The sequence below is a fragment of the Schistocerca americana genome, chromosome X, assembly GCF_021461395.2.
Source record: "Schistocerca americana isolate TAMUIC-IGC-003095 chromosome X, iqSchAmer2.1, whole genome shotgun sequence".
In the NCBI taxonomy this organism is placed as follows: domain Eukaryota; kingdom Metazoa; phylum Arthropoda; class Insecta; order Orthoptera; family Acrididae; genus Schistocerca; species Schistocerca americana.
Window position 1 is genome coordinate 7,206,268 of NC_060130.1, and position 144,179 is coordinate 7,350,446.

The 144,179-nt window shown below is 40.7% G+C and overlaps 1 protein-coding gene across 1 annotated transcript; it reads right to left on the reverse strand.

Annotated features, from left to right (window-relative positions):
- Window positions 1–236: 236 nt before the first annotated feature.
- LOC124554864 (molybdenum cofactor biosynthesis protein 1-like) lies at window positions 237–70,777 on the reverse strand. The gene is made up of 7 exons (XM_047128535.1): window positions 70,649–70,777; window positions 69,350–69,542; window positions 61,655–61,881; window positions 42,109–42,333; window positions 33,540–33,685; window positions 28,574–28,659; window positions 237–292 (listed from the first exon to the last, which is right to left on the reverse strand). The coding sequence occupies exons 1-7, from the start codon at window positions 70,775–70,777 to the stop codon at window positions 237–239; spliced, it is 1,062 nt and encodes a 353-aa protein (XP_046984491.1).
- Window positions 70,778–144,179: the final 73,402 nt, after the last annotated feature.

Consider the following 144,179-nt stretch of genomic DNA (forward strand, 5'->3'; position numbering starts at 1 on the left):
GTCCTATTAATGTGTGGTCATCACGTTTGTTAAATGTCTCACCACATTCCTATTGAAACTATTTACTCTTCTTGTAAATAACACCTATGACAAATTTATACAAATGTCCACTAAGACTTTGCTCGTCAACTTTCATTTAGGTAACAGCGATCTTTTAGATGTATTTAAATCAGTACTGTTAAGAAATACTGACTAGCTTTATTTTCAAGAATCTCAAGTTTAAGTTATACATACTGTTATCCTCCAATAAGAATCATTGGCCGATTCTTCATCTTTGACAGGTTCAGCATGCCTGCAATGCAAAACATTACCTTTTGTATTAACACATGAAATCCAATTTTTAAATTTAATAAATGCTTATACAAACATAAAGTTTCTTCAAAAAATGTATTTCTGACAACTTCCTGTCACAGATAATTTTCATTGAATGTTTCAACCCAGTTATATTGCTGATGAGAAGCAAATGTTGATCTTTTCCCTCTCTTCCTTCACCATCTCCTGTTTTGTTCACCTTGACATATTTCTACCAAAAAGACTACCCCAATGGATCCACTGCTTATATTTAACACACAGCAAATTCAGTGCAAATATTTCCTTAACACAGGATGTGCATTGACGAGCTTGAATTAATCAGAAAAATATAAACAGATACTAACCATTCCACAGCTCTTACAAAATACTTGCATTAAGTAATCATCAAAGCTACTTTTTGTACAGCAAGAGGACTAACAGTCAAAATGGTGCTACATGCTACAGGCAGTGCAATACAATTTATTTTACTCATTGCTACAGCAATAAATGTACTTATAAAAATATTCAGACTTAGACTATAATCAAATACAGAGAGAGAAAATATTCTAACTAAAGAGATATAGCAGCCATAGGCAGAAACAAATAAAAAAAGTGATACTAATCTTAGCTTTGAGGACCAAAAGTTTCTTCATCTGGAAAATGTAAAAAGAGAAATGAGACTGTTCAAGAAATAAGGATGAAAATTTAGGATCTTGAGTCATGGAAGACGGATGGTTAAATGAATGAAAAAACTAGACTGGACATGATGAAATTCAGATGCGAAAGAGCAGCAGATGATGTAATTTTAAATGCTGAGAAATAAGATCTCTTCAAGAGGAGCCACCAAAAGGTCAAATAAGTGAAGAACAAGCTGAAAATACCGGTAAATGGGCTAAAATGGCGGCAAATAGATAAACGAAACAGAAAGATAGTGCTGAAGAACAGGCAACCAAACAACAGCAACAATAATAATAACAGCACATTGTAGCAATATATAATAGCAGTCCCACAAAATCTGGAGGAAGATTTTCCACTAACAGAACAATAAATTCATGAAGCCATCAAATCATTCCAAAACTTCAAAGCAACAAATGAAGACTCCACTACAGCAAAATTATTGAAATAGTCAGAACACACAAATGATCTACGACTGCTGTTTGAGAACATTTGGAAAGCTGAAGAGATTATTGAAAGCATTAATCCACAGCTATGAAAAAAAGGGGACACACAAAATGTCAACAATTGCAGAGATGCCTGACTTCTGCCAGTGGTATACAAAATATTATCAAAAATTCTCTGGACAGAGTTGTAGAAACTTTAGACAAATAACTGGGAGAATCTCAAGGAGCTCTAGAAAGGGAAGACCCTTCACAGAACAGATGTTTATTAGAAAATTGATAATTCTCCACAGACTGTTAATCACCAAACCAATAGTAGTATCACGTATTGGTTTCAAGGAAACATTTGATTTGGTAGGCAGAGAAATTATGGGTAAAATCATCAAAGAATTTTGTGTTAAAGCAAACATAATCCTCAAAACACTAGCAAATAGGGTGACTGAAGCTAAATTTATGGGAGAAGTATCTCAACCATTTGAAATAAAAACTGGTGTTAGACAAGGGGACAATTTATCACCTTTACTGTAACACTACATTCTAGAAAAAATAGAAAGTTATTGGAATTTGGAGAAAAAAAATCACAAAATTGAACCAATAATTTTAGGACGAAAAACAAATGGAATTAAGGTAAACTGCCTGGCTTCTGCAGATGATTCTGATATACTTTCAAAAAATCTGACAGACAGTTATTAAAAGAAATCTTTTGGAAGAAATAGCAAAGAGAGCTGGTCCCAAAATTTCAGCCGAAAAAACAACATTGATGACAATTTCAAACAATGCATCAACATTCTTAGAAAAACAAAAATGTAAAATAGCATTAGTAAGTAAATTTAAATATACTGGACAAACTGTACAACAAAATGGACTAGAAGAATTAACAGTAGATGCAAGAGTCAGCAAACTGGAGAGAGCAAATCGTTTGACAAAGGATATTTACAACAAGAAATGTACAACTAAAAAAAACAAATTTAAACACTATCCCACAATGGTATGACCAGGATGTTTACATGGATGAGGATGCCTAATGATGAACTATAAGCTGGACAGAACAGAGGTTCCACAAAGGAGCATTATTAGAAAATAATGGTTGCAATACAAGCTACAGATGGCTGGAAAATGAGAAGTAATGAGGAGATATACAAAAATTTTGAGAAAATATCAGAAGTAATGGCTAAAAGAAGATTAATCTTTTTTTAGAGACCTCTACTGAATGAGTAGTTCTGGAAGAAGGAATCAATGATAGCATGGATTACAGAAATAAGAAAGAAACAACATCAAACAATCAGAAATAATAGAAAGAAACCTTTTTACAGATAACATACTGAATGTAAAAGGATCATCACCTCTCCAAGATCAAAATTAATTTCATCCCTCTCAATAAGACTGTGAAAACCGGAAATAAATTTCATAAATATGATACTGCGAAGCTCAAAATCAATCAAAACGTATTGGAACAATGCCACCAGTAACTGACAGTTGAATCCCATAAATGGGCAGACATTGCCTCCATGATCCAACAAGCAGCTAATACTACAATCCTGACAGCTAAAAAGAGGAATCATACATGGTGGAATGAGGTTTGTGGTGAGGTGGTGGCCCAAACAGCAAGTGCATGGAAATAGTGGAACTCTACCAGGAGACCTGATGATTTTGATGTATTCCATGAAGTTCAAAAATATGCAGCCAGAACTCTACTGCATGAGAAACAGCAGTTAGAACAGATCGATCAGCGTTTCCAGATAAAGAATGTCAGAGACTTCTATCAGACGTTCAAATCGAATTTGAAAGGATACCAAGCCCCTAGTTTTTGTTTTAGAGACGAAAATGGAAAGCTCAGTGTTGTGTACATAGTTCCGCGTATTCAGCGCGTACACAAATTTCCCACTAGAGTGCGCCCCGCTAAGCACAACAGCGCAGGCGCAGCACTCGTCCATCTCCCCACTATGAGATGGCGCTGCCATAGAGACGGACCAAATTCTGCTTCCGCCGATCCGCGTATTAATATGTAACGCAGCCAATGAGATTGCTGCTAACATAGAACACTTTCTCCTCGCGCATCACACTCACGCAGTGATACATGAACGTGCGAGGTATTATAACGGGTGTAAAGACCTTCGATCAGTCAGTCTGCATTTGTCTGCACCAGTCTGCATTAGTCTGTACCAGTCTGCATTAGTCTGTACCAGTCTGTATGAGTTCTACAATTGTCTGTGCCAGTCCATAGTCAAGATCCAGTCTGCACCTAATAAGATTACCATATTCCTGTACATAGCCATGAAGATAAATGTATAGACACTTTTGTCAAGTATCCGAGATATATGTAAGAATAGGATTAACGTACCAATACCAAAGGAACTTCAGATTGTCAATTGTAAATAGCATCCAGAACCAAGTTAAATAATTTTTATATTTGTTATTACTTTAATAAATGTGTGTGAAAATTAATCAAGTTCTATTTAAAGTTGGTCACCATCAATCTGCTACTCTAAGTGTGCAAGTGGCATTTCTATCGTCTGACCTAATGGCAGAAGATAAACATGCCATGATAAGACCACGAGACATATTGCTGACACTCGCTTACTTCGTTAGAGCAACAAGTCAAATAATCTGATGGTGTGTGTACTGAAGGTCTTACAGTACGCACACCACACTCGGCCTGACCAACAAAGAGAACTGCAAGATAATGTCTCGTTACTTTGAAAACCTACTTAATTGTGATGAACCGAAAGAAAGATTCCCTGTATGTGCCCCAATCCACAAACTACCCCTCATCTCCATCTAGTAAAGAGGAGACCAAAGAGATCATCAACAACTTTAAGAATAATAAGGCAGCTGGAGAGGATTCAATAGTGGTGGAACTACTGAAGCTGGCAAATAATGAAACTCTAGATATACTAGTCCAACTTTTTGAGGAGATCTGGAGAGCTGGGATGATACCAACTGAATGGCAGTCAGCTTTAATCCATCGTATACACAAAAAAGGTGATAAATAGAATGTCAATAACTATAAGGGTACCTCATTAGTATCTGTTCCATATAAGATTCTCTCCAAAGTGATACAGAATAGAATAGAAGATCATTGTAACCAACTGATTGGGGACTATCAAGCTGGTTTCCGAAAGGGCGATTCTTGCGCAGAACAGATCTTTAACCTGAAGAACATGATCAGGTACAAAAAAAATTGGAAAAATAACAATGTGGTCATATTTGTTGATTTTCAGAAAGTATATGACTCCATCGACTGACAGGCAGTAATGAATATTTTGGAAAAGTTTGGGGTGGATAATACATCAAGAAAGCTGATCAAACAAACTCTTACTAACACATTGTCAAAAATTAAATTTATGGGTGAGGTATCTGAACCTTTTCAATTGTGTCTTGGAAAAGGTCATTCAAGAGTGGAGAAAGTTATTAGCCCAAGGAGAAACAAATGAAGAGTGGTTCAGACTTGGTCCTAAGAACAAAGGGGTGTGCATTGGCTGGTTAGATTTTGCGGCTGACCTAGCCATTTTTGCTAACAACATAGAGTCAGCAGTCAAAAAGATAAATAGGCTGTCAGAAATTGCTGAAAAAAGTTAGACTCCAGATCTCTATTCAAAAGACAAAACATATGACGAACATCTGTGATGGACCTGAATGGATGATAACCAACCTGGGAAAAAATTGGATGAGTTAAGAATTTCAGGTATCTCGGTGAAGTCATCCACCTGGAGAATGGATTAAAAGAAGAAGCAATTGTCGGGATGAGGAAGTTAGACCAAGCATACCAACTGACAAAGAATACTTATAACAAAAAGTCTATGAGTATATGGGCCAAGTTCCAACATTATAATACAGTTGTAAAACCTGAGGGCTTATAAGCATCCAAATCTTTGACCACAAATAGACAAGGTAAGCTGAGCGGCTGGAAAAGCGTGAGTGTAGGATATTAAGGAAAATCCTAAGGTAATAGATGGGTCGATGGACAATGGCGAATGAGAGCAAATGAGGACTCGTGCAGCAAGACAGAACCTATCACAGCATCCATTATGAAGAAATGATTGTTATTTTATGGTATCTCATGAAAATGGACGGTGATCGACTAACAAAAAGAATATGGAGTTTCATCCCATCTAAGAAAACGAGACCGAGATGGTTCAAAGAATGTGAAAAAGATCTTAAGCAGATTGGTATCTCAGAGAGAAATTCCTGAAAGGAACAAATTTAGAGGATTGGTGACCAACTACTAGGGTTTTAACATGGCATCAACATACGAAATACAGTGAGGACCATTATGTGAAGAGCATAAAAAGGCACTTCTTGGAGGGGCTCAGAAGATACTGGCAGGAAGTCAAAGCTGGAGCAAGAACAAGACCTGGACACTAGAGTGAAGTCGGTTGTTACCACGCAGTCCGTAGAGACTCACCTCAATAAAAAAAATAAGTAAATAAAAATAAAAGGCTTTCAATGCAGAAGAAATAGGGGATTGAGAACAACACGAATAGAATAAAGGGAGAAAAACATGAGGAGGAGATGGACGAGTACTGGAAAAACAGGAGACGACAAGGGAAGAAGAAGAAGTGAAGTTATTACATGATGAGAGATGGTGATTGGATTTGATTTGATTCAGTTTTCATTACATACACCGAAAAAATGAGATGATTCTCGAGGGTGTGGAACATGTCAGAATGTATAACACAAAACATTTTAATATAATGAATACTACCCTGATCATTTGTCATGAGATTGTCAAAATAGGTGAATACAATACAATAAACTGGAAAAGCTAATATTTACAGAATTAATACGCTGTCAGAATGAAACATTGTTATGCACTATTAATAAATTTATCATACACAAAATACCTAATTTTGACTGTTGCAACCAAGTGCTGTCAAAACTTATATCTAACATATTTTTACTTAAGCTGGCCTAACAGTCTCTGTTAGGATATTCATCTATAGAGTAGAAGGCATTGCCTATCAAAAAGTCATTCAAACTCTGTTTAAACTGTGCTTTATCTGAAACCAAGTTTTTAATGGTTGCTGGTAATTTATTGAAAATGTGTGTTCCTGAATATTGGACCCCCTTTTGGACCAACATAAGTGATTTTAGGTCTTTATGTAGATTTTTCTTATTCCTAGTATTGATAATATGTATTGAGCTACTTGTTGGAAATATAGATATATAACTTGCAACAAATTTCATTAAGGAGTAAGTATACTGAGAAGCAATGGTTGGAATTCAAAGTTCCTCGAATAGGTTCTACACAATGTTCTTCAAAGACTGGTCCCAGATACTCCATTGCGCCATTCACCGAACCTGATAACCCCGAGCCGTCAGTAACAAAAATTAAGTCTTGCTTAAGAGATTTACAACACTACATGCACTTGTTACCAAAGTCTCATTTACTTTTAGAGCTATCTGTTCCACTTCCTTTTTGGCCCCACTTCTCTCTGTCTTCACTATATCTGAAACAGTTCTTATTTTATTGCCCGATACAATTATCTTTTTCTCTTAATAAAGCTACTTCGATTTCTGGATTGCTTGATTCAATATTTTGCAGTATTCTTTGTAATGCATTACAATTCTAATATCAGAAACGTTCCTAGATAGTAGGTACAGTCTCCTTTTTGCCCCACATGATATCTTTATTCCTTGTATAATCCATGGTTTATCTTTTGACTTCTGTGTGATCTGAGTTACCTTTAGGGGAAAACAATTTTCAAAAGAGGAGGTAACTTTATTAATAAATGCTTTGCATTTTCCATTTGAGTCAGGTAAACATCTCTCCAGTTCATGTCTTTGAGCAATTTCCTGAATTCCTCAATTTCTGGCTTATTTATTATCCTCCTGTACTCAGATTTAATATTTTTTTATCCTGACAAGTTTCAACATTTAACACAAGATGCTGCACGTCGTGATCAGATAGTCCATTTACTATTGGTTTTGTGATATGACGTTTTTCCCCTAGATTTGTTCATAAAGATATTATCAATAGCAGTCTCAGAGCATTTACATATCCTAGCTGCAAAGTTCACAATAGGAACTAAATTGAATGATAGTGTTAAAAACACCAGCAACCACTATTTCCCCTTCTTTTGTTTTTTACACAAGCTATTCCTTTCGCTTTGTGAAATGAAGCACTGCCTAGTTCCAAAACACAGGACTACTATGACAAGGTGAAATGTTCTCAGAGTGCTACATGTATGATAGTAAATGTAATCAGCACTATAGTTGTTTTCTGAGTAGTTATGCTGTGTGTGTTTCATTCAATCAGATGAAATGGAATAAAATCATCTATTTATTTAGTTGGGCTCTTTATCACCAAGATACATTCAATGTTGGTTGAGGTTTATCTTTTGAATTCACTCCAGTGTAGATTGTCAAAATTTTATCAGTTGTCAATGTACTTGTAACACAGTTTCCGAATTTACTGCCATCCAGGAAAGTATCGCACTCAAATTATTCTCAGAGACTGAGAGATGGCTGAAACCGAGAGCAGAAAGCTCTGACATATTTAGTGATTAATGGAATATATATCAGAAAGGCAGGTTAGACACTGTAGGAGAGGGAGTGTCCATTGTCTCTATTGAGGTCAAAGCTGATTGTGACAGTGAAGTTATCTGGTTGCGTATAACAAGTCTAGATGAAATCACGTTAATTAATGGATAATCAGCCACCCAGTTCTGCTATGACAGTTTTGGAGCCATTCACAGAAAGTCTACAGACAGTAGCACGTAAATACCTAGATCATGCAATACTAGTTGGAGGTGAATTTAGCCCACTGAGTATAGATGGTAGCCTATGGCTTCATTGCAGGGGGTGCAGTCAATCTTGTGAAGCACTTTTGAATGTGGTTTTCGAAAATTGTCTTGAGCACCTAGTTTGCCATGCCACATGCAATGGAAATATCTTAGACCTTGTAGTTACAAACAGGCCAGATATCATCAATGACTACAGCATAGAGATGGGGATTAATAATCATGATAACATCATAACAACTAAGGTTACAAAAATTAATAAATCAGTCAAGAAGGCTAGGAAAATGTTCATGCCAGAAAGAGCAGATAAGCAGATGTTAGCATCTTACTTAGACAGAACTGACATCACTTAGTTCCATTAAGATGGACGTAGAGAGATTATGGTCAAAGCTTAAACAGATCGTGAATTGCACTCTCAACAAGTCTGTACCTAGCAAACGAATTAAGGATGCAAAAGAGCCACTGCGGTTTAACAATGAAATTTGGAAAATACTGAGGAAGGAAAAGCTACTGCACTCTTGGTTCAAAAGAGAATGCCAAATGGCAACAAGGAAAGGTTACTACCACTGTCATACCTCAGCAAAAGATCTGGCTGAGAAGCAGGGGAATTTATTGTCCTATGTAAAATCACTAAGTGAGTCAAAGAATTCCATCAAGTCACTTGACCAGTCTGGTGTGGCAGTAGGAGATAAATGTTTTAAATTTTGCATTTAAGAAATCATTCATGCAAGAGAATCATATAAACATACCGTCATTTGACAATAGCACAAAGACACCTAACAACAATCACCACAGGAGGCCAGCACTAGCACAAGTTGTTCACATGATATTCGTTGGACTGTTGCCTGTAAACCCGTCCCATGTCAGTGCTCTTGGAAGAGAGCTGTGGCAGTGACACGGCTCTGTTGTTGTTCCTGTGCAGTGATCTGCAAAGACGCGACGGTACGGGACAGGGGGTCGGGTCGAGATTCAAGCAGTGATTAAATACTTCATAAAGAAAGGTATGAAAGTGAAGGACATTCATGCCGATTTCCAGAAAACACCAGGGGACTCTGCTCCTTTGTCTTCAACTGTTGCCAAGTGGATAAATGAATTTCAATTTGATCAGGAGAGCTTAGATGATGATCATCCATGAATAGGTCAGCCAAAACGTGTCACTACTCTAGAAATCATTGCAAAAGTCCGCATAATGATCAAGGAGGATCACCAATTTAGAGTGCATGAAATTGCTCACGCTTGCCAGATGTCATCTGAAAGGTATTCACAAGATGGGTGCCGCGACTCTTGACGCTGTGTCAAAAACGCATGAGAATGGACATATCACAACAATGTTTGGCCTGTTTTAGGAGAAACAAACAAGATCTTTTGTGCTGGTTTGTGACCACGAGGAAACTTTGGTTTACTACTATACCCCAGAGACAAAGCAACAATCAAGGCAGTGGAAACATGCTGAATCTCCGCCGCCAAACTCCTTCAGCGGGGAAGGACATGGTGTCAGTGTTCTGGGATGCGCCACCAAATTCCTTCAGCGGGGAAGAGCATGGCATCAGTGTTCTGGGATGAGAAGGGGATTCTGTTTGTACATTATCTCCCCACTGGGCAAACAATTACTGGAGAATACTATGCTAACCTTCTGGACAAATTGCAACAAATGATATGCGAAAAAGGCCAGGTTTAATAAGGAAGAAAGTTGAAACTTCCTGGCAGATTAAAACTGTGTGCCCGACCGAGACTCGAACTCGGGACCTTTGCCTTTCGCGGGCAAGTGCTCTACCAACTGAGCTACCGAAGCACGACCCACGTCCGGTACTCACAGCTTTACTTCTGCCAGTACCTCGTCTCCTACCTTCCAAACTTTACAGAAGCTCTCCTGCGAACCTTGCAGAACTAGCACTCCTGAAAGAAAGGATATTGCGGAGACATGGCTTAGCCACAGCCTGGGGGATGTTTCCAGAATGAGATTTTCACTCTGCAGCGGAGTGTGCGCTGATATGAAACTTCCTGGCAGATTAAAACTGTGTGCCCGACCGAGACTCGAACTCGGGACCTTTGCCTTTCGCGGGCAAGTGCACTTGCAAAGGTCCCGAGTTCGAGTCTCGGTCGGGCACACAGTTTTAATCTGCCAGGAAGTTTCATATCAGCGCACACTCCGCTGCAGAGTGAAAATCTCATTCTGGAAACATCCCCCAGGCTGTGGCTAAGCCATGTCTCCGCAATATCCTTTCTTTCAGGAGTGCTAGTTCTGCAAGGTTCGCAGGAGAGCTTCTGTAAAGTTTGGAAGGTAGGAGACGAGGTACTGGCAGAAGTAAAGCTGTGAGTACCGGGCGTGGGTCGTGCTTCGGTAGCTCAGTTGGTAGAGCACTTGCCCGCGAAAGGCAAAGGTCCCGAGTTCGAGTCTCGGTCGGGCACACAGTTTTAATCTGCCAGGAAGTTTCATATCAGCGCACACTCCGCTGCAGAGTGAAAATCTCATTCTGGAAACATCCCCCAGGCTGTGGCTAAGCCATGTCTCCGCAATATCCTTTCTTTCAGGAGTGCTAGTTCTGCAAGGTTCGCAGGAGAGCTTCTGTAAAGTTTGGAAGGTAGGAGACGAGGTACTGGCAGAAGTAAAGCTGTGAGTACCGGGCGTGGGTCGTGCTTCGGTAGCTCAGTTGGTAGAGCACTTGCCCGCGAAAGGCAAAGGTCCCGAGTTCGAGTCTCGGTCGGGCACACAGTTTTAATCTGCCAGGAAGTTTCATATCAGCGCACACTCCGCTGCAGAGTGAAAATCTCATTCTGGAAACATCCCCCAGGCTGTGGCTAAGCCATGTCTCCGCAATATCCTTTCTTTCAGGAGTGCTAGTTCTGCAAGGTTCGCAGGAGAGCTTCTGTAAAGTTTGGAAGGTAGGAGACGAGGTACTGGCAGAAGTAAAGCTGTGAGTACCGGGCGTGGGTCGTGCTTCGGTAGCTCAGATGGTAGAGCACTTGCCCGCGAAAGGCAAAGGTCCCGAGTTCGAGTCTCGGTCGGGCACACAGTTTTAATCTGCCAGGAAGTTTCATATCAGCGCACACTCCGCTGCAGAGTGAAAATCTCATTCTGGAAACATCCCCCAGGCTGTGGCTAAGCCATGTCTCCGCAATATCCTTTCTTTCAGGAGTGCTAGTTCTGCAAGGTTCGCAGGAGAGCTTCTGTAAAGTTTGGAAGGTAGGAGACGAGGTACTGGCAGAAGTAAAGCTGTGAGTACCGGGCGTGGGTCGTGCTTCGGTAGCTCAGTTGGTAGAGCACTTGCCCGCGAAAGGCAAAGGTCCCGAGTTCGAGTCTCGGTCGGGCACACAGTTTTAATCTGCCAGGAAGTTTCATATCAGCGCACACTCCGCTGCAGAGTGAAAATCTCATTCTGGAAACATCCCCCAGGCTGTGGCTAAGCCATGTCTCCGCAATATCCTTTCTTTCAGGAGTGCTAGTTCTGCAAGGTTCGCAGGAGAGCTTCTGTAAAGTTTGGAAGGTAGGAGACGAGGTACTGGCAGAAGTAAAGCTGTGAGTACCGGGCGTGGGTCGTGCTTCGGTAGCTCAGTTGGTAGAGCACTTGCCCGCGAAAGGCAAAGGTCCCGAGTTCGAGTCTCGGTCGGGCACACAGTTTTAATCTGCCAGGAAGTTTCATATCAGCGCACACTCCGCTGCAGAGTGAAAATCTCATTCTGGAAACATCCCCCAGGCTGTGGCTAAGCCATGTCTCCGCAATATCCTTTCTTTCAGGAGTGCTAGTTCTGCAAGGTTCGCAGGAGAGCTTCTGTAAAGTTTGGAAGGTAGGAGACGAGGTACTGGCAGAAGTAAAGCTGTGAGTACCGGGCGTGGGTCGTGCTTCGGTAGCTCAGTTGGTAGAGCACTTGCCCGCGAAAGGCAAAGGTCCCGAGTTCGAGTCTCGGTCGGGCACACAGTTTTAATCTGCCAGGAAGTTTCATATCAGCGCACACTCCGCTGCAGAGTGAAAATCTCATTCTGGAAACATCCCCCAGGCTGTGGCTAAGCCATGTCTCCGCAATATCCTTTCTTTCAGGAGTGCTAGTTCTGCAAGGTTCGCAGGAGAGCTTCTGTAAAGTTTGGAAGGTAGGAGACGAGGTACTGGCAGAAGTAAAGCTGTGAGTACCGGGCGTGGGTCGTGCTTCGGTAGCTCAGTTGGTAGAGCACTTGCCCGCGAAAGGCAAAGGTCCCGAGTTCGAGTCTCGGTCGGGCACACAGTTTTAATCTGCCAGGAAGTTTCATATCAGCGCACACTCCGCTGCAGAGTGAAAATCTCATTCTGGAAACATCCCCCAGGCTGTGGCTAAGCCATGTCTCCGCAATATCCTTTCTTTCAGGAGTGCTAGTTCTGCAAGGTTCGCAGGAGAGCTTCTGTAAAGTTTGGAAGGTAGGAGACGAGGTACTGGCAGAAGTAAAGCTGTGAGTACCGGGCGTGGGTCGTGCTTCGGTAGCTCAGTTGGTAGAGCACTTGCCCGCGAAAGGCAAAGGTCCCGAGTTCGAGTCTCGGTCGGGCACACAGTTTTAATCTGCCAGGAAGTTTCATATCAGCGCACACTCCGCTGCAGAGTGAAAATCTCATTCTGGAAACATCCCCCAGGCTGTGGCTAAGCCATGTCTCCGCAATATCCTTTCTTTCAGGAGTGCTAGTTCTGCAAGGTTCGCAGGAGAGCTTCTGTAAAGTTTGGAAGGTAGGAGACGAGGTACTGGCAGAAGTAAAGCTGTGAGTACCGGGCGTGGGTCGTGCTTCGGTAGCTCAGTTGGTAGAGCACTTGCCCGCGAAAGGCAAAGGTCCCGAGTTCGAGTCTCGGTCGGGCACACAGTTTTAATCTGCCAGGAAGTTTCATATCAGCGCACACTCCGCTGCAGAGTGAAAATCTCATTCTGGAAACATCCCCCAGGCTGTGGCTAAGCCATGTCTCCGCAATATCCTTTCTTTCAGGAGTGCTAGTTCTGCAAGGTTCGCAGGAGAGCTTCTGTAAAGTTTGGAAGGTAGGAGACGAGGTACTGGCAGAAGTAAAGCTGTGAGTACCGGGCGTGGGTCGTGCTTCGGTAGCTCAGTTGGTAGAGCACTTGCCCGCGAAAGGCAAAGGTCCCGAGTTCGAGTCTCGGTCGGGCACACAGTTTTAATCTGCCAGGAAGTTTCATATCAGCGCACACTCCGCTGCAGAGTGAAAATCTCATTCTGGAAACATCCCCCAGGCTGTGGCTAAGCCATGTCTCCGCAATATCCTTTCTTTCAGGAGTGCTAGTTCTGCAAGGTTCGCAGGAGAGCTTCTGTAAAGTTTGGAAGGTAGGAGACGAGGTACTGGCAGAAGTAAAGCTGTGAGTACCGGGCGTGGGTCGTGCTTCGGTAGCTCAGATGGTAGAGCACTTGCCCGCGAAAGGCAAAGGTCCCGAGTTCGAGTCTCGGTCGGGCACACAGTTTTAATCTGCCAGGAAGTTTCATATCAGCGCACACTCCGCTGCAGAGTGAAAATCTCATTCTGGAAACATCCCCCAGGCTGTGGCTAAGCCATGTCTCCGCAATATCCTTTCTTTCAGGAGTGCTAGTTCTGCAAGGTTCGCAGGAGAGCTTCTGTAAAGTTTGGAAGGTAGGAGACGAGGTACTGGCAGAAGTAAAGCTGTGAGTACCGGGCGTGGGTCGTGCTTCGGTAGCTCAGTTGGTAGAGCACTTGCCCGCGAAAGGCAAAGGTCCCGAGTTCGAGTCTCGGTCGGGCACACAGTTTTAATCTGCCAGGAAGTTTCATATCAGCGCACACTCCGCTGCAGAGTGAAAATCTCATTCTGGAAACATCCCCCAGGCTGTGGCTAAGCCATGTCTCCGCAATATCCTTTCTTTCAGGAGTGCTAGTTCTGCAAGGTTCGCAGGAGAGCTTCTGTAAAGTTTGGAAGGTAGGAGACGAGGTACTGGCAGAAGTAAAGCTGTGAGTACCGGGCGTGGGTCGTGCTTCGGTAGCTCAGTTGGTAGAGCACTTGCCCGCGAAAGGCAAAGGTCCCGAGTTCGAGTCTCGGTCGGGCACACAGTTTTAATCTGCCAGGAAGTTTCATATCAGCGCACACTCCGCTGCAGAGTGAAAATCTCATTCTGGAAACATCCCCCAGGCTGTGGCTAAGCCATGTCTCCGCAATATCCTTTCTTTCAGGAGTGCTAGTTCTGCAAGGTTCGCAGGAGAGCTTCTGTAAAGTTTGGAAGGTAGGAGACGAGGTACTGGCAGAAGTAAAGCTGTGAGTACCGGGCGTGGGTCGTGCTTCGGTAGCTCAGTTGGTAGAGCACTTGCCCGCGAAAGGCAAAGGTCCCGAGTTCGAGTCTCGGTCGGGCACACAGTTTTAATCTGCCAGGAAGTTTCATATCAGCGCACACTCCGCTGCAGAGTGAAAATCTCATTCTGGAAACATCCCCCAGGCTGTGGCTAAGCCATGTCTCCGCAATATCCTTTCTTTCAGGAGTGCTAGTTCTGCAAGGTTCGCAGGAGAGCTTCTGTAAAGTTTGGAAGGTAGGAGACGAGGTACTGGCAGAAGTAAAGCTGTGAGTACCGGGCGTGGGTCGTCCTTCGGTAGCTCAGTTGGTAGAGCACTTGCCCGCGAAAGGCAAAGGTCCCGAGTTCGAATCTCGGTCGGGCACACAGTTTTAATCTGCCAGGAAGTTTCATATCAGCGCACACTCCGCTGCAGAGTGAAAATCTCATTCTGGAAACATCCCCCAGGCTGTGGCTAAGCCATGTCTCCGCAATATCCTTTCTTTCAGGAGTGCTAGTTCTGCAAGGTTCGCAGGAGAGCTTCTGTAAAGTTTGGAAGGTAGGAGACGAGGTACTGGCAGAAGTAAAGCTGTGAGTACCGGGCGTGGGTCGTGCTTCGGTAGCTCAGTTGGTAGAGCACTTGCCCGCGAAAGGCAAAGGTCCCGAGTTCGAGTCTCGGTCGGGCACACAGTTTTAATCTGCCAGGAAGTTTCATATCAGCGCACACTCCGCTGCAGAGTGAAAATCTCATTCTGGAAACATCCCCCAGGCTGTGGCTAAGCCATGTCTCCGCAATATCCTTTCTTTCAGGAGTGCTAGTTCTGCAAGGTTCGCAGGAGAGCTTCTGTAAAGTTTGAAAGGTAGGAGACGAGGTACTGGCAGAAGTAAAGCTGTGAGTACCGGGCGTGGGTCGTGCTTCGGTAGCTCAGTTGGTAGAGCACTTGCCCGCGAAAGGCAAAGGTCCCGAGTTCGAGTCTCGGTCGGGCACACAGTTTTAATCTGCCAGGAAGTTTCATATCAGCGCACACTCCGCTGCAGAGTGAAAATCTCATTCTGGAAACATCCCCCAGGCTGTGGCTAAGCCATGTCTCCGCAATATCCTTTCTTTCAGGAGTGCTAGTTCTGCAAGGTTCGCAGGAGAGCTTCTGTAAAGTTTGGAAGGTAGGAGACGAGGTACTGGCAGAAGTAAAGCTGTGAGTACCGGGCGTGGGTCGTGCTTCGGTAGCTCAGTTGGTAGAGCACTTGCCCGCGAAAGGCAAAGGTCCCGAGTTCGAGTCTCGGTCGGGCACACAGTTTTAATCTGCCAGGAAGTTTCATATCAGCGCACACTCCGCTGCAGAGTGAAAATTTCATTCTGGAAACATCCCCCAGGCTGTGGCTAAGCCATGTCTCCGCAATATCCTTTCTTTCAGGAGTGCTAGTTCTGCAAGGTTCGCAGGAGAGCTTCTGTAAAGTTTGGAAGGTAGGAGACGAGGTACTGGCAGAAGTAAAGCTGTGAGTACCGGGCGTGGGTCGTGCTTCGGTAGCTCAGTTGGTAGAGCACTTGCCCGCGAAAGGCAAAGGTCCCGAGTTCGAGTCTCGGTCGGGCACACAGTTTTAATCTGCCAGGAAGTTTCATATCAGCGCACACTCCGCTGCAGAGTGAAAATCTCATTCAGGAAGAAAGTTGTCTAGCATCAAGCAAATGCACGCTCGCATGCATGTACCATCGCCATGGTAAAATTACACAAACTAAGGTATGAATTGTTGCCACACGTGCCTCTTCCCTAAACTTAAAATTTTTCTTTGTGGATGAAGATTCACTTAAATGAAGAATTGATAGCCTGAGTTGACAACTATTTTATAGGCCTGGAGGAAAATCATTGTCGAGATGGGATCAAGGTATTGGAACACTGTTGGACCCAGTGAATTAATCTACAAGCAGGGTACATTGAAAAACAAAAAAGTTTCAGTGACATAAGTACATTTTTTCTATTCTGTTTCAAGAACTTTTCAAACCACCCTCGTAAGCATCCCCGACGCCTGAAATAATTAAAAACAAATAAGTCGCCAGTTGCAGATGGAATTTCAATTTGGTTTTACAAAGAGTGCTATATGGCACTGGACCCTTACTTAGCTTGTATTTATTGTGAATCTCTCACCCAGCAGAAAGACCTAGCAACTGGGGAAAAAAATACAGAGGCGTCTCCTGTATATAAGAAGGGCGAAAGTACAGACCCGCGAAATTACAGACCAATACCCGTAACATCAGTTTGCTGCAGAATTCTTGAACATATTCTGGGTTTGAATCTAATCAGTTTCATAGAGACCAATAAGTTTATGTCCACAAATCAGTACAAAGCATCGCTCATGGGCAACTCAGCATGCCCTTTTGTCATACGACGTCTGTTCAAAAAATTCCAAAACTTTGTCCACAAAATTTTCTATGCTTATCTTTTAATTACTATGGATTGTCTCCTTCGAAATACTCTCCTCCACAATTGATACACTGCTCCCAATATCATTTCCACTTCCAGGAGCAGTCTTGACACACCTCTTGCTGGGTCGCATAAAGTGCCGTCTGCGAATTTTCTTTTATCTCATCTACCATTGCAAAACTTCATCCTTTTCAACTTTGGAAATAAAAAGAAGTCTGCAGGGGTCATACTATTCTCGCAAGGAACATCTCATTCTCATTTGTGAGATCCAAAAGTTTTTTTGGTCTTGACTCATGAGCCGTGGAATGAACTTGGCGGCAACACAATGCATTCCAAGATGCTGTGTCATTTCATAACATGATCCAATTGAAATGTTACATTCTTCTACAATCTCTCAGACAGTGTATCTTCGACTGCCACACACAATTTCTTTGACGTTCCTGACACAAGCGTCATCAGGGGACATCTAAGAGCGTCCTGAACAAGGATTATTTTTGACTTTTGTAAAGCCATTTTAAAACGTGTGAATAATACATAACACCAAGTATGGCTTAAGCACTCATCGCTATAGGCTCCCTGCATCATTTGGTGTGTCTGTGTAAAGGTTTTCTTGAGTTTCACGCAAAATTTAATGCAGATGCATTGCTCCTCTAACTTTGCCATCACAAAATTCACAAACCCAGATTCCATATTTCTTGATTTCCGAGAAGCATTTGACATAGTGCCTCACTGCAGACTTTTAACAAAGGTACAAGCACATGGAATAGGTTCCCAGACATGTGAGTGGCTCAAAGACTTCTGAAGTAATAGAACCCACTACATTATCCCGACGGTGAGTGTCCATCAGTGACTGGGGTATCATTAGGATCATTCCAGGGATGTGTGATAGGAGCGCTATTACTCATATTTTCTATGTGCATAACTGATCTGATGGACAAAGTGGACAGTAATCTGTGGTTGTTTGCTGATGATGTTGTGGTGTATGGAAGGTGTCATCGTTGAGTGATTTAGGAGGATAAAAGATGACTTGGGCAAAGTTCCCAGTTGGTGTGATAAATGACAGCTAACCCTAAATGTAGAAAAATATAAGTTACTGCAGATGAGTTGGAAAAACTAATCCATAATGCCAGAATCCAGCATTAGTAGTGTCATGAATGAAGTCACATTGTTTCAATATCTGGACATAACGTTGCAATGTGATATGAAATGGAACAAACTTGTGAGGGTCATGGTAGGGAGGGCGAATAATCATCTTTCGTTTGTTTGGTGGATTTTACTACAGTGTGGCTCAGCTGTGATGGACATCACATATAGGATGCTGGTGTCTGGGATCCACAAGGTGTCGAATTAAAGCAGACATTGGGGTAATTCAGAGGCAGGATACTAGATTTGTTAACAGTAGGTCGAAACAACAACATACAAGTATTATGGAGATGTTTCTGGAACTCAAATGGGAATCCCTGGAGGGATTTTGAGGAACACTGTGCTGACTGCAGAACAATTCTGATTGCACCAACATACATTATGCGTAAGGACCACGAAGATAAGAGACGACGAATTAGGACTCATAGAGAGGCATATAGACATTCACTTTTTCCTCAATCGATTGGCAGATGGAACGGAAAAGGAACTGACTACAGTTGAAATAAAATTACTTGATAGTTGGCACTTCAAACGCCAATAAGAGTAGTCAGCGTCACACTTGAACTGTCTGCTGTTGCCAAACTCCACCAAAATTGGCCAGTCACTTCCAATTCCTGGTTCAGCATTCTTTCTTGATGTATTTGTATCCCGAATTACGAGCCCGACACTTTTATTATGTATTTCATGACACGTGATAGCTACACCAAAAACAACACACATTAACAATGCTAATGAAAGACACACATTTCATTCATAGCACTAACCAAACACTACCGAATAACTCAGCACAAGGTGTAATTCAGTATCATACATATAGTTATCATATTCACAGAGATCATCTGACATTAGATAAGCTTTTCACTACATTGTGTGAAACTGAAATTTTTAAGGTTGCAGTTCATAGTTGCAACTGGGTCACTACATTCACATATATAAATACTTCATGCAGTGCTGTGGCATAGCACAATGGTTGGCAGATTAATCTAATGTGTAGCATGTCGTAGGTTTGAATCTCATTAATGTAGCAAAATTTTTATTTCTAAATCTAACCAAAAGAGTGTGATTATTATTTTCATTCAATTAATTGGTTTAAATGTATTTTTTTATTTTGAATACTATGCTGCATCATTTTTCATCATTGTTTTGACTGTTCTATTTGGTCTTATTTTTCTTCCTGTCACTATTTCTTCATTTGGAATCTGCCTCAGTCATCTATAATCCACGAACAAGTGCCCACATGGACTGTTCACTGGTTTCTAACATGGCAGCATGTGCAGCTAGAGTAAGGATAGTTACAGGTAACAAATGAAACGGAGAAATTTTAATTTGCTTTCAGCCCTGAAATTGTGTTTTTGTTGTCTTGAGTTTACCCTTAAGCGTTAGCTTTAATCGCCATGAACAAAGCGATCATGATATTAGTACTGCTGCAGACTGTTGACCACAATTTTCTCGGCTGGGTTAGGACACAAGTTTACAGTCAGGGATACAAAACGGGTCGTCTTCCCCAGTTCAGTCACTGGTCACTTTAAATCAATAGTCGACAGAGTATCCAACATTTCTGACATACCTTGCACCAGCCACTAGAAAAATTGCTCTGTGTTAAACGTTTAACATAATTTGTGAAGTGAGCCGCTTGTTTGTTGTCACCTGTAACCAAACGGTAGCTGGTAGCCAATGTGGCAACATTGTTGCGGCAAGTGATTGATGTCAACTATCAAGTAATTTTATTCAGACTATTGTAGTGAGACAGGGTACCTTCTGCCATGCACCATATGGTGGCTAGTGGAGTATGTATGTAGATGTGGAATCAGTCTTTCCTTCTCATCCCATCTGGAAAGTCTCCCCTGATCTGCAGTTCTGGGTAACTTTCTCAAAATCTACAATTTTTCCTAGACCTATCCTTCACCCCTCTTCCTTCCACTTCAACCCTTCTGCCTGAAGAATGAGCTACTGGCTCTGAAAGCTTGCCTAATTATAATCTTCTTTTATGTGTGTGTTCTGCCGCCACTTAGCAAGTAGATTGTTTATCTATCCAATTCAATTATCATGTAACCAAAAGCTGCATTTAACACACCAAGTCTCTTTTACCAATCACTTTTAATATGTCCTACAGAATGTACTGTCTATCCTGTCCTTTTTTGAGATTACTGTTTTGTTGTACTTTTCTACAGGCATCATCTTACTTATTAGGAGTCAGTTCCTTCATGTTGTTGTTGTTGTGGTCTTCAGTCCTGAGACTGGTTTGATGCAGCTCTCCATGCTACTCTATCCTGTGCAAGCTTCTTCATCTCCCAGTACCTACTGCAACCTACATCCTTCTGAATCTGCTTAGTGTATTCATCTCTTGGTCTCCCTCTACGATTTTTACCCTCCACGCTGCCCTCCAATGCTAAATTTGTGATCCCTTGATGCCTCAAAACATGTCCTACCAACCGATCTCTTCTTCTAGTCAAGTTGTAGAGCTGCATGTACTCGGGAAAAATTACGGCTATAGTTTCCCCTTGCTTTCAGCCGTTCGCAGTACCAGCACAGCAAGGCCGTTTTGGTTAATGTTACAAGGCCAGATCAGTCAATCATCCAGACTGTTGCCCCTGCAACTACTGAAAAGGCTGCTGCCCCTCTTCAGGAACCACATGTTTGTCTGGCCTCTCAACAGATACCCCTCCGTTGTGGTTGCACCTACGGTACGGCCATCTGTATCGCTGAGGCACGCAAGCCTCCCCACCAATGGCAAGGTCCATGGTTCATGGGGGGAGTTCCTTCATAGTCAACAGTTAAGGAATGGGTGGCTGAATTCATATGTAGCATATGTCTCTGTAAGATGACTCATGAACAACTTCCTAGAATTACAATCAAATATGAAAATGCTGAGAAAGAACACAGTGTGATATTGCAAGATCAGTAATTAAAAAGATGTGCAAAACATTTGATGCCGTGGCCATACCAGGAAGTGTGTGGCATGTCTGTTGAAGCCTGACTACAACCCAATGTGAAAAACAATTTGGGACAATCTGACACACAACTGATTCTATGCACCAATCTGTTCCCGTGGATGAGAGATGACCGAAATGAAACAGCAGTTGCACAAAAATAGCCAAGGTGACTTCATCGGAGAGAAAGAGTGGTCATTGTTTTCTAGGATGCAAAAGGGATTTGTATTTTAGATTAGCTTGCAAGACTGAAACAATACCTCACAAATACAATGCAAGTATTCTGACTCAACTGGATGAAAAAATATGGAGCCAAGACCCAGGGGGAAAAAAAAAGTTTATTGTCAGTGAAATGCATATGGTCACAAAGGCACTTTCACAATAGGAAAACTGGGAGTTTCAAGTGTGAAGTCTTCAAATATCTATTCCATTCTCCAATTTTTTCACATTCTGACTTTAGCTTCTTCTTCTTTTCTTTTTGTATGAATGATTCACTTAAGACTACATACGTCACAGCTCAAAACCGTTTTGTGAGTCAACAACTGGATATGTTTTCACTGGTCTGTCTCTTGTAACTCCGTTGGACATGGAGGTAGCAAATGAGGATGTAGGATGTCCATGACATACTGCTGTGCTGTCAGAGTGACCTGAAGTCGTATCCGATGCTGCCCCACACGCCCTCTCCCTATGTCGTTGTCATACTCACTGACAACTGTCATCGCGGGTCTTGCAGAATGTGACTCACTGCTGGTCACATGACAGGTGCAGGTGTGAAAGGGTTACTATGTGCTCGGCGTACATTACAGCAATTCTCCCATGGGCTCGTCAGACACGGTAAACCAGAAGCTTGCTGACAAGCACACCACCCTTACGTTCCCAAGCAGTCCAACATGGGGCCACTACCACATCTGAATGACTCACAAATCTGCATATTGCATAATTCAATCAGCCTGGCAAATGGAGACACCCAATTAGGCCCCTTCAAATTTTGTTGCGTGCTGATAATGCTGACTCACAGAAGTACAGGGCATCTGTGTCCTTCACAGGGATCACTCAACATCTTACACTCTTCACATCTCTTATAGCTCCTACCATTCTTGGTAACAATCCGAGACACAAACAAAGCTAATGCAATCTGGTGGCCTTTGTATCCATTTCAGAGAGTTGCAACTCTCATAATTTACCACTGGTATGCACACTCGTGAAACTACGTTGCTTCAGGGAGCTTCCCTTTTTTTTCTTCAAGCTGTTTAGTTCTTTGAATCCATTTTTCTTGTAGCTCAGAATAATTATTTTATTGTGTAGCAAACTTACAGACTAGCATTCTGGTCTGAGCTGTCGGAGTTGGCGGTCATGTGTGTGTGAGGTGTGCTTGCTTGTGTGAATGAATGGTGTGTATTTCTATTTCTTTTTCTGATGAAGGTTGTGGCCAAAAGCTTATGTGTAAGTGTCTTAACTGTGCCTGTCTGCATTTTAACGTGCCATCTTTATGGTAATTAGCACTCTATCTTTTCCTACACTGCTGATATTCCAACCTGGAGTTTCCATTGTTTGAACTTACGGTCTACTGTTTTATGTTGCAGTGCACTTCTACAAGTGTAATACACAAATGTTGCCTTAGGAAAGAGTCACAATAACATCCATGTCTACCGTTTGCTATTTTTTACGAAATAGCACGTCACACTCGAAATTTAACTTAGCCAATGAAATAAGTTTGAAGATTTATTTTGTGTAAGAGACACGAGGGCCCACTGTGTGGGAAATGTGGGAAGTTCTGTGCAGAGATGGAGTTATCCACAGACGCAGTAAGTCTTGGGAGCTATACGGGTGTTTAAACATCGACACCTGCTGGGATGAGGGGCCACTTACTCTGAGGTGGCGCTGTGCCAGCAACGAGCTCGACCCATTGATTAGCACCACAGATGACAATGAGCAACCAGCTGCTTCTCTGTGCAGAGATATAAAATTTATCGATTTTGGACATCTTTTGACAATCTGTCACATGGAGAACAATGTTTACTCTGGCCATTTTAACACTAATCTAGTGTTCTGCAACATATTAATGTGAAATGTTGTCTATGATGTTGAAGAGTGTAAGTTAAACTGATATCTGAGAATTTGTTGTTTTTGTGGCATTATCTGGAAAATGGCCTCTCTTGCAGCTCCAAGCATAAATGTCAAGTGAAGAAGAATAATTAGCACAGCACACTGGAACCGAGTATGGATCCGGTTTACTGCTCGGCCACTAATTTAGCATATCGTGAGTACACCAGAAGAGACGCTGTACACACTTGCATATACTACATACACAAGTACAAGCATCGATCAAGCTACTGCGAAACTGCACTCTGTGTGACTCATCACTACATCAGAATACTGTAAATGTGGTGATTCCAATTTCTTAAGGTCTCTTCCTGTTTGTTTTCATCAGTAGGATCTTATTTTTCAAGTATGTGGGAATCCAATGAGCTGCCTGTTTGGATACATTCTTTCTGTATGTCCCACAAGTTGGATTCCTTGGAGACACATTGTAACAAGAGCTTTTAGGAATTTGCCTGGAGATTTCACACTGGGTTCTGTGTGATGTATCCCATCCTTTATTCTTGGACCTAAGATTTTTACTACAATTTTACATTCTTCTAATTCAGTTTGCTGTTTTCATGTCTTGTGTTGGACAAAGAGTCTCTCTCATGCATAAAGAAATTCTAATTTGATCACTGTTGTACAATGTTAGATTTTAGAGTTCCAGGAAAAATACTTTTAGTTAACTGAGAGACAGTTTGTACTTTCTGAAGTCTGGATTCTATGGCCTTCTTTTCATTATGATGTTCAGTGGTCTTTTTCACCAAATTATTTAAACTATTTAACACCAAATACTATGTCATTGCCTATATAAGTTCACCCAGTGCCATTTTGGTATCAGCCAAGAATTTTTTCTCCAGGTGAAATTAGTAGTCCAATTTTCCTAGCTTGCTCCCTTAATATTTCAAATTGCTTTAGCATATCAGTGATGTTTTTGTCAATTAGTATTATGTCATCGGTATGGGTTACACAATATAATTCTATCTTTAAGTTTACGTTCTAGTCAGTGTAATAGTGCACCTGCTCTTCTCCATTATCTTACAATTTTCTTAGGGGCATAGTTGAATAGCAATGTGATATGCCATCCCATTTTCATATTCTTATGTCTGTCTTAAATTACACTGCTTGAAAAAAAGTGAGACACTCAGAAGGTGGGGAGAAAACAAATTGAAACATAGCTAATTTAGAGGGTATGTGATGTTATTTCAGTGATAACAAAACAGAGTCAAATTTACACAGAACTTATCAGTTTGAGCCCACTTATCAATACAGCAATGCACCCTGTCTGGCCTGGACAGTGCGGGAGGATGTCGTAAAGCTGCTGCATACCCTCCTGAGAAAGGTGATCCACAACTGTTGTAACTGGACATTGCAATCATGGATACAGGCAGTGGGATGGAGTTGACATCCATGTTGGTCCCATAATGTTATATCGGGGACAGATATGGGGATTTTGCTGGCCACAGGAGTATATCAACATCACACAGACAATTTAAAGAGACACATACTACATGTGGACAAGCACCGGCCTGTTGAAAAATAGCACCACAATACTATTACACACTGCTGTACCATCAGAGTTCCCACGGCCATTACAAGCCGTGACCTGAAGTCATACCCAATGGCTCCCCACACCATGGGACTCCTTTGTGACCCACCCCCCCCAAAATGTGGAAGAATGGGACCTCTCCCCATCTCCCCGGGTCACTGTCAAACTTCTCCACGATAGTCATTTGGAGCAGTGCAGGACTGGGACTCATCAGTGAACATAATGTGACGCCATTCATTAGCAGTCCGTACTTCTTGATCATGGCACCACTTCACATGCAGTCATTTGCTTGGGTGTTAATGGCAGCCTATGCGCAGGACGGCAATTCCATAGTCTGGCTGCTCCTAGCTGTATGACACAGCATGTTGCAAGGAGACTATTACAGTGAACTCCTGTTTATCCGAAATGATCAGGACGGTGGTCAGTTCCGATAACGAAAATTCCAGATAAATCAAAGTCCCCCTGTTTTCACATGTGAACACTCCAAATTGCGTCAATATTGCGAAATACGATCGTAAAACGTGCGTAGGGTATGTAAAACATTACTGATATGGTTGCAAATAACCCTACACTTTTTTACTGAAAAAATTGTGTTGACATGTTAAAAAGGCACCAAACTATGATTGAAAACTCAAAGTTTTTAAATGCTGTATAACAAAGCTCGTTTATTTTGCATTCTTACAGAAAAAATCTCCCTTATTTGGCAGCAGGAAAAAACAGGAGTTTTAATTTTATTACCTACTCTTTTGAATAAAAAATAAACTACTGAACAAAATTATGAAACAAATCTAGAGATTACTCAAAGGAACGAAAAGTCTGTTCAGAGGAACTTTCAAGAAAAGTAAAAAAAAAAAAAAAAAAAACTTTTTAAGTTATGGACATAGAAGTTCTAGGATGCTTCATTAGAGTTTATTTTTTGGTAACGAAGTCACGAATGTCTTTTTTTCTTTTGTTTTTTTGCTTGAGAAACTATTGCTGCAACAATACATCTCCAACGTTGAAATCAAACTATTTCAGGACAAATCGTCTCCTCCTGTTGGCTGATGTACTCCAGGGCAGTTTGGATCACTTCGTAACAGAATGTGTGAGGAATATTTTTCTCTGATTCATCATCAGAAACATAGTCTTCTAACGCGTTATGATCGGTCACAATTTGGACGATTTCATCCTCAGTCACATGAAAAAATGCCATTTTCCATCCACTCTTCAATGTCTTCGAAGTGTGTGTCTTTACAACCAGCTTCTCCAGTAAATTCACCAAAATTATGTCAGCTTGAGTTTCGGTGTTGTCTCCTCCTTCCCACCACTTAGGTTGCCTTACGATCTAAGAGTTTTTTCCAAGACCTAACAAGAGGAACTGGAGGAATTAGATTCCAAGCTTCAGCAATCAGTGAATGACACTTAAAACATCGATTTTTTTAAGAGCTTCCACAAAATCATCTGCAGCATCAATCACACCTATTAAGTATTCCAGCATCTTGTGTCTGTAATGTTTTTCCATCGCCTCAAGAATACCTTGGTCCATCGGTTGACATAGAGATGTGACATTTTGTGGAAGAAATACAACTTTGATATCCCCATCTTGCAGATCACCTGGGTGAGAAGGAGCATTGTCCACAAGAAGTAGCGCTTTTCAAGGAAGTCCTTTTCCTTCCATGTAATTTACTACAGCTGGAACAAACTCTGCCTGGAACCACTCTCTGAAGATGGCACGGCACTGTTCATACATGCCTTAAGACTGATTCGTGTACCTCAGTGGCAAAGCTGGTTGGTTGGTGTCTAAATGCTCTTGGTGTTTTGGATTTGCCAATTAAAGTAAGACACAGTTTATGATTGCCAGTGGCATTACTGCAAGCAAGGACAGTAAATCTTTCTTTGATTTTTTTGTATCTGGAAGCCATTTCTTCTTCTTTAGAGGCAAGGGTTTTCGTTGGCAGCATTTTGTAATTCAACCCAGTTTCATCACATTTGTAAAGTTGATTGTCAGTATAACCTCCTTTGTCAATGATTGTGTGCAGTTTCTTCTTAAAATCAGCATAGCAGCTTCATCCCCAGATAATGATTTGGCACTGATGGCAACTTCATGGATGCCAAGCTGCTTCTTGAAATGATCGTGCCAGCCATTACTTCCGAGGAATTCTTGCTTCTTTCCTTCTATCAGCTCATTAGCTCATTTTGACAAATTAGAGGACCTGAAACTGACACACCTTTGGCTCTTATTTATTCGTGCCACAAAAATAATGCCTCTTCTAACTGAGGATGTGCACCTTTTCTCATTGTTTTTCAAGATTTCACTGCGCTGCCCAATGCTTGGATGGAACAAAAATTTTTCAATTCCTGATCGATTTGTCTTCCGATCAGTAATTGTACTCCTACTCTGCAGCAACTTTTGTGGGTGGCTCACCAGCATCAATTCTCTGCAAAGTGTGATGCTCTTTTCCCAACAAGATCACATTCATTTTATGTTACGTGCCCGTAGTCACGTTCAGTGTTCTTTTTACAGACACTCGACTGAGTCCTTTATGGTTTTTGGCCCCTTTTATCTCTGGACACTTTAAGGCACATAGTGGGAGCACAAAACCTCAAATCAGAAACACACAAATGCACAACTTGACAACACTCGAGATGCACTAGACAAACTTTTGATTTTTGAAACCAGGCTGTGGCAGCCATCAAATGAAAGCATTCGATACATCTATGCCATTTCCTCTGTTCTACCCAAGCCCACGTGGCAACACAACAGGGTGTTGTACATTCACTGTTAAACACTCAGCTTTGATGTACCGACAACAAGTGGAAAGTGTTAGGCGGCGCACTCTAATTGTCAGTTTCGACAGGGCTACGTTGCGCTCCATAGAACAATACTGTATGTACTGTACTTCCAAGGAGTTCCAATAGATGGCAGTGGCATGAAACCATGCAATACGAATAAGAAACGCACTAGAGCTTCAACCAACACACGCACGAATTGACGATACTTGGACTTTTGACACGCACCAGTGCACTGATTAGCAGTAGATTGCCAAAAAACACCAGCAAATGCTTGGCTCCAGGTGCACGCAAATTGAAACTTGTCAAGTGTCAATCTAGCTAGCCAAAAGTGTAGCTGCACGAGAGTTTACTGTACTTGTTCTCAGATGGCAGTCACAGACGTGAACAGGTTACAATGTACTCAGTACACTACACAGTGATGCTCCCTTGTAGTGGTCTCATGTAGTCAACTGGAACATTGATGATGAGTAAGCCCTTACTTTCCAACATCAGGCCACTGTCAGATCCAAATACTCCAAAAATACAGATGTTGCAAGGTTTAACCAGGGGACCAAATGGACATCCACAATGAGGTTTCTTTCAAACTCTCATCAGATAATGCTGTCTCACACCAATATGCAGCACCTTCATATCCTCCAGAGTGATGATTCAACATCTGACGCTATTCACATCCCTTATATACCACACGATGCTTGCTAAACAGCAATAAAAAAAAAAGAACACTATTGAATAATGAAGGAAAAGACAGACTGTTACTTACCATAAAGAAGATACCTTAGGCTGCAGATGGGAAGAATTAAAAGACACTTACATAAAGCTTTCAGCCACAGCCTTCATCAGTAAGTAGTAATCTGTCTTTTCCAACATTGTTGATATTCCTACTGGAGTTTCCATTGTTTCAAGGACACTGATGCTTTTCTGTGAGTGTTTGCTTTATGATGTTTTCTGCATTTTAGCTTTTTTTTAATAAAGAAAAAAAAAGAAAGAAAGAAAGAAAAAAAAAAGATTTGTTGCTGGAAAACTTCTGAAGTCCAATAAAGGAGTTACAACAGCCATATATGGTTATCTGGTGGACCTTGCAGAACCAAATTCTAGGGCTGAAATATACTGTTGACCAATGGGCATTAATCAGAATGAATACTAAATAAAAAATTAAATCCAAGTTTACACAAAAAACACAGGTTCTATCACTGTTGCTTTTCATTCTATTTTGCTCTTATGTTTGCTATGACTTGTTAAGCAGAAATTTTCTTTCTATCTACAGAGTTACATTTGCTGTAATGTATCTTACCTCCATGTTGTTTCTTCTTTCTTCTCACTGCTGCCCCAATCATGGCAAGCAAGTCATCCTCACTGCATTTGCTTCGTATTGCATCTCTGAAACAACAGTTAAAACACCCGTTGAACAGTACCAGGCAATTACCACACAGTGAAATGTTGGTACACTAAAAAGGAAGAAAAACTTTGCAGAAATCTTCAACAGTAATCTTGTAGTCTGCAGTAGGCAACAGCAGGATAACAAACCCACTGGACAAGAATGGGAAAGTCATGATAGAAGTTACTTTCATTTTTATAAATAAACAGGTATCTTACACAAATGCTCAAGAGTATACATAGGATCTCGGGCTGAAGAGGTGGAGCAGAAACTGACATTAGTTTTGTTGAAGAGGGAGTACTGGAACACAGCACAATTTCTTGCAAAATGAAGCCAAATTTATTGATAAACTCTTAATTAATTGCCAAGCTCACTAATGTGACCATTTTATAACAGGTACTTACTGCTTGGAGTATATGTGACTTTTCAGGCTTGCCTAATAGATCTGTTGCAAAAACACTTTGGGTTCCCCACCAGATAACATTATGCAAGCCCCTCCCTCAATATTTCAGTGACACAACGGTTTGGCATCTTCAGGTGGTGGTGATTTCCACCATCACTGCTGCAAGATGCAACTGGCAATTTCCACGTGACAGCTTTGAAATTTATCATGTGGATGACTATGACCATCATATTTAGAATTCAGAGGATTTCATAGAATACCTGAAGATGCTTAAACTAGAACTTTCAGATCTTTTAGTTAGCTCAAATGTTATATCATTACTTACAAAAGTGCCCCTGCAGCCCTCATTAGAGGTTATTAGCAGCAAGTTTGAGAAAGAAATTGTGATGCTGTTTAAACATGTGCATACCTCATTATATTTCTTATGTAACACCAACTACTTTGATCAAGTGGACAGTGTTCCCATGGGAGATCCTCTATTTCCCTTAGTAAATATCCAACATTCCTCCTTCTGGCAGAATGCTGAAGAGACATTTGTGGTGTGGCCCACATAATACAGACACTACCTATGTTCCTGCAGCATTTGCACTCGCTCCATCTGAATATTCAGTTCACTGTGGAAGTACAAAAAGATAGCAGCTTACCATTCCTGGATGTCACGGTTAGAAGAAAAGCTGACATAGCACTGGGGCTTAGTCTCTACTGCAAACTGATACACGCAGAGTTATATTTGAGGTCCAAAAGTTGCCGTCACCCTGCACAATTTGGTAGTGTCTTACACTCCCTGGCACATAGAGCACACGTGATTTCAGATACCGACAGTCTGCCTGGTGAACTGTAACACCTAAGAACAGTGTTCCAGCAGAATGTTTATTCTTGTAAACAGATTTGCAATGTGTTCTGAGCAAAGCAAGTTCAGTGTAGGGATGTAAATGAAGATACTTAGACAAGCACTGCAAATGGCTTTCTTGCCATATTTCAGTAGCATGTTTTCAAAATTAAAAGAATCGCTAAGAGAAACAGAATCAAGTGTGTTTTTCGTCTACCAGCAAAACTAAGGAATTGTTTGTGTTCAGTTAAAGACAATCTTGACCTTAGAAAACACAGATCATATATAAGATCTGATGCCATTATGGGAAACCTTATATAGGGCAGACACCTCACATTGTGCAAGAACACTGTGTTCAACAGCGCTGACAAAAATGCCACCCAGTAAATTAATGGTAGCAGAGCACTGCCTGAATACAGGGCACCACACGTTTCCCAAGAGGACTGAAATTTTATCCTCAGCATCATCACTCTAGGACTGTGTTTTTAAGAATGAGGCATGTATCCATACGGTGGGCAATCTTACCAACAGGAATATGGAATTTTGACTAAACACTGCCCAGAATCCAGCACTGACTGCCATGAAATTAAAACAGTAGAAACCAGATCCTCCGATGTATGACCTGATGCAGTACCTTGCAGAGAGTTAATTCAGCTCTTAACCACACTAGTGTCCAGAAGTGCAGTCATTGCCCACAACACATAAGCAGAAGGCTACTATGAATGGCATTTACATCCAACTGGGAGTGCCTGTCCACACATTCGTACTCCTGCTTCTAGCCTGACAAATTTCAATTCTGCTGTGCGAATATCACCAGCCACATCTTGCAGCAGTGATGACAGGACCCACCACTACCTGAAGATGACGAACAGTTGTGTTGGTGAAATATTGTGAGGCTTGGACAAAGTTATTCAGTGGCAAATCTGAGAAGATTTGTATACATTATTTTTCTGTGACGCAGGTAATGTGCAGCAAAATGTGATAACTTTCTGCATTTTCCTTTTTGTACATTTCAAAATACCCCAAAAATTGGTGAGAAACACTGAACATATGACATAACCAGATGACACACCCCACAGCATGTGCAGCAGTCGGGGTTGAGTGTAAATGAATGATTGAGCAGTGCAATACTTTCATTTGAGCAAACAGAGCAAATTTCGAAAACATTTTGTAAATATGATCTGTTGTAAATGTAGATGTTAAAAATTATTGTCCCTGCTGTAATCAAGCAAAAGCAGTTCTGATTTTGTGTTTATTGCTTCTGTCCCTTCTCTTGTTAGTAAAGAAAACATAGGTCATTTAATGGCGATGATGCTATTCTGAAGTTTATACTCATCTACTTGTTATGCAATATGGTAGGTTTTCATTGTACTGTACTTTGCAAGAAATCAAGGAAACTGCAAGACCGGTAAATAAAATAATAAACTTCTATATATAAAAACAAAGATGAGGTGACTTACCGAACGAAAGCGCTGGCAGGTCGATAGACACACAAACAAACACAAACATACATACAAAATTCAAGCTTTCGCAACAAACTGTTGCCTCATCAGGAAAGAGGGAAGGAGAGGGGAAGACGAAAGGAAGTGGGTTTTAAGGGAGAGGGTAAGGAGTCATTCCAATCCCGGGAGTGGAAAGACTTACCTTAAGGGGAAAAAAGGACAGGTATACACACGCACATATCCATCCACACATAAAGACACAAGCAGACATATATATGTCTGCTTGTGTGTGTATGTGTGGATGGATATGTGCGTGTGTGCGAGTGTATACCTGTCCTTTTTCCCCCTAAGGTAAGTCTTTCATCTCCCGGGATTGGAATTTTACTATCATTACTTTTTTTTTTTTTTTTTTTTTTTTTTACTTGTACCACACATATTCCACACGGTTCATGCTCACTCCTTCACTGATACTGCCCATCCTTCTCTAGTGTGTGAGTTGTCCCTGCTTTCCTGCATGTTTGTTGGTTTAAACACCCTTGTTTCAAAAGAGAGTGACAGCTTAGAACAGTCTTGTCAACATTTTGTATTTTTATTTAGCAATTATTGTTTGAGCCTTATAGGTGAATGTCACAAGATATTGTCAACCACTGCATTCACTAGATTGGAATGGGGTTCATGGGCTTCATGGGGTTCATTTTTTAAGTTGCTGTTATCTTTTTCATCCTATCTTGGACTAGCTTTTCCATACTCCCACTCTATTTTACGTAGCCAAACAGTTATCTGCCCTTGCAAACTTGCTCCTTTACTACCAAGTCAACTAATACTGGGCAGCATAACAGAAGTTCCAATATCCAGTCTTTCACCACAATTCACCTACACACACTTTTCACTCACTGATTTTCTTTTTTCAATGTCATAAATATTTTGCTTTCACAGGCTGCTGCGCTTTGAACATAAAATTGTAGGAACATCTGCCTCACATGTCTTTTTTTTTTTTTTTTTTAATTAAAGAATATGTTCCTTGCTTATTCCTATTTGCTTCTGATACATTTCCATTCTCACTTTTATTTTGTTTTGATCCATTTCTTTTTTCTTTGATAGACAAGTCAAACAACAATGGCAATATGTTGCAGCCCCCTGTGTTTCACCCTACTTACTATGAACTTACTTTTCTTAGCTTCCAATATTATTAGTCATTTGGTTTTTAAGATACTTAAATTAATTGTTTGACCCTGTATTTTTATATCTTATTTTACCTTCGGTTGATAAAGGATTTCTGGTATGCTCACAAAGAGAGAGCTGATTCTTCCCACCCCTCACCCCCCTTACCATGTCCTGAAACAAACTTATCGCCAAGTCTTAGTCTAGTCATCAATTTAAAAGTGTCAGTTGTTGGTCCCATTGTCTAATAATTTGTACATTTATACACATGAAGTTCCAATTTTTATTTGGAACATATAGACTCTGATAATCATGAATCACAGTTGAAATGGCTCTGGGCACTATGGGACTTAACATCTGAGCCAAGGCAGGATTCAAACCTGCGACCGTAGCAGTCGCGCAGTTCTGGACTGAAGCACCTAGAACCGCTCGGCAACGGTGGCTGGCGAATCATAGTTACCATCACATGGACAGAAATACTGTGTTAACTTTAATACAACACAGGGACATAGCCAAAAATGTCTTTACATAATTTCCAGTTCTGATTACTTTCCTTTAATTTAATCTCACAAATAGGTTAGTGTAACATGATGTTGACAGAGGCAAATTATATATACTCACAAATTATTTAGCTAGAGGTATCTGGTTTGTATGTCTGGGAGGGAGGAGGGTGCAAGCTGAAAACTTCAAGAAAAGATTACTCATTTCATACCTGCTGGATTTAACTGCAGTTTATCTCTTCCATATACCAACCACATACCTAATGTGCATGGCAAACAGTTTGAAAGTATTATTCTATACTCAGCATTTGGAACTATCAGTTCCTTAACGAGAGAGGAAAGAGGGATAAGTTTCTGAAGGTCTCAAAGGTCACTTGGACTCCATGACTAATGTGAGGACAAGAGGAACGAATGTGTCTATAAGAAGTTTTGGAATTTCACCTCCTGAAGGTAAAATACTGATCAGTCTGTCAGTCTTCTAGTAATTTTATGGTTTCCTCGCATGAATTTTCACTTGGACACGATTATTCTATGTTTCATCACTCACCTGAGAGATATCTCTGAATTCCCAAAGAGACACACCTCCAAATTGCCATCAGCTGTTATCTGTAAACGGTTGCACGTGCCACAGAAGTGTTCACTCATTGAGGTAATAAATCCCACACGTCCCTTGAAGCCCGGGACATGGTATGCCTGCAAAAAGAAATTGTAAGAAAATAGCTACTGCTGTTGTGTAAATACTATAAATGTGTTGCTCACCAAGTGGAGGAAGGAGAAAATGTGCATTAAGGGGAGTTTGAACGCCCTATCCTGACAATGTTAAATTTGGTGACTTAACTTCCCCGTATTTCAGGAACAACTGTAGCCATTGACAAGAAACTTTTACAGGACATTAAACTATATGTTCTGAGTCTTACAATAATTGCATTTCAGCCACTGCTTTTGGAAATGCAATTTTTTAATTACACAGTTAAAATTTTGTGTACTTTTTTGTATGTTATTCTAAATAATTTTATTTATGCATAATATTATGTTCTTCATTTAGTTCAGAAGACTCAGAATACGTATGTTATTACTCCCTGAAAATTTGAATTTGCTACTCGAAGTAGTTTCTGAGATTTAGCGAAAAATGCAAGAGAAAATCTAAATTTTCGAGAAGAGTTTTTAAAGTTTTAATAGACTGTAACTCAATATATGCTTAACATTTTATTTTTAGTCACTCAGAAGCACCCTGCACCATACTGTATATCATCCTCTTGACCTTTTTTAAGTTTTTTCTTGTTTTCTTCTTTCTGGACTCCGTAGTGGCCAACTGTGCTGCATACAGTGCTTTACCATTGCAAACCTTGTCCATCCATTCAAATTCTCTGATGCAGTTTGCTCCAGAATTAATTCTCATATGTTGTAGCACTTTCACGCTACCAATGTTGCCATCATTAAAAGCAATAACAGCATGACTGACCCCCACTTTAGTGTCTTCATTACAAGAAAAACATTTTTTGGTCTACATCTACATCTACATCCATACTCCTCAAGCCACCTGACGGTGTAGGCTACCTTGAGTACCTCTATTAGTTCTCCCTTCTATTCCAGTCTCGTATTGTTCGTGGAAAGAAGGATTGTTGGTATGCCTATGTGCGGGCTCTAATCTCTCTCATTTTATCCTCATCGTCTCTTCGCGAGATATACGTAGGAGGGAGCAATATACTGCTTGACTCCTCGGTGAAGGTATGTTCTCGAAACTTCAACAAAAGCCCGTACAGACCTACTGAGCGTCTCACCCGCAGAGTCTTCCACTGGAGTTTATCTAACATCTCCGTAATGCTTTCATGATTACTAAATGATCCTATAACGAAGCATGCTGCTCTCTGTTGGATCTTCTCTATCTCTTCTATCAACCCTATCTGGTATGGATCCCACACTGCTGAGCAGTATTCAAACAGTGGGCGAAGAAGTGTACTGTAACCTAATTCCTTTGTTTTCGGATTGCATTTCCTTAGGATTCTTCCAATGAACCTCAGTCTGGCATCTGATTTACCGACGATCAACTTTATATGATCATTCCATTTTAAATCACTCCTAATGCATACTCCCAGATAATTTATGGAATTAACTGCTTCCAATTGCTGACCTGTTATATTGTAGCTAAATGATATGGGATCTTTCTTTCTATGTATTCGCAGCACATTACACTTGTCTACATTGAGATTCAATTGCCATTCCCTGCACCATGCATCAATTCGCTGCAGATCATCCTGCATTTCAGTACAATTTACCATTGTTGCAACCTCTTGATATACCACAGCATCATCCGCAAAAAGCCTCAGTGAACTTCCGATTTCATTCACAATGTCATTTATGTATATTGTGAATAGCAACAGTCCTACGACACTCCCCTGCAGTACACCTGAAATTACTCTTACTTCGGAAGACTTCTCTCCATTGAGAATGACATGCTGCATTCTGTTATCTAGCAACTCTTCAATCCAATCACATAATTGGTCTGACAGTCCATATGCTCTTAATTTGTTCATTAAACGATTGTGGGGAACTGTATCGAACGCCTTGCGGAAGTCAAGAAACACAGCATCTACCTGGGAACCCGTGTCTAAGGCCCTCTGAGTCTCGTGGACGAATAGCGCGAGCTGGGTTTCACACGATCGTCTTTTTCGAAACCCATGCTGATTCCTACAGAGTAGATTTCTAGTTTACAGAAAAGTCATAATACTCGAACATAATACATGTTCTAAAATTCTACAACTGATCGACGTTAGAGATATAGGTCTATAGTTCTGCACGCATGTTCGACGTCCCTTCTTGAAAACGGGGATGACCTGTGCCCTTTTCCAATTCTTTGGAACGCTACGCTCTTGTAGAGACCTACGGTACACCGCTGCAATAATGGGGGCAAGTTCCTTCGCATACTCTGTGTAATATTGAACTGGTATCCCATCAGGTCCAGCGGCCTTTCCTCTTTTGAGTGATTTTAATTGTTTCTCTATCCCTCTGTCATCTATTTCAATATCTACCATTTTGTCATCTGTGCGACAATCTAGAGAAGGAACTACAGTGCAGTCTTCCTCTGTGAAACAGCTTTGGAAAAAGACATTTAGTATTTTGGCCTTTAGTCCATCATCCTCTGTTTCAGTACCTTTTTGGTCACAGAGTGTCTGGACATTTTGTTCTGATTCACCTACTGCTTTGACATAGGAGCAAAATTTCTTAGGATTTTCTGCCAAGTCAGTACATAGAACTTTACTTTTGAATTCATTTAACGCCTCTCGCATGGCCCTCCTCACATTACATTTCGCTTTGCGTAATTTTTGTTTGTCTGCAAGGTGTTGGCTATGTTTATGTTTGCTGTGAAGTTCCCTTTGCTTCCGCAGCAGTTTTCTAACTCGGTTGTTGTACCACGCTGGCTCTTTTCCACCTCTTACGATCTTGCTTTGCACATACTCATCTAACACATATTGTACGATGGTTTTGAACTTTGTCCACTGATCCTCAACACTATCTGTACTTAAAACAAAACTTTTGTGTTGAGCCGTCAGGTACTCTGAAATCTGATTTTTGTCACTTTTGCTAACCAGAAAAATCTTCGTACCTTTTTTAATATTTCTATTTACGGCTGAAATCATCGATGCAGTAAACGCTTTATGATCACTGATTCCCTGTTCTGCGTTAACTGTTTCAAATAGTTCAGGTCTGTTTGTCACTAGAAGGTCTAATATGTTATCGCCACGAGTCGGTTCTCTGTTTAACTGCTCAAGGTAGTTTTCAGATAAAGCTCTTAAAAAATTTCACTGGATTCTTTGTCCCTGCCACCCGTTATGAAAGTTTGAGTCTCCCAGTCTATATCCGGCAAATTAAAATCTCCACCCAGAACTATAACATGTTGGGCAAATCTACTCGAAATATTTTCCAAATTATCCTTCAGGTGCTCAGCCACAACAGCTGCTGAGCCAGGGGGCCTATAGAGACATCCCATTACCATGTCTGAGCCTGCTTTAACCGTGACCTTCACCCAAATTATTTCACATTTCGGATCTCCGTCAATTTCCTTCGATACTATTGCACTTCTTATTGCTTTAAACATGCCTCCCCCTTCACTGTCCAGCCTGCCTCTGCGGTATACATTCCAATCTGAGTTTAGAATTTCATTACTGTTTACATCTGGTTTCAGCCAACTTTCTGTCCCTAGTACTATGTGGGCATTGTGACCGCTTATTAATGAGAGCAGTTCTGGGACCTTTCTATAGACACTCCTGCAGTTTACTATTAGCACATTAATATTGTTATTCCCTGTTGCATTTTGTCTACTCCTACCTTGCCGCATCTCAGGAGGTGTCTTGTCGGGCCTAGGGAGGGAATTCTCTAACCTAAAAAACCCACATGTGCACTCCACATATACTCCGCTACCCTTGTAGCCGCTTCCTGCATGTAGTGCATGCGTGACCTATTCAGGGGGACCCTACATTTCTCCACCCGATAGCGGAGGTCGAGAAATTTGCAACCCAGATCTCCGCAGAATCGTCTGAGTCCCTGGTTTAAGCCTTCCACTCGGCTCCAAACCAGAGGATCACTATCGGTTCTGGGAACCATACTACAAATAGCTAGCTCAGATTCCACCCCGCGAGGCTTTCCGCCTTCACCAACTCCGCTAACCGCCTGAACGAACTGAGGATGACCTCTGAACCCAGACGGCAGGAGTCATTGGTGCCGACATGAGCAACAATTTGCAGTCGGGTGCACCCAGTGCTCTCTATCACTGCCGGCGCGGTCTCCTCCACATCTCGGATGAGACCCCCGGCAAGCAGACAGAGTGAACACTGACCTTCTTCCCCGACCTTTCCGCTATTTCCCTAAGCGGCTCCATCACCCGCCTAACGTTGGAGCTCCCAATAACTAATAAACCCCTCCCCCCATGTGCCTGCTCGGACCTTGCTGAAGGAGTGGCCACATGTCCACTCACAGGCAGAACGGGCGATGCCACACGGCCAGCCTCCACACTTACCCTCCGTCTCGTGCGCCGCGAACGCCGCTGAACCCGCCACTCCCCTTGGGAAGAGGGTGGCACAACCGCGCCCGGTATCCGCAAAGATGTGTCGACAGCAGGGTCAGTGGGTGAAGCATGTAACACCTGGGGTGTACCATGCAACGCACCAGACTCACCACTGCCTGAAGACGGCTAACCGCGGCCATCAACACGTTCAGCTGTTTGCGAACAGTGGCCAGCTCCTCCTGTGTCCGTACACAGCAGTCTCACATCCTATCAATCTTAAGAAATCAATTTACTGTAGAGAGTTAATCAACTTATAACTAGACTGCTAATTCACTAAAGGCGGCTGATAGTTGACTAAACTGTGGTTACTAGACACTTCCTGTAGAAAACAATGAAAATAGCACTACCTGTCTCTGGACTGTATTGAAAACAAACACTAGCACTACTGGCACTATGGCTGACTAAACGGACTTTCTCTGACTGTATTCAAAACAAACACAAAATTTCAACAGCTGCACAGGCCTCCGTACGACTAGTTGTCCTTCATAATATCTGTCACAGATATGCCCTTCTTCATTCCCTGATTTATACTTATAAGAATGTTTGGTTAAAATCTGGAAATCTATTAGCTTTCCAGTATCCACCACTGGTCACTGTAGCAACAGAATTCTTAGAACTTCAGCTGCGCTTCTACCAAGTGCCCCAAAAGCTACTGATATGTCAATCATACCATCGTTTATTTCAGCAGCTTCATTTGCAGCACCCTTAATTGACTCACATGCAGTGGATTTCACAGCAGCTCCAATAAATCCTGCATACTTGTCCATTTTACAAAGTGGGCGTGGCATATACATCACGACACACATTGTTTCTGCTGCAGTGTGTCCTTTGCCAATAGCTCTCAATCCATAAAACCACCTAACATTTATTTCAAAATAATTATCTTTACACTTATCAGAACTCCAAAATGAATGAGTATATTTACAACTGGCAGAATTAATGATAAGTTTCCTGGCTAGTCCATATGATACCTCAATGTCTTCATGTAAACTAACTGGCCCTCCACATACATACAGCACACACATTCACATAACACCCCTGTTACGATGTGTAGATGTATCAGAATATAACCTAACCTACCATTTACGTGAGTTTTGTTTTGAGATAACTGTGTTATCACTATGTTTTATTTTAATCTTCGAAGCACTAATGGGTGTTTCTCTAGATACTCATGAGTTTGCGAGTATTTCATTGTCTGTAACTTCACACACCACATGCTGAACACAATTTTTCTCTTTATTCAAAAATTTATTACCATGAAACCCACATTTCTTAAAAACACTTCATTTTGGAGTCATACTTTTTGAGAGATTTACCAGTCTATTCGTCACTATTCCTCGGAAAAATGTTAGCACTTCGATATACAAAGCATGTTTATACTATGAAAAGATACGATACTATTTTTGACAGTGCTACCAATACAAACATATAATTTAACCTTTATAACACAGCAATCCACAGCTTTCTACAGGGTGGTCCATTGATAGTGACCGGGCCAAATATCTCACATAATAAGCATCAAATGAAAAAACTACAAAGAACGAAATTCGTCTAGCTTGAAGGGAGAAACCAGATGGCGCTATGGTTGGCCTGGTAGATGGCACTGCCATGGGTCAAACTCATATCAACTGCATTTTTTAAAAATAGGAACCCCCATTTTTTATTACATATTCATGTAGTACGTAAAGAAATATGAATGTTTTAGCTGGACCACTTTTTTCGCTTTGTGATAGATGGGGCTGTAATAGTCAAAAATGGTTCAAATGGCTCTGAGCACTATGGGACTTAACTTCTGAGGTCATCAGTCCCCTATAACTTAGAACTACTTAAATCTAACTAACCTAAGGACATCACACACATCCAGACTGTAGCGCCTAGCACTGCTCGGCCACTCCAGCCAGCTGCTGTAATAGTCACAAACATATAAGTATGTGGTATCACATAACATTCCGCCAGTGTGGACGGTATTTGCTTCGTGATACATTACCTGTGTTAAAATGGACCGTTTACCAATTGCGGAAAAGGTCGATATCGTGTTGATGTATGGCTATTGTGATCAAAATGCCCAAGGGGCGTGTGCTATGTATGCTGCTTGGTATCCTGGACGATATCATTGAAGTGTCCAGACCATTCGCCAGATAGTTACATTATTTAAGGAAACAGGAAGTGTCCAGCCACATGTGAAACATCAACCACGACCTGCAACAAATGATGATGCCCTAGTAGGTGTTTTAGCTGCTGGGGCAGCTAATCCACACATCAGTAGCAGACAAATTGCGTGAGAATTGGGAATCTCAAAAACGTCGGTGTTTAGAATGCTACATCAACATCGATTGCACCCGTACCATATTTCTATGCACCAGGAATTGCATGGTGGTGACTTTAAACGTCATGTACAGTTCTGTAACTGGGCACAAGAGAAATTACAGGACGATGAAAGATTTTTTGCATGCATTCTATTTAGCAATGAGGCATCATTCACCAACAGCGGTAACCTAAACCGCCATAATATGCACTATTGGGCAACGGAAAATCTATGATGGCAGCAACAAGTGGAACAGCAGCGACCTAGGCAGGTTAATGTATGGTGTGGCATTAAGGGAGGAAGGATAATTGGCCCCCATTTTATCGATGGCAATCTAAATGGTGCAATGTATGCTGATTTCCTGCATAATATTCTACCAATGTTACTACTAGATGTTTCACTGCATGACAGAATGGCGATATACTTCCAACATGATGGATGTCTGGCAAATAGTTTGCGTGCGGTTGAAGCAGTATTGAATAGCATATTTCATGACAGGTGGATTGGTCGTCAAAGCACCATACCATGGCCCGCACGTTCACCGGATCCGACGTCCCCGGATTTCTTTCTGTGGGGAAAGTTGAAGGATATTTGCTATCGTGATCCACCGACAATGCCTGACAACATGCGTCAGTGCATTGTCAATGCATGTGCGAACATTACGGAAGGCGAACTACTCACTGTTGAGAGGAATGTCGTTACACGTATTGCCAAAGGCATTGAGGTTGACAGACATCATTTTGAGCATTTATTGCATTAATGTGGTATTCACAGGTAATCATGCCGTAACAGCATGCGTTCTCAGAAATGATAAGTTCACAAAGGTACATGTATCACATATGGAACAACCAAAATAAAATGTTCAAATGTACCTACGTTCTGTATTTTAATTTAAAAAACCTACCTGTTACCAACTGTTCGTCTAAAATTTTGAGACATATGTTTGTGACTATTACAGCGCCATCTATCACAAAGCGAAAAAAGTGGTCCAACTAAAACATTCACATTTCTTTACGTATTACATGAATATGCAGTAAAAAATGGGGTTCCTATTTAAAAAAACACAGTTGATATCAGTTTGAGCTATGGCAGCGCCTTATAGCAGGCCAACCATTGCGCCAGCTGGTTTCCCCCTTCGAGCTAGACAAATTTCGTTCTTTGTAGTTTTTTCGTTTGACACTTATTTCGTGAGATATATGGCCCGGTCACGATCAATGGACTACCCTGTATATAAAAAATTACCGATTTTATTAGGTCTTGAAGTAATGCGTGTAAAAATTTTAACATTTTCAACTAGTGTAGATTATATTTTAGAAAATAAAATAAAATACTTCCCACGCAAGTTTATAAGTAATATACATATCATTTTATTTGGAAAATTGCAAATTTTATAATCAGGTAAAAACCCGAAAAAGTGAAAAAGAATGTTTTCCCCTTCTAACTCCCCTTAAAGTTATGGAAATGTGCAAGCTTTCGGAGCCAGTGGCTTCTTCTTCTGGCAGAAACAATGAAGGGGAAGGAAAAGGGAAGAAAGAAAAGGATTGTCAAGGTTTAGGAAATGGGGAGAGTTGTAGAAAAGCTGCAGAGAAACCCAGGCCAGGACAGACTTACTGAATGGGATGAGAAATATGTAACTAAACCAGTCCATCTCTCATACCACCAGCAGATGTGAAGTATTCTTGTGATTGGTAGTAAGTCATAAACATTAAATTATTTTCAATGTATGTTCATATGTAATACTGCACGTACCTTTGAGGTATCATTGGGCCCATTGGGCAGAGGATCAAAATTAGGCCACTGCTTTCTAATTATTTGGACCATTTCACTAAATGAGAGCATCTTCCCATCATTCCATTTGTTGCCGCTGAAAGTCATGTACTCGATAAATCTTACATCAACATTTTTCTCTTTTGTTAACTCCACAAAACTGCACACTTCATCTTCATTAAAACCTCGCATTACAACACAATTTATCTGTGGAAGAAAGACACCATTAAAAACTTGGTATCAGATAAAGCATGGTTTAAACAGAGTTTGAAAGACTTTTTGATAGGTAACTCATCCTACTCAATAGATGAATATCTTAACAGTGGATGTTAGGCCAGCTTAAATAAGAATGTCTGTTAGATTTCAGTTCTGAGAGCACTTTGTCATAACAGTCAAGATTATGTACTTTTTGTTTGATAAATTTATTAATAGTGCATAACAATGTTTCAGTCTGACAGCGTATCAATTCTGAAAATATTAGCTGTTCCAGTTTGTATTGTATTCACCTAGTTTGACAATCTCCTGACAAATGATCAGGGTATTCAAATGTTTTATATTTTTTATGTTATACTTTCTGGCATGTTACTCACCCATGAGAATCGTCTCATGTTTTGGGTCTTGGAACAAAAGCTGAATCTAATCTAATCTAACCTACAAAGTAATGGTTCTACAAGTCTGTAGTTATATTTGTATACCTCACTGATTCTGTTAAATTAATCTTTTTCTCTCTTTTTAGAGAATGTCTGAATTTATCTTAGCATGCCAAGCTGTTAACCTTCTTAACAATTTATGAAAATTAAACTAAATACATCTCCAATCTTTTTCCCCACTCCAACGCACACATCTTTTGCTGAAAGTATTATTTTAACAATTACATGAAACTGTGCTGCCATTTGTGAAACAAAGTTGAAAGTGTTCTCAAGATAAAAGGTCTTCACAAAAGGAGCATTTAGTATCTCTGCAGGTGGTAATACTGACAGCCATCATATAAACAAGCCCAAATGGTAGAACATCCTGCTTTACACATACACGCAATGGCAGAAAAAAGGAAAAGAGCACACCTTTCATTCAAGCATTGAATATATAAACTGATGAGACAAAACACTATGACCTCCTGTTTGATAATGTGTTTGTCCACTGTTGGAACACAATACAGCAGTGATTTTGTGTGGGACAAGTTCAACAAATTTCAGGTATGTTCCCAGCATTATGTGAGGTATGTTCCCAGCATTATGCAGCACCGCATGTCTAAGCACAGGTCATGTAATTCCCATAAATTGGAGATCAGTGGTTTCTGGGTGCAGAACTGGTATCTGATAGCATCGCAGATGTATTCCATCAGATTCAGAAGGGGTGAATTTGATTCTGGCCTCGTGACACTGAAAGTCATATTGTTGAAACATGTCACCTTCATTAGGGACAGGGTGCGGACAGTGCACAATAATGTTCACACAGAACAAAGCTGTTATGGAGCCTTCAGTTACTACCACAGGACCCATAGAAGACCAGGTGAATGTCCTCCATAGCATAATATTGCTCCCACTGGCCTAAGCCTGTAGCAAAGTGCACCTTTCAAGCACCAATTCACTCTGTTGACAGTGTATGTGCACAAAACCGTCAAGTAGGTGTAATGCGAAACTCGAATGATTCAACCAGATGACACATTTCTATTGATTCACTGCCCAATCTCAATGCTCCTGAGCCACAGAAATTGTAATTCAACTGTGTTGTCAACATGGGAACATACAGGGGTTGTCTGCAGCAGAGCCCTATGTTTAACAATGTGCAATGAATGGTGTGCTCTGAAATACTCGTGCTTCCACCAGCACTGTGTCATCAGACATGCCACAGAAATTAGCTTCCTCAGCCGAATGTCATCTTTTTCAAAGGAACCATCCCAGCATTTGTCTTAAATCATTTAGGGAAATCAAGGAAAACCCAAATTTTGATGGCCCGATGGGATTCGGGTCCGTTGTCCTCTGGAAGTCAAGTCCACTGTCTGACCACTGTGGTGGCATGACCTAGTCTTAATTAAGCCAGAAAATCCTGGGAAATGCTGACATACTTATTGATTTAAGATATAACAATTTAAAACAATCCTCTCATGAATTTCACTACAATTTTCCGCTCTTTTGAAAAAAAATTTCTTTTGACTGTTTTGATGTTGTTTAGTATGTTTAAATAATGATGGCAGTCTCTATAAAAGGGCAGTTTGACTTTTAAGTTTAGTTATACTGTTTTAAACTACATCCTTCATCTATTTGTCCACCCAGAAGTGCTATAGGATATAACTTGAAGACTATGGTGAGGTGGTGGGGGACAGTCATGTGTTGAGAAGGAGGTGCTGCCAGAAATGAAGTGTGTGAGGTGACGTTATTGACACTGCATACAGGGAGAATAAAAATACTCTATTCCATATTCATTTACAATCTACGTCTGGCCCCCATATGGTTTTACTTTTCTCCAATAAGAAAAAAGAAATTGTCAGTAACTGTCTTTATAAGGTCTTAAAAGGAAACAAACAATAGAAATCTAGGCTGGAGTAATGACCATATTATAAAAAAGATACATTGCTATTCACTGTATACAGGAGATGTTAGGTCACAGACAAGCACAACAAAAAGACTACTAAACACGTAAGCTTTCCATCAGAAAGTCTTCTTCCAAAGTGGACAAAAAACACACACACACACACACACACACACACACACACACACACACGACCGTTGTTTCTCCCATGATGCACAGTTGCTCCCAGTCTGGCCCTAGCAGCCGGAGACAGTGGTCATGTATGTGTGATCTGCATTTGCGCGCATGTGTGTGCGTGTGCGTGCGTGTGTGTGTGTGTGTGTGTGTGTGTGTGTGTGTGTGTGAGGGAAAAGGGGGGGGGGGGTTGCACCAAAAGCTTACGTGTTTAATAATAGGTGGTGTTCCTTTCCCCCCCCCCCCACCCCCCCCACCCCCCCCCACCCCTGCCAGCAACACACCTACACTATACAGTGAGTGCCAATCTATCCTTTTCATAATACTGTCGTTACCACCTTGCCAAGAGGCATATTGTGGAGTAATCCGAAGGGCTCTACTAATTTGTACAAGAGGAAGGAGAGCACAATCTCAATGTAAGTTTTTAGAAAACTGGTATGTGCATTACTTCTGCAAACCTTTCAGAAAGGACACGGTATGCACTTCATTCAGCAAGATGAGTAATAAACAATATTAGCAATACTGCATCAAACTTGTTCACTTTCATCTTTGGATTAAACATTCGATTTCAGAGAGTACAGAATTTGGCAGAATCAAATTTTGGGGATATGTGGAACTGGGACAATGGCATATTTTTTACCCATTCAACAAACTAAGCACTGCTGATTGCTACTTTTATTGTGTCTGCTGCTGCAATGCATATATGAAACTATAAGTGCAGCATCTATGATGGAATAAAATGTTATACAAATGAAACATACAGGTACAGTGAAATAGAGTAGTATGGCTCATCATTTCGGTCTCACAGATTAGCAGGTGTTGACTTGAAATCTAATACTTAAGAAGTTGAATCCAAAGGAGAGGATGTACCGTATTTACTCAAATCTAAGCCGCACTTTTTTTCTGGTTTTTGTAATCCAATAAACCGCATGCGGCTTGGAATCGAGTGCAAAGCAAGTGGAAGTTCTGAAAAATGTCGGTAGGTGCTGAAACAACTAATTTCTGCCGTCGAATATATGTAGCGCTACACAGGCATGCTTCGTAGGCACAAAGATAAATACTGGCGCCAAAACCTCTGCGTCAGTAAATAAATTAAAAAAAAAAGGTGGAAGACAATTTTCATACATTATCCAATGAAGTAAATACAAATTCCGTATTGTTCATCTTCGAATGCAGCAGAACTTCAATGTATTACGAAAATCCGACCGGCAAGACTGTTTGGGATGTTTGTCAATATGGCCAACTCAATGTTCTGAATTTTTTCCTACCTGTGAGAAGAGACGGTTGCTAATAGGAACCTGATGAAATGTGAATCACATGCAGTATTCTCTTCATCATAAGAGTAATACGAATATAAACATTTTGCCACGTATTCTTTCGTGTTTGCTGCTATCTTATTTAAATCCTGTCTGCCTAATAAACTACGAAACTAGAGTGAGACAACAGCAAACGCGGAAGAATATACGTATCGTGTCATGTTTATATTCATATTATTCTTATGCCTAATAGTGATACAGTCAGAAATGAAGCACGGCAACTGACTAGATTTTTATATCCAAGATGACTCTAATTTCTGTGCAGAATTTGATGTACTAAAGAAGCGGCCACAAAGATTTTCAAATGGAGAAGAATTTTCACCTAACTCTCGTTCAGAACATGTTCTATCATACGCAGTCTATTATTTGGTTCTTGTTGATCATTATCAAAGAAAGCAGCAGTGTAAGGAACAACAAATAGTAGTCTCTTGCCATTGTTTCGCTAATGAGATGATTTCTCTCTCTTCTTTTTTTTTTTTTTTTTTTTTTTTTAATTGTAGGCAGCGGTAGCGTGCACAAAAGCAAGCCATGCCACGAGTGACGACAGGCCGCAAACACGCACTATCAGAATGCGACAAACAATGCATGACACAGTACAGTAATGCATTTTCAGCTTAGAGTGACATAAACGCCTATAACAAGGAAAACGGCACTTATCAGATCAAAGCAAAATAAGCAATTGATTCAAACCAGATGAAGCACATGAAGAAGGAAGGGTACCAGTATAAATACGGATGGAGCGCCTGATGCTTAGCAAAGGCTACCTGGTAAAGTTTAACTGCAAAGCTTACGACTCGAACCAAACTACTGTAGCTGTATCGTCATTCATTCGACCTAAATTGTGTCTCATATTACAATGGACTGACTTTGTTTCGATTTGGAGGTGCGGCCTAAAACTTTTCTCTCCCCTTGAACTTCGAGTCTCAAATTTCAGGTGTGGCTTAGATTCGGGAATTTTTTTTTTTTTTTCTTTCCTTTATTTCGAGTCTCATTTTTCAGGTTTGAGTGCGGCTTAGATTTGGGTAAATACGGTAGGTGGTATTTCAACTAATTCTGACTATGAAATAAAACAAAGTACAGCAGGGAGCTCTGACGAATCAAAGAGCAGCGATGAAGATTCTGACGAATAGTAAAGTATGAGTTAAGAAATAAGATGCTACTGAGATCGTAAATTTTTGTTGTGTTGATGAATCTGTTAACAAACATATTCAAAAATGCACTGAAACATTGGCACATGTAGTGTTGGGAGGTGATAAACTGTCATTACTGTTAGAGGAGCTACGTATTTCTTGCTGTTCTACTCCTAAATGACACTGTATCTGAAGGTATAGAATGAATCTTCACTGGCTAGAGAAATGGGTAACACAATTTTACAAGTCTCTGCTGTCATGTAATCTCTTCAGGGAAATCATGACTGTACTAAGATTCGGTTTGTGGTTGACAAGGTCAGAGTCATTAAGAAATGCAAGGCAGCTACCATGTCAGTCCTAGAAGAGAGAGACGTAGCAAACTGTCAAAGCATGTACAGTCCCGGTCCATATGTTTGTGGTGATGTACTAACCAAGTAATACTGTGTGTCAGGCAGCGCATTACTCAAGAACCATCATGGAAAAAGGTGGAGTGGTAATTTATGTAAAAAACAACATATTTTACAATGCATTAGATTTAAAGAGCCATTGTATAGAGCAACAAATTGAAGTATGTGGTGTTGAGATTACTGTAAATGACTTCACGGCTGTAGTGTTAGCACTGTATAGATCTCCCTCAGGGAATTTGAATGTATTTCTTAAGCACTTAGATTCTTTATTATCCATACTGTACTCAAAGTCCAAGAACTTGATAATTACTGGTGACTTTAATGTTGATTTCCTAAATGAGAGCAATAGTAAAGCTGATTTAGTACATTTAATGGAGTCTTATAATCTGATGACAATAGTAGATTTCCCAACTAGGGTTGCTGTTAACAGTGAAAGTCTGATAGATAATATATTTATAGATAAGTCTACATGGAATGAGATCACTGTACATCCAATCCTTGGCCTTTCTGATCATGGTGGTCAATTGCTTAGGCTCAATTACATCAGTGTGTGCAACAGTTCCGAGCATTCTTGGAAATCTTTTAGGATAATAAATGAACAGGGCCTTAAAAAATTCAGTGATAGCCTAAAAGAGATAGACTGGAGCCGAGTTGATAGGGAAACAGATGTAAACAAAAAGTACAATTCATTTTTAAATGAATTCATGTCTGTATTTGAGTCCATCTTTCCCAAAAAAAGTAGTTAGAAATAGTCATATAGGCAATGCCAAGAAGTCTTGGATCACTACAGGGATAACAACATCTTGTAGAACAAAAAGGATGTTATACAGTTCTCTCAGGACTTGTAATGATCCAAAGAAATAACAACACTACAAACTTTACTGTAGCATTCTCAAGAAGGTTACAAATAAATCTAAAAGTATGTGCATAAAATCAGAAATTGAAAGCTCAGAGAATAAAATTAAAACTATAAGGAATGTAATAAAGAAGGAAACTGGCAGGACAACAGGGAACATGTCTCAGGTGGAGATTAAAACACGGGACAGTATCATAAAGAAACCTGAGTTGGTTGCAGAAATATTTAATAACCACTTTTTGAGAGCAGCAGAGAAGACAAGCTGTAATGGTTCTATGGAAGAATCATTGTCCCTCCTACAGAAAGCTATTAGCAACAGAATCCCACAGTTATCCTTATCTCCATTTACTGTAAGCGAAGTCATAAGAGTAATTAGATCATTAAAAAACAAAAATTCTGCTGGTGTGGACAATATTTCTAGTAAAATACTGAAACACTGTTATAAATTTGTTAGTCCCGCCTTATGCAACATATACAATGCATCCCTACAAGATGGGATTGTCCCTGACAGACTTAAGTTGGCTGTAGTGATTCCTCTCTTTAAAAAAGGGGATAAAAGCATTGTTACAAACTATCGCCCAATATCCCTATTAACTACCTTCTCGAAAATTCTAGAAAAACTCATGCACAGGAGGATTGTAGACCATCTCAAATTCCATAGTATCTTAAGCAAAAATCAGTTTCGTTTTCGTGCCGGTCTTTGTACTGAACAGGCAATATTCTCTTTCAGCAACCAAGTTTTGGAAGCCATTAACTAAAAAATGTCTCCAGTGGGTATTTTTTGCGATCTTACGAAAGCCTTTGACTGTGTAAACCACCAAATTCTTTGGAAAAAGGCAGAATACTATGGTTTAGGTGGTACTGTTGGCTTGTGGCTACAATCATATCTACAGGATCAGAAGCAGACTGTAATGCTAAATGGCTCTTCTGGAGAACCTGCCTCATCTGAATGGGGCATGATAACGTGTGGTGTGCCTCAAGGCTCCGTTTTGGGCCCACTGATTTTCCTCATCTTTATTAATGATCTTCCTCTTTGTTCTGAGACAAACAGCAAATTTACCCTGTTTGCCGATGATACCACAATTCTAATTGACGATTTGACTGATCATGATCTTGAAAAAACTACAACTACTGTTTTTAATGACATCTTAAATTGTTTCTCCTCAAATGGTCACTCACTCAATGCAGATAAAACTCATTATATGAGGTTCCATACATCACAAAGTAATCCCAATGAAATTGACATAAAATGTAGAGATCAACCAATACAGAAAGTTGAAGAAACAAAATTCCTGGGTGCTTACATAGACAGTAAATGTAATTGGTCAGTTCACATTCTTCATCTATGTAAAAAACTTAGCTCGGCAACATTTTCACTACGGGTAATTTCTTCAGTGGCTGAAGTTGACACTATTAAGGTTGCCTACTTTGGCTACTTCCACTCATTGATGTCATATGCTATCATATTCTGGGGGAACCAACCACTTGCAAAACAAGTTTTCACCATCCAAAAAAAAAGCAATCAGAATAACGTGTGGGGTTAATCAAAGACACTCTTGCAGGCACTTGTTTCGGAAGATAGGTATCCTAACAACTGCCTCACAGTATATTTTTTCCTTGCTGACCTTTGTGTGCAAAAAATTATTTCATCTACCAAGACAACAGTAAATTCCATGGTTATAACACCAGAAACAAAAACAATCTACATTTAGAAATGAAACGTCTCACTCTGGTACAAAAAGGAGTTTACTACTCCAGCATTAAGCTGTTCAATGCTCTACCACTACATATCAAATGTGTTCATACAGAACTGCCAAAATTTAAACGAGTTCTCAAAGATTACCTGACAGAGAAATCTTATTATACTGTGGATGAATACCTGAAAGAAAATGTATACCATCACTAAACTTATTGTGTCTAGAAGTAGTTCAATTGATTTTATTGTGCATTTGGGAATTAGCACACTTTTTGTAACAACAGATTGGCTGTACATGTATTTACTCTTGTAGGCCTAATATCTGATTTAACTTTGTGCTTTTGCCTTTAACCTTTATTTGAAACTCCTTTTTCTGTCAAATGGTTGTTATGTTATCTAGCTGATATTGTATCTGTTACTGTATTTATAGTATGTCTTACTTAAACTATGTACAATTTGCCATTGAATTGCCCTTGTATAGTTTAAATTGATACCTGTACAATTTGACACGTTCCATATCCTTGTGATTGACTCACTAACTGGATCTATGGAACAAGAAATAAATAAATAAATAAATACTGAAGTGTGATCCAAGTCGCACAAATATGGCTTTAATAATAACCTCCGAACAATATGCCTCTAAGGACTCAACAAGACACAGAACACTGATGTGCACATTACAAACTACAATCACACAGAGAGTCAGTCAGCACTGTTCCACACTAATATATGTGCGAGTCACCAGCAGATGGCACGGCAGGGACCGCACGGCACGCTTGGCTCCCAGAGACGGCCTCCAGCAGCCAGCCTGCAATGATCAGTCGGTGACCAATTTAAAGACGCATGTACGGCAACACCACTCTCGGTGCACTCACACTGACATGTACTAGTAGCACGATACAGCAGTGATGAGTAGTAGTACCCCTCCTGTCTTGTGCGCCTTTTATCTGGCTCTACAATTTACTTTCCTAGACCCACACAAATGCCTGATCCTCCTAATTCAATTTGCTCTGCAGACTATTTAAAACTTTTGAAGAAAAAGGAGCCACAATTGCACTTTGTGTGCCAGTTACTTTCCAATACATTGGCACCAGCTGATCTTATTTAAGAACACTCAACTTTTGTAGCCATACTTACAGCACATCCTTTGCTTCCTGGCCTAAATCCAAGTTAACTCCCAGCCCCCCCCCCCCCCCACACACACACACCCCTCTCTCCCCCCCTCGCAAATCAGCTAGTTGTGTGCTGTTATCTCACGTCACACCCTAGTCTATGAGTGCCCAGCTGTCTGGCACCTGACCCCTCTAACTGCACCCCTAGCTAGCCCACAGATGGCTCCCCACTCTCCCACGAGCCACTAAATGCTTCCCTCCAAACCCCTCCCATCTCTCTCCATCTCTCACATTGCCTCAACCCACCCCATCCTACCCCACTCTAAAGCCCCACCTCACTCCAGAACACTCACCGTGGGCCAGTAAAGAGCTGGCAGTTGAGCGACCACAGCATAAGGAGACATGCATGCGCATGTGAGAGAGTGTGTGTGTGTGTGTGTGTGTGTGTGTGTGTGTGTGTGTGTGTGGGCGCGCGCACATGTTTTCCCTACAGCTAGAAAAAGAAAGTGCATTCTGGAAGCTCGCCAAGTAACGTACCTTTTAGTTTGGAAGGTAGAAGACGAGGTACTGGTGGAAGTAAAGCTGTGAGGACGGGTCGTGAGTCGTGCAAGGATAGCTCAGCACTTGCCCACGAAAGGCAAAGGTCCCAAGTTTGACTCTTGGTCCGGCACATAGTTTTAATCTGCCAGGAAGTTTCATATCAGTGCACACTCCACTGCATGGTGAAAATCTCATTCTACATACCTTTTGTTCGTGTGCCTATCGATGAGACAGTGCTTCTGCCTTTTGGTGAGCCATCTCCTTTATTCCTAAATAATTCGTAATTTTCAACAGAAACATTCTGTACCTTATTGTTGCATCCTACATTACAATATGCAATTTCCACAATATGTGGTCATCTGTGAATATAATGGGGGTAACAACTGTAGGAGACCAAAAACTGACTGCAGTAAGCAAGTTCAAGTTATTGTACGCTGCAGTAGTTACCCAGAGGTGAAGAGGGTCACAGAGGATAAGCTAGCATGGGCAACTCCATGAAACCAATCTTCAGATGGAAGATCACAACAATAAAAACATTTGATTCAGCATACAACAGGCTCCAAACAGCATACACAACCTGTATGCTCAGAAACACAGAAAATCATATTGGTTCCATCAGCAGGAAACTTCAGCCCGTAATTGTTATGGAACACTGCGGCGATTTTGTTCATTAATAAAACCCAAAACTGGGGAGTAATAAGAGAGTATTGTTGTAACTTCTTATCAACCTGGTTACCAAAATACATATTAAGAAGACTGGTAAAGTGTTATTTTGAAGGGGTCACTCCAAAGCGCCACGAAAGTATTTGGGCAATGTATAAAATTAGAGAATCAGTGCACAATATTGAAAGCCTATCTACATTATCTATATCTGCATGACTAGTCTGTAATTCACAATTAATTGCTGGCAGAGGGTTCAGAGAACCACCCTCAACCTATTTATCTACCATTCCACTCCCCTACAGCATTTGAGGAAAACCAAACACTTCAATATTTCCGTACAAGCTCTGATTTCTCTTATTTTATTACAATGATCATTTCTCCCTATGTAAGAGGGCTCTAACAAAATATTTTCACATTCGGAGGAGAAAATTAATGATTGAAATTTTAAGAACCTGCTCCAGCAAAATGCTTTTGCTTTAATGACTGCCACCCCAATTCACATGCGATATCTGTGGCATGCACTTTCCTGTTTCCCAATAATACAAAATGAGCTGCCCTTCTTTGAACTTTTAAATGATGTCCTTTGTCAGTCCTATCTGGTAAGGATCTCACACCATGCAGAATACTCCAAAAGAGGACAGACAAGTATAGTTGTAGATAGTCTCTTTAGTAATCCTAACCTTCTAAATGTTTTACTATCAAATCACAGTCTTTTGTTTGCTTTCCCACCGCGTTATCTATGTGAGCATTCCAATTCAAGTTATTTGTAAATGTAATTCCTAAGTATTCAATAGACTTCACAGCCTTTAGATCTGCGTGAATTATCATGTAACCAAAATTTAGTAGATGCCTTCTACTACTCATGCGGATGACATAACAATTTTTATTATTTAAGGTCAGTTACCACTTTTTGCATCATATGGATAGGTAGCCTAAATCATTTTGCAGTTTGTTTTGATCATCTGATCACTTTACAAGACAGTAAATGATATGCAAGACTGTAAATGATAGCATCATCTAAGAGGACTGCTCAGATTCTCTCTTAAATTGTTAATGTAGATCGGCAACAGCAGGTGGTCTATAACACTTCCTTGAGGAATGTCAGATATCACTTTTGTTTTACTTGACGATTTTCCATCAATTACTATGAACTGTGACCTTTCTGACAGGAAACCACACATCCAGTTGCACAACTGAGACAATACACCATAGGCACACAATATGATTAGAAAATGCTTGTGAGGAACTGTTTCAAAAAGTCTTCTGGAAATCTACAAATATGGAATCAATTTGAGAGCCCCAGTCAACAGCACTTATTACTTTGTGTGACTAAAGAGCTAGCTGTGTTTTAAAAGGTCAATATTTCTGAATCTATCTTGGCTATTTATCAATGAATCATTATCTTTGAGATAATTCATAATATTCAAACACAATATATGTTCCAAAATCCTAATGCAAATCAACATTAGTGATATGAGTCTGTTATTTAGTAGATTACTCCTCTTTTCTTTCTTGAGCATTGGTGTGACCTGAGCAACTTTTCAGTCTCTAGGTATGGATCTTTATCAAATGAGTGGCTATATGTTGTTGTTGTGGTCTTCAGTCCTGAGACTTGTTTGATGCAGTTCTCCATGCTACTCTATCCAGTGCAAGCTTCTTCATCTCCCAGTACCTACTGCAACCTACATCCTTCTGAATCTGCTTAGTGTATTCATCTCTTGGTCTCCCCCTACTATTTTTACCCTCCACGCTGCCCTCCAATACTAAATTGGTGATCCCTTGATGCCTCAGAACATGTCCTACCAACCAATCCCTTCTTCTGGTCAAGTTGTGCCACAAACTTCTTTTCTCCCCAATCCTATTCAATACTTCCTCATTAGTTATGTGATCTACCCATCTAATCTTTAGCATTCTTCTGTAGCACCACATTTCGAAAGCTTCTATTCTCTTCTTGTCCAAACTATTTACCATCCATGTTTCACTTCCATACATGGCTACACTCCATACAAATACTTTCAGAAATGACTTCCTGACACTTACATCTATGCTCGATGTTAACAAATTTCTCTTCTTCAGAAACGCTTTCCTTGCCATTGCCAGTCTACATTTTATATCCTCTCTACTTCGACCAACATCAGTTATTTTGCTCCCCAAATAGCAAAACTCCTTTACTACTTTAAGTGTCTCATTTCCTAACCTAATTCCCTCAGCATCACCTTACTTCATTCAACTACATTCCATTACACTCGTTTTGCTTTTGTTGATGTTCATCTTATATCCTCCCTTCAAGACACCATCCATTCCGTTCATCTGCTCTTCCAAGTCCTTTGCTGTCTCTGACAGAATTACAATGTCATCGGCGAACCTCAACGTTTTTATTTCTTCTCCATGGATTTTAATACCTACTCCGAATTTTTCTTTTGTTTCTTTTACTGCTTGCTCAATATACAGATTGAATATCATCGGGGAGAGGCTATAACCCTGTCTTACTCCCTTCCCAACCACTGCTTCCCTTTCATGTCCCTCGACTCTTATAACTGCCATTTGGTTTCTGTACAAATTGTTAATAGCCTTTCGCTCCCTGTATTTTACCCCTGCCACCTTTAGAATTTGAAAGAGAGTATTCCAGTCAACATTGTTAAAAGATTTCCCTAAGTCTACAAATGCTAGAAACGTAGGTTTGCCTTTCCTAAATCTTTCTTCCAAGATAAGTCGTAAGGTCAGTAATGCCTCACATGTTCCAGTATTTCTACGGAATCCAAACTGATCTTCCCTGAGGTCGGCTTCTACTAGTTTTTCCATTCGTCTGTAAAGAATTCGTGTTAGTATTTTGCAGCTGTGGCTTATTAAACTGATTGTTCGGTAATTTTCACATCTGTCAACACCTGCTTTCTTTGAGATTGGAATTATTATATTCTTCTTGAAGTCTGATGGTATTTCGCAAGTTTCATACATCTTGCTCACCAGATGGTAGAGTTTTGTCTGGACTGGCTCTCCCAAGGCTGTCATTAGTTCCAATGGAATGTTGTCTACTCCAGGGGCCTTGTTTCGACTCAGGTCTTTCAGTGCTCTGTCAAATTCTTCACGCAGTATTGTATCTCCCATTTCATCTTCATCTACATCCTCTTCCATTTCCATAATATTGTCCTCAAGTGTATCGCCCTTGTATAGACCCTCTATATACTCCTTCCACCTTTCTGCTTTCCCTTCTTTGCTTAGAACTGGGTTTCCATCTGAGCTCTTGATCTTCATGCAAGTGGTTCTCTTATCTCCAAAGGTCTCTCTAATTTTCCTGTAGGCAGTACCTATCTTACCCCCAGTGAGATAAGCCTCTACATCCCTACATTTGTCCTCTAGCCCTCCCTGCTTAGCCATTTTGCACTTCCTGTCGATCTCATTTTTGAGACATTTGTATTCCTTTTTGCCTGCTTCATTTACTGCATTTTTATATTTTCTCCTTTCATCAATTAAATTCAATATTTCTTCTGTTACCCAAGGATTTCTACTAGCCCTCGTCTTTTTACGTACTTGATCCTCTGCTGCCTTCACTACTTCATCCATCAAAGCTACCCATTCTTATTCTACTGCATTTCTTTCCCCCATTCCTGTCAATTGTTCCCTTATGCTCTCCCTGAAACTCTGTACAACCTCTGATTCTTTCAGTTTATCCAGGTCCCATCTCCTTAAATTCCCACCTTTTTGCAGTTTCTTCAGTTTTAATCTACAGGTCATAACCAATAGATTGTGGTCAGAGTCCACATCTGCCACTGGAAATGTCTTACAATTTAAAACCTGGTTCCTAAATCTCTGTCTTACCATTATATAATCTATCTGATACCTTTTAGAATCTCCAGGGCTATATATGATTTCTAATGGAGCTATTGTATCAGCATTCTCTGAAAGAAACATAACTGCTTTATGACACTGAGGAGAGCTACTACTAAGTTACTCACAGTTGCAGTTATTCTTGATTTGAATACTGCAATAATAACTTTGTTGTCTTTGGTGAAGAAATTTCAGAAATCCGTGTTTAGTAACCCTGCTTTAGTAGCACTGTCATCAGTAACATTACCACAGCTATTGCGCAGTGAAGGTATTGGTTGTGTCTTGCCATTGGTGTACTACACATGCAACCAGAACCTCTTTGGATTTTCTTCCAGATTTCAAAACGAAGTTTCACTATGGGAACTATTAAACACATCTTGCACTGAAACCCACCCTAAGTTTCGAGCTTCAGTAAAACATCGCTAATCTTGGAGATTTTGCATTCTTTTAAATTTTGACATGCTTTTTTTCATTGCTTCTGCAGCTGAGTTTTGACATATTTTGTGCACCACCCTTTTAATTTATTTGGTATCCTTTCAATTTATTTGGTATATATCTCTTAATTGATGTCGATACTATTTCTCTGAATTTAAGCCATGTCTGGTCTACACTTACAAAGTCAGGCTTGAAGGAGTAGAGAGTAAGTAGAGACCGTCTCCTTGGAAGGCATCAAGTTAATTTTTATATGCTTTCTCATTAAATGCCCTATTGTGTAGGGCTGAAAATTAATAGGGATAAGGTAAACAGAATGTGCAAAGTAAGTGGAAATTACTCGTCTCTTCCCCGATTACAGTGCAATAGAAGATAATACAAGATGTTGACAGATTGCCATATCTCGATAGCTTTATATGTAATAATGAGGTCACAGATGCAGAAATCACCAGCAGAACTGTAAAATCAGTCCATATGGCAATTAGGTCTGTAATATGCCAACAAAGCTTTGACTGCACTCCTTTATCGTTTATATGTGTGAGACTTGGAAAATGTCAGTAAAATCAGCACACAGTCTCCATGTTTTTCACCAACAATGCTAGAGATGAATTCTGAAGATGTTAACCCAACCAAGTTACAAACGATGAAGTGCTGAGAATAAGAGGTCTACACAGCCTGCACAAAATTATTGTTGAAAGAAGACTGAGGATTGCAGGTTATGTTCTACGCATGTAAGGTGGAAGAATCCCAAAATCAACACTGTTGTTGAAATCAATGGACAGATACAGATGTACAGGAAGACCTTTTAACACCTGGAACTTTTGCAATGAATCTTCAATCCATGGACACAAACTTGGAGGAAGGTGAGAACTTGGCAGCTGATCAAGTGAACTAGTGGAAACCAGTTCCTTGTATGGTACACAGCAAATCTGAGTAAGTTTGTAAGTAAGTAAGTAAGTAAGTAAAGTAAGTACAGGAAGACCTTTTAACACCTGGAACTTTTGCAATGAATCTTCAATCCATGGACACAAACTTGGAGGAAGGTGAGAACTTGGCAGCTGATCAAGTGAACTAGTGGAAACCAGTTCCTTGTATGGTACACAGCAAATCTGAGTAAGTTTGTAAGTAAGTAAGTAAAGTAAGTACAACTGGGGATTTTGCAAAACTGTTGGATGATCGATATTATTGTCTAGATTTGACACTGTTGGACTTCTACCTTTTCCTTGATGTGTATTCTTCAAATTGTGAGTTTTACGAGAAAGCTGATAGATACTTACCAATCAACCTTCCCTGACACGAACTGACATTGTCTCTTTATAAATTCTACTGTGCTAACAATTATCTACTGAGAATCCTCGACTAGGTCTCCGCAGCTCAAATGAGCCAGTTTCTTTTAAATTTCTGTCTTTGGCTATAATTGTCTTCCAAGTATGGTGACACAACATCCTGTCATGAAACTTTTGCCTTTACACTTGTTTACTTTTCTGGACACTGCCTTTTTCTGCACTGTGCACTAAATACACTATGTGAGTAATGTCCAATCTCCAACAACCAATCGTGAACTGTAAACAGCTGTACACTCTACCAGGGCACATAACAAACAATTAACATTTGTGTTTTAGTGTTCTAAGCTGTGAGGTCATCAGCGGACAAATAATTTAGTACCTATTCCTGGACAGCCAGAGTGGCCGTGTGGTTCTAGGCGCTACAGTCTGGAACCGAATGACCGCTACGTTCGCAGGTTCGAATCCTGCCTCGGGCATGGATGTGTGTGATGTCCTTAGGTTAGTTAGGTTTAATTAGTTCTAAGTTCTAGGCGACTGATGACCTCAGAAGTTAAGTCGCATAGTGCTCAGAGCCATTTGAACCTATTCCTGACGTGCTGTTGTTTGGAACAACAACTGACATGATCCAAAATATTACTTTCTTTTATTATAGCTTCACTTTTATTTTGTCTAATGATTACTAATTTCAGTATCAAATTCCATCATCAAGCCACTATATGATCAGAAAGCATAGTGTATCGTTAAAATAATGTTTAATAAACAGATTACCATTATATCATCATTCCTTAAAGTAATGTCCAAAGTGGAAGGACAGATGATTAATTTTGAGTATATACTAAAGTCAGAGTACTGAACCGGATATGAAAGAAGGAAAACCAGAAGGGCAGTGAGAGACGGGTGCCTTCTATCACCTTACTTCCTTAATATGTTCATCAAGGAAGTAATAACAACAACAAAGAAAAGATGACCAGAATCAAAAGGTAATTTCTGGAATACGCCATGGAAATGTGATAGGACCATGACATTTACAATGTATATAAATGATCCAGTAGAAAGTGTCAGAGGCTCCTGAATATTGTTCACAGGTACTACACTTGTCCATCAGAAAGTAGCAATAACAGAAGACAGTATCAATTTGCACAATGACCTGCAGAGGATTGGTGAATGATGTAGGCTCTGGCAGTTGACCCTGCACATAAATAAATGTAACATATCACACACACACACACACACACACACACACACACACACACAGGAAAAGAAATCCAATACTGTACAACTACACTATTAATGACAAATTGCTGGAAACAGAATCTACCATAAAATATCTAGAAGTAACTATCCAGAGCAACCTTAAAGTGGAATGACCACATAAAACAGCAATAGAAAAGCAGATGCCAGACTAAGATTCACAGGAAGAATCTTAAATGAATGTAAATTACCCCTGTGTCCTTACCCAGTAAGACTGACAGAAGAGAGAAAGAAGATCCAATGAAGTGCGGAGTGTTTTGTCACAGGATCATTTAGTCGCTGTGAGATCATTACAGAGATGCTCAGCAACTCCAGTGGTAGATGCCATAAGAGAGCAGTTGTGCATCACGGAAAGATTTACTACCCAAATTTCGAGAGAGTAGTTTCCGAGAAGAGTCTGACAACATAATAGTTTCTCTCATATACAATTCACGAAATGATCACGAGAAGAAAATTTGAGAAGTTAGAGATAATACAGAAGTGTACTGACAGTCATTCTTCCCAAGCACTGTTCACAAGTGGAACAAGGCAGAGGGGATCAGTTGGTGGCATGAGACGTACCCCCTGCCACACACAGTTAGGTGGTTTTTGGAGCATGATGTCGATATGGAAACTTAATTGCATGCATATACACTGCAGATTGATGACATCGCAATAGTAAATCAGAGTAGGAACTAAATAAAATGTTTCAGGCCTTAAATCAAGAAGTGGTAAAACTAAAGCTAAAAATGAATACAAAGAAGACAAAAGTTATGGCTACAGACAAGAAAGGAGGAGGAGGTAGGACTGACACAAGAACAGGCAATGAGCAACTCAAGAAAGGAACTGAAATTCAATATCTCAGTAGCATTTTGCAAGAAAACAATCAATATTTCAAGGCATTCAAGAAAAGAATAGCACAGGCGAAGAGTTCCTTCCAAAATAAGAAGAAGCTGCAACTGAATAAACATATCAGCTTCCACATTAAGAAAATATTTGTAAAGACCTTTGTGTGGAGTGTTCTGACACACAGATGCAAAATCTGTACATTAGAAAAGCCAAAGGAAGCTCGCCTCAAACCTGCTGAAATGTGGTTCTGGAGGAGAAGTACAAGAACTATCTGCATTGACAGAAAAATTAAAGGAAATAGGAGAGAAGAAAGAACCACTGAAAGTTATAGGCCAGGGCAAAGCAAAATACACTGGACACATAACTGGAGACGATAATCTTTTAAAAAACATTTCTGAAGGCAAGATCGTAGGTAAGAAAACAAGGGGATGACTGAGAACATCCTACTTAAACAATATGATCAATGAATGGTATTTTCTTCACACATGGAGATGAAGACAACTGCTGAAGAGAGGAAGCTGTGGCTGCAGAGACAAGGTTTAACCTTTTGGAAGAGTAAGGACAAACTAATACAAAATATGAGTCTGCATGGTAGCTACATATGGAATAAATGACAACTTCTTGTGTGCAGTCATCAAGTCACTTACCTCAGTAGGTGTCTTATCTACTAAAAGTAAAGGTCACTGTTGTGCTTTCAATAGATGTGAACTGCACCCTGAAAATGATATGTCTAGTTTGCAGTTGTACAGAAGCTTTTTATTTTGCAAAATGGTTCAAATGGCTCTAAGCACTATGGGACTTAACATCTGAGGTCATCAGTCCCCCAGACTTAGAACTACTTAAACCTAACTAACCTAAGGACATCCCTGCCTGAGGCAGGATTCGAACCCGCGACCATAGCAGCAGCACAGTTCTGGTCTGAAGTGCCTAGAGCCGCTCGGCCACAGTGGTCAGCTTTTATTTTGCACAGAAATGTTTGATAATAAGATGAACTGATGCTGGCACTTGCTACTGAAACCAGTAGTACTTAGACACAACAAAAATGTGACTACAGAATTAAGAATAATTTTTCCAAACAATCGAGTATTTTTACCAAAACAACACCACAACAGTGGAAACTTATTTTAAACTAAAGACACAAAAGAAAAAAAGAGAAACTGTAAAGATCTTGAGTCTCATAAGACTCTCTTGGGAGGAAAATATAAGATTTTTAATTGGTAAACTTGCAAGGCATCCTTTTTATGTTGTATAAACTACGAAACTGTTAGCATCGTCAGCTAAAATTTACTTCTTCTGTCTTAATATACCTTCCTTCACTTACAGCTGCAGTGTGGAGACAGCGGTGAGGGTGGGAGCGGGGATGGGGGCGAGGGTGAGGGCATACTGCTTTAAAATGGTGATTCTTGTATTGATATTCTTAACAACAGATTTATATCTTTTGTTTATGAAAGTCTGCATGCGATGACAGCTGCACTAGTAATACCTTCACAGGGTCGTATTCAAGTTGCAAGGCTAGATCTATGCCAACCATGACACGCTCCCAGCCTTTCCTCCTCGTGATCTGGTTGTAGCGTTGGGACTGCAGGGTGTCTAAGCTGATGTTCAGACCGTCAAGCCCTGCCCTCTGCAAGGCAACCAGCTGTCTTGTCAACATGAGGCCATCGGTTGTCATTAAGACACTTTCGAGATCTTTCATTTCCTTCAAGGCACCTGTAAAACAGCAAATTATTCTAAAGAAACTGAAACAAATAATTTGTAACATTGCTGCTGCATATGAAACAAAACTCCAGTTGATAAATTGAAAATACAAATTCCTCAAAAGTTAATTGTACATTTGCCCTAATACAAAGAGATAAGAAGGGTTAATAAACTGAATTGAAGAATGCAAGTTAAGATAGCAATGAAAAAATAATTAGAGGCATAAGATCACCTACTGCAACAGGGAAATGGGAATCAATATGAACCATTACCCAGCTACTGTCAACTGATTCCATGTTTCCATGCACACTGTATAAACCACTGTGGGTTTGTCCGACAAAGTACATTGTTGTACCACACATTATGGTTTATCCCCATTCAATGCTCATGTGGAGTGTGGGAAGAATGATTCTTTAAATGGTTCTGTGCATGCTGTAATTAATCTTGCCTTCATGGTCCCTATAGGAGTGATACATATGCGGTTATTGTATAATCCCTAAATACCTCACTTAATACATGTTCCTGAAATTTCATAAGTTAGGTTTTGTCATATATTTGGCGTCTATCTTCACTTGTCTGGCATTTCCAATTTTTAGTAGCTTCTTGATGCTCTCCCATGCATCAAATAAATCTATGATCAATCATGCTACACTATTTTGTATACATTCAATGTCTGCCATTAGCCTTATTTGTTATGGGTCATACTTAAGCAATATTCTAGAATGGGCCACACAAGTATTTTGTAAGCAATGTCCTCTATAGACTGATTGCATTTTCCAGTATCTTACCAATGAATTGAAGTCTGCATTCTGCTTTGCCTACAAGTGAGTCTATGTCACCATTTCATTTCATCCAGATATTTGTATGAGTTGACCAATTAAAACTGTGATTATTTGATAATGTAGTCATACAATACTGTCTTTTTTTTGTTTTGTGATGTGCTCCAATTTACATTTCTGAAAACTTAAACTCAGTTGCCTATCTTTGGACCAAATTGAAATGTTATGATCTGACTCAAATTTGTGCAGATTTTTTTCAGGCAATAATTCATTATAGACAACTCTATCATCCAGGAAAAGTATGAGGTTCCTTATAATATCGTCTTCCAGAACATTAAGGTACAACATTAATGTAATGGTATAAATTACTATAACTGTATAAATAAGTTTATAAGTGTGTAAAATACATTGAACTATTTGTTACAACAAAATATTGTACCGGTATACTCAGCAAGATGTTAAATCAGCAGATAGCTACATTTTATGTTCAACATTTTGTGTACAGCATATATGCTGGAAAGGATTTATACCCAAATTAAATAAATCTGAAGAAATGGTAGTGTGTGTCTGGAAAAAAAATCCGTAAAAACTCATACAGTCCAATTTGCTATTATGTCACTGTTACTGAAATATAATACAAAGTAACTGAATTCAATGAACATTCTCAGAGTGCAATATGCCTCAGAGTGAAATGCACAGTAACGTCAACATTATTTTTTAGGCTATGTTTGTGAAAATGGATGAAAGCAAACCACACATTTTGTTCTCAATCTGCGGAAGCATTATGCACTGTGAAACACTGTACTGCTGTTATACATAAAAGCTGTCTCATTGCCAACATCTTTCCCCTGCTGGCTGTTCTACACTTCTCATAACTAATTCAACACGTTGTAAGATATTTTATGCTGTATGACACCACAGTCCAATCTGGTTAGGATAGCATAAAAATAATATATGAATTTCAGTATTGAAACTGGAACAGCAGAACAGCTCTCATCACACTGGATATCAAATCGAGGTTGGATTACAGCCATGGGTACATCATTTCATGCTACTCAACTGAATGTCATATGTCAGAGTTCTTCAACTGTAGTGGCTGGTGACTGGTGGCTGGCGACTGGTGGCATACCCATCTCTTGGCATCCTGTGAACAGACGTTCTCCACAGGTGACAGATTTGAAGAAAATGCTGGATACGGCAACAGTGGAACACTCTCTGTATCGAGGTAGCTCAGTACAGCTCAGGTGATGTGTAGTCTTGCATTATCTTGTTAAAAGATAACATCAAAGAAAGACTTGTAAGGGATAGAACAATTTATCAGCTTCCTGAACATCCTTCCAACAGCGAGGAAAACAAAATAAACAAGAAAGAAGAACGAAAATACAACGCTGCTGACATTCCTAATTTAAACTAGAGGTATGTGATGCTGTAAATATGATTCCCAATTACCAAATCGTGAATACGCCCGATTTAAAAATTTATCACCATAATGTGCAATCCCTGCGTAATAAGATCGATGAAATTAACATTCTATTAACACATGAACTTAATGATATCTCAGTGTTATGCATTTCTGAGCACTGGCTTAACCCAGAATTAATCCAGAATACTAAAATAAACAAATTTGTCTTGGCTGCTTACCACTGCAGGAAAAACAGCAGACAGTGTGGGGTAGCAATTTACACAAAGGATAATGTAGATTTTATTACACTACCTGACTTAACTAGGGCAAATGTCGAAAAGGATTATGAAATTGCAGCTATAAAAATTACTCAGTTCAACCTGGTTATTGCTACAGCTTACCGATCACCGTCTGGGAATTTTGAACTTTTCTTAAACAAAATGGAGTCATTGCTAAATAAAGTAAATAAAATGGATTGTGAATTTATAATCTGTGGTGACTTCAATATTGACTTCCTCACGAATAGTGGAAATAGGGAGACCATTTTGAACCTTGCAACGTCCTTCAATTTAAAGGCTGAAGTAAAAGCAGCTACCCGAGTATCAGAAACTTGTCAAACAGCTCTTGATCAGTTTCTAGTAAATAAGAGTTTACACAACACCTCACTAAAAATTTTCAATGCAGGTTTTAGTGATCATCTTGCTCAAATATTAAGCATAAAAGTACAAGGCAGTATTATTAACAACATGTCTTTTAGAACAGCATATCGAAGCTATAATCAGCATAATGTGAACTACTTCAACAACTTATTACACAAAGAAAAACGGCTAGGAGTGTACAAAATGAATGATATAAATGAAAAATTCGACACTTTCATTGATACATTAACCCATTTCTTTGAACTTGCATTCCCACTGAAAACATTACCCATACGGGGAAACTCTAGAACAAACAGCTGGAGCACAAAGGGAATAAGGGTTTCATGCCAGAAGAGAAGACTACTTCATGAAATATGTAACTCGAAAAATTCCTCACCTGTAGTACGCGCATACTATAAAAAATACTCCAAAATATTAAGAAAAGTAATAAAAGCAGCAAAAATAATGCATAATGATGAAATCATTTATAATTCAGCTAATAAATCAAAGGCTATGTGGAGTGTTATAAAAAAAGAATGTGGAGAATACAGACAACCTTGGAAAAATATAACACTATCACATAAAAATAAAAAAGTAACAAACCCCTTAGAAGTAGCTAACACATTTAACAACTTTTTCACAGGTGTTGCTGAAAATATGTTACAATCAAACTTTAAGAGCATCCAGGCAAATGAATATAAAATAAGTACATGTAGAGGATCAATGTACATCGGTTCTGTTTCACAAGATGAAGTAGCTAAAGCAATAAAAGGACTAAAAAATTCCAAATCGGCAGGTATTGATGGTATACCTGCAACAGTGTTAAAGAAGAGCGCATCAAACCTAACTGAAGTACTCACACATTTATGCGACTGCTCACTTCAGGCAGGCACTTTCCCTGATGTGTTAAAAACATCAAAAGTTATTCATGTATATAAAAAAGGGGATAAAGACAATGTAAATAACTACAGACCCATCACAATTTCCTCCTGCATCTCTAAAGTACTGGAAAAAGTTATGTATGAGAAACTTATGAAATTTATAAATAAAAACAGCATCCTATGTAATGAACAACATGGATTCAGAAATAAGAGGTCAACGACAACTGCTGTCTATGAGTGCATCAATTTCATCCTAAACCTGATGGACAAAAAACAGGAAACAATAGGAGTCTTTATTGACTTGTCAAAAGCTTTTGACATGGTGGACCACAAAATTCCGCTATCAAAGCTAGAAAGATATGGTATTCGAGGTCTGTCCAACAAGTGGATCAGTTCCTTCCTGACAAATCGTATGCAGGCAGTGTGCGTCAAGCACACAAATATTGAACTAAAAACTGTATCTAATCACTTATCTGACTATAAACAAATAAAATGTGGTGTACCCCAAGGATCCGTATTGGGACCCCTTCTGTTTCTTCTGTACATAAATGATCTAAGCTTAAATATTGATGCACACAAATCAATCATATTTGCAGATGACACCACGATTCTACTAAAAGGAGACGACGATGAACAGTTACAGCAGACAGTAAACACAGTCACGAAACAACTTAGCAGCTGGGCACAGAGTAATCGGCTTGTAATAAACAGTAAGAAAACAGTTGCTCTAAAATTCCACAATGTTCCTAACTAGGACATGTTTATCCCATCAGTCTCTATCAATGACGAACCAGTTGGTAACAGTACTGAAACCAAATTCTTAGGACTTTGGCTGCAGAGTAAGATCAGATGGAACAAGCATATTGAATGTCTCAATGCAGAACTGACCAAAACACGTTATCTTCTTTGTTCATTAAAATCATGCTGTAGTGAGAAAACAGTATTGAATGCATATCATGCGTACTTTCATTCTCGTCTTAGATATGGGGTCACCTTCTGGGGAAACTCTAAAATAGCTAATAGCACTTTTAAACTACAAAAAAGGGCCATTAGAATCTTGTTTGGGTGCAAGCCTAGAGACTCTTGTAAACCCCTGTTTAATAAATCTGGTATTCTCCCATTACCGTGTGTATACATTATGGAAACCCTTCTGTTCTTTAAATTAAATGTAATAGGCAAGGACCAGAGGCTAAAAAAAACTGTGATATACATGAGCACTTTACCAGACAAAACAGGAACTTACATATGACTCAAATCAGCATAGCACTGTGCCAAAAAGGTACTTTTCACATGGGAGTTAAGCTTTATAACAAACTTCCTGAAAACATAAAAGCTATCACTGAGGTCAATACATTTGGAAAATCTCTAAAGTCATATTTACAGCATCACTGCTTTTATTCCATTGAAGAATATTTAAATTTATGAAATGTGTTATACAAATACTTGTGTGTAAAGTGTATTATTGTAAGCTTAAATATGTATGCTTTGAAATTACTTTCAGCCTGTATATTTATAACTTGACTTGTCCAATGTCTTATGCATAAGCTGCTATGTAGACAACAGGACCAATAAAATACAATCTACAATCACGGAGCCCTTGAAAATAGGGCACAGCGATAGGCCTTAACAAAACACAAATGCAATGACTGCTGTCCAAATTACTGGATATGTGAACCAGAAGTTGTGACATGTATCCAGTTGCACCCCATACCATCACATCACATGCTGGACCCGCATGAGAATGACAGGTACAATCTGGCCAGGTCTGTTGGCATCAGAGCCTCCAAACACAAGTACATCAATTGTGACGATGTTGCAGAACCGAGACTCGTCTGACACGATGACACAGTGCCATTCCTGTGTCTGGCATTGTTGTCAGTTGCACCGCTGTCAGTTCACCTCTCTCTAGAGCTGCATTAAGGGCTTGACAGTCTGTGCTGCTCCAGATGCCATCACATTGTCTGTGTGGATATCTGTCTCACTGTATACAAGCCCACTTCCTGACTAAATGTACACAACTTCACTGCAGGATCACGTACGCATGAGCGAACACTTGTCTGCCCTCTCAGGTGCTAGTTGGGTGGCACTACTGAGGCCCTGCAAGGCATTTAGCATGGCCCTCCTGAACCTACCAATTCTATGTTTGCACAAAATGAGATTCTGAGCAATGCAAGCAGCAATATAGTGAAACAATAAACCAGAGTCTCAGCAGACCATGAGCCTGCCACTGCCAAATCTGGAATGCTGATAAACATTTCTCCTTCTTCCATTATGCTTAACACGGTCTTCGTGTAAACAACCAACACTGAAATAGAATTTCTGAATGAGAAACCTGCTCCATAAGCTTTTCTTGCATACAGAATATGCATGAGAGTGCTGAAAAGTAATGCCTCTGAATTTTTTATTCTGTTCTCAATATTGGTCGAGGTATGACACGTCACGCATATTACTTGGTCAACTTTCCCACTTCACTGACTCATGGCACACCCACCTCCCGCAAACAGATGGAGTCGCAATAGGCAGCCCACTCTGACCAGAGATTGTGAATATGTTTACGGTGCACTTCGAGGAAGAGGCCCTGATGTCAACCAAATGGAAATCCATCTTCTTCTTTTCTTCTTCTTCTTCTTCTTCTTCTTCTGTTATGTGGATAACACACTTGTCATCTGGCCTCATGGAAGAGACAAACTTCTTGACTTCTTTGTACATCTGAACTCCACACGCCACAAAATCAAATTCACTATGGAGACCAAAGAAGAAGGAAGACTACCATAGCTGGACATCATAGTCAGGAGAATAATGGACAGCACCCTGTGCCACAGCGTGTATCTGACTCTATAAAACACATAAACTCAGTTCTCCCTATGGCACTGTGAATAATTTCAATAACAAAGAGTGAGATGAATGTTGCAGCTTACATTTAATTTCCACTTTGGCTTTGTATTCAAGATCAGTCTTACCTGAGAGTGCAACATTACATCTTTAGTTAATTTAATTATATGTTCATTAGATTTTGGTTATAAGGCACGTTTTGCTGCCTAATGTTTCATCTCCAAATACTGGAAACAATCCATGGAGGAAGAGGAGTATGTAAGACATTGTTGGACCAGGTTGGAAGAATCTGTGAATTTCAATACTCTGTAGAAGAGCTCAATCATTTGAAAATAACTTTCAGACCTTGTGGCTATTCTAACAGATATACATAGGGCACTACATTCTAAAATATTTGCATCTTTCAGTGAAAAACAAGCAACTAGAGGAAAAGTTCTCTTGCCACTTGTAAAAACAGTCGCAGATCGCGACCTCTGAGTGCTATAAAGAGAAGGTATTGACGCAGTGCTTAAACCAAACAGAAGACCACAACTGCAGCCATACTCAAGCAAATTGCTATGCAGTAGTTTCAGTGAATTTGACAATGATGTGGCTGCTTTCATAGTGGCCCAGTCATATTGTGGGCTACGGAATGCCAGTGACAGGGCTGGAATTGTAGGTGACAGATGGGTTTTTGGCAAAGCCTTGTATCAATACCTCCTTAATTATTGAGCTGAAAAACTGTAAAAAACATTCATGCAGTAAAATCACACAAAAAAAATTCCTATTTCTGCAGGTATTGTGCCTTCTGGTTCTTTTTCATTACAAAAACATATTGATTCAAGTTTATAAAGTCACAACTATGTCACTGTGATTTGTGTAACACACATTCTGGAACATGTTCCAGGAATGTCATGAAACAGACAGCTTTAAATAATTACTGTAGCTCATCTTTCAAGACTTGCATACCAACAACAACACCATCTATCCAATCTCTTTTTATTTCACTTTCATGAAAAGATTTCTCCACAAAGGATATCATCTGCCATGTAGGTAGTGCAAGAGGAAATTCCACACTAACATTTGGGTAATCAAGTGGATTCTGTGTCTTGTCAGAACCAAGTACAATCAACCCAATTTCATCTTTACCACTGGTAAATATCTGGAAACATATTAAATGGTAAAAATAAGTTTTGTTTATAACAAGTTGTATACCAATAAAAACATCACACACAGATACTCTTTATAAAATTATTTAATTGGATAGATAAAAAATCTACTCACCAAGCAGTGGCAGAACACACACATAAAAGAGTGTTGTGATAGGCAAGCGTTTGGAGCCAGTGACTCCTTCTTCAGGCTGAAGGGTTGCAGGGGAAGCAAGAAGGGTGAAGGAAAAGGACTGGAGAGGTCTAAGAAAAGGGGTAGATTTTGGGAAAGTCACCCAGAACCATGGGTCATGGGTGACTTACCGTACAGGATGAGAAGGAAAGACTAATTGTTGGGGACTGCATCGGGCAAGATTCGGAAACCTGAGAGCTTAAAGGTCGAAGACAGGGTAATATGCAAGACAGAGATTACTACTAAAACTGTATATGGTTAATAAGAGTGAGAAGGTAAGTGTATTGTATGCAACAGTTGTGGGAGGGGGCAGTGAAAATAGACGGGAAAGACAATGAAAGATGTAGAAAGCTAAAATGGAGTGAAGCAGAGAGTAATTACAGTGAAGAAAAGCTGAGACAGGAGATATTAACGTAAATTAAGGCGAGTTGGGTGGTGAGAACCAAGGACACGTTGTAGTGCTAGTTCCCACCTGCGGAGTTCTGAGAAACTGGTGTCTGGCGGAAGAATCCAGGTGGCATGTGTGGTGAAACAAGTGCCGAGGTCACATATGCCATGTTGTAGAGCATGCTCTGCAACAGGATATTGTGAGTTTCCAGTATATACACTATGCCTATGCCCACTTATCCTAACTGATATTTTGGTGGTAGTCATGCAGATGTAGAAAGTTGAACAGTGTTTACATAATAGCTGGTATATGACATGTGTCGTTTCTATTTTTCGCCTAATCCGAAGTTCTGGGTGACTTTTCCAAAATCTACACCTTTTCCTGGAACTCTCCAGGCCTTTTCCTTTACCCTTCTTCCTTCCCCTTCAACGCTTCTGTCTGGAGGAGCCACTGGCTCCGAAAGCTTGCCAATCACAAATAATTTATTGTTTTTGTTGTTATAGTTACTCTTTATAACCTACTTAAAATACATCACGTACCCTCCTCTCCACAATTCTTCGAACACATAGTTTTGCCTTTTGCAAAAAATCACTGCGTTTCTGTATAACATACTTGGAGTCAAAGTGTCCAACATCTATTACAATTATAAACAGAAGAAAGAAAGTCATTGTATTTATTGGCAGTATTACGCAATCAAATATTTTGAAAGAGTTCCAGTGGTATAAATTTACAAAATCTTACAAATAAATATATACGTTTATTCTTTAAATCAATTCTTAGCAATAACATAATAGTATAAATTGCAGAATCAATATAGCCAATTTTAATGTAATGACTGCAATACAAATACAATATAACAGTGGTAAGTTATAACAAATGAGAGAGAGAGAGAGAGAGAGAGAGAGAGAGAGAGAGAGAGAGAAAGAGAGGCATTTAGACAATGTTTCATTACAGTGTGAAACTTATTAGAATTAAAATGAAGCCATAGTGAATTATTACATTCCAAAACTAATAATTATTGTGTTCTTTCACCCCAAAATAATACATTCATTAGGCAATGTATACTTTTAATTTCAGAAATTTTTACAGCTCTGAACTTCACTGCTTCGATGAATTTATTACATGTGTCAATGAATGAGGGTTGATAACACTGCTTTAGTCATTCAATTGTTCGTCATGTGATATTCGCAATGTTCTTAATAACTTCTTATGTAAAGTTCTATCATCAAAAAGATAATCTACGTAAGTTTTAAAAGTCGCGAATCTTTAAACAACAACTTGAAAATGGGTATATCAGTATTTTGTATACATTCCAGCATTGCTAGATTTACTTTTAAATTTTAAAGTATATGAGCAGATTGAGCGACTTTCCATCCAGAAAATTTGCTGTTGGCAAGACCTCACTACAAAGAAAAATGGTCTTTCTGGAGTCAAATGCTAAAAAATTCATAAATACCAGCATTGTAAGTGATACAAACAGGTATTAAGCACCGGGCATAAATATCATTCTGCTTGACGAGAAAAAAAGTAGGTAGATGAAAGAGTAAATTGGGTGCAAGGATTGAACATAAACTAACCCAAATTGCACAAAAAAAAACCATGAGGGTCACTGCTCAAGAATTGAGAACTGCCCCCCCCCCCTTTCTTTTACAGGCTTGCTTTCACATTTCAGATGAGACCATGTCCCCCATATGTGAAGAAAATAGCCAATATGTAAAGAGAATTACAGATAAAGAGTTTTCTAAAATGAGATTTTCACTCTGCAGCATAGTGTGCACTGATATGAAACTTCCTGGCAGATTAAAACTGTGTGCTTGACCAAGACTCAAACTTGGTGATCGTAGCCCCAGACCTGTGTTGCCGTTTTGGGAGGTAGATCTCATATCTGGAAAGAGGAGATGACAGTTAGGGTACTATGGGTGAGCAGCTGCCATCAATTTTTGATGGTGCAGAACCCACAATAGTGGAACTGCTGCCTAGTCCAAAGGCACCTGTTACCAGTCTTACCCCACAATAGTGTATCGAATCCAGACGTAATGTCGAAGCTGATAAAAAGTCATATGAGAGATTCCTGTAATCTAGGTGTGACTGCACCAATGCTGCATACAGCCATATCAAAGTAGAGTGGACCACACCGCTGAGGCATAGAAGAGCATTCAGGTGCGACCTACATGTCTGCTTTAGTTGGCAAAGACGGGGAAGCCATGTCAACTAGGCATCAAAGACCGGACCTAAAAAACACGATGACAGAAATGCATAACGTAGGTCATGGCAGCCAAAAAATGGATGCTATGAGTGAAAGCCCAGGATTGTGCTTGGTGTATTGCTCCCTGCATTCTGCCTCCAGCAATAGCCGTCGCGGACGAACAAAAATGATGGGGACAAAATATGTCATGCAGCTGCCGCCAGATCATTGATAGCCACAAAAAGGAGAGTGACACTCAAAACAGAACCTTGTGCAAGCCCCTTCTCCTGCAGGGGAGGGATGCTACAGGAGGCACCAACCTGTACCCAAAAAGTGTGACATGGAAGAAAGTTCTGGATAAAAATCAGGAGTGGGCCATGGAGGCCCCACTCCTTTAAGGTGGCAAGGACGTTATGGCACCATGTGGTATCATAAGATATACACGCAGATCAATGAAAACTGCAACAAGGAACTGATGCTGAGCAAAAGCTGTTCAGATAGCACACTTCAAGTGGACTAAATTATCTTCAGTAGAGCGCCCTTGGCGAAAAGCACCCTGGATCGAAGCCAAAAGATCCGAGGATTCAAGGACACAATACAGCCTTCAACTAACCATATGTTCAAGTAACTTGCAGGACACTGAGTAAACAATCTGGACGACAGCTGTCCATTTGAAGAGGCAATTTATGTGATTTCAAAATTGGAATAACGGCATTTTCTCGCTACTGGGAAGAGAATTCTGCATTGCCCCAGGGATGGTTAAAGAAAGGCCAGGTACACTGACGGAAAAATTTGCAACACCAAAAAGTAATTAATGTAGAGTAATGAAATACCAGGAATATATTTGTTGAGACAACGTATGTAAAGTGATTAACGTTGCAGGATCAATGGGAGTGTGAGACAAGCCACTGCAAATGTAAATGCAAATGCTGGTACGCTATTGTACACGTGTCATGTGTCAGTTTGTGGGATGGAGTTCCATGCCTGTTGCACTTGGTTGGCCAATATAAGGACAGTTAATGATGTTTGTGGATGGGTTGAAGCTGTCATCAGATGATGTCCAATATGTGCTCGATGGGAGGTAGAGCTGGTTATCGAGCAAGCCAAGGAAATATGTTGACACACTATAGCATGTTGGCTTACAACAGCAGTATGTGAGCAAGTGTTATCCTGTAGGAAAACACCTCCTGGAATGCTGTTTGTGAATGGCAGCACAACAGGTCAAATAACCAGACGGACATACAAATTTGCAGTCAGCGTTCGTGGGATTCATACAGACAGTTTTGTCAGTGGAAAAGCGAAAGCCATTGTCGATGCTCCACGAGTAAAGACAATCAAGACATCGCTGAAGATGCCACTAAGTGAGACAGGTTCATAGAGAATTGCAATAGAAGGCAAAATCGTCAAAAAAAAAGAGAGCCGGAGATGCCCAGTGGGAGACAGGCCATTATAGGGTTTATGGTGATAGCAAAGAGAATGACACTCAGAATGGAACCCTGAGACACACCATTTTCCTGGATAAAGGTGTCCGACAAGGCAGACCCTTCATGCACCTGGAAAACTCGGTCTTTTAAAAATGTCTGAAGGAAACAGGGTAGGTGGCCACGGAAGCCCCACATGTGAAGAGTATGGACGTTACTAGCTCTCTAGCAGGTGTCATAGGCCTTCTCCAAATCGAAAAACACAGCGACAATCTGGGATTTCTGCAGAAAACCATTCATGACATGGGTGGGCAAAATAATGAGACGGTCCACTGCAGAATGCCGTGTTGAAAGCCACACTGTGCATTCATAAAATGTTGTGAGACTCGAGCCACCATATCATCCGAGCATGAATCATATGTCCCATCACCTTGAGAACACACTGGTAAGAGAGATGGAGTGGTAGCTAGAAGGAAGAGTGTGTGTGTGTGTGTGTGTGTGTGTGTCAGAGAGAGAGAGAGAGAGAGAGAGAGAGAGAGAGAGAGAGAGAGAGAGCTAATTTCGGCAAGAGCTAGATTTCCATCAATAAACTGAGTTGAAGCTGCTGTTGTGGTCTTCATCCAACTACTGCTTTGGTGCAACTCACCAGCCTATTCCTGCCTTTGTAAGCCTCTTCATCTCTGCATAGTATTTCAGCCTAAATCCACTTAGAATGGCGAACCACCATTCAGAGAATAACTTTTTAACAACACAGTTTGACTTCTGTAAAGGCTTCTATACTGAGAATCCAACATAATATCTCACAAATTCAATTCCAGTAGAATTAAGTAGTGGAAATTATCCCCTCTGTCATCTTGCCAAAGCCTTTGACTGTTTAGATTAAAAAATTCTGAGAGGGGAAGCTAAAATAGTATGGCATTAAAAGTCTTCCCCTTGCATGGATTGAGATGTACTTTAACTACAGAAAATGGAAGGTCACATTAACAAATGATAAGACAGGAATAAGATTAAACTCAAAAAGGGAGAACATAAAATATGGTGTGGCACACAGTGTTTGCTGCCAAGTCCACAAAAATGATTTACTTGGGGCACTGGAGGGCTTTGGAAAAACTCTAATGTTTGCAGTGTCACAAACTTATTGATGCAAGATCTAAACTCATCCATACCAGAAACATCCAGGAGAATAACAGAACAGGCTTGTATAGATCCACAGGTACCAGCTTAATGCCTAAAAACTTGTATTGTGCAGTTCTAAAGAAATAAAAGCGACTTACAGATACGAATATCAAAAGTAGGGATAAATGGGCAATTAGGCTCCCGTGTTCTAAGTTCCTCGGAATGCAGATACCAATCAGGTGTGAGACCAGCATGTGGGTCAGTTAACCGAGAAGCTCAGTTCCGCCCATTTTGTGCTTAGAAATCTCTTACTGTATCAAACTGGACAAAGGATTGCTAACACACTTTCACTCAGTTTACTCATATGGCTTAATCTTCTGAGGTACTTCAGCTAAGCGGAAAAAAATATTTATTCTACATCTTGAAAAAGCTTCTTCAGGGACCCATGGATTCTCACACTTACATGCCTATAGAAGTTATATTCCCTAATGGTATATGTGATTAATAACAAGATTTAGTTTAAGATGAACTCAGCAATTCAGAACTGCAATACTAGAAGCAAAAATAATTTCCATATATAAAAACCTAAAATCAGGTTTGCCACAAGTTTCTCCAAGTGAAATTGCCTGATATTTCTCTGATTCCACAGACACGTTTTAGAATTTTTCCCCGACAAATTTTGAGGTCTCAAGGGGAGGTAAAGACATAAGTCGACAAAAGAATGTAAGGGCTTTGTATTTCTCCCCCATTTTGTTTTAGGGCGCAAAAACAACTAGGGTCATATGTGTCCATGCCAAAACTGTGAAACACAAAGATGAAGAGAGGAGTTAAAAATGATTACATGTCAACGTTTAATGACGGAAGATAGGACAGCTAGAAACAGGGACGTGGAGAAAGGTCTATGAAGTACGCAATAGTGAAATGGAGGCCCAGAACTAAAAATTAAATGGCCTTCACTATATTGCTACAACTGATAAAAAGTAAAACAGAGTCGACAGCCCACGCATTGTTCACTAAAATGGCCAATAACTCAGATGGCAAACCCAAAAGGGATTGTAAACGGTAAAAAAAAAAGGGCATCCCCTCAGGAAACGGCAGACAGTTAAAAGTTGGGTGCAATGTGCAAAAAGTAGTAGGGGAGCACCACTTAACAAATGGTGATGGCTAAAAAGGCAGTGCCCAATATGCAACCTAGTTAAAATGACCTCCTCGCCACAGGAGGACTGAGAGGAGGTTGTCCAAGCCACTGGGAGAGGCTTAATAACCCAGAGCTTATTCCTATGAATGGAGGACCAGTGGCGATGCCAAAGTGACACCACCTCCTGACAGAAAGTAACAAGAGATCATCAGAGGGAATGCAAGAATTATTGGGCTGAAGTACGAGGAATGCAGCCTTGGCAGCAGTGTCAGCAACCTCTTGGACCGATATGACCTGGAACACACATAAACATCACAGTGGCTCCATAAAAAGTGAGCAAGTGGAAGCTTTCCTGGAACCGGTGCACTAAGGGATGGACAGTCTACACTGCACAGAGGCTTTGAAGGGTGCCAAGAGAGTCTGAGCAGTGACACAGTGAAAAGAGTATGTCAGCAGATGTACTCCATGATCTGATACAAGGTGAAGAGCTCTGCTGTAAATACTGAGCAATGTGCCGGACGTCAGTACCAAAAAATGTTGGTTGACGTTGAAAGCACACCCGACACCATGGTCAGTCCAAGAGCCATCAGTGTACACAAAGATACTACTGCAAAATTCCATGCATAGGTCGTGAAACTGAAGGCAATAGACCGAGCCTGGTGCAGTGTCTTTAGAAAGTGAATGAAGGTCAAGGTGAAGATGGGCTGCCGCACGAAGCCAAGATGGTGAAGGGTTCACACCCATCGAAAAAGCTGCAGGGAGCATGAAGTGGGAGGACCAAGATAGTTTTGTATAAAGCAGGAGCCTCAGGAATTTTGTAGTTTCAATGAATGGAAGAGCAACAGGCCCAAGATGTAAAAATAGTGGGAGAAACCAGCTGTGCTGCCAGAAATTCATACAAATGTTTTTGGCAGTAGAAAAACTTAAGCCACTGTCCATGCTCCATAAGTAAAGACGATCAAGACATTGCTGAAGACACCACTCAATGAGACAGGTTCATGAAGAGCAGCAGTAGATAGCAAAATTATCAACAAAAAGAGAGCCGGAGATGCCCGGCAGGAGACAGGCCATTGTAGGGTTAATGGCGACAGCAAAGACGACAACACTCAGGACAGAACCCTGAGGTACACCATTTTCCTAGATAAAGGTGTCTGAGGAGGCAGACCCCATACGTACATCGAAAACTCGTCTTTTAAAAATTCCTCAAGGAGATGGCGCAGTTGGCCACATGTGTAGAGAGTACAAACGATACCAGTCCTCCAACAAATGTCGTAGGCTTTCTCCAAATTGAAAAACAAAGCCAGTCTGGGATTTCCACAGAAAACCATTCATGACATGGGTAAACAAAGTGGGTGATAGCCAGAAGGAAGTTGTTTGTCCTTACTGGGCTTAGGTGTGGGTATGACAGTGCCTTCACAACAGTGGCTGGAAAACATGCCCTCTGCCCAGGTCCGGTTGTACGTATTAAGCAAAAAGTGCTTGCCCACAAGGGAAAGGTGCTGCAACACTTGAAAGTTAACAGTGTCTGGTCCAGGGCGGAGGATTGAGATGAAGTGAGAGCGTGGTCTAGCATCCTCATAGTAAAGGCAGCACAGTAACACTCAGGATTCTGAGAAGAGATGTTATTGCCCGAGTCTTCTCTGCTCATCTCCAATAGAGGTAGGCAGGATGATAGTGGGAGGAGCTCAAAATTTCTGCAAAATGGCGACCCAAGGTGTTGGAGATAGCAATAGGGTACACGATGATATTGTCTGCTACTGTCAGGGTGAAAATTGGGGAATGGATCTTGCTCCCAGAGAACCGTCGGAGGTTGGTGCACACGATGGAAGAGGGGGGTGAAACTGTTAAAAGAACTAGTGAATGAAGTTCAGCTGCCTTTTTGGTTATCCCGAAGAATGCGAATTACATCACAGCAGGCTTCAGTCCACCAAAGGACTGGGACACAGCATGGTAAAGAGGAAGTGTGAGGAATGGAATGTTCTGCGACGGTAAGGATAATGTTTGTAAGAAATTCCACCTGGTCATGACAACTGCGGAAATCGTGTTCGTTGAAGGTCACCAGGGAGGAGTAAAGTCTCCAGTCAGCCTAGTCAGCTGCCATTTCGATGTGCACGGAGGTGGGGTAGGAGTTAGCAAATGGATAGCACACAGGAAATGGTCGCTCGAGTAGGTGTCAGAAAGAATGGACCGTTCAAGATGATGTGCAGGACAGGCAGTGAAGAAGGAAAGGTCCAAATGGGAATAGGTGTGTGACGAGTCTGAAAGCAACATGGGTGCTTCTGTGCTAAAGAAGGAAAGGTTAAGTTGATTAAGAATGGCAGCGAAGAGGGCACCTCTCAGATAGGTTCTGGAAGAGCCCCAAATGGGATGGTGTGCATTAAAGTCCCCAAGCAGCAGAAATCAGCAAGGAAGCTGTCCAATAAGCTGGAGGAAGTCGAACCTGGTGACATCGAATGACGGAGGGATGTAAATGGTAGAAAGGGAAAAGCTCAAGTGAGGAAGGAATAGACAAACTGCAACAGCTTGATGACAGGTAGTCAGGGAGATGGATGGGTTGACTATGAATGTCATCCCATAAGAGCAGCATGACTCCCCCATGAGACAGAATGCCAACCTCGAGCGGAAGGTCAAAACAGACCAGGAAGAAATGTGAAAGCTCAAAGCAGTCGTGAGGATGAATTTTGTTTCCTGAAGGCAGAGTACAAGTAGAAGCTGCAATCCTAAAAGCAGTCATAAATCCTCTTTGTTGGATCAAAGGCTGCAAAAGTTCCATTGGAGGACAGTCACGATGAGGACAATAGGAAGGGGTGTCACCTCGGCAGCTGCCGACTGCCAGTCTGCGAAAACTCACTGCTACAGGGCACAGAGGCAAGAGGATCCTGCTCCATGTGGTCCTACAGAAGTGTCGGCTTTCTTCTGCTGTCGACATGAGGAATCCAGGGCACAAGAAAGGTTGGTGGGGCACACTGGCGAAATGGTGGCCGGCCAGGAGAAGGTATCACATGGCGACACCGTCAAAGAGGATCTTTGGGTCAGCGAAACAGAAGACCATTTGCCTTTGTTGGACTTTTTCGAGCCTTTCCAGTTGGCAGAGGGAGACTCATGTGTTGATTGGCTGGAGGGATGTAGCAAGTCTTCAAGGGAGTCTTCCTTCTGTCCTTTCCGGCCTGCCGGTTGTGTAGCTGGTGAGTTGCACAAATACTCTGAGAATCAACGCTAATGAGGATAGTAGCAACTCACGGTAAAGATGATTGCTGAGCCACATCCAGGCATGTAAAAAAGACAATAACATTCTCACAACTAAACTTCCGCCATACCCTTTGTCAGAAAACAAGAGCACACAGATATTCAGACAGTCACCCAGACACAACTCATGTATACGTGATCACCACCTCTGGCTGCTGCGTCAACAATCTCTGAGAATCAGATTCAAATAACCACTCCTCCTGCCTCCCTGTCTCTTGTCGATAGCTGCTAGGCTAGTAGCAAGAAGTGGTGGTGGTACTGATTGCAATTCGAGGGGAGTGGTATAAAGGGGAGAAGCAGTAAGAATAAGGGAGTACGGAAGTTACGCACGTACTCACTTGCACCCAGCCAGTGATGACACATGACATCTCAGTAAACAAACCATTTCATCTACTGAGACAAAAACAAGATTTTTCCAGTGCTCTTTTCAAAATTCCCTGATACATTTGAAATTCCCTGATTTCCAGAACATGTGGCAACCCTGGAAATACACATGATTGATGTGCCATAATAATATTTATTTCATATTAATAACCATCTAAGCTATATTATTACACATTTATTGTGTTATGACCAGATTTGTTCACTAAACATATTCAGGTGGCCTACATGTGCAAAGTCATGACACAAATGGGCAATTTGAAGATGTTCAATCAGTGAAACCAACTGCAACATGATAAATATGTAATAACACATATAATCATTAATATTGGTCTCAGCTGTGGTGCTCAGCATGATCAAAGTCATTTATTTTACAGTTCGATATGAATCAGATTTTGGCTTTTTTGGACATCATCAGAAATTGTCTGAGGATGGCACAGAATGCCAAAAGCTGGTTTATAACTGACTATAAAACAAATACTATTGTGGAAAATCAATGATGTGAATTTAAGCATTAATATATCTATGTTCCCTCAAGTACCAATGGCATATTTCCATGTAGACTGTGCACCTCTCCGTACGGTTCAGATTACAGCTTTATATTCTGCTAGAAAAGTGTAACAGTATGACAAGAGACGGACAGGCAAACAAAAATCCCCAAATCCTTAAAAATGAAGTAAAAAAATACCCCATGAGACAAGGTGTCCATAATTTATAAGAATACCTGGGCTCCAGAATGTAAATTCTGCATACTAATACTATTATATAGATCCTGACTTTACCCATATATAGAGAGCTGACAGTAGTCTGCGTCCCATTACATGAATGTTTTGTTTGAAGTATTATATAAAAATAGCAGCTAAATAGTATAGGACGAGCAGTGGATATTTTCAAAATCGCTGTTTTACCCCTGACATAACAAATCTACAAGTAATTTCATAATTATCAATTCGAGCAGAGTAGCACTAGCCATAATTTGTTGTTAGCATATTTTACAGACATAGGCAGCAGGGGATTACCAAAAGTTCTTGTTCTCTTATTTGCTTTAACCCGTGGCATCTTCAAGATGGTGACACTCCTATTTCAAGCGTTTTCAATATGGAGACCACGACATCTATCACTACACCCATGAACAAACATAAACAGGCCCTAACAAGTGGAATATTTAACACCAGAAATAAAGTGAAACTAATGGGGGAACCGCTCAAAGTAGGGGTTTTGGGCAGTGTCAATCACCACACACAACAATAAGGATGATGACACCATTCCAAAATATATATCAAACCAAAAATTATGCACACAAAATCCTCAACAAACCCTCAACAATCATCCCACCCCAAAACTGCGAATAACAGCTATTGGTATCATACATTTTGCCTGAACTAAACAGCTCCAATGAAGACAGTGATACTAGAAACCCACACATACACTGAAACTTTCACTTGGTCTATACGGCTCAAACATAGCCAGAGATACCATGAAACCAGACACAAAAACCTGGTACTGCAAATTTCACTTGACCTATATAGCTCAACCAAGGTGCACAATACTACCAACTGCCACAAATCAACAACACCAGACCACACTCCATAAAACCCACCGATATAAGCAAATAAATACCCCCAAAAAATAATACCAAATTAATCAAACATAAATTACCTCAATGAACCGTAAACAAATCCACTACATTACAAAAAGGAAAAAGGTCTTACCAACCACAGTTTCCCCCCCTCCACTCTCTCTCTCTCTCTCTCTCTCTCTCTCTCTCTCTCTCTCACACACACACACACACACACACCTAAGCACCACTTACCAAACAACTGATGCCCATCCCATACATACATACACACATACACACATCAAAAAATGTTTTGCATCCCCTCGGTTCCTGAACCTGTGCAGAAATTTGCAATAGAGATCAACATCGTTTCCGCCCTTTCTATTGATCATGAAAACCACACAGTGCATGTTGTACCACCATACAGCGAGACTCTCAGAGGTGTTGGTCCAGACTGCTGTACACACGGGTACCTCTGATACCCAGTAGCACGTCCTCTTGGATTGATGCATGCCTGTGTTCGTCGTGCCATACTATCCACAAGTTCATCAAGGCACTGTCAGTCCTGATTGTCCCACTCCTCAACGGCGATTCGGCGTAGATCCCTCAGAGTGGTTGGCAAGTCACATGCCCATAAACAGCCCTTTTCAATCTATCCCAGGCATGGTCGATAGGGTTCATGTCTGGAGAACATGCTGGCCACTCTAGTCGAGTGATGTAATTATCTTGAAGGAAGTCATTCACAAGATGTGCACAATGGGGATGCGAAATGTCATCCACAAAGACGAATGCCTCGCCAATATGTTGCCAATATGACTGCACTATTGGTCGGAGGATGGCATTCATAAAACTTTGAACATAGCTGCTAAGGTTCAGTGCCCGTGTCAGAATTATATTAGAACAAATAAGCCCTCGGTCACAAATATTAAGTCAAAATTGAGCAGGTTTCGATGCTACTATGAGCGTCGTCTTCAGAATTAGCCTGACTGTTCTAAAACATATTAGGTATATAATACATTCATAAAATTAAAGTTTGTACTTCATCTTTTCCAGTCAGTACAAACTTTAATTTTATTAATGTATTATATACATAATATGTTCTAGAACAGTTAGTGTAATTCTGAAGACGACGCTCATAGTAGCATTGAAACCTGGTCAATTTTGACTTAATATTTGTGACCGAGGGCTTATTTGTTCTAATATAAGGATGGTATTCACTTATAGCACAGCTGTCATGGTGCCTACCATGACCACCAACAGTGTGCATCAGCCCCCCATAATCCCACCCAAAACAGCAGGGAACCTCCACCTTGCTTCACTCATTTGACAGTGTGTCTAATAGTTCAACGTGACCGGGTTGCCTCCAAACACATCTCTGACAATCGTCGGAAGGCATATGTGACACTCATTGGTGCAGAGAACGTGATGCCAATCCTGAGCAGTCCAATTCAGCTTGTTATTGGGTTCATCTGTACCGTGCTGCACGGTGTTGCAGTTGCAAAGATGGACCTCGCCATAGATGTGTGGAGTGAAACTGCACATAATGCAGCCCATTGCACACAGTTTGAGTCGTAATGTGATGTAAGGTGGCTGCACGAAAAGCATTATTCGACACAGCGGCATTGCCGTCAGGATTCCTCAGAGCCATAATCCGTTGGTAGTGTCACCCACTGCAGTAGTAGCCCTCGGGTGGCCTGAGCAAGGTATGTCACCGACAGTTCCTGTCTCTCTGTTTCTCCTCCATGTCCGAACAACATTGCCATGGTCCACTCCACGATGCCTGGACACAACCCTTGTTGAGAGTCCTTCTTGGCACAGTGTAATAATGCAGATGTAGTCAAACTGCAGTATTGATCATCTAGGCATTGTTGAACTACAGACAACATGCCCTGGATTCCTCATGTCGACAGCAGAAGAAAGCCGACACTTCTGTAGGACCTCATGGAGCAGGATCCTCTTGCCTCTGTGCCCTGTAGCAGCGAGTTTTCGCAGACTGGCACTCGGCAGCTGCCAAGGTGACACCCCTTCCTATTGTCCTCATCGTGACTGTCCTCCAATGGAACTTTTGCAGCCTTTGATCCAACAAAGAGGATTTATGACTGCTTTTAGAATCGCAGCTTCTATTTGTACTCTGTCTTCAGGAAACAAAATTCATCCTCACGACTGCTTTGAGCTTTCACATTTCTTCCTGGTCTGTTTTGACCTTCCGCTCGAGGTTGGCATTCTGTCTCATGGGGGAGTCATGCTGCTCTTATGGGATGACATTCATAGTCAACCCATCCATCTCCCTGACTACCTGTCATCAAGCTGTTGCAGTTTGTCTATTCCTTCCTCACTTGAGCTTTTCCCTTTCTACCATTTACATCCCTCTGTCATTCGATGTCACCAGGTTCGACTTCCTCCAGCTTATTGGACAGCTTCCTTGCCGATTTCTGCTGCTTGGGGACTTTAATGCACACCATCACATTTGGGGCTCTTCCAGAACCTATCCGAGAGGTGCCCTCTTCGCTGCCATTCTTAATCAACTTAACTTTTTTTTCTTTAGCACAGAAGCACCCATGTTGCTTTCAGACTCGTCACACACCTATTCCCATTTGAACCTTTCCTTCTTCACTGCCCGTCCTGCACATCATCTTGAACGGTCCGTTCTTTCTGACACCTACTCGAGCGACCATTTCCTGTGTGCTATCCATTTGCTAACTCCTACCCCACCTCCGTGCACATCGAAATGGCAGCTCACTAAGGCTGACTGGAGACTTTACTCCTCCCTGGTGACCTTCAACGAACACGATTTCCGCAGTTGTCATGACCAGGTGGTATTTCCTACAAACATTATCCTTACCGTCGCAGAACATTCCATTCCTCACACTTCCTCTTTACCATGCTGTGTCCCAGTCCTTTGGTGGACTGAAGCCAGCTGCAATGCAATTCGCATTCTTCGGGATAACCAAAAAGGCAGCTGAACTTCATTCACTAGTTCTTTTAACAGTTTCACCCCCCTCTTCCATCGTGTGCACCAACCTCCGACGGTTCTCTGGGAGCAAGATCCATTCCCCAATTTTCACCCTGACAGTAGCAGACAATATCATCGTGTACCCTATTGCTATCTCCAACACCTTGGGTCGCCATTTTGCAGAAATTTTGAGCTCCTCCCACTATCATCCTGCCTACCTCTATTGGAGATGAGCAGAGAAGACTCGAACAATGCCTTTCTCTTCTCAGAATCGTGAGTGTTACTGTGCTGCCTTTACTATGAGGAAGTTAGATCATGCTCTCACTTCATCTCAATCCTCCGCCCTGGACCAGACACTGTTAACTTTCAAAAGTTGCAGCACCTTTCTCTTGTAGGCAAACACTTTTTGCTTAATATGTACAACCGGATCTGGGCAGAGGGCATGTTTCCCAGCCACTGTCGTGAAGCCACTGTCATACCCACACCTAAGTCCGGTAAGGACAAACAACTTCCTTCTGGCTATCACCCACTTTGTTTACCCATGTCATGAATGGTTTTCTGTGGAAATCCCAGACTGGCTGTGTTTTTCAATTTGGAGAAAGCCTATGACATGTCCATCCCTTAGTGCACCCGTTCCAGGAAAGCTTCCACTTGCTCACTTTTTATGGAGCCACTGTGATGTTTATGTGGGTTCCAGGTCATATCGGTCCAAGAGGTTGCTGACACTGCTGCCAAAGCTGCATTCCTCGTACTTCAGCCCAATAATTCTTGCATTCCCTCTGATGATCTCTTGTTGCTTTCTGTCAGGAGGTGGTGTCACTTTGGCATCGCCACTGGTCCTCCATTCATAGGAATAAACTCTGGGTTATTATGCCTCTCCCAGTGGCTTGGACAACCTCCTCTCCGTCCTCCTGCGGCAAGGAGGTCATTTTAACTAGGTTGCATATTGGGCACTGCTTTTTTAGCCATCACCATTTGTTAAGTGGTGCTCCCCTACTACTTTGTGCACATTGCACCCAACTTTTAACTGTCTGCCGTTTCCTGAAGGGATGCCCTTTTTTTTTTACCGTTTACATTCCCGTTTGGGTTTGCCATCTGAGTTATTGGCCATTTTAGTGAACAATGCGTGGGCTGTCGACCGTGTTTTACTTTTTATCAGTTGTAGCAATATAGTGAAGGCCATTTAATTTTTAGTTCTGGGCCTCCATTTCCCTATTGCGTACTTCATAGAGCTTTCTCCACGTCCCTGTTTCTAGCTGTCCTATCTTCTGTCATTAAACATTGACATGTAATCATTTTTAACTCCTCATTTCATCTTTGTGTTTCACAGTTTTGGCATGGACACATATGACCCTAGTTGTTTTTGCGCCCTAAAACAAAATGGGGGAGAAATACAAAGCCCTTACATTCTTTTGTCGACTTATGTCTTTACCTCCCCTTGAGACCTCAAAATTTGTCGGGGAAAAATTCTAAAACGTGTCTGTGGAATCAGAGAAATATCAGGGAATTTCACTTGGAGAAACTTGTGCCAACCCTGATTTTAGGTTTTTATATATGGAAATTATTTTTGCTTCTAGTATTGCAGTTCTGAATTGCTGAGTTCATCTTAAACTAACTCTTGTTATTAATCACAAATACATTCTTTTGTCGACTTATGTCTTTACCTCCCCTTGAGACCTCAAAATTTGTCGGGAAAAAATTCTAAAACATGTCTGTGGAATCAGAGAAATATCAGGGAATTTCACTTGGAGAAACTTGTGGCAAACCTGATTTTAGGTTTTTATACATGGAAATTATTTTTGCTTCTAGTATTGCAGTTCTGAATTGCTGAGTTCATCTTAAACTAACTCTTGTTATTAATCACAAATACCATTAGGGAATATAACTTCTATAGCCATGTAAGTGTGAGAATCCATGGGTCCCTGAAGAAGCTTTTTCAAGATGTAGAATAAATATTTTTTTCCGCTTAGCTGAAGTACCTCAGAAGATTATGCCATATGAGTAAACTGAGTGAAAGTGTGTTAGCAATCCTTTGTCCAGTTTGATACAGTAAGAGATTTCTAAGCACAAAATGGGTAGAACTGAGCTTCTCGGTTAACTGACTCACATGCTGGTCTCACATGTGAGTGGTATCTGCATTTCCAGGAACTTAGAACACGGGAGCCTAGTTACCCATTTATCCCTACTTTTGATATTCGTATCTGTAAGTTACTTTTATTTCTTTAGAACTGCACAATACAAGTTTTTAGGCATTAAGCTGGTATCTGTGGATCAGTACAAGCCTGTTCTGTTATTCTCCTGGATGTTTCTGGTATGGATGAGTTTAGATCTTGCATCAATAAGTTTGTGACACTGCAAAACATTAGAGTTTTTCCAAAGCCCTCCAGTGCCCCAAGTAAATCATTTTTGTGGACTTGGCAGCAAACACTGTGTGCCACACCATATTTTATGTTCTCCCTTTTTGAGTTTAATCTTATTCCTGTCTTATCATTTGTTAATGTGACCTTCCATTTTCTGTAGTTAAAGTACAACTCAATCCATGCAAGGGGAAGACTTTTAATGCCATACTTTTTTTGCCCCCCTCACAGAATTTTTTAATCTAAACAGTCAAAGGCTTTGGCAAGATGACAGAGGGGATAATTTCCACTATTTAATTCTACTGGAATTGAATTTGTGAGACATTATGTTGGATTCTCAGTATAGAAGCCTTTACAGAAGTCAAACTGTGTTGTTAAAAAGTTATTCTCTGAATGGTGGTTCACAATTTCTAAGTGGATTTAGGTTGAAATACTATGCAGAGATGAAGAGGCTTACAAAGGCTGGAATAGGCTGGTGAGATGCACCAAAGCAGTAGTTGGATGAAGACCACAACAGCAGACTTCAACTCACTTTATTGATGGAAATCCAGCTCTTGCTGAAATTAGCTCTCTCTCTCTCTCTCTCTGACACACACACACACACACACACACACACACACACACACACACACACACACACACAAAAACACACACACACACACACACACTCTTCCTACTAGCTACCACTCCATCTCTCTTACCAGTGTGTTCGCAAGGTGATGGGACATATGATTCATGCCCGGATGATATGGTGGCTCGAGTCTCACAATTTTTGATGAATGCACAGTGTGGCTTTCAACAGGGCATTCTGCAGTGGACCGTCTCATTATTTTGCCCACCCATGTCATGAATGGTTTTCTGCAGAAATCCCAGATTGTCACTGTGTTTTTCGATTTGGAAAAGGCCTATGACACCTGCTAGAGAGCTAGTAACCTCCATACTCTTCACATGTGGAGCTTCCGTGGCCACCTACCCTGTTTCCTTCAGACATTTTTAAAAGACCGAGTTTTCCAGGTGCATGAAGGGTCTGCCTTGTCGGACACCTTTATCCAGGAAAATGGTGTGTCTCAGGGTTCCATTCTGAGTGTCATTCTCTTTGCTATCACCATAAACCCTATAATGGCCTGTCTCCCACTGGGCATCTCCGGCTCCCTTTTTTTTGACGATTTTGCCTTCTATTGCAATTCTCTATGAACCTGTCTCACTTAGTGGCATCTTCAGCAATGTCTTGCAGTGGCTTATCTCACACTCACATTGATCCTGCAACATTAATCACTTTACATACATTGTCTCAACAAATATATTCCTGGTATTTCATTACTCTACATTAATTACTTTTTGGTGTTGCAAATTTTTCCATCAGTGTACCTGGCCTTTCTTTAACCATCCCTGGTGCAATGCAGAATTCTCTTCCCAGTAGCGAGAAAATGCTGTTATTCCAATTTTGAAATCAGATAAATTGCCTCTTCAAACGGACAGCTGTCGTCCAGATTGTTTACTCAGTGTCCTGCAAGTTACTTGAACATATGGTTAGTCGAAGGCTGTATTGTGTCCTTGAATCCCCGGATCTTTTGGCTTCGATCCAGGGTGCTTTTCGCCAAGGGCGCTCTACTGAAGATAATTTAGTCCACTTGAAGTGTGCTATCTGAACAGCTTTTGCTCAGCATCAGTTCCTTGTTGCAGTTTTCATTGATCTGCGTGTATATCTTATGATACCACATGGTGCCATAACGTCCTTGCCACCTTAAAGGAGTGGGGCCTCCATGGCCCACTCCTGATTTTTATCCAGAACTTTCTTCCATGTCACACTTTTTGGGTACAGGTTGGTGCCTCCTGTAGCATCTCCCTCTGCAGGAGAAGGGGCTTGCACAAGGTTCTGTTTTGAGTGTCACTCTCCTTTTTGTGGCTATCAATGATCTGGCGGCAGCTGCATGACATATGGTGTCCCCATCGTTTTTGTTCATCCGTGACGGCTATTGCTGGAGGCAGAATGCAGGGAGCAATACACCAAGCACAATCCTGGGCTTTCACTCATAGCATCCATTTTTTGGCTGCCATGACCTACGTTATGCATGTCTGTCATTGTGTTTTTTAGGACTGGTCTTTGACGCCTAGTTGACATGGCTTCCCCGTCTTTGCCAACTAAAGCAGACATGTAGGTCACACCTGAATGCTCTTCTATGCCTCAGCGGTGTGGTCCACTCTACTTTGATATGGCTGTATGCAGCATTGGTGCAGTCACACCTAGATTACAGGAATCTCTCATATGACTTTTTATCAGCTTCGACATTACGTCTGGATTCGATACACTATTGTGGGGTAAGACTGGTAATAGGTGCCTTTGGACTAGGCAGCAATTCCACTATTGTGGGTTCTGCACCATCAAAAATTGATGGCAGCTGCTCGCCCATAGTATCCTAACTGTCATCTCCTCTTTCCAGATACAAGATCTACCTCCCAAAACGGCAACACAGGTCTGGGGTTACGATCACCAAGTTTGAGTCTTGGTCCAGCACACAGTTTTAATCTGCCAGGAAGTTTCATATCAGTGCACACTATGCTGCAGAGTGAAAATCTCATTCTAGAAAACTCTTTATCTGTAATTCTCTTTACATATTGGCTATTTTCTTCACATATGGGGGACATGGTCTCGTCTGAAAAGTGAAAGTAAGCCTGTAAAAGAAAGGGTGGGAGGGGGGGGGGGGCAGTTCTCAATTCTTGAGCAGTGACCCTCTTTTTTTTTTTTTTTTTTTTTATCCTTTGCAGTTTATGTTCAATCCTTGCACCCAATTTACTCTTTCATGTACCTACTTTTTTTCTCATCAAGCAGAACGATATTTATGCCCGTTGCTTAATACCTGTTTGTATCACTTACAATGCTGGTATTTATGAATTTTTTAGCATTTGACTCCGGAAAGACCATTTTTCTTTGTAGTGAGGTCTTGCCAACAGTAAATTTTCTGGATGGAAAGTCGCTCAATCTGCTCATATACTTTAAAATTTAAAAGTAAATCTAGCAATGCTAGAATGTATACAAAATACTGATACACCCATTTTCAAGTTGTTGTTTAAAGATTCGCAACTTTTAAAACTTATGTAGATTATCTTTTTGATGATAGAACTTTACATAAGAAGTTATTAAGAACATTGCGAATATCACATGACGAACAATTGAATGACTAAAGCAGTGTTATCAACCCTCATTCATTGACACATGTAATAAATTCATCGAAGCAGTGAAGTTCAGAGCTGTAAAAATTTCTGAAATTAAAAGTATACATTACCTAATGAATGTATTATTTTGGGGTGAAAGAACACAATAATTATTATTTTTGGAATGTAATAATTCACTATGGCTTCATTTTAATTCTAATAAGTTTCACACTGTAATGAAACATTGTCTAAATGCCCCTCTCTCTCTCTCTCTCTCTCTCTCTCTCTCTCTCTCTCTCTCATTTGTTATAACTTACCACTGTTATATTGTATATGTACTGCAGTCATTACATTAAAATTGGCTATATTGATTCTGCAATTTATACTATTATGTTATTGCTAAGAATTGATTTAAAGAATAAACGTATATATTTATTTGTAAGATTTTGTAAATTTATACCACTGGAACTCTTTCAAAACATTTGATTGCGTACTACTGCCAATAAATACAATGACTTTCTTTCTTCTGTTTATAATTGTAATAGATGTTGGACACTTTGACTCCAAGTATGTTATACAGAAACGCAGTGATTTTTTACAAAAGGCAAAACTATGTGTTCGAAGATTTGTGGAGAGGAGGGTACGTGATGTACTTTAAGTAGGTTATAATGAGTAACTATAACAACAAAAACAATAAATTATTGATAAAATTATTTAATTGAATAGATAAAAAATCTACTCACCAAGCGGCAGCAGAACATGCACATAAAAGACTGTTGTGATTGGCAAGCTTTCGGAGCCAATGGCTCCTCCAGACAGAAGCGTTGAAGGGGAAGGAAGAAGGGTAAAGGAAAAGGCCTGGAGAGTTCCAGGAAAAGGTGTAGATTTTGGAAAAGTCACCCAGAACTGCGGATCAGGCGAAAAATAGAAATGACACATGTCATATACCAGCTATTATGTAAACACTGTTCAGCTTTCTACATCTGCATGACTACCACCAAATTATCAGTTAGGATAAATGGGCATAGGCATAGTGTATATACTGGAAACTCGCAATATCCTGTTGCAGAGCATGCTCTACAACATGGCATACGTGACCTCGGCACTTGTTTCACCACACATGCCACCTGGATTCTTCCGCCAGACACCAGTTTCTCAGAACTCCGCATCTGGGAACTAGCACTACTACGTGTCCTTGGTTCTCACCACCCACCTCGCCATAATTTACGTTAATTTCTCCTGTCTCAGCTTTTCTTCACTGTAATTACTCTTTGCTTCACTCCGTTTTAGCTTTTTACATATGTCATTGTCTTTCTCGTCTATTTTCACTGCCCCCTCCCACAGCTATTGCATACAATACACTTAGCTTCTCACTCTTATGAACTCATGTACAGTTTTAGTAGTAATCTCTGTCTTGCATATTACCCTGTCTTCCACCTTTAAGCTCTCAGGTTTCCGAATCTTGCCCGATGCAGTCCCTAACAATTAGTCTTTCCTTCTCATCCTGTACGGTAAGTCACCCATGACCCACGGTTCTGGGTAACTTTCACAAAATCTACCCCTTTTCTTAGACCTCTCCAGTCCTTTTCCTTCACCCTTATTGCTTCCCCTGCAACCCTTCAGCCAGAAGAAGGAGTCACTGGCTCCAAACGCATGCCTATCACAACAGTCTTTTATGTGTGTGTTCTGCCACTGCTTGGTGAGTAGATTTTTTATCTATCCAATTAAATGATTTTATAAAGAGTATCTGTGTGTGATGTTTTTATTGGTACACAACTTGTTATAAACAAAACTTATTTTTACCATTTAATATGTTACCAGTGGTAAAGATGAAATTGGGTTGATTGTACTTGGTTCTGACAAGACACAGAATCCACTTGATTACCCAAATGTTAGTGTGGAATTTCCTCTTGCACTGCCTACATGGCAGATGATATCCTTTGTGGAGAAATCTTTACATGAAAGTAAAATAAAAACAGATTGGATAGATGGTGTTGTTGTTGGCATGCAAGTCTTGAAAGATGAGCTAGAGTAAGTATTTAAAGCTGTCTGTTTCATGACATTCCTGGAACATGTTCTAGAATGTGTGTTACACAAATCACAGTGACATAGTTGTGACTTTATAAACTTGAATCAATATGTTTTTGTAATGAAAAAGAACCAGAAGGCACAATACCTGCAGAAATAGGAAATTTTTTTTGTGTGATTTTACTGTATGAATGTTTTTTACAGTTTTTCAGCTCAATAATTAAGGAGGTATTGATACAAGGCTTTGCCAAAAATCCATGTCACCTACAATTCCAGCCCTGTCACTGGCATTCCCTACCCCACAATATGACTGGGCCACCATGAAAGCAGCCACATCATTGTCAAATTCACTGAAACTACTGCATAGGAATTTACTTGAGTATGGCTGCTGTTGCGGTCTTCAGTTTGGTTTAAGCACTGCGTCAATACCTTCTCTTCATAGCACTCGGAGGTCATGATCTGCGACAGTTTTTACAAATGGCAAGAGAACTTTTCCTCTAGTTGCTTGTTTTTCAGTGACAGATGCAAATATTTTAGAATGTAGTGCCTTATGTATATCTGTTAGAATAGCCACAAGGTCTGAAAGTTATTTTCAAATGATTGAGCTCTTCTACAGAGTATTGAAATTCACAGATTCTTCCAACCTGGTCCACCAATGTCTTACATACTCCTCTTCCTCCATGGATTGTTTCCAGCATTTGGAGATGAAACATTAGGCACCAAAACGTGCCTTATAACCAAAATCTAATGAACATATAATTAAATTAACCAAAGATGTAATGTTGCACTCTCAGGTAAGACTGATCTTGAATGCAAAGCCACAGAGGAAATTAGATATCCGCTGCAACATTCATCTCACTTTTTGTTATTGTAATTATTCACAGTGCCATAGGGAGAACTGAGTTTATGTGTTTTATAGAGTCAGATACACGCTGTGGCACAGGGTGCTGTCCGTTATTCTCCTGACTATGATGTCCAGGAATGGTAGTCTTCCTTCTTCTTTGGTCTCCATAGTGAATTTGATTTTGTGGAGTGTGGAGTTCAGATGTACAAAGAAGTCAAGAAGTTTGTCTCTTCCATGAGGCCAGATGACAAGTGTGTTATCCACATAACAGAAGAAGAAGAAGAAGAAGAAGAAGAAGATGGATTTCCATTTGGATGACATCAGGGCCTCTTCCTCAAAGTGCACCGTAAACATATTCACAATCTCTGGTCAGAGTGGGCTGCCTATTGCGACTCCATCTGTTTGCGGGAGGGGGGTGTGCCACGAGTCAGTGAAGAGGAAAAGCTGACCAAGTAATATGTGTGACGTGTCATACCTCGACCGATATTGAGAACAGAATAAAAAATTCAGAGGCATTACTTTTCAGCACTCCCATGCATATTCTGTATGCAAGAAAAGCATATGGAGGAGGTTTCTCATTCAGAAATTCTATTTCAGTGTTGGTTATTTACACGAAGACTGTGTTAAGCATAATGGAAGAAGGAGAAATGTTTATCAGCATTCCAGATTTGGCAGTGGCAGGCTCATGGTCTGCTGAGACTCTGGTTTATTGTTTCACTATATTGCTGCTTGCATTGCTCAGAATCTCATTTTGTGCGAACATAGAATTGGTAGGTTCAGGAGGGCCATGCTAAATGCCTTGCAGGGCCTCAGTAGTGCCACCCAACTAGCACCTGAGAGGGCAGACAAGTGTTCGCTCATGCGTACGGGATCCTGCAGTGAAGTTGTGTACATTTAGTCAGGAAGTGGGCTTGTATACAGTGAGACAAGTATCCACATAGACAATGTGATGGCATCTGGAGCAGCACAGACTGTCAAGCCCTTAATGCAGCTCTAGAGAGAGGTGAACTGACAGCGGTGCAACTGACAACAATGCCAGGCACAGGAATGGCACTGTGTCATCGTATCGGATGAGTCTCGGTTCTGCAACATCGTCACAATTGATGTACATGTGTGTGGAGGCTCTGATGCCAACAGACCTGGCCAGATTGTATCTGTCATTCTCATGTGAGTCCAGCACGTGATGTGATGGTATGGGGTGCAACTGGATTCATGTCACAACCTCTGGTTCACATAGCCAGTAATTTGGACAGCAGCCATTGCATTTGTGTTTTGTTAAGGCCTATCGCTGTGCCCTATTTTCAGGGGCTCCGTGATGTTATCTTTTAACAAGATAATGCAAGACTACACATCACCTGAGCTACCTCGATAGAGAGAGTGTTCCACTGTTGCCGTATCCAGCATTTCCTTCAAATCTGTCACCTGTGGAGAACGTCTGTTCACAGGATGCCAAGAGATGGGTATGCCACCAGTCGCCAGCCACTACAGTTGATGAACTCTGACATATGACATACAGTTGAGTAGCATGAAATGATGTACCCATGGCTGTAATCCAACCTCGATTTGATATCCAGTGTGATGAGAGCTGTTCTGCTGTTCCAGTTTCAATACTGAAATTCATATATTATTTTTATGCTATCCTAACCAGATTGGACTGTGGTGTCATACAGCATAAAATATCTTACAATGTGTTGAATCAGTGATGAGAAGTGTAGAACAGCCAGCAGGGGAAAGATGTTGGCAATGAGACAGCTTTTATGTATAACAGCAGTACAGTGTTTCACAGTGCATAATGCTTCCGCAGATTGAGAACAAAATGTGTGGTTTGCTTTCATCCATTTTCACAAACATAGCCTTGAAAAATAATGTTGACATTACTGTGCATTTCACTCTGAGGCATATTGCACTCTGAGAATGTTCATCGAATTCAGTTACTTTGTATTATATTTCAGTAACAGTGACATAATTGCAAATTGGACTGTATGAGTTTTTATGGATTGTTTTTTCCAGAGACACACTACCATTTCTTCAGATTTATTTAATTTGGGTATAAATCCTTTCCAGCATATATGCTGTACACAAAATGTTGAACATAAAATGTAGCTATCTGCTGATTTAACATCTTGCTGAGTATACCGGTACAATATTTTGTTGTAACAAATAGTTCAATGTATTTTACACACTTATAAACTTATTTATACAGTTATAGTAATTTATACCATTACATTAATGTTGTACCTTAATGTTCTGGAAGACGATATTATAAGGAACCTCATACTTTTCCTGGATGATAGAGTTGTCTATAATGAATTATTACCCGAAAAATATCTGCACAAATTTGAGTCAGATCATAACATCCAAAGATATGTAAATTGGAGCACATCACAAAACAAATAAAAGACAGTATTGTATGACTACATTATCAAATAATCACAGTTTTAATTGGTCAACTCATTCAAATATCAGGATGAAATGAAATGGTGACATAGACTCACTTGTAGGCAAAGCAGAATGCAGACTTCAATTCATTGGTAAGATACTGGAAAATGCAATCAGTCTATAGAGGACATTGCTTACAAAATACTTGTGTGGCCCATTCTAGAATATTGCTTAAGTATGACCCATAACAAATAAGGCTAATGGCAGACATTGAATGTATACAAAATAGTGTAGCATGATTGATCATAGATTTATTTGATGCATGGGAGAGCATCAAGAAGCTACTAAAAATTGGAAATGCCAGACAAGTGAAGATAGATGCCAAATATACGACAAAACCTAACTTATGAAATTTCAGGAACCTGTATTAATTGAGGTATTTAGGGATTATACAATAACCACATATGTATCACTCCTATAGGGACAATGAAGGCAAGATTAATTACAGCATGCACAGAACCATTTAAAGAGTCATTCTTCCCACACTCCACATGAGCATTGAATGGGGAAAAACCGTAATGTGTGGTACAACAATGTACTGCGGTAGCACACACCAAAGAACAGTCCAAGTCCATACACTAGTTATGTGGATTGTGACCAGTAATGAGACAATTGACCATCACAGGCTGTGTTCAAAATGAGCACTGGCAGCACCAGTAAATGCTCCCATTCTGGTATGGAAAGACTGCTGCACACAAACCAGTATTTCAGCAGGGACAATCCGACAGGCTGCAGTAATACATCATTGCATATCATCAGATGTAGTTGGTATGCCCTTGTAGACAGTCTTTCAGCTTTCCCCATAGAAAAAAAGTCTGCAGGCATGAAATTTGGCGAATGGATCAACCGAGATACAGGTCCTCTACATTCAATCTAATGATTTGTAAACAGTTTGTGAAGCCATGTTGTACTTCGTGCACTGTGGGTTGTACAGCCATCGTATTGGTACCACAAGTTGCTCCTAGTCTGCAGACGAATCTCTTCTAGCATCCGTGGAAGATGATTTGTTAGGAGGCTGTGATACTTGTGCGCATCCAGTGTTCTTTCTAAGAAAAACGGGCCTATGAGCTGATGGTTCACTGCCCCACACCACACGTTTACACTCCAAGGATGCTGACATTCCACCTGCCACAGCCAAAGAGAATTTTTAACAGACCAATTGTGCTTATTTCAGCACTTTACCAGGCCACGATTGTTAAAATTTCCTTCACCACTAAACAAGATACATGATACATCTGGAGTATCCTGTCTTAATGCCCATGTATGGAAGTTAACACAATTCTCTTGATCAATTCCATGCAGCTCTTTATAGAAAGGGATAAACCTATATCAATGGAGAATGCATAGGACACTTGCCCGATTAATGCCATTTCCACATGCGATTGTGCAAGAGGTAACATGTGGATCAACTACTTGTTTCATCTGTTATGTTGCTAAGAGTTAGGCTATGACTTCCACATAACTGGTTGAAGAGGTTGATAACATCATACCTAGCAACTACCCAGATTGAGTGGCACAAACTAGTATTGGTGTGGAAACTTTTAAAAATACTGTATCTCATTGACAACTTGTACTAGAATCCTGCAACAAACCCCACTGACATTCTGATTTACCATATTTTTAGTTTGTTAATGTCAGTAAGCACAGTTTCATTTAAAAAGTGTACATCTGCACAAGAAAGGATTTTTACAATCTGTTGATTGGGTAACAATAATGAGTCCCTGACAACCAATCTATTCTGTCAAAGCCGCAAATCAATAGCACTTCATACTTGTGGTGCGAGCTTTAGGCATTTCACCCTGTGACTTGGTCTTCAAAAGTGAAATAATTGTGGGTCAGGATGTGATTGGGTAGGGGGATTAGGAAAGAGGTGGTGGGTTTGGTATCAGGAGGATGTTTGGAAAGTGAGGCCACGGGCATGGGGGATGTTGTAAAATGATGTTGCATCCATAGTAACCAGCAAGGAGTCATGTGGTAGCAAAACAGGAAATGCAGAAAGGCGGTGAAGGAAGTGAGCATTGTCTTCACTGTAGGATGGGAGGTTACAGACAATGGTTTGCATGTGATGTTCAGTGGGAGGATTGTACCCAGCCACAGTTGGACAAGTGGAGAGACCTGTGTAGTTGGGTTTGTGTAGTTTGGCGAATAGGTAAAAAGGAAGGAGTGGTGTGAGGAGGGAGATAGATCCAGGAGTCAGGTTATGGGATGGACTTAAGGTCTTGGAGAGCTGCTGGAGTCTTGTTGGAATTCAAGGATGTGATCATGGTTGTAAGGTTTGTATGCAGAGGTGTTAGAAAGTTGGTGAAGACTCTCAGCCACATAGTCACTATGATTCATGAACACTGTGATGAAGCTTTTATCTGTAGGGAAGATGATAAGGCATGGATTGATTTTCAGGATATGGGTAGGTGTGTGTTACATAGGAGTGATGTTGGTCTCACTAGGGAGAATTTAGGAAAGGAAAGTAAGGCCGGGTTAGAAGTGATGAATTCCTGAAAGATAACCAAGAGATGACTGGCTGGAATGGGAGGTTCAGGGTGGGAGGGAGGCTGGAACTGTTTTAAGCAAGGTTCTATGTGAGGTTTTTGTTGGCTGTTATTAGTGGGATGCATCATCATCATCATTTAAGACTGATTATGCCTTTCCGCATTCAGTCTGGAGCATAGTCTTGATCTATTTCAACAGTTTTTATACCCCTTCCCTTCCAACACACACACACTAGCCACCAAGGAAGAGCCTACAGCTTTGATTCAACCCCCCACCCCTCTTCCAGTCATACCCTCATACCTCTCTAATGCACATTGAAGAAATTTCAGCTGCAGAGATTAGGTAAGGAAAGAAGGTCCTTTACAAGTCCAGCACACTTGAATTTAGGTTTTGGGCTAAAGGTGAGGCCTTTAGAAAGTACCAAGACTTCTGCAGGGCTAAGAGTTGTGGCAGAAAGGTTGACAACAGTTTTACAGGATTGGTGCTTAGGATGTATATATCTCGTGGAGGATGGAGGAATTCGTAGTGATTGTGGAAGATGGAGTAATGAACAAAGCATAGTTAGGGAGGTATGAGGGTATGACTGGGGGGAGGTTGAATCAAAGCTGTAGGCTCTTCCTTGGTGGCCTGTGTGTGTGTGTGTGTGTGTGTGTGTGTGTTGGAAGGGAAGGGGTATAAAAACTGTAGAAATAGATCAAGACTTCACGACAACTAGCAGGTTTAAATGGGTGGGTGTTGTAATAGATATGTAGAGGTGGAGGTGATGAGGCTTGCACAGGATAGATTAGTATTGAGAGCTGCAGCAAACCAATCTTCAGACTACCACAGCAACAACAAGAAGGTCATAAGATGGAAACAATTTTGCGTCGTAGTATCTCCCTCTGTTTCCACTCCATGTAGTTTTCACTTGTGGTAATGTGGCGTGTGTACAGAGATTTATCGGGTGTTGTTATTTTTTATTGGACTGTATTAACAGGATTTATCAAGAGTGGTGATAACATCAATTTGTGACAATAAATCTTTGTCATGTGCAATCTATAATACTGTTGTTCCATTTGTAATAAACAATTTCTTTGATGCTGTTTTCCCAAATAAGCCTAAATTTTACTGTTATTCACATGGACAGAGGCAGAGTAAGACATGGGAGATAACTTCAGCTGATCTTCGAACATCAATTTCTTGAGACAGAGACAGTGTCATATTATTATTGTTATTCTTTACTTCCTCAGACGTTAAGTGCGGTTAAAAATGGAAAGTGACGTGGACCTTGATAAAGCGTCACTTCCTTTCAACTGTATGGTATGTGTTATATTGCATTTAGGAACTTTCGGGTAATTGAACATGTATCAATAATTACTGATTTCTGTAGTTGTATATATATGTTTGGATGTAGCTGTATTGCATTGATGTACTGGTGGATATTGTGTGGTATGACTCCTGTAGTTGATAGTATAATTGGTATAATGTCAACTTTATCCTGATGCCACATATCCTTGACTTCCTCAGCCAGTTGGATGTATTTTTCAATTTTTCTCCTGTTTTCTTTTGTATATTTGTTGTATTGGATATGGATATTTCGATTAGTTGTGTTAATTTCTTCTTTTTATTGGTGAGTATGATGTCAGGTTTGTTATGTGGTGTTGTTTTATCTGTTATAATGGTTCTGTTCCAGTATAATTTGTATTCATCATTCTCCAGTACATTTTGTGGTGCATACTTGTATGTGGGACTGTGTTGTTTTATAACTTTATGTTGTAAGGCAAGCTGTTGATGTATTATTTTTGCTACAATGTCATGTCTTCTGGGGTATTCTGTATTTGCTAGTATTGTACATCCGCTTGAGATGTGATCTACTGTTTCTATTTGTTGCTTGCAAAGTCTGCATTTATCTGTTGTGGTATTGGGATCTTTAATAATATGCTTGCTGTAATATCTGGTGTTTTTTGTTTGATCCTGTATTGCAATCTCGAATCCTTCCATCACACTGTATATATTGCCTTTTCTTAGCCATGTGTTGGATGCGTCTTGATCGATGTGTGGCTGTGTTAAATGATACGGGTGCTTGCCATGTAGTGTTTTCTTTTTCCAATTTATTTTCTTCGTGTCTGTTGATGTTATGCGATCTAAGGGGTTGTAGAAGTGGTTATGAAATTGCAATGGTGTAGCCGATGTATTTATATGAGTGATTGCTTTGTGTATTTTGCTAGTTTCTGCTCGTTCTATAAAGAATTTTCTTAAATTGTCTACCTGTCCATAATGCAGGTTTTTTATGTCGATAAATCCCCTTCCTCCTTCCTTTCTGCTTAATGTGAATCTTTCTGTTGCTGAATGTATGTGATGTATTCTATATTTGTGGCATTGTGATCGTGTAAGTGTATTGAGCGCTTCTAGGTCTGTGTTACTCCATTTCACTACTCCAAATGAGTAGGTCAATATTGGTATAGCATAAGTATTTATATCTTTTGTCTTGTTTCTTGCTGTCAATTCTGTTTTCAGTATTTTTGTTAGTCTTTGTCTATATTTTTCTTTTAGTTCTTCTTTAATATTTGTATTATCTATTCCTATTTTTTGTCTGTATCCTAGATATTTATAGGCATCTGTTTTTTCCATCGCTTCTATGCAGTCGCTGTGGTTATGCAGTATGTAATCTTCTTGTTTAGTGTGTTTTCCCTTGACTATGCAATTTTTCTTACATTTGTCTGTTCCAAAAGCCATATTTATATCATTGCTGAATACTTCTGTAATCTTTAGTAATTGGTTGAGTTCTTGATTTGTTGCTGCCAGTAGTTTTAGATCATCCATGTATAGCAAATGTGTGATTTTGTGTGGGTATGTTCCAGTAATATTGTATCCACAATTTGTATTATTTAGGATGTTGGATAGTGGGTTCAGGGCAAGGCAGAACCAGAAAGGACTTAATGAGTCTCCTTGGTATATTCCACGCTTAATCTATATTGGCTGTGATGTGATATTATTTGAATTTGTTTGGATATTAAGTGTGGTTTTCCAATTTTCCATTACTATGTTCAGGAACTGTATCAATTTAGGATCTACTTTGTATATTTCCAATATTTGTAGTAACCATGAGTGGGGTACACTATCAAAAGCTTTTTGGTAATCAATGTATGCGTAGTGTAGCGACCTTTGTTTGGTTTTAGCTTGATATGTCACCTCTGCATCTATTATCAGTTGCTCTTTACATCCTCGTGCTCCTTTGCAACAGCCTTTTTGTTCTTCATTTATAATTTTGTTCTGTGTTGTATGTGTCATTAATTTCTGTGTAATGACTGAAGTTAATATTTTGTATATTGTTGGTAGGCATGTTATGGGGCGATATTTTGCTGTGTTTGCTTGATCTTTAGGTTTCAGACAAGTTATTCCACGTGTAAGTGTATCAGGGAATGTGTATGGGTCTGCAATGTAACTGTTAAATAATTTAGTTAGATGTGAATGTGTTGAGGTGAATTTCTTTAGCCAGAAATTTGCTATTTTATCTTTTCCAGGGGCTTTCCAATTGTGAGTAGAATTAATTGCTTGGGTGACTTCATGTTACAAAATTATCACTTCAGGCATTTGTGGTATCATCTTGTATGTGTCTGTTTCTGCTTGTATCCACCGTGCATGCCTGTTATGTTGTACCGGGTTTGACCATATGTTGCTCCAGAAGTGTTCCATGTCTGTTATGTTTGGTGGATTGTCTATTTTAATGTGTTTGTTATCTATTGTCTGGTAAAATTTCTTTTGGTTTGTGTTGAATGTTTGGTTTTGTTTCCTTCTATTTTCACTTTTTTTGTATCTTCTGAGTCGTTTGGCTAATGCTTGTAATTTCTGCTTCTTTTCGTCTAATTGCTCTGTCGCTTCTTGTTGTGAGATTTTACCCAACCTTTTTCGTTTTCTTTCCGAGATTTCATTTCTTATAAATTGTGTTAGCTGTCCGATGTCTTTTCTCAGTTTTTCTATTTTGATCTGTAGCCTGTGTTGCCATGCTGGTTTTGTGGGTTTCTTGTGTGTGTTGGTTGGTTCTGATCTCTGCCTAGTGTGTATATTTAGTGTAGTGAGTGCTCCTGTATAAACCAGTAGTTGTAACTCTTCCATAGTTGTGTTTTCATTTATTTTGTTGTGTATGATTGTGTTGATAGTTTTTAACGTTGTTTCGACTTGGGGGTTATTTGGCGGTCTTTGCAAGAATGGTCTAATGTCTGTATTTGTGTCTTTGTATTCTATATATGTCAGCTGAAATTTTTCTTCTATATCTAACATGTGTGTCACTTCATGTTCTATTTGTGCTTGTTCTGGTGGCTGTCTTAAGATTTCGTTTTCCTCTGATTGTTTAATTGATGCGTGTTGTTCTTTGTTTGTTTGCTCTGGGATGTTTGAGTCCATTACTGTATTTTCTTCTTCTTCTGATTGCACATTATTTTGTTCCAGTATTTTTTGTACTTGTTGTTTGATGTTTTCTAAAGTACAACAAATATTATTATTATTATATTGAATTATTGTTAATTAATACCCCCTTTAGGAGAGCAGTAAAGCACCATCAATTTTCAAGGTTTTTTTCTGTCTCTTTCATTTGTCTTTCAAAAACTTCTCATATATTCATTGTGATTCTTCTTCCTCTCTTCTGTACCGTTCTTCCCCATTTCCTTCTTTCAATATCTGCTGAAATTTCTGTTTTCCAGTTTTTTACTCTGTATTTTTTCCCGTCTGTGATGTCTTCTGCCGAGATGTTTAGTTTCTTGAGGTCCTCCACGGTTTCCTATACCCAGTTGGTTTTCACTTTATTAGTCATAACTATATTAAAAATATTCTTGGTAAGTCTGTTTTTGTGCATAATTTGTATGTGTCTCTAGAACTTTGTCCTTCTTTACCTGGTGTTGTTTTTAATCCTCTGTTTGTATTTGTACAGTTCTTTTGTCAATATGTTTATCCAGATCCCCTCTCTCTGAACTGGCCTGTAGATCTTTCCTTCTGTTTTTCCATCTCTTTGATTTTTGTTCTTCCCTTCATGGCTGTTGTTCTGAGGTGTACAAGGCCTGTGGTAACTACTGTACTACAGTGTCTTAATTTGGCATTGATGGAAAAACTTCTTTTGTTATAATTGTTCCATATAAGTCTGAATACCTTATGTAGTTTTGTGATTCTTTTTTCATTGGATGTTGAGTTCAGTCTTATTTTCTGTGTAATCTCTTCCAGGCACTGGAAACTTTCTTCATGTGATATCGTTCCATACTTTGTTACTAGTGGGTGTCTGTCTCTTCACATTGTGTCAATGTACAAGTTTTTTTCATGTAAGATTTGTAGTCCCGTTTTGACTGAGATTTGATAAATAGTTTGTAGAGCTTTTTTGTCTTCTTTTCTGTTATTTGTTATGATGGCTATATCATCAGCAAAGGCCAGACATTTTATCTACATGTGCATATATATTCCGCAAGCCATGGTGTGGTGTGTGACATGATCTGACTACACGTAGAGTGCAGTCTTTGTTTGGCACGGCACTTGGAGGGCGACGGTTCAGTCTTCACCCATCTGTCTCTTTTGTCCCATGTCCTGATTATTTTCTCCTCATGCCTCACTCCTGTCTTTACCTTGAACGGTTCATAGATCTCTCCCATGAACTTCACTTTCGATATTGCATTTTTCATGTTTCTTGTCATATTAACATCAAAGATAATGATAATGTGAAAGAATAATGTAAGGCTAGCATATTTTTAGTCACATGTTTCTGCTGATACAGCTTATATTGTACACCTGGCAATACAATGTCAATTTTGTTCTGATGACAACACATGTCACCTGGGAATAGTAGATGTACTGGCAATGGTTTCAGTGTCATCCGCCAACAGATAGTGTAATGGCATAGCTATCAGAGTGCTATATGTGTCTACCCTTTAATAGGAAATGCTCACAGCCAGTGTGATGCAGACATGTGAAGCAAGCAGGCAACCATGCCAGGAAGGCACACTTGTGATTCTTATAGCCAACGAGTGAGTTTAAAAAGGGGTCAAATTGTGGGCTTCCGAGTGGCAGGATGGTCCTTTCGGGGGAATTGCCACACAAGTTGGATGTGCTGCGTCAGTTATGCAACATTGCTAGTATCAGTAGTCACGTGAACATTCTCACACACGTAGTCGAGGTTCTGGACATCCACACAGCACAGATGCTCACTAGGATTGTTGTACTGAAAGGGCAGCAGTTGCAGTTCGTACGGCTACCACAGCACAGATAAAAGGTCTTGTGAGCCCCAGATGTGCCAACACAAACTGTTGCGAAGCAGTTATTGCCAGTTGCGTTACGGACGTGCACACATCTATCCCGTCTTCCAATCGTGCCTCAGCACTGACATGCATGGCTCGAGTGGTGCCATCAGAGGATCTCTTTGAGGATGGCATGGCACACCATGGTCGTAAGTGATGAAAGCAGATTCTGCTCCCACACAAGTGATGGTCGTATCAGCAAATGACATAAATCTGGTGAGCACTCTCTTGTAGAGTGCATTCGTCCAAGATACAGTGGCCCCACCCCAGGCCTTATGGTCTGGGGTGCGATAAACTACAACTCTCATTCGTCTGTTGTGTTTCTGCACTTGGTACATGCAGAATGATGTTACACCCGTTATTTTTGCATTCTTGCAACTGGAAGGTAATGTACTGTTCCAACAGTACAGTGCTGACCCACACGCTGCCCACGAAACTCAGTGTTCTCCGAAAGATGAGCAGAGACTTCCTGGGCCAGCATGTTCTACGAGTTTGTCTCCAACCGAGCACATGTGGGGACATGGGATGAGAAGTGACTCGTGCAACTTGTCAACCAACAACTCTTACATAACTATGTGAACAGATTGAGCATGTGTGACATAATTTATCTCAGGACAGTATTTGCCATCTGTACTATCGACTGCATGCCACAGTCAGTGCCTGCATTGTCACCAGTGAGGGCTACACCACATACTAATCTGTGAGTTTTAGCACGGGTCGATACATGCTAGCTGAGAAGCATTTGCAGTATTGATCTGTAAATGTGATCATTTCATGTACTCCATATGCACTGTTACAACATTAAATCTGGAGTGAATTTTCTTCTGGCAGTGGGCACAGACTTTTACCTCACAACTTTGATACATTTTACTTTTTCTTTTTCTTAGTCTTTATCCCCTGCTATCACAGTCTCAGCATGTTAATGTGGATTTGGCAGTATTAGTGGTAAATTGTGGCCAGATGCCCTTTCCGTGCCACCTCCCCCCCCCCCCCCTTCCAACCCACACCAGGATGAAAGTTATGTACCCTGTATCTGTATGTATCTAATATTATCGTGTGTGAAAGTGTGAGAATGTTTTCAAAATGTTTGAGGATCATGTAACTGATGTGGGGTGTGCATACCATCTAGTCGGATGTGGACAACAGCCTAAAAACTATGTCCACACTGGCTCTAGCTGCATGCTAACGTTGGCATCTACCGAGGAGTATTACAATTTCGATAGAGTACAGTAGAATTTTAATGATTTATACAATACTTTTATGTCATGAATTTTAGAAAATTGATTGAAGATGTCTTTCTGTTGTTGTTTAATTTATGATATAACCACAACAGAAAATCCAACAGAATATGTTAATTATTCTGGTCTTGTTCATTTCCGTATTTGTTCTGTGTTAAAGTAATTGTTCAGATGCATACAACATAGAAGTTAAAGTAAGGTCTATGATGGCAGGCAGTGACTGGGCTGTTGTCCTGACAGCAGGTAGGGTGCAGCCTTTGTTCACCGTGGCACTAGGAGGGAGAGGGTTATGGCCTATCACCCCAGCTTCCTTTTACCCTGGGAAATATCCCCAGGAGTCATCTGATAACAGGTTGGCGTCACCTGGGGCCACCCTGCAGTCACTGGAACAAGGAAAAATCCCCACCTTTTATGTTTTATTGGGAATTGAGCCCAGGACCCCCTGATTGGAGTCTAGTGCGCTACCCACTAGACCACCACAACCACCGTGCTTATGGGATATGAAATGTCTGCATCTATATGACTACTCTGCATTTCACAGCTCAGTGCCTGACAGAGGATTTATCAAACCACTTTCATACTTTTTCTCTACCGTTCCACTCTTGAACAATGTGTGGGGAAAAGGAACACTTTAATTGCTGTGTGATCTCTGATTTGTTGTGTTTTATTATAACGATCATATTTCCCTATGAAGGTGAGTGCTATGAAAATGAAAATGTTTTTGCATTTGGAGGATGAAGTTGGAGACTGGAATTTTGTGAAAAGATCTTGCCACAGCAAAAAAGTATTTCTTATTGTGATTACCATCTCAACTTGCATATCATGTCCGTGACTCTCTCTCTCCTAATATTTTACAATAATACAGACTGAGCTGCCCTCATTTTGACTTTGATTTCCTCCATCATTCATATCCCATGGTGTACTTGTGCATTGTCATCTTGTAACACAACCAATGATCATCCAAACGTCGACTATATGACAGGACAGTAGGTTCGAGGATCCTATCATCACATTGCACAGCCCTCAAATAGCCTCATTCGAAATGAGATGTGTCAGACATCTGTATACCATACTGGCCCAAAATATGACTGATCCATCTGCCTGCTAAACTTAAAAGACTGGACTGCAGGTCTGAAACTCATTTTTCACTGGAGCGGACACAGATGAACAAGAATTCTCTGTGGCTCTGAACAGTAGCTGAGCACAAGCAGACACCATTCTGTTGCATTTGGTTAGCATTCACAGGTGTTCACTCGTGTTCTGCCCATTATCAGTCTTTCGATGAACTGTCAAACGAAGTCTCCATTATCTCTGCATTGGTGAGAGCAGGAGAGAAAGAGCTAAATTCTGGTGTTTCATCAGTGAACTTTTGTCTTCAACTCAAGATCTTTGAGCAGCATAATGGTCTGAAGAGAATGTAATGTTTCTGATAACAGAATAGATGCTCGTGAATTCCAAGATGTCTACACCATAAATGCCAAATAAAAAGAAATACAATTGACAGAGAGTTTCCGAGGTACTGGGAACATGAGAAAGATGATAATTACAATAGACACTTTCATCAGCCAGGAATGGAGTGAATAAGCACGAGCTTCGTATTTGTTTTTATTAAAAAAGAACAGCACAACAAAGTTCCTTGAAAGTAAACATGTACAAAAATGTATCTATCATGCTGATTAAAATTATGTACATACCCCACACGAGCTTTGTATTTGTTTTTATTAAAAAAGAACAGCACAACAAAGTTCCTTGAAAGTAAACATGTACAAAAATGTATCTATCGTGCTGATTAAAATTACGTACATACCCCACAAGCCACCTTAGTAATTTCTTGTCCTGTTCCACTGACAAATAGTGCTAGGAAAAATGACAGTCTATATGCCTCTGTACAAGCCCTAATTTCTCTTGTCTTTGTGGCCTCTAAATGAATTGTAAATTGGTGGCTGTAGGATCGTCCTGCAGTCAGCTTCAAGTACGAGGTATCTAAATAGTTTAATAGTGTTTTGTGAAAAGAATATCATCTTCCCTCCAGGGGTTACTATTTGAGTTCATGAAGCATCTCTATAATACTTATGTGCTGGTCAAACTTACTGGTGATAAATCTCTGAATTGGTTCAAAGTCTTCCTTTAATCCAATGTCATGCAGATCCCAAACACTCAAGCAATGCTAAAGAATGGGTCACACTAGTGTTGTGTCCTTTACAGATAAGCTACACTTTCCTAAAATTCTTGCAATAAACCAGTTTGGCCATTTGCCTTCCCTACAACCAAATTTGCTTGTTTCATGTCTTACTGCTTTGCAACATTATGCCTAGGTATTTAATTGACATGACTGTCAAGCAGCATACTACTGATGCTGTATTCAAACATCATGGGATTTTTTTTCCTTCTCATCTGCATTAAGCTACATTTTTTTATATTTGCAGTAAGCTTCCATTCATCTCACCAATCACAAATTTTGTCTAAGTCATCTTATATCCTCCTATAGTCACTCAATGGCGACATTTGCTCATACACAATAGCGTCATCAGCAAACAGCCTCATAGTGCTGGCCACGTTGGCTGTCAGATCCTTAATGTACACTTATTAGCCAAAACATTATGACCACTGCCCACTGCGAGTTGGATGCTGCCTGGTGGCATTGTGGGCATGTGATGCGGTAACAAAAATATGTAAATAGAGCAGACACAGATGGGGGCTCACTTTAGGGAAGATATGGGCTGCAAATGGGGAAATCAGTTGAGATAAGTGATTATGATAAATGGCAGATTATTATTATGCTGAGCCTGTGACACACATCTCAAAAGCAGTAATGCTGGTCAAATGTTCATGTGCTATCTATCACTAGGTGCTAAATGGTTAGACATCCATGACGCTTCACAGTACTTGGGGTTTGAGGGCATGTCTGTCTGCAATGTAGGATAGACGGTGATTTGTAGCAACTCTGCTGAAAGAGCACAATGCTGGTGCACGCACAAGTGTTCCATAGCACACTGTTCATTGTAAATTCTGGAACACGGAGCTCCACAGCAGACCACTCCTACATGTTCACATGTCTACCCAACAACATCATCAGTTGTGATTGCAGTGGGCACAGGACCATTCGGATTAAACCATCAATCAATGGAAATGTTGGCTCTTTGCTACACCAGGTTGATAGGTGTCTCCACAAAAACCATCATTGAGGAGAATGGCGGCTCCAAATGTGCAGCACACCACGGATGCCGGCTGGTGGGAGCAGCATTATGCTTGAGAGACATTCTCCTGCACTTGCATGTAGTAATCGAAGACATGCCAACAGCTGTGAATCACCTATGTCCCTTCATGCTTGATGTCTTCCCCGACAGCGATGTCATCTTTCAGCAGTGTAAATGTCTGTGTCTCAGAGCCAGAATCATGCTACAGAGGTTTGAAAAGCATTATAGTGACATCACATTGATGTCTTGGTGGCCAAATTTGCCTGATGTAAACCTAAAGAACCCATCTGGATCGCTATTGAGCATCATTACCACGTATGCAAATCAGTGAAATGTTATTTACGTGAATTACAAGACCTGTGTGTAGACATCTAATGTTTCATACCTCCTCAAACCTAACAACAAGCCGTCTGATCCCTCATACGCAAAATCAGTGATGTATTTTGTCCCAAAGATGGACAAACAAGCTATTAAGCAGGTCATAATGTCTTGGACCACCAGTCTATACAGGATGTTACAAAAAGGTACGGCCAAACTTTCAGGAAACATTCCTCACACGCAAAGAAAGAAAATATGTTATGTGGATGTGTCCGAAAACGCTTACTTTCCATGTTAGAGTGTATTTTATTACTTTTCTTCAAATCACATTAATCATGGAATGGAAACACACAGCAACAGAATGTACCAGCATGACTTCAAACACTTTGTTACAGGAAATGTTCAAAATGTCCTCCGTTAGCGAGGATACATGCATCCACCCTCCATCGCATGGAATCCCTGATGCGCTGATGCAGCCCTGGAGAATGGCGTATTGTATCACAGCCGTCCACAATATGAGCACGAAGAGTCTCTACATTTGGTACCGGGGTTGTGTAGACAAGAGCATTCAAATGCCCCCATAAATGAAAGTCAAGAGGGTTGAGGTCGAGAGAGTGTGGAGGCCATGGAATTGGTATGCCTCTACCAATCCATCGGTCACCAAATCTGTTGTTGAGAAGCATACGAACACTATGACTGAAATGTGCAGGAGCTCCATCGTGCATGAACCACATGTTGTGTTGTACTTGTAAAGGCACATGTTCCAGCTGCACAGGTATGAAATCATGATAACAAGCTCCATAGAGCGTAGGTGGAAGAACATGGGGACCAATCAACACATCACCAACAATGCCTGCCCAAACGTTCACAGAAAATATGTGTCGATAACAATTGCGTGCGGATTCTCGTCAGCCCATTCATGTTGACTGTGAAAATTTACAATTTGATCACGTTGGAATGAAGCCTCATCTGTAAAGAGAACATTTGCACTGTAATGAGGATTGACACAATGTTGGAGAACCATTCGCAGAAGTGTACCCGTGGAGGCCAATCAGCTGCTGATAGTGCCTGCACACGCTGTACATGGTACGGAAACAACTAGTTCTCCCGTAGCACTCTCCATACAGTGACGTAGTCTACGTTACCTTGTACAGCAGCAACTTCTCTGATGCTGACATCAGGGTTATCGTCAAGTGCACGAAGAATTGCCTCGTCCATTGCAGGTGTCCAATGAGTCGCATGTCAACACAAGCACCGAAGTAAACATTACCTTCCTTCAATTGGGCCAACTGGCGGTGAATCGAGGAAGTACAGTACATACTGACGAAACTAAAATGAGCTCTAACATGGAAATTAAGCATTTCCGGACACATGTCCACATAACGTATTTTCTTTATTTGTGTGTGAGGAATGTTTCCTGAAAGTTTGGCCGTACCTTTTTGTAACACCCTGTATAGAGAATGAGAGTGGTCCTATCATACTTCCCCGGGGCACTCCTGAGAATAACCCCAATACCCCTGCCTCTGATGAACACTCACCATCAAGGACAACATTCTGGCTTCTACTACACAAGAAGCCATCTCGAGCCATTCACATATCTTGAAACCTAATCTGTAATTTCAGACCTTCATCAACAGTCTGCAGTGGCGCACTGTGGTGAACACTTTCTGGAAATAACAATGTGGAATATGCCTGTTCCCTTCATCCGTGATTTGCAGGATATCTTGTGAGAAAGAGGCAAGTCAAGTTTCACACGAACGATGATTTCTAAATCTGTGCTGATTTGTGAACAGAAGCTTTTCTGTCTCGTGGAAATCAAAGTGAAAATACATTCAAGAATTCTGCAGCAAACCAATGTTAAGGATATTGGTTTGTAATGTTGTGGGTCCATTTTTTTACTCTTCTTATATACAGGAATTACCGTGCTTTTTTCCAATTGCTTAGGACTTTGTATTAAGCAGGAAATTACAATAAATGCATGCTAAGAACAGGACCTATGCCATAGTGCACTATTTGTCGAGAGACCCATTGCTGAAATTTTGACATTATGTTGGCTAGACAGTAGGCTGGAGGATTCAGTTCTGATGCTGCACAGCTCTCAAATTATACTTACTAGTTATTAGAGGCATTTGCTATCCATAGGTGACACCAGACCAAAACCAGGCTGACTCAACTATGTGCTGAATCTGTGGGTCTTCACACTTGAGACATGCATTGGTACCTGGTCATTTCCGCACCCTTCTACAAGGATCATCAGGTATCAAAGAAATGCTTCACTTATTGTGAAAGGAATACAATACCACTGATCCAAGTTCCGCTGGAGGACACCCTGTATCACCACTAGTAATCTCCTTTCCTGTTGTACCACAAACAGAGTGAGGGCAAAATGACTTGTCTATATGCCTCTGAATGAGCCCTAATCTCGCTAAACTTGTCTTCATGGCCCTTACATGGAATGTACATTAGTCGCAGTAGATTGTTCTGCAGTCAGCATCAACAGCCATTTCTCTAAATTTTCTCACTAGTGCTCCTTAAAAAGAATGTCGCTTTCCATCCATCGGTTTCCATGTACACCACGATTCTTTGTGCACTACATTGCCTGGGGGTTTGTACTGTAGTACATAATGGACACCTAGAGACCCCACTGAATGGGTTGAGATGGTTGTGTACCGTGTGAGTCAACACAGCTCTCCCCATTAGCTGCAAAAAAAGTCACAGTGCAGTTACATTAAGTTCCCAAGGTACTACCTGTCAGCTATAATTTGAAGTTAGCAGTCATCAGTTGTTGTTGGCTCTGAGCAATCTCTGTAGTGCCGATTTTTAACATTTTGTTACTGCAAAGGCTGTGGAATGTTCATATGACGTCGCTGTAGTGTTTGCCAATTGTGTGGTAACCTTCCATGCTGACAAACATTCTTACTGTAAAGTAACAATGCTTGGGCAGTCTTTAAGCGTTAACGCTTTAATCCCTTTGCAAAGTCAAATTTTTTGATGTTATATTGGACATGTGATCAGTTTGTTTATTTATTTATTTTTGTAATTTTATTTTGTGGTTTAGGACAAAAACTGTAGTGGTAGTGTATTTCTCCTAAAGCCCTTTTGTGAGCTGCTATTTCCCACTGTGAAAATGAGCCAATTTTTTTCCAACTACACAGGTGACGATAGTAGTGATCAGACAACAAACAAAAACTATTTGTTGTAGCAATTTTTATGCATCTGGTACAGTGTACTATCACAAGATACCAGGTACATCTACAGATGGTAATATATATTCCCAAAAGCTTTGTAAAACCACTAAGTGGTTGGCAAGTATGCTTCCCGAGATTCACAAAAGACATAATTGTGTAATACCGTGTTTACTCGAATCTAAGCTGCACTTTTTTCCGGTTTTTGTAATCCAAAACACCGCCTGCGGCTTAGAATCAAGTGCAAAGTAAGCGGAAGTTCTGAAAAATGTTGGTAGGTGCCACCACAACTAACTTCTGCCATCGAATATTTGTAGCACTACACAGGCATGCTTTGCAGGCACAAAGATAAATACTGGCGCCAAAACCTCTGCGTCAGTAAACAAATTTAAAAAATACGGGGGTGGAGGGGGGTGGAAGACGAGCTTTTTTCTCTGCCCCAAGTTTCGACCACTGCATTTTCATACTTTATCCAATGAAGTAAATACAAATTCCGTATTCTTCATCTCCGAATGTTGCAGCCTTTCAATGTACTACGAAAATCCAACTGGAAGAGTGTTTGGGATGTTTGTCAGTATGGCCAAGTCTACGTTCTGAATTTTTGTCCCACCTGTGACAAGAGATGGTTGTTAATAGCAACTTTTATGAATTGTGAATCACATGCAGTATTCTCTTCACCATAAGAATAATTCGAATGTAAACATTTGCCATGTATTCCTACGTGTTTCCTGCTATCTCATTTAAATCCTGTCTTCCTAATAAACTACAAAACTAGAGAGAGACAACAGCAAACGCGGAAGAATATATATATCATGTCATGTTTATATTCGTATTATTCCTATGCTGAATAGTGATACAGTCGGAAATGAAGCATGGCAACTGACTAGATTTTTAAACCTAAGATGGATCTAATTTCTGTGCAGAATGTAATGCACTAAAGAGGCGTCTGCAAAAATTTTCAAACGGAGAAAATTTTTCGCTAAACTTTCGTTTGGAACATCTATCATATGCAGTCTATTATATGGTTCTTGTTGATCATTATCAAAGAAAGCGGCAGTGTAAGTAACAACAAATAGCAGTCTCTTCCCATTGTTTTGCTGATGAGACGATTCCTCTCTTTTTTTTTTTTTTTTAATTGTAAGCGGCGGTAGCGTGCGCAAAAGCAAGCCATCCCGCGAGCGGTGACAGGCTGTAAACACGCATAATCAGAATGCGACAAACAATGCATGGCACAGTATGATAATGCAGTTTGAGCTTAGACTGACGGAAACACCTATAACAGAGAGAACGGCACTTATCAGATCAAAGAAAAATAAGCAATCAATTCAAACCAGACGAAGCACGTGAAAAAGGCTCTCTAGTATAAATACGGACAGAGAGCCTGACACATAGCAATGACTACGTGGTAAAGCTTAACTGCTAAGTTTACCACACGCACCAAACTACTGTTGCTGTATCATCATTCATTCGACCTAAATTGTCTCATATTACAATGGACCAACTTTGTTTCGGTTTGGAGATGTGGTCTAAAACGTTTCTCCCCCTTGAATTTCGAGGCACAAATTTCAAGTGCGGCTTAGATTCCAGAAAATTTTTTTTCCTTGATTTCGAGTCTCATTTTTCAGGTGCGGCTTAGATTCGAGTGCGGCTTAGATTCGGGTAAATACAGTAAGTGTACTTCCCAAACCATTTTGAGAAACTATTTTGATGGAAAGCATATTTTCCAAGAGCCATTAAAACACTGTTATTTGGTGGGCTGTATACTTCTCACAGCCCTAAAAGCTATGTTTCATAACAAAAAGAAAGTAAACTGGTGCAGCGGACTATCACTGGATGCCAGGAGCATGCAGAGTGGTTCAATGTATTCCCATAAATGCAGTAAAGAAACACAGCTACTGCTAAGTATATCTCTCATGACCAGTAAAAGCCTTAAGTGACTCTTTGCAGCAGGTCGACAGACTGTACGGCCCACGTGAGTCACACTGTCCCATTAACGAATGGAGACACAGTGCACTCTGCTAAGGTAAATGAGAGTGCAGGTTCGCTTTCACCTACATTACACAGTCAGTTGTACTTAGTGATTTCTGGTAGACAAAAGAATATTGAGAAAGGAGAAATGAAGGAAGATAAGTGTTTAATGTCCCATAAACATTGAGGTCTTTAGTGTCTGAGCACAAACTCTGATTGTTTCAAGGATGGGAAGGCTATTTATTGTGCCCTTTCAGAGAAACCGTCTCGGCATTTGCCTATACTGATTTAGAGAAAGCTCAGGAAACCCAAGTCTGGGTGGACTAGATGGAGCTGTAGAGAGCAAAAACTGTAGAGGAAAACAGAGACTGGAATACATCCAGCAGATAATTGAGGCTGTAGGTTGAAAGGGCTACTCTGAAATGAACAGGTTGCCACAGGAGAGTAATGCATGGACTTTAACTGTTAGTCGCCCTGAATGTGAGTCCAGTGAGCTCACCACTGTGCCACCTCGCTCGATATATTGTGAGAGAAGTTCCTGATTTAACCATTTCACAGGATGTGGGAAGTGTACTTACCATCAACTGTATTTCTTTACTGTATTCCTGAGAACACATCATACGAGCTCTGTATGCACCTGGCACCTGATGTTAGTTTGCTGCACCAGCTGAACTTTCTGTCTTATGAAATGTAGCTTTTTATTGTCATTAAATGTCACTTGTTCCTTTCAGAAGCAGTTGCAACTATATGTGCCACCAAATAATGTTGTTCTGAAGGCCACTGGGAAGTATGCTTACTACCAAAGTAATTTTTCCATGATACAAGGGGAATATACTTACCACAAAATTAATTTCTTTTTTGGACAGCAGAAAGGATACTTACCACCAACTGACCATACTTACCACTAATTTAGTTGTTTTACTATGCTCTTGGGAAAATGTTGTACCTCCTCTGGATGTGGTTGACCTTTTGTGATAATATGCTAAACAACTGGTGTCTGTTTGTCATGACATCAGTGCTTTTGTCACTTGTTACAACAGAACACATTGTTTCATTCTGCAATATATGCTATTGTGACTTGTCTCAGCTCGTTTCTTTACGTAGTGTTGAATGAAGTTTCTAGGATTGTAAAATAGATAGTCAAATAAAAACAGAAAATTCCTTTTTTTCACATGTAGTAGTAACTCATAACAGCTTACTAAAGACAGTGGGAAGTATACTTACCACTATAGTTTTCTGCTCCTAAATCACAAAAATAAAATAATCAAAAATGAAATGTAGTTGACACTTCTAAAATGATACCAAAACAATTAACTTTACAGGGCTGCTGCCCTTTATGCTGTCAATGCCATGTTGGGACCAGTACAGTAGTTTCTGTTCCGTGGAGAACCAACCGTACCTGCACATAGGCTATTATTAAGGTGGAATCACCACTTCAAAAGGCATTCCAAAGCTGCTGCCAGCTTCCCTCTGTGGAGTAAACCATCTGCCATTCCTGTCTGCTCCTGGAGAATATGTTGCATGGCTAAATATGGTTTCTGTTAGAAAGTGTTTGTGCGTTGTGTATCTGAGGTGGGACAGGTAGGTAAATTCACATATCCAGGTAAATTATTGGTGGACTGGCTAATAAAACATTTTTTACTTTAATTTTGAATATTTGGGGATTTCCAGATTGCTCCTAATGTTGGCTGGCAGATGTTAAAAGGGTGTTGCACCTGAATATAAAACAGTTTTCTTAACCCTAAGCTTCAATGCATATTCTCTATGGAAATTATTTATATTGTGATTGTTATGGTTGCAAACTTTGCAATTAATGCTAAATTCTCTCTTGTCCATTTGAGCAGCTCAGAGGTCAGCATATCTTGCTGCTATGTGGAGGACCCAGGTCCAATTCGTGGTAATGCCTTTTTCTTTAAAGGGCGAAGCTACTCCACACCCACACTGACATGGTGACCATCACCAAAGTTCTACCATCACCTCCGTTTGCTTCGTTACAATTGAGAAGTGAACAGGATGTGGGGTCATTATGTTGTCCGTAGGATTACCCACTAATACAGATACTTTGAGGCGATAGAAGTGGTCAAGAAGTGAGCAGAACGTAGCAGTTATAAGGGCAGAGGGAGAAAAGTGCCGAGGCAAGCACCAAAGGAAAAGAACTTCTGCAATAGTCTGGACAGATAGTAAGAGCAGTAGCAGTTTCTTTCTGTCTGCAAGGGTGAGGTTGTCGTTAGTTTTGGGTATCGTGCGATGCTCAATACCACTGTCGCAGCTTAAAACACTCTTTACGAGTGTCAGTCCTATTGAGGAGGGGTACTCCTGGGCTGTGCACCTGAGTGTCTCCTGGGCCACCTGCAGCATCTGTACTTGTAACATGCCAAGGTCATTATACAAGTGGTCAATTGGCCATAAAGAGGTTTGGTTGGATATGTTTATGTTTAGTGTGCAATACTGCTTTCCCGTATTGACAGTTGGTCAGCTAGATATTTGCAGCTGGCAATGCCATTTAGTTTTGCTGTAATGCAGGGATTCACCAGTGTTTATTTTGTCTGTGAGCTTGTGCTGTCCACAGGTGATTAATTGTCCCTAGATAGAAGTGTTTTTCAGCAGTTGTGTTTTCACCCATGGTTGTGGTCGTAGTTTCCCAGGTTAAGAATGAAGTGATTGTCAGAGTGTCTCAAGTTCCTGTACAGTCGTGTGGTGAGTTTTTTGAATATCTGTGTGTGAGTCTCAAGGCAGTATTCTCTGTGAAGGTCGACAGTGTGTGTGTGGACTGTGGTGCACTTCGTTCTGTATCACCTGTAGGCGGCACAGGCGGTCAGAGCCACGTAACCCCAGACTGCAGCTGCATGTATCATCATGGGTCTAATCAGTATCATGTACACGGACCTCGATACCCTCCTATTCAGTGTGCTTTACCTGCTGAGCTTAGAGTAACACTGTTTGAGCCTTGCATTTGCTCAGTTGGCCTGTCACTGAAGTGTTTGACTTTCACACTGAAACGTATCGGGCGTGTGTGTAGTGTTATTCGTCTGCAGTCTTAATGTGGGGTCCTGCCCACTCATCTCGTATAGGGTGCCTAAAGGATGCTGCATTCTCAAAATGCTATACAACAATTCAAGCAAACAACATTAATAGTTTTTATTACAAATAAGAAGCTTGACAATGCTTAACCTGGAATTTACAATGGTGTCGCAAGCAATAGGCGACATGCAGTATAAATCCGAGTCCTTTGCTATATACAATGTTCGTGCAAGTTTGACACACAGTTTGTGGATCACTAATAACTGTTATTGTACCATTCTGCGCTAGGCCTGTCCGTATACTGTCCTAATCCTGTCCAAATACTGAGTGGCCGAGGCTGGCAGGAGCGGCACTTATATTCTCTTGGTCTAGGGGCCTGCTCCCGTCGTGGTGTGGTCCTTGCCAATGGGCTATTGGCTGCCTTCTTTGCTCTTGCGATCTTAATTTTCATTCCAGAGCTTGTGGGTATGCCAGAACACTTAATGTTTGAGCAGTTGTTATGGCTTGTCAATGAACAGAACTGCTTCACACTTGTCAGCATTTGCTTTAACACACTGTCATTCCAGCTAGGCAGTTTTGCTTGCAGTTGCGAATTATGCCTGATGGTTTCCAGTCTTGCACTAGGATGGTAGTGTCATCTGCGTAGATGGTTGCCATTTTGTTTTGTTCAGTTGGAAAGTCATTGACGTAGAGATTAAACAAGAGGGGCCCTTGGATGCTGCCTTGGGGTACTCCCACTTGTATACTGTGTTGTGTTGACTGTTTGCCCTGAACGTCGGTGTTGAAGCTTCTGTGGGTGAGATATGAGTGTGTAAGATGTATGAGCTCGTCGGAGAGACTAGCAGTGCAGAGTTTGCGAATGAGACGATTGTGCCGTAGATGACTGAAGACCGGGAACAGTGCTCCTGTAGCTTTGTTGGTGTTGGGGGTGTGTGTAATATGTTCTACTACGCGGAGGAGTTGTTGTGTTGTGGAGTGGTGATTGCTGAATCCAAATTGCTCCAGTCTCAGCGAGTCTTGGTGTTGCAGTGCACAGTAAGATGTTTGAGAATCATCTTCTCAACAATCTTATTTAGGGAGCTCAACAGGCTGATGGCTCCGTAATTTTGTGGTAGGGAGTGGTATTTCCCTGGCTTCCTGAACATCAGGACAGGGAAGTGTTGATGTTGTAGAATGGTATTCGTCATATGTGTGAGATGCTCTATAGCTTTATTCATGAACTCCTGGGTGACACGGTTTTGAAAGTGATTGGGACCAGGAGCTTTTCTAGCTGTTTTGTGCTTAATAACCTGTGTAATTTCATGTGTAGCAGTATGTATTGTTACACTGCACTTGGGCTGGGTTACAAGCCATGTAACCTCCTGGTCCATTTCAAGTAGCAGTGCTGGATTGGAAGGAGCCAGATTCAGTGTGAATGATGTTGCTAGTGTTCTGGTCATCAGCTCATGCTTCTCCTCCATGGAGTATGCTGGTCTGTAAGGTATTTGTAAACTTGGTGTGTAGTATTTCTTCTTGGTGGAGTGGACAGCTATTTGCCACACTCCAGGTCATGTGGTGTGCAGCCCTGCGAGTGTATTGTCCCAGTTTGTGGTTTTAAAAGTTTTAATTTAGCCTGTATGATCCCCTGGAGCCTGCTAATATTCTGTTTGTACAGCCAGTATCTCCCGAGATGATCTCTCATTGACATCGGCCCCTGTATTTCTGGGAGCAGGGCCATTGAGCATTCTTGTGGTATAAGTACTGTAATGGTACCTGCTATTGCATCCTGAACTGCGGTGGTAAGGGCTTTGACAGCTTCAACAAGTTTCCTGCTTTGTGTAATTTTGGGAATTTGTGGGATACGACTTTTCAAGCATTTCCTTGAACAATGCCCAATTCACATGCTTGTAGCTCAGTATCCTGTGAGATTCATCATACTGCTGTGTTTCTTCCGAGTAAAGTATTACAGGTGTTTGGTGAGGCCAAATCATGTAACTAAAGGACGTTCTGAAATTCCCGCTTTTTTCCATGCAGTTGCTTCTTGTGATAATCAGAGGCTGATTTTGACTAGTTAGAAATACTGCCAACTCCCCAATGAAATGTTGGTTGTGGTCAGATTTATATGTAGCGTAGCTAGAGTATGGGTTGCTCCAGAGTGGTTAATTTTGTTTTACCTTGTACGGAAGCAACAAAGAGCGTCCAGTGGAGTTAAATACCCTTGGCAGCAGAAATAAGTTTCACATGAAGTACACACAGCCTATCCTGTCTCAAACGCTTGACAGCTACACAGCGAACATTATTCAAATGTAGATGGCAGCTGTACCTTGAAAGTAAGCGTACCTCATGAGTATATCAGCAGTACATCTTCTGACATGCTTGATGTGAATGTGAACATAGAATAATAGTTAAAAACAACTATAGAATTGGTCAGCAGAATCACCATTTGAGGTTCCGTAAACGTCCCCATTGGTTGTTTTCATGTCAGGTCTCCAGGTGGAACACATCGTCATCTGGTCACAATACTATGGCTGTGAGCCGTCGCACTATCAGCCGGAACACAAATATCCATCGACCGTGGGTCCACCGCGCGTGCGCGAACACAACTGCCCTCTAGCGACAGGCACAACAGCGCACAGGTGGTGAAAGCTCGTGGGAACAATAGATATAAAAAACTGACAGTTTCTGATGACCGAAACAGGGACCATTGTGTTTCTTAACATCAAACAGAACAAGGTTCTAATTGTTAGTTAAAGGGTACCTCTTATCTCAATTCAGAGTATTGTTAGATAGCGGCATTCCAATGGCTTCTTCCACTACACAGTCCCAATACAGCGACGCAGGGTCAACCACTTGTCTCATCGTACAACATTTCATATTTTTCAGTAAGACAATGTTCAGACACTCAGATTTTTCTGGCTGAATTAAATGTGCGTGCCGATCGTGCTTCACGCAACGATACTGGAGCGTACGAATAGTTCGTCCAATATAGGCTTTCCCGCAACTGCGGGAATTGTGTAGATCCCGGGCTTTCTCGAACCAAAGTTATCCTTCACTAAGCCCAGCAGAGCTGTGGTCTCAGGCGGTGGACGGAAAATACTTTTAATATCAAACTTCTTTAAACTTTTTCCTGTTTCTGAAGATATGCTCCCCGCAAAATGTAGGAATTCCGCAGATTTGCTTGTATCTTCTGTTAGTTCCCGCGAATGTCCAGTCTCCAGTTCTTGCGTCAAACTGTCTGCATCTCAGATAGCGTAAACCCTTTTCACCAATGTAAGTAGGACCCCGTTGCGTTGGTAGGATTGATAACTGCCTGATGGATAAAGATATCTGTTCGTATGCGTGTGCTTCAGATAAACTGTCCTAATGTCCCATCACCCCTCCTGTGGACCAAGACACCTAAAAACGGATGTTCGCCGTCCTCTTTGACTTCCATAATGAACTCAATATTGGGATGCACACAATTAAAATGATACAGAAAACGATCCAGAACATCCCTCCCAAATGGCCATCCCATAAACGTATGGTCGACGTATCTCCATGAACAAGTTGGTTTAAAGAACCATGTTGCAATGTCCTCAGTCTTCCACAAATTGGCGACCACGGGGGATAATGGACTCCCAATAGATACTCAGTTTGTTTAAAACTTTTGTCATTAAGTAAAAAAATACGTCAACGTCAACACATGGCGACAAAGCTTGTTGTTTCTTCGTCCAATTTTTCACAAATTAACTGCAAAGAATCCTCAAGAGGAACTTTGGAAAACAGAGACGCAACATCAAAACTAAAGAGCCAATTCTTGGGATTGAGACTCAGAAGTCATATGTTGAATAAAAACCAGAGAATTGGAAATAAGATTATAGCAATTTCCGACAGGGGGACTGAGAATGGACGCTAGATACTTAGCCAACTTATAAGTAGGAGTGCCCAAATTTCTAACAAAAAGCCGAAGAGAAAGTACTTCCTGTCTACCTTAGGCAAACCGAATAATCTCGGCTGGACTGCAGAACCAGGTCGACGTTTTTCCCAGAACTTCATCAGATAATGAAGTCTCTTTTAATGACTGGAAGAGTCTTGAGAGTCTTGGGTTTTATACGGTGAGTTGGATAGTTCTGCAATCTTTGGTATGCCAAGTGTGCAAGAGAGAGATAAATTTTAAGCACATAATTGTCCCGCAAAAGAAGAACCGTTGAACTGGCCTTGTCCGCTGGAGGAATTACGAAATCTTCTCTGAAGGATCGGATTGCGGCTCTTTAAAGCGAGATGTTACCTCGCGGGGGTGGCACCTGACACAGCTGAGACACCTCTTACCTAACCTCATCAGCTAGATGGTCGGGAAACCTGGACACGACTTGTTCAACGGCAGAAATGTATTCCGTAATTGGAACATCACTGGGTGTATGGGTAAAATTGAATTCCTGTTCCAATACTGCAGGCATAGCATCGTTCACTCTTTCGTTGTGAGACTGATCACATGTCGACGGGTGTTATCAGTGTAGACTGCGAAGAAAACCGTTGAATTTTCGAAGATTTCCTACTGACGGCGTTTGCCTACACCCAGTCTGATATTGCCCAGGACGAACTGTCGACCCAATTCCAGGATGCAGCGGAAGCAGCGCTGAAACTGCCAAATGCAGATAAAATAAATCTTTGGATATGAAATCCAGTTGTGCGCATATAAAACTATTGCGCTCCCTTAGTAAGGCAAAACCAGTACGCTTCTTAATGGTGTTGGCCATTCTTGTCTCAATGTAATCAACAATTCTGGCAAATTTAGGTATTAAAACTTCATTCCAGCATCTCAGCCAAAAAGCGAGGTTGCTCAGTAATTTCCCCTTCTTACGAAGTTCATGAAATACCCTTGAAAGTTGAAACGTCCCCTCACCGTAGAGGATCTTCATGTGATTCCATAATCTCTGCCGGCGTAATAATTGGTTGTATTCATGTCGGGGCTCCAGATTCAAAACATCATCTGATCTGGCTGGAGAGCCGACATGAATACCCATAATCACGTATCAAAGGCCAATGATGCAAACAAAATGGTCTTCGTCTCTTCGGTTTGGAGTGATCATGTGTACATGCGTGAACTCGAGTACACAAGTTATGTGACTAGAAGTGAGACAGGGTCATACAGCGTATAAATTCTCAACCATGCATTTGAGAAAGATCCAAACACCATTTCAACCTCAATATTCACAATTTTCCATCGTGTTTAGCCTAGGATTATTGTTTGCCCTCAGATAAACCAAAAGTAAAGAAACACATAGTATAGGATGTTATGTTGTCCATACTGCAAATGAAATAAATCTTTGGATATGAAATCCAGTTGTCTGCTGTTAAAGTCTCAGCAAGCCTTAACAGGTAAAGTTCAGACATTTTGTTAAGGTCACGATGTCCAGAAACGAAAGGGCTGTTCTTAAAATTTCGGACAGTTGTCAGACAGGTATACACGGTGCTAAGTCGGAACTGTCCATTACCGCAACTAATTTCCAGCTGTATGAGGGGGCGAAAGAAGCAACACAAGGTACTTTGTTTCAGCAGTGTTCCGAAACGACAGGCAAATGATGTATTTATTATAATGAATGAAACATTGCACAAATAACTGACAGGACACTCAATATTTAGTCTGTCACGAATTACATGCGGGACACATCCAGAAATTAGTGAGAATTCTTAAATGGGTGAAGTTTATCGCAGACGCTCATGGTGGGGAGGGAGGGGGGGGGGGGTTGGTGGCAAGTGCAACTCCTTGCTGTCTGTCCCCTGACGTCCCCCTCCTCCCCCCCCCCCCCCCCACTTCTGTAGCCTATGACTAAGTATAAATCTACGAAGTGCGACACTATGAATTAAATTTCAAAATAGGATATAAAAAAGTTTGCTCAAATGCGATTGCACAGATTAGAAATGGAATTCCTGAAAAACCACCCATGCTTTCTGAAAACCGGGGAAAGTGTTTTAACAATATAGCTATGCTACTATCTGGGGAAAATCGAACGCATTTCTCACAGTTACAGTGGAAAATTTACTCACAGAACATCCAGTAATATGCAGGCAGCACTGTGTGGTGGAAAAATTTCATAATTCACACAGTGCTTACATGAAACTAAGTTTATTACTGTCTGCCAGCACTGAATCAGAAAAAAAGATGGTTCAGCACTAATCTTGATAACCACAGAGAATACATGCAACTATCTAAATATGTTCCTGAGCTGTCCAGAATGCTGTGTTCCAATAACAGGTACATGGCTGTCCGGACCTCACTGCTGCTCCGTCCCGACACACGACGACCCGGAAATACTAGCGGTCGCTCTGAAGATAGTACGACAGTCCTCTTATCGATAAGCGCCGCTGGTGCCACTCACGGGCAGGCAAGCCAGCAACTTAGTGACGCCAGTAAATCTAATAAGAAACAGGACGGCAGTACCGCAAAGACAAGATATTAAGCAATAAACGGCACTAACACGAGCCGCGCACGGCTCAATCAGGGTATGGTATAATGCAGGACAATATAATTACATGGTTTTCAGTGTATGTAGTATTGCGATCTTCGATTTGCTTCCTTACTTTATACCACTTTATAACGTAATAACGTAGTCCCGAAACATGTTCTGGTTATTATATCACACATTTAACAATTGACGCGAAACATTGTCATTACTGATTCATTAACCAGTTGTACGTTGCTTGACAATACATATACAAGCTTAGAATTTAGGACCTTAGCCACAGTCTTCCCACATGGTATTGCTTCAGTTCATCCTGGTGTACAGCTGTGTATCCAAAGTACTGTCTGTTTTTTTAATTCATCTGTCTTTCGACTGGTTTGGAGTCCTACATCGCTTCCTATCTTCTGCACTACTTTTCATCTCTACAGGGTGTCCCCGAAATGTTGGGACAAAATTCGAGGAGTTGTAGAGGGTGTCTTGAGGAACAAATGGAGGATAGGAGTACGTGTCTAGAAATTTCATCCAACGAAGCTACAGAACGTCGAAGTCATAGAAGCCTATGTCTGCCACTAGGGCACCCCTTCGGCAGCAAATTCACATTGTACACTGACGAAATGTAAGAGGAACGCCTCGCAATGTTATTTCTTATTCAGTGATCGCAACTGATTGCCATGATCGCCATTGGAGAGGATGGAGCTAGCTGCTGCGTAGACAGGCCTTGTCTCCAATGAATGCGATGTTCTGTTGCCTTGGTGGATGACTGTTTCGGACACGGGTTTGCATCTGCCGTTTATTTTTCTCCTGTATTTTAGAGGGTTCCAGGAGAAAAATAAACTGCGGGTGGATACTCGTGTCAGAAACCGCCACCAACCGAAGCACCAGAGCATCGTATTCATAGAAAACAAAGCCGTTCTAAGCAGCAGCTAGCTCCACCTTCTCCACTGAAGGTCGCGGTAATCAGTCGATCAGTGAATAAACAAACAACATTAAGAGACTTTCTGCCTACCGTCCTTCAGCGTGCAAAGTCACGTTTGCTGCCAGCGCCTATAACATCGGCGCGCTCTAGCGTCGTTGAACGACGTTTCCCAACACGGGTTTCTACCCGCAACGTATTCCTCAAGATACCATCTACAACCCCTCGAAGTCTGTTTCAACGTATCTAGAACACCAAGTTTATAATTTCTTTGTACTAGGACGCGTGTTCTAGTATCTGTCTACACCTACATTACTTTTTTCCATTTCTAATTCCTTCCAGCGCAAAATTAATTTTAGCGGCCTGCGTGGCAAATGTTCCATTAACGTGACCATTCTACTGGTAAGGCTTTCCCATAGATTTAATATAGGGCCTATTTGTTTTTTCAAAATGGTTCAAATGGCTCTGAGCACTATGCGCCTTAACATCTGAGGTCATCAGTCCCCTAGAACTTAGAACTACTTACTAACTAACCTAAGGACATCACACACATCCATGCCCGAGGCAGGATTCGAACCTGCGACTGTAGCGGTCACGCGGTTCCCGACTGTAGCGCCTAGAACCGCTCGGCCACTGCGGCCGGCTGTTTTTTCAGTACCTCCTTGTTTCGTATCCCGTCTCTCTACTTTACTACCTTCTTCGATAGTACCTCATCTGAAAGGATCAAATTCTCCCCAACTTCTGATCGTTTGAAGTGGCGTAGTGATGAAGGTAAGGGTCTCGTACTGGGGAGGACGGTGGATTCAAATACTCGCCCCACACTGAGATCAGATTTTCGTGGCTTCCCTGAACCACTTCAGGTCACTGCATGGATAGATCCTTTGAAAAGCATACGCCGATTTCCCTTCACACCCTTCACACATTTCAGTTTATGCACAGTCTCTAGTCATGACGACGCTGAAGGGAAGCCAAATCTTCGGTCCTTCTAATTTATACTTCTCAAATTTTCGCTTGGTATATATTTCAGTTCCACACAATGATATGCTCCAGAACTTTCTTCAGGTATGCCACATCCACTTGACGAATCCACCCCTGCAAGAGCTGTCATCTGCAGAGAGGAGTGAGAGTGTTTGTCATACCAGGAACATAAGAATACAACCCTGTGAAAATGGCTGCTGTCATCCTGGAAGACGGGAGGGTCCACAGCATATCCATATCAAAATGTAGAGGGGTAATGCTTAATTACAGATAATGTAGAGGTGAACATCGTGGTTTATTTTCATGGCAATGAATGGTCGCAAGTCACGGTGCGAAAACTGCCCCAAAACATCACAGAACCACCTCCGGCCTGATCCACAACTTCCACTCTTCAGTATGGCATGATTGCACTCCAGTCAACTACTGCCCAGATACTGTGTTGTTTGTCCAATTAAAGACGTCCAACTCCACATGCCGCTGAGAGCAATGACCTTTTGCGAAGTACCTCGTTCCGAAAGTCCATGGCATGCAGTTCCATTCGCAACGTTGGTTCGCTGGAAACTTGTTGCATTCTTTCAGTCCTGGATCCTTCCGGTGGGAGAGGTGAGAAAGTAAGAAACTGAGAGCCCCCCCCCCCCCCCATTAGGATCCTACTGTGGATCCGTGTCTGCATTGAATGACTGCAGCAATTTCTGTCGGGTTGGAAAAATATTGTCATTGGCAAGGTGTGACATCCGTCACTAGTCACTGTCGGTTAGGGTGTTTTAACAATGGCTGCTCTTAACATGTGTTACATGACTGTGAGTGGTCCACCATTCCTTGTAGACAATCCACAATGATACACCAATCAACCTCTTCATCTCAGAAGAACAATGTCCTCAATTATTTGGTGCATATATTCCAATCTCTGTTTTCACCTACAGTTTTTACCTTCTACAGCTCCCTCTAGTACCATCCAAGTTACTGCCTAATGTCTTAACACATGTACATGTCCTATTACCTCGTCAACCTATCTTACAGCGCAAATTTCGGATAATTGAGTGGCACATACACAGAATTTCATTGTAAAGAGGCACTGTCCTGAATTAGGTCAGCAGTGGAGTGTCACACAACCGTCTGGTATCAGTTCTACGTGACTTAGAGCGATCCAAAGCATTCGCTGTGAGCAGCAATTCCTTGTCATGTTTGAAACCGATTGTATCTGGTAGTGTATGACAATTGTCTCTGGTCCATGTCAGCTAAAGTCTTCTTACTAGTGTTGCTCCTACGCCGTACTACATGGCTGCAAGAGATCTACCATTACTGTCTTGATACATCAACAAATCGGTGGACTGCACTCACGATCTGATCACAGGAGAGTCCAAACACGATTACTACTAACTGCAATCCTGTCACTTCTCCATGTAGAGCCTTCTTACTGCGGTGTTCCTTATAACTGACTGGCACATAAACCATCTCATCAAAAGTATCTGGACACCGCTATGTGATGCGGAATTGGCGACTATATGTCACGAGAGGTAGACTCGACAGGGTAACTGGAGGTGGGAGCCATTGTCTTATTAGCAGAGAAACAGTACTGTAAAATGGGTTGTTCACGAGGGCTCGGTGATCTCGAACGTAGTGACTGGATGTCACCAGAGTAACAAATCCATCAGGGTCATTTCAGACGTTCTAAAGCTGCCCAAGTCGACTGCTAGCGATGGGAGTGTGCAGTGGAAGTGGGGAGGAAACTTAATAGCTAAACCTAGATGAAGCAGACATCATGTACTGACGGACAGGACCTCCAACCCTAGCAGACGGTGGTTGTAAGAAACCGCACGAAATGAGTGGAAGGGATCACTCGTGTGTTCCAAAGTACTACCAGTAGTCCAGCTAGCACAATGAATGAGAGTTAAATGGAATGGAGTACGATGGTCATGCAGCTTCTGTCAAGCCACAAATTTCTGTAATTAGTGCTAAGCAAAACATGGGGTGATGTAAAGAATGACGCCATTGGGCAGTGTATCACTGGAAAGGGGTGATTTGAAGTGAGGAACCACGCTACATACTTTGGAAATCCAATGAAAGGGTTTGTAGAATGCCTGCCATCATGCATAATTCCAACACAGAAGTACAGAAGAGATGATGTTACAATATGGGGCTGTTTATCGTGCTTAGGGTGTCGTTCCCTCATTGCACTTAGGAAAACGCTATATGCAGAAGTATATGAAGACATTTTGTGGAGCTTTAGGCTGCATTCAGCACAGGACATTTTCGGAGACTATAATTGTTTCAGCATGATAGTAAACCCTGTTGTGCGGCAGTATCTGTGGTTTGTGAATATCAATATTCCTGAAATGGACTATGCTGCCCAGTGTCCCGACCTGAACCCAATGAAACTCATTTGGGAAGTGTTAAAAGATCGACTTCGCTCCAGAATCCAACATCACTACCACCTCTGGTTTCAGCACTTAAAGAAGAACAGACTGTCATTCCCTCACTGACATTCATGCACCTCACTGGAAATGTCCCCAGCAGAATTCCAGCTATCATAAATTATAGGGTGGTCATATCCCATGAGTAATAAAGGGACACACACACACACACACACACACACACACACACACACACACACACACACACACACAGCCAACAGCCGACCCACCAGCCCTTCGCATGATCTCCGTCACAATTTCACCCAACCCCTCCCTCCCCCAATCACTCCACCCAAAAAATTATGTTATGTGTAGCGCTGCCCTGCCAGCCGACCAACAGAAGTTCATCTTTTGTCCCTGTAGTCACTCAGTAAAGTAGGTCATAAAGTGTGTAGGCTGTACAGGAAATTGGTCGGTCGGTTGGTGTGTGTGCGCAGTGCCCTTTATGTCCATTACTAGATGCTGGACACTTTTGATCAGAAGGTGTACCCACCACTTGGCCAGCATGACATACTTCAGAGCAGTGGAGGGTAACGTGACAGCTTGGCAGAAGTCCTACACAGGTTGTTGTTGTTGTGGTCACCAGTCCTGAGACTGGTTTGATGCAGCTCTCCATGTTACTCTATCCTGTGCAAGCTTCTTCATCTCCCAATACCTACTGCAACCTACATCCTTCTGAATCTGCTTAGTGTATTCATCTCTTGGTCTCCCTCTACGATTTTTACCCTCCACGCTGCCCTCCAATGCTAGATTGGTGATCCCTCGATGCCTCAGAACATGTCCAACCGATCCCTTCTTCTAGGCAAGTTGTGCCACAAACTCCTCTTCTCCCCAATTCTATTCAAAGCCTCCTCATTAGTTATGTGATCTACCCATCTAATCTTCAGCATTTTTCTGTAGCACCACATTTCGAAAGCTTATATTCTCTTCTTGTCTAAACTATTTATTGTCCACGTTTCACTTCCACACATGGCTACACTCCATACAAATACTTTCAGAAACGATTTCCTGACATTTAAATCTATACTTGATGTTAACAAATTTCTCTTCTTCAGAAACGATTTCCTTGCCATTGCCAGTCTACATTTTATATCCTCTATACTTCGACCATCATCAGTTATTTTGCTCCCCAAATAGCAAAACTCCTTTACTACTTTAAGTGTCTCATTTCCTAATCCAATTCCCTCAGCATCACCCGACTTAATTCGACTACATTCCATTATCCTCGTTTTGCTTTTGTTGATGTTCATCTTATACCCTCCTTTCAAGATACTGTCCATTCCGTTCAACTACTCTCCCAGGTCCTTTGCTGTCTCTGACAGAATTACAACAATATCGGCGAACCTCAAAGTTTTTATTTCTTCTCCATGGATTTTAATACCTACTCCGAACTTTTCCTTTGTTTCCTTTATTGCTTGCTCTGTATACAGATTGAATAACATCGGGGATAGGCTACAACCCTGTTTCACTCACTTCCCAACCACTGCTTCTCTTTCATACCCCTCGACTCTTATAAGTGTCATCTGCTTTCTGTACAAATTGTAAATAGCCTTTCGCTCCCTGTATTTTACCCCTGCCACCATCAGAGCTCCAAAGCGACGAGTTGAGATTTTTTGAGGGGGTGGCTGATATTTTGTCCTGTGAGATTGTCTGTAGTGACGGGTGCCGGCGATGTGCCCGCAGGGCCCGACGTGGGAGTGGAGCGGCGAGCTGCCGCATGTGGCGTAGACGATCCAGCACCAACACGCGATCCAGGGCGACGTGACGGAGCTGCAGCTGGCCACTGTGCGCTGGACGTCCTACTGCCGGCAGGCGCTGTCTTCGCCGCTGGACACTCGCATCCTGCTGCGCCTGCTGCAGGACCTGGACGCGCGCTGGCCACACGAGACGCTGTCCCGCGAGGAGGTAAGCGCTAAGCGGCCCGCGCGCGCCCGCATAGCTCGCCAGATACCGGAGGCCCATTTTCACTATCATATTCACACGTTGTCTCATTCGGCTCTGCTATTCCGATCAAATATCGGTTTTCCGAGCGTCAGTTGTTATACACCATGGTCGACCAAGTCGTGCAAAATTTCACTTTTGCACAATGTGCTGCTTCCAAGCGCTCCGAGGTTCGGTCTGTCTCATCACTGTTTGGTACGTCTCGCCTTTGCTCGGTCCCTCCCGGTATAGCGCCACATTTCATACAGCAGAGCGATGCGACACTTCCTTCCAGCATTTGATGAGGCTTCTTTTGATCGACACGGCTTTCTTCAGCTCGCCAGGGTCTTGGTGTAAGCACTGTTTATCCTTCGCTATTTGTTCGTGGTATAAAGGAAGTTGGTCCAGTGGTTATTTGCACAAAAACAGGCAGTCTAGTGATCTATCGTCACAAGATGTGGATGGGAATGAGAACAGAAGGTTGAAATTCTCCATATCCATTATGCAGTCGCAGTAATATATGAGTAGCAGAAATTTCCTATGGAACATTACACACCACTCAGATAGAATTTAAAGATTTAGTTGACGGGCTGGCCGGGGTGGTCGAGCGGTTCTAGGCACTACAGTCCGGAACCGCGGGACCGCTATGGTCGCAGGTTCGAATCCTGCCTCAGGCATGGATGTGTGTGATGTCCTTAGGTTAGTTAGGTTTAAGTAGTTCTAAGTTCTAGGGGACTGATGGCCTCAGAAGTTAAGTCCCATAGTGCTCACAGCCATTTGAACCATTTTTTTAGTTGACGAGGAAAGAACCAGAAATTACAAAGATTAGCAGACGAGATTCTGTGTTCTGTACATCAAAAAGTACTTTGTTTTAAATTAGCAGACGTAGCTGACGTGATGACATTGATGGTTCAAGTAGCAAATATTCGGAAGTAGAATACATTACTATGCCGTCAGGTATAACTGTTTCAGTGAAACTGTACGAAGAGTATGGAGACTAATCCATTTCGCAGAAAAAGTTCCAGGACAGGCTTTTTTTTATTTCTGAGCTTGCAATACCAAAAGGGAACAAATGTTGCTTTCATGTTAATGTGTGTGTCCTCGAAATGACCTTGCACGTGTTTCCGTGAAACTCACTATGTGGCAAGGCTGTGCTTAGCAACACCCTGTCTGGATTCTTGGCGCATTAGTTTTGGTGACACAATCGATGCTGATTGTGAGCAAAGAGTGAACAATAAGATATGCGTTAAGCTGGGAAAACCCTAGTGAAATGTGGACGATGATTAAGCAACTGCAGCGAGGCCCTTTCAAGAATGCAACTGAAAGAGAACTCCATCAAGATATCACATACATACGACAGCCTGTGACAAATGAGCTTACAAGCATAAAAGTTGAAAATTTCCCTGCTTTCTTTCAAGACCTCCAGAAACGTTGGTAACTGAAGTACAATTTTCTATATTTTTTTTAATCTGTCCTGTAACATTTCTGACAAAGGGAGTATATTCAGGATGAGTCATGCACGACGTAATACCCCTTTTATTTCATGAATGATTTTAGATACCGAAGCTAGGTTTTGGGCCAATGACAGCACGCTAAGGGACACGTAATTTGGTGTGTAATACAGAATCTTCACTTTTGTATTGATCGTGATTATGAGGCAAGTATAATTTTTTAAAGAGAATGATATACTTTCTTAACGGCATCCGAAAGCGCATGAGAAGACGACTGCAGTGATACAATGCTTGTTAATTTTGTAGTAGAAACTCCTTGCAAAAGAATGAGAGAAATATTCTAAAACTGAGTCATCCGGAATCAGATATTACATTGTAAACATGGTCATGCCAGTCTACATTGTTGTATTAAGCTTTTCGACTGTTTACTTCTCTGTGCCCCAGAACTAACAAAACTGTGTTGTCTGTCAGCAGATCATTTATGATTCATAATTTCTTGCATGCTGACATGTACACCAATGTGCAAAAGTTAGACACGCTATTATGAGACGAATGTCAAGAAAATTCTGTGAAAATAGTAATGAAAAACTGCTCGAAAAACTGTAGTTGTTCCAACAAAAACCTGGAAAAGTACGTACAATTGAAACAGCTTTCCTTAGTCCCATCTGATACGCCAGAAACTAGCATATGCCATAGTCTCACAAAAAAAATCGTAGGTGTTTCTAGGTCGTATACAAAATGAGGTTTTATTTTAGTAGCGAAGGCGTGCCTTGCTGCATCGGCATATAACGGCTGAGTCTGGTCTGAGAGCTTGATGTTATTTCACAGCAATGGCCTACTCTCGCCTCATTGCTTCCCAGTTTTAGTGCATTTCTCGGATTCTCTTGCGAAAGGCTTCAGTGTCAGTAATAAAAGCGCTATATCATTGTAACTGCCTTTCCAAGACCTACTGAATATAGTTATGAAAAGTATACATTTCCATTAAAAAAAATCATACTTGTATCAACATCTCGGTTGATGCCTGATATCAGGGCATTATCCATACAAAACAGTGCCCCTCAGGGTACTATCAATTGCACGAAACCTCGTTTCGATATCTGTAACCGTTCAGGAAATTAAAGGGGTGTCAGGTCTTTTGTAACTGGACTATATTATTTCAAAGTACGTTGGTTAAGTCAAGGGGCATGCCTGAAACGATTGTTCAAATTGAAACCCGCTATTGTTAAATTTATGAAAGAAAAATGAAAGGAGGAAAGAAAATTGAAACACCCAGGATGGGCTGAAGACTTTGCGTTTTACGTGGATTTGACTGCACACTGCCCACAGTAAGATATTGCAAGGTGAGAAATAATCTATTTTGGATATGACGGGGATATGTTTAAAAAAGTAGCATTGTGCAGGTGATAAATTATGAAAAAAAAAACACCGTCCATTTCCCTAAACTCACTGGTGTTAAAGAAAACATGAATTTGAACAAACTTCTGTCTCGTTAAAAGAATTACAGAAATAGTTTTCCAAACATTTGAACGCACTGCCAGTTCTAAATTTCCTTGTGATCTCTTTTAGAGACCGTTTTGCATTTCATTTTAAAGCGCCCCTGGGCAACTGCAGATGGAGCTTATCGATCTGCAACGTATTTCCCGTTTATAAGCCAAATCCATCTGTGTTGAAACTGTCCTGAAGCTCGACATTCCACGTCCATATAATGAGATTGCAAACGTGATAACAATGTTTTGATCAACATAAATGCATGAAAGACTGCTTTCGATTATGAAACTAAATAAGTCACGATTACGTGGCAGCCTGTGATGTAATGTAGAGCTGAATATAACACCAAATATGCAACGAACATTTTATGAAGGTTTGAAACTCGCAATTCAATGGTGTGTTCCTGTAAAAACCGTGTGCCAGTGCTGAAGAGTATCAAACATTAGTATCATCAGTGGACTTGAGTATCGACAAAGCATTCTACCACAGACGTGGTATGGAAAAGAATAAGGGCATTGGAGACTTACGTTGAATCCATTCAATTGCCTCAGAATGCTGACAGCGTGAGCTTGGTTCAACCACTGAAACATGTGGATTATGAGAGGAACAAATGCCTGGGCCATAAATGATGACCCTCCTCACCACAGTATCAATGGTTCCACTATGCACAAGCCTCAGCACACCATGTTCCAGCAAAGGGATGAACACTTTTATTGACTTTGGTAAACAAGTAAAACTGTAGCACATTCATGGACAGTTCAACTTAACAGCAGCATTAACAAACTCAAGTGCGCCTGCACCACATTTCATGTGAGGTGAGCACTCTGGACGATGCCCCAATAGCAGCAGTTAAATTCCAATAATCAAACTACAGACTCTGAATTCAAATGTGCCTGTTGATGCAACCTTTATTTATTCATTTATTATTTTCTAAATAGCGGTAGTAATAATGTGTAAAGTGTACATTAAACAAAATTAGATACAAACATTATGTAATGGCATGTTCTGAGAGTACATGAGGTAAACTTGGGCACAAATGAAGGTCTCAGTACAATGGCAGGCCAAGAGTTTAAAGCACAGAAAAGTTAAATGGTGTTAATGCACCACCACTGCATACTGACATCCAGCGACCAGTGATATGGATCACTCCAGTATACAATAAATAGGGAGGGGTAAGGGGTAAGGGGTGGCAAGGGAGGGGGGGGGGGTTGCAATTGTGTAGGTTCTTTAAATGACCTACACATATCAATAAAAAGTCGCACCATCCCCACGTGGCAGAGATATCATAGGGAGGTATGATTACATCTACGTTGACAGAAAATTTAAAAACAAAACTATCGATTTTTATGTACCTCTTTATGTATATATGTCTGCTTGTGTCTGTATATGTGTGGATGGATATGTGTGTGTGCGAGTGTATACCTGTCTCTTTCTCCCCCTAAGGTAAGTCTTTCCGCTCCCGGGATTGGAATGACTCCTTACCCTCTCCCTTAAAACCGACATCCTTTTGTCTTTCCCTCTCCTTCCCTCTTTCCTGATGAAGCAACTGTGGGTTGCAAAAGCTTGAATTTTGTGTGTGTGTTTGTTAGTGTGTCTATCAACATACCAACACTTTCGTTTGGTAAGTTACATCATCTTTGTTTATATATATACGAGGGCCGTTCAGAAAGTAACCTCCGGTTGATTTAAAAAAATACACCAAGTTAAATAAAAATATTTTAATATATACATCTTACAACTACATCTTTGCACTATTTTTCTACATAGTCTCCATAGCGATTGAGGCACTTATCGTATCTCTTCACAAGCTTTGAAATTCCTTCTGCATAAAAATCACCCGCTTGTGCCTGGAGCCTGCCTGTCACCGCATCTTTGAGCTCTTCGTCGTCATCAAACCGCTGTGACCCGAGCCATTTCTTCAAATGCATGAAGAGGTGATAATCACTTGGCGCCAGGTCTGGGCTGTAAGGTGGATGGTTGATAACGTCCCACTTGAAGGACTCAAGAAGGGCCGTTGTTCTGCGAGCAGAGTGAGGACGGGCGTTATCGTGCAAAACAACGATACCGGAAGTCAGCATACCACGGCGTTTGTTCTGTATAGCCCGTCGTAACTTTTTTATTGTTTCACAGTACACGTCTTGATTAATGGTCGTACCACGTTCCATGAATTCAACCAACAACACCCCATTGGCATCCCAAAACACCGTTGCCATCAGTTTTCTGGCAGAAAAAATCTTGCGAGGCTTTTCTTGGTTTGGTAGGTGAATTTGAATGTGCCCACATCTTTGATTGTTCTTTTGTCTCAGGGTTCACGTACTTAATCCAGGTTTCGTCACCGGTCACGATTCTGTTTAACAATGGTTCTCCTTCGTCCTCATAACGTGACAGAAAGTCTAATGCAGAGGCCATTCTTTGAGTTTTGTGGTGGTCGGTAAGAATTTTGGGCACCCATCGTGCACAGAACTTACGGTAACCCAATCTTGCTGTCACTATCTCGTACAAGAGAGTCTTAGAAATCTGTGGAAAACCAGTAGACAACTCCGACATTGAGAAACGTCGATTTTCACGAACTTTTGCATCAACTGTCTGAACGAGTTCGTCAGTCACCAATGATGGTCTACCACTCCTCCCTTCATCATGAACGTTTTCTCATCCACTTTTAAATAAACGTACCCATTCACGGACAACTCCTTCACTCATAACTCTTGGTCCGTACACGGCACAAAGCTCACGATGAATAGCTGCTGCAGAATATCCTTTGGCTGTAAAAAACCTTATGACAGCACGCACTTCACATTTGGCGGGGTTTTCTATTGCAGCACACATTTCAAACTGCCACAAAAACTAAACTAGCGCAGGTACGGCGTTCACTTGACCACGGCTTGATGCCGACTGACCTGTTGAGTGTGTGAACGCACAGATGGCGTCGCTACTCCCCCCACAACCCGCACTGTGACCAATCGGAGGTTACTTTCTGAACCGCCCTCGTATATATATCTCGGTGTCTTGTTGGTCTTTTGAGCTGGTGAAATAAAGACGTATGTAATTGCACTCTACCAATATTCTTTTAATTAAAAGTTACAATATGCAGAAGACACAAGTTTTCATTCTCGTACCTAGCTACACCTTATTTTCTACTTCCCAATGTGACAAGGGCTTGCATTTTTAAATGGACCTTTTTGGAGATGAAGTCAACCTGAAGAGAGAATAGCTGCTGCAGCCATGTTGTTGTACATCGTTGGGGAGAAAAGGTAAATACCACGCCGCGCACCCAAACTAACAGGAATTAACATTTATTCAATGCCACAATGTTCTTAACATGTACGCATCTATACCTGTGCGCATTTATGGACAAGTTTTGCTGCGGCTAAATGATAATTACTTCAGATCTGGACAATTCACATCATCTCTCCCCCCAACCACTATAATTTTAAAGAATTGTGATAAGTAATTCTTTTTTACACACAGTGATTTACATTCAACTACAGTAAAACACACACACACACACACACACACACACACGCACATACACACACAAAATATAAACTTACATTTTTTTTAAAATTCTATGTAGTAGAAGCAGTTGTCAATCAAGTATAGCAATTTTGGTTTCTGCTTGAAGTTAATCTGGTTGTTACTACATTTTTTACTAATAATATTGTTCAGCTTTTACTAAAATGATAAACACTGTAACCAATTTTGATGATTGTATCGTTAGACGATCATTTTTTTGAGAAAAATTGTACTTAAAAAGTCTTCACAAAGCCGCATCAGCTGTTTTCACCTTCTGCCGTCACAGAGGTTATAGCTGTGGAGCAACATACACAACATAGTCAGCTCATGTCTCGTGTAGACGACTAATGGAAAGAAATTACTAGCCAAAAAAATATGTACTCGCATCTCAAAGAAGAGTGAAGAAAAAAGTATAAGTGACAAACAAACGGAGATTAAGAAGTGCTTTAGACAAGTTACAAGCTGTGCCATCTGCCAAACAGTGTGGTTTAAACCGATTAGGTGAGAAACAAACAATCAAGTCATCAGCCAAACGAAAATTACGAAATGGTTTAAACTGAAGAGGTCAGATGTGGATGAAGCAAAACTTATACAAGCTCCAGAAGTTAACTAACCTACTGATTGCCACCAGAAAACAGAAGCCATACACAAGAAAGGTACTGAAAATTTTTAGGGTAAGTGCTGTATTAGAAATGCCATTGGATAAAGAATCAGAAACCATTTCCACTAAAGTTACTAAATACCCAGGGTTTGCTATCGTACACCATAATGTTCAGTCACTCACAAATAAAATTTCCATGTTGGAAGCACTACTCCACTATGCACTAAATGTAGATACAATTTGCATTACTGAACACTGGCTATGAAATGCCGAAGTAAAATTAACCTCAATCTCAGGATATAGATTAGCAAGTCATTTTAGCCGAGAGTTTTCCAAACATGGTGGCTCTGCTATCTTTGTGAAAAAACAAATAAAGTTCTGTGATGTCAGTAAAAGTTATATTGACCCGATTGATCATTATTACTGATTATTCAAAAGCCTACAAAAGAATCTATGGTAGAGTAGTCAAAGAGGCAAAAATTATGTGGAATGACAATTTGATAAGAAACTCATCTAACAAAATGAGATCCACGTGGAGAGTTATAAAGAAAGAAACTTGTAGTTCAGCTCCAAAGAAAAAGAATGTATCATTAACACTAGAAGACTCAAAAGTCACAGACCCAAATTTGATAGTGGAAAAATTCAGTGAATACTTCACTTCACTAGCTGAAGACCTCATTCAAGTACACTGTCAAGGACCAGTCCCAAGTTTCTCCAGCAAGTCAGTGATCTTGACTGCTTCTATGTATGTTTATGAAACAAACCCCAATGAAATTATAAGTAAAATTAAATCATTAAGCAATAAAATGTCAAGTGGTCTTGATGAAGTACCTGATTTCATATTAAAAACATGTGCTCACCACATAGAAAACCCCTTGGCAAAAATTTTCAACCTCTCTTTAAAAACTGGTGTATTTCCAGATGTTTTTAAAATAGCAAAAGTTACACCAATGCTAAAAAAAAGGGTCTTCGGAAAAAAATATCAAACTACCGACCCGTGTCACAGTTAAGTTTCTACTTAAAAAGTCTAGAAAAACTCTTCTATGACAGGCTTCTAAGTTTCATAAATAAATATGCACCACTTACAGTACAACAACACGGTTTTAGAAAGTCTAAATCTACACAGACACCAATTTTCGAATTCTTAGACTGCATTTTAAAATCCCTTGATCAACATAAATTAGCTGCAGGTATTTTTCTAGATCTATCAAAAGCCTTTGATATCCTGGACCATAACATTCTGCTCGAAAAATTAGAAAGACGAGGAGTAAGAGGTGTAGCACATAGCTGGTTGTTTTCATACCTAAAAAACTGCAGGCAGAAAGTATCACTTCAGTATGAATTCAACAAAATTAATAAAATAAGAAACAACTCCTTTCTTTCTAGCGAATTAACAATAAAACTTGGTGTACTGCAGGGCTCAATCTTAGGTCCATTACTCTTCTTGATTTATGTGGATGGCTTAGTTGAATATACGAGTCCCACAAAAACCATCCTGTTTGCCGATGACACCAGCATATTGCTCACTGGATCCAATCCAGAAACTTTGCAGTCCACAGCAAAAAGTTCTGTGGAAAGACTTTCTGAGTGGTTCACAAAAAAACAAACTCATTATAAATACAGAAAAAACTGTGTGTGTCGATTTTCATTTAATTCTTCCAACTAATCAAACGTCTATTCAAGCACAATTAAAAAATGATACCCTAGAAAATGTAAGTGTCACAAAATTTTTGGGTCTATTGGTTCAGCAGGACTTAAAGTGGGGCACACATATAAATAACTTGTCTAGAAAACTATAATCTGTGTGCTATGGCCTAAGAATTTTAAAGGCTACAACAAGCAAAACAACAGTACTGCAGGCATACTATGCACAGTTCCACTCACTAGTCCAATATGGGATCGTTTTCTGGGGATACTCAATTCATAGTATAAAGGTTTTTAGAATGCAACAAGGGCTCTAAGAATAATTTGTGGCCTTAAAAAGATGGACTCCTGTAAATCCCATTTTACTGAGCTTAGTGTTCTAAATGTTCCAAGTTTATTCATTTATGAAACTGTCTTGTTCACTAGGGACTACCTCCTGAAAACAAGCAAACTGCTACAGAACAAAAATGTACACAACTATGGTACCAGAGGGAAATCAAATATACATCAAAAATATCACAGAACAACCACCTATTAGAGGAGCATAATTAACATTGGTGTAATACTACATAATAAGATAACAGAGGAAATAAAAAATGCTACTCATCCAATATTTAAAGCTAAACTAAAGGCATTTCTAATAAAGCACTGTTTCTATTCTGCCAGAGAATTTCTGAATACGTAACGAAATTAATTGTAATAGGTACCTATTTTTAATTTGCCTACTATTTTGCTTATACTATGTATTATTGTAACTTATATTTGACCTGTCCAATATCAATTGTACAATTTGTGCTGTATGATAAAACTGGACCAATAAAAAATCAAATCAGATTTTAAAATTTGTTGTTCCCCTCACATATTTGAACACATCATCAGTTTTACTTGCTATCTGAGGCAATGTAGGAAGGGTCTCACCCAGATGTAGATGAATGTAGGTTGAAGCAGAATATTAGCTTAAAGGAAAAAACAGGTTGGGATTAAATTAGAATAGGAAAAGAAGAATTCTGCTTCTAGGTAGCAGTCATGGGAGGGGTGTAGGCCAGCGGCTTCAGGACGAATTAGGCGCAGGGTAATAGGTCACAAGTTTTGTGAAACCATGTGCTAGCTTTAGCCAGGTGACAGCAAACTTAGGTCAGTTATGCAGGAACTCTGAGAAGGAACATCAGGTTATTATAATTGGAGGAGCAGGAGACAGCCTGGCTATGAATCCAAGATAAATCATTAGGAGTGACCTGGATAAAACAGGAGCAGAAAATGGGCACACAAATGTGGGGTTTGTGGAGCTCTTTCTATGCCATGATCGGCTCTGGATAAACACTGCTATAAGGCACGACTGGACAGGATGCCCCAGACACCGGCAAAATCTCATGTAAGTGTTGTTCCAGTTGATGCTATTGGTAAGTGGGAATACACCTGCACCTAAATATGAAGGGGAAAGACAAGGTCGTTTCTCTATTAGTAGATACTGTAAGGAGGGCCACAGTTACACATGGGACGATCACTGTGGTTAATGGGACCAGGCAAACAGGTTCTTTAGATTAAAGCCAAAGTCCAGACAGACAACAATCAAGAAAAATAGTACAAATGAAGCAATATGTACAGCAAATAGAGATAAAGCTATGGGTACTATCAACTTACTTCACCAAAATATCAGGGAAACAAAAAATAAAGTAGATGAGCTATTCGTGTGTTTAGATGATCTCAAAAATAAGAATGTGATTGATATACTTTGTCTGTCTGAACACCATGTAACTGTGGGGATGGAAAGTGTCAGTACAAATGGGTATAATTCAGCGTCTTATACTTGCAGATCTAGCATGGATAAAGGAGGAATTGCCATTTACACAAAACAAGGGTACAAATACAGAACTGTAGAAGTAAGCAAATTTTGTGTTGATCAGCACTCTGAAGTTTGTGCATGTGAACTACAGCTAGCTAGTGTATGTTGATATTAGCAACAGTGCACAGGTCCCCATTAGGAGAATGGGAGCTATTCATAAAAAACGTTTGACTTCCTATTATGCTGTCCGTCAGACAGAAAGAAGAAGTTATTAATCTGTGGTGATTTCAATATAAACTTTCTAAGCAACTCTGATAGGAAAAGTGAACAAGAAGTGTTATTAATGACATGTAACTTAGAATCAATGATCAATTTCCCTACACATATAGCTCAAGACAGTAGCACTCTAATAGATAATGTATTTGTAAAGCAAGAGGATGCAGAACTAACACATGCTTTCCCTGTGACAAATGGATTATCAGACCATTATGCACAATTGATTAACTTACAAAACCTAGCAGGGTGTACAGTTCAGAAACCATTAAGTAACAGTGTAAGGTTGCTCAGTCCAGTACCTATAGAGCACTTCAAAGAAAGCTTAAGAAATGTTAATTGGGGAGATGTACCTATATAATGAGCCAAATGCTAATGATAAATGCAACATATATCTTGATAGGTTTATATCCCCTTCTGAACATTGTTGCCCAAAAAAATTACTAAATGTAACACCATTTTTCAAAGAAACCTTGGATTGCTAAAAGTATTAAAATGTCTTCAGAAAGAAAAAGAAAACTGTATGAGATAGCAAGAATTAGTATAGACCCAGGAGTAATTTTACACTATAAAGTTATTGTAACATAGTGAAAGAAGTTGTCAGAAAATAAAGAGATACATATGTTAGAGATGAAATTAACAACTCGGGCAATAAAATCAAATCAATATGGAATGTTGTTAGAAGGGAGACAGGAAAAGTAACCACGGGGGTATGTAGTATTACTATTAAGGGGAATGAGACTATTTTAACCAACAGTACACAAGCAGTTAATGTATTTAACAACTACACAAGCAGCTAATGTATTTAACAGCCATTTCTTAAGTGTAGGTAAAAAACTTGGTGAGAACAGCTCAAGGAAAAAAAACAAGCAGCACGTGGAAGAGTCAGTTTGGAGAAATCTTAAATTAATTTTCACCTAACAACCTCTTATGAAATAAGGAAAATCATTAAATCTTTGAAAAATAAATGTTCAGTTGGAGTAGATGACATCTCTAACAAGATATTAAAACAATGTGGAGAATTTACAACTGATGTTCTGAGTCACATATGTAATGCATCACTAACTCAAGGTATTTTCCCAGACAGTTTAAAATATGTCATTGTCATAGCCTCTCTAGGAAAAATGGGACACCACATATGCCAATAATTACCGGTCAGTATCCTTGCTTACAGCATTTTCAAAAATCACCAAGAATGTAATGTACTCAAGAATGGTTAGCCATCTCAACAGTAATGGGATACTTAGTAAATCACAGTTCGGATTTCAAAAACGCTGTTCTACTGAGACAGCTATATACAATTTCACTGTCCATGTAATAGAGTCTTTAAATAGTAAAATATCACCAATAGGAATTTTCTGTGACTTATCCTAAGCATCTGATTGTGTGAACCATGACATTATATTACAGAACTTGCAATTCTACAGTATAAATGGAACAGCATATGAATGGTTTAAGCCATATCTACAAAAGAGGAAAGAAAAAAGTTTCTTTCTATGGTTTAGATGATTTAAGGAAGTTTGTCACTTTATGTAACTGGAGTGAAATTACATTAGGTGTTCCACAGGGTTTGATCCCGGGTCTCCTTCTGTTCTTGATATAAATGAATGATCTTCCTACCTTCTCTGAAACAAGAAGCTAACCTGACACTATTTGCTGATTATGCAAGCATCATTATTTATCCAGTAAAAGAAACTCCAATAGAAAATGATACAAATAATGAATTTGCAAAAGTTGTTCATTGCTTTTCTGCAAATGGGCTTGCTCTGAACTTAAAAAAAAATCACAGTACATCCAATTTTCTGCCACAAGGAGTACAGTTCCTTCAATAAAAATAACACATCAACAGAAGTCAGTAGACAGGGTAGAGGATACTAAGTTTGTAGGTGGACATATAGATGAGATTCTTAATTGGAAAAATTCATATTTTGGATCTCCTAAAGCGACTAGGTTCAGGAACTTTGCAATCAGAATAATTGCCAATTCTGAGAATATAGAAATTAGTAAGCTAACATACTTAGCACAATTTCACTCTCTGATGTCATACGGAATTATATTTTGGGGTAACTCAACACTTGGGCAAATGTATTCACTGTTCAGAAGAAAGAGGTTAGAATAATTTGTGGGACTCATAGTCGCACATCTAGGCATCTGTTTAAAAGGTTAGGAATTCTTACAACAGCCTCATAGTACATTTACTCACTAATGAAATTTGTTCTCATTGACATGGACCATTTTAAAAACAACAGTGACATTCATGATTATGATACTAGAAGGAAGAAAGACTTACACTCTCCTCTTCTTTACCTATATTTGGCACAGGAAGGGGTAAAATATGCTGCTGTAAAACTTTTTGATAAATTACCAGATGAAATAAAATGTTTGACAGACCATACATGAATTCTTCAATAGGAATAAATAAATTTATAGGTATAATATATGAGTTTTGTGCCATTTAATAATATGGGGTACATGATAAAAATTTTAAGCATAAAAAAATTGATTCATGTATGCATTTATTATGCACTTGACACATTCCACATCATAATGGTTACTGTGAGAATGATCAATGGAACACATAACCAAAACAAATGAAACTGATTGTTGCCCACAGCAACAAGGTCTTGCAATGCAGACTTTGTCTGCCCACTCTCTACTGCCTTTCTTATGTAAATCTTGTCCCCTCCACACTTCTCTACTGCTCCACTTCACTGTGTGATAACACCTTCCTACATGGGCTATAGTTTCTGCAAAAATACTTAACAGCTATTTATGAAGCATAAAAAAATCGAAAAATTGTGCAATTTAAGACAGAAATATAGTGAATACACATCTTTTATGAGTTTTTATTGTTTTTAAAAATTTAAGTGAAGGTACTCTATTTTGCAGAAACATACAGACAGAATAAAAACATTCTTGTATTCAGATTTGGGTCTGTTCGCTACTTAATAAATTCATGAATTTCATTTACAGTTTGGCACTGGAATAGACATTCCGGACATTTCTTTTGAAATCTGCCTTTAACGTTAAGGACTTTTGAATCACAGAAATTATTCAATACTCGAGATGAGAGTGAACTCAAGCACAGTTTTATAAAAAATGTCAATAATCCACTCACTCTGCTACGGTCTGCTATAGGAGGAGATCAGTACAAGGAATCAGCTTCAGTTATATATTTGGCAGGATCTAATATAGATTAAGGCATGCATGGCAGTTAAAGTTGAAAAAGTCAATTTGTTTTCACATTGAAAGAATAAGAGGAATTTATAACCCACTGCCTGCCATATTGCCATATAACAACAATGGAAATTTCTGGATGAACTAAAACATAAAATAAGGACTGTAGAGGACTGATGTATCACACATGTAAACACGCAACAGAAAACATGATTCACACTAGTTTTTGAGCTCTTTACCTTCCTCCAGCAAAAATGCACATATTCACACACACAACCACACAAACTCCCAAGCACACTCTCAAACAACTATAGAAAGGTTGACTAATGATTATTGATTATTGAGAGCAGTTGCCTGCACAGCTGCAGGTGCTGAGGATGTAGAGAAGGACACACAAGGCAAGGAGGGATAGTGGGATTAATGTGGGGAAGATCTTTCGAGAGATGACTCAGTGGCTGCACACCAAGACAAAAGTAGTGCAGAAGATAGAGGGGAAAGGAAAGGGGGGACAGGGGTGAGAGAGAGGGGTGAAGTGGGAAGGTGGGGAGGGGTGAGAAAGGGGAGGATATAGGAGGGGGAGGGAGTGAGAGAAGAGGGATAGGGGCAAGAGAGGGAGGGGGTGGGAGGGGAAGGGGGAGTGAGGAGGGGGGAGGGGAAGGGGAGTGAGGAGGGAAGTGGAGAGGGTGCGGGTAAGAGGAGGGGAGGGGAGGTGGCAGATGGGGGGAGGTAGACTGGGAGGAGAGGGGGAGGGAGAGGTGGGAGTGAGAGAAGGGGAGGGGAAGAGAGGGGGAGGGGAGAGAAGAGGGGGGAGAGGGGAGGGGAGAGAAGAAGGGGAGGGAGGGAGGGGAGAGGTAAAAAGAGAGGGGGGAGGGAGGGGGAGAGAGAGAGCCCACTTGACACGACACGAGGCAGGAGGAGGGGGGGAGGGAGCAGCAGGACATAATCTGGACAGGAAACGAATGCTGTAGACAGATGAGAGAAGGGAAAAGGTCAGGTGAGGCAGTGG

Bases quoted from the DNA above. Each gene is read 5' to 3' on its own strand.
- LOC124554864 (XM_047128535.1), bottom strand. From the start codon at position 70,777: ATGACTTTCTTTCTTCTGTTTATAATTGTAATAGATGTTGGACACTTT. The intron at 61,882-69,349 runs GTATGCAAGTCT...GCTGTTTTACAG, and splicing joins GATAGATGGTGTTGTTGTTG to GTGCCTTGAAGGAAATGAAA. The intron at 28,660-33,539 runs GTGAGTGATGAA...CTGTTGTTTCAG, and splicing joins AATTCAGAGATATCTCTCAG to AGATGCAATACGAAGCAAAT.